This window comes from Coenobita brevimanus, chromosome 53 (assembly GCF_032717465.1).
Source record: "Coenobita brevimanus isolate Jiangsu-jjx chromosome 53, ASM3271746v2, whole genome shotgun sequence".
Taxonomy (NCBI): Eukaryota; Metazoa; Arthropoda; class Malacostraca; order Decapoda; family Coenobitidae; genus Coenobita; species Coenobita brevimanus.
Window position 1 is genome coordinate 22,297,082 of NC_137006.1, and position 144,179 is coordinate 22,441,260.

The window sequence follows — 144,179 nt, forward strand, 5'->3', positions numbered from 1 at the left end:
AAAGTAAATGTCATGGTACTGAGAAAGAAAGACGAAAACTTTCTGTTTTTTTTAAATCAAGCATCTTCGTTAATTACCTCATTAGGATGGTCATAAGCCTATATATAGTCCTATTCCTACACTTTCCTATTTTGTTTACCTCAGGAATGACTTACTGTATTGCACGGGATAAAGGACGATGTCTCTAATCTCTCCACTTCGAAAAATCCCTCTCAAACCCGAAAAAAATAATAATAAATGGAAGAAAGGAAGATTAAAATAATTAAAGACTTTCATGCCATTAATTTCTAATCACTTTACAAGCAAATGTATCTCCCAGGCTGAATGAAACCTTTCGATGATGGCAAGAACCAGTTAGGAAAGATGCCATCGTACCGAGTGCAGAGGAAAAATTTATTATTAGGTTAATATTATCATCTTTTTGCATTATTGTTATCTAAAAAAAAACATTCGAATTACAAGGGTAAGGTACAGCTTGATTAATACTTTTGTTATTAATGGTCTCTTATATCGTGAATAAAATCGTCCGGAGACAGAAAGAATAATACACCAATAGACGTCCTCAGATCGAAGGGGTTAATATGTATTACTGAAGAAGCTCCAGGGAGCCTCCTAATCCAACGAAGGTCCGACGCAAATGTCTCCCACATGTAAATCTCACGGCACAAGGAAAAAAAAAATAATTCAACACCATCATCGCCATCATCATTTGCAGCATTGGCTATATCATCATTGTCATCATCATCATCATCATCATCATCATCATCATCATCATCATCCTTTTGCTCTTTATATTAGTACACAATTTAATCCAGTCACTCCGATGACGTATAACTTCAATTTAATCTTGCTGTCTCCAGACGATCTTAGGGAATATGTTTGGCAGTGGTCGGGTTGATGAAAGATGTATCTGTCAGTGCCAGTAAGGGGGGGGGGAATCTCCTCCATCTGTATCAGTTTGTTTAGTGACAAAAAAATAAAAATAAAGATGGCATCATGGGACTGAAAAAATTAGCAGCAGGATCAGGAAAAAGGATGTGAATACATAGTCAGTTGTCTGTTGCTGACAAGAATGAGAGAGAGAGATGTCTGTTGCTAACATGAATAAGAGAGAGAGAGAGAGAGAGAGAGAGAGAGAGAGAGAGAGAGAGAGAGAGAGAGAGAGAGAGAGAGAGACAGACAGACAGACAGAGAATCCTTTCAGTATAATGAAGTCTTTTGTATTTTATTTTGAGTAGGCCTATCCCGGACCAAGAGAAATGAGCAGGAACATTCTACTGCAGCCAGAATCTAGTAGGTAAAGTTCTTACCTCTTATGCCTTGAAAAATTTTCATGCTGTAACGGTACTGAAACTTTTTTTTCCCTCTCAGATGATGTGCCACTCGTGGTATGTCATACCATTTTGAAATTATTAAGAAAAATTGCGTCCAGTGGCAGCAAACTTTCCCCTGAAGAACAGGAGGCGACAGGAGACAAAATTATTTCTGCCTGCAAGAACTGACCACCAAACCTGTTTTACCCTCGTCAGTTATTGGGACAGTCATGGCATGTTTTACTTTTCTTAAAATGTTATAAAAACAACCTTCCAGTGGTTCCAGGCATTTTGCAAGAAAGAACCAAATGTAACCGAAAAAAAAAAAAATCTTTCTCGCTTGGAGTAGAGGTGCGGAAGCCTACGAGTATAACTTGATAGAGTATGATCGGCAGTGGTAAACCAGTGTGTATGCTACTTCATAGTTGAAAGTACATTGCGTCCTATATACTGAAAGTGCCAAAAACTGTAAATAACGTCTACAGGTAAAGTGTTCTTTTATAAAATTAAATGGTGCATCACAAGAGCACGGGCACACTTACGAAATATTTGTTTCGGTCGCCACTGTTTTGCGTCTATTGTATATGCTGTTTAAGAATGATGTGTGTGAAGATGTAGTTCCAGAAGTACAAAGCTTACGCTAGCCGGTGTATGAATTAGTTCCCACTGAACACATGCGTTTCAAGCGTCAGCCGTTCACAAGAGTGCTTGTTATTATTCAGCTCCAAAATCTACAAACGTCAAGCAGCTTCTACTACCTTACCAGCTGATTTGTACTCCCACTCCATGTAAATTTGTTTGTATGTTTGTGTCTAGAGCCCATATGTGTGTATATTATGTGCCTGTAAATGTGCAGGTGAGTGTGTGTGTGTGTGTGTGTGTGTGTGTGTGTGTGTGTGTGTGTGTGTGTAATTCACCGGGTCGGTCAGGATCACTTGATGGTCGTGATCGTCAGCTTTTACCCTCCCGGAAGGGAGCTGAGAGCTCATATAGTCCGATCTAAGGGCAAGGCTGTGACCTTCACACACGCACACACCCGTCCCCTTGCTCAAGGGGGACAGTAACCACCCACTTCGTCAGTGAAACTTCTTCGCAACCTGAGCGAGGCGCGAACTCCCGTCAACCCGTTGGCAAGCGAGAGCGTTACCACTGCACCAGCGAGCGGTGTGTGTGTGTGTGTGTGTGTGTGTGTGTGTGTGTGTGTGTGTGTGTGTGTGTGTGTGTGTGTGTGTGTTCTTACCTAATTCTTCTTTCCTACTTGTATCTTTACAGAAATGAGTCAAGCTCGTACTGGGGCCTAGCTTCAATGTTATTCATTCATCGATTAAAAAAAAAAAAAATCTTCATTAAAGAGCTTACAAATGACAACTCATTTGTGGAATATCACACTTCTGCAGTTTTTTTAATAACAACACTGGGAAAGCATATGAATGGCAGGAATGCACTTGGCAATTTCGAAAACGCAAATAATGTTAATTATAGTTGAATTATAAAGCAGCTGTTATTGATCCATGAAGCCCACCAGCCAAATCCCGTTCCACAATGATGGAGTCTGCAGTTGCGGCCTGACGCTTTTTGTTGAAGCATGTTACCATAAAGTACAAAATTGCCGGGGGCATCCTAATGAGTAATTAATTTGTAGATTAACGAAGTGCATTTGGCATCAAATGTTAGTATTGCAAGTACTGCCTTTCATAAAAATTTATATTTTAACTTACTGAACACAAATCACACCATTTGCTCCCCAATTTTCCAACCGAACTTTTATTTCTCATTCCTTTCTTCTCTGAGGATTTCTGGGAAATCTGTGCATCATCTTCCCTCCTCCAGGTCGGGTAGAGCATCAACAGGCAACGCGGCGAAACATATTTAATGAACAACCCCAATTTATCACACTTAAAAACAAAATGCGTGCTGGACATTAAATTTGCCCGCACCACTGTGAGGCAACATGACGCCTTTGGGTAACGTGACCGGGGCGGGCTGGAAAACAGTTGTCGCGACTCTCTCTGAAGAAAGCTCCGGGGGAAACTTAACTCTGATATTTGAGCTGATGAAGGGAATAAATAAGGGGATATTAGCAAGGTACTGTAAAGTCAGCCAGAACTCTAAGTAAAGGTTCCAAACTAAATATATTCTGTTTTATATATTTAGTTTGGAAAATGATTTAGCAATAGACCTGTGGAAGAATGGAAATAGTTCCTAGGTGCTTTGGGTGCTGCCCCTTCCATTGAGAGTTTCAGGCTTTGACTAGATAAGCATATGACAAGTAAGGATTGACATAAGAATGTCTTGATTACTAATTCATTCATTTTTCTCTTCAGGTTTCACTACGACAGTCCCTTTCTTCTTTTCACACATTCCTATAAAATTCTCACGTCAGTTTTTCTGCAGTGCGTGGTGTTCTTTTTTACTTTTTCCTGCCTGTTTCAGCTGGAGGATTTGGTGGGAGGGGGAGAACCTTCTACCTTGCTATTTTGTCTTATTCTAGTAGTGTGATCACTATTGTAGAAGCCGCTTAGCATGAGCCAACTGGTGTTATCCTCTCATCTTGTGTACGTACGTTGTTCTTCTGTTCTGCTTCCGTATCCAGCACAGCCTTATTCTCTTTCAGTCCTGTACTCGACCCTTCCCTTCCTCCTCTTCCTTTTCCCTATCTTCTAGTCTCCTTCTCCCTCTTTCTCTCCCTCTCATCCTTCCTTGACTACTCCCACTTTGCGCTCTCTCTCTCTCTCCCCACTTATAGCTGCCCTCCTCGCTACGATCATTCTCCCTTTCTCTTTCTCGTCTTCCATTTTTCTGCTGCCCTCCCATTCTTCCCCACACACTCCTTCCTCTCCCTAGCTTTCTCTCCTTGTCCCTCTCAGTCAAATTTTCTCATACACTCTCCCTCAGGTTCCCTTTCCCTCTAAACACTATTTCTCTCGTACTCTCCTTCCTCCCCTGTGTTATCCTCCCTTCATTTCATCACCTTCAGCAATTCACTGGCCTATTCCGCACCATCTCCTAATTCTCCTTTTCTCCCTCTCCTTTTGTCTTCCTCTCTGTATCTCCTTCTGTTTCTGTCCTTGTATTTCCTTAATAAACTTTTAAGCCTCTTGCAGCTGGCCCTCCCATTTTCTCCGTCTCTCCCGTTCTACCCCTTTATCTTTCCCTTCCCATTTCCTCTCTCTCTCTCTCTCTCTCTCTCTCTCTCTCTCTCTCTCTCTCTCTCTCAGTATAAGTTCCGTCCAGTGCCACCCCATCATAATTCCCCTCAATTTTGTCGCTACCGTCCCCTGTATCACTAGCAAACTAATTACTATCCCCTTCCCTCCTTCCCCTCCTCTCTCTCTCTCTCTCTCTCTCTCTCTCTCCACACACACACACACACACACACACACACACACACACACACACACACACCTCAGATTTACTTTTTAGATAAGGAAATTAACAAACGCTACGAAATATGTATAATGAGTACTCGAAATCTACGGAAATAACGAATTAAGGAAAATTTATCATTCATATCCACTTTCATGTGTTATATATTGATCAGTACTTATGGCCTTGGCTGCACTAACAAAGAGAATTATTTATGTGAAGGTAGCTGCCTGGCATAAAAATTGACTGGTCCGCTTTAATAAGACCTTGGAGTCGGATGAAGTGCTCTTATTTCAGATCGCTAAGTAAGTTTAAAAACATTTTACTTTTTCATTGCATTCAGACATATTTACTACCACGCTTTGCGAAGCGTTTTGGGTGGTAATGTTTTCAGCTGTGAGGTTGGCTGGCTGGATTTGTTTGTGTGAGGGAAAACAACACATCTCATGAGCGGCTTGAGCTATCAACATGAAATTTTCAGGGTATCAAGATATGGTCAAAATCTTGGACGAGTTAAAAGGGGGCACAAGGGTTCACAGTCAAGTTCACCAAAATGGCTGTCAAACGTCGACTAGTTGACCTTTAGTTACCTTGACCTTGAAACCATTACCATTCCGCTCGCGTACCTCCCACGTTGCGTAGCGAGAGGAGTGGTAATGTTTTCAGTTGTGAGGTTGGCTGGCTGGCTTTGTGTGTGTTTTACATCCTGAATTTGCGTCAGATCAGAAACGGAGGTGCAAAATTATGTGTTGAGGAAAAACTTTCCGGCGACGCGGGTGGTGAGATTCCCATCGTGAGACAGCTTCTGGTTGTGATTAAAATTCCCAAACTCATATATGTTTTTTCTCTCTCTTGTTTCCTTTTCGATGTTGGTATTTTCGTTCTTATTATTAACATCGTTGTCACGGCCTCGCCTTATTATTTTTCGGCAGACAGGCCTGAAACGTATTATTATGTTAAGTACCTGAGTTAGTATCTTCGAGTGACGTCTTAGATTTACGAAGTCTTTAGGATAATTTCATAAGCCAGAATATGTTATAAAAGGCAAGCGCAAAACCACCAAAGATGGGAGGGCAACCACCACACATCCACATAACCATATCAAAGGAACACTGTGTGTGTCTGTTTCGCCCAATTAAACATATACCACAGAAAACTGATCTGTGTGCCGTATACGAGAAAGTAAACCAGGAATAAATTTGTGAAACTTTCATGCATTTGCTTGTAAATGTTGCCTTTCTAATGATTATTTTGGTTGCCTGTGTTTGTGTATTGTGTATAAATTCCGTATCATGCTCTTGTACTGTATATCTAATTATCTATCTATCTACATATATCTGTCTATATTTATATCTATATCTATCAGTCAGTCAATCAATCAATCAATCAATCAATCAACCTATCAATCAATCAGTCTAACTATCTACCCATCTAACTATCTGTCTATCCATCTGTCTATCTCTCTATCTTCTATCTATATCTTTATCTATCTATCTATATAGATAGATAGATACACATATATTATTTCGCCTGGTGGTTTAGGGGATAATTAAGGCGCTCCAATTGGATTGAGCCTGCGCAGGTTTCTATGTCCAAGAGGTGGTTGAGTTTTCTTGCTCACCTAAAGCCACTCAAGGATGAGTGATGCTGGTCACTGTCATCTTAAAATATGTCAGAACCAACTTTCTGGCCCCGGGCTCCTATGTTCTTCATGGGGCAACACATGGTTAGATGATAATATCTATATCTATATCTATATCTATCTATCTATCTGTCTGTCTATCTGTCTATCTATCTATCTAACTCTATCAATCTATCTATCTATTTATCTATCTATCTATCTATCTATATACAGCATATATAAAATATCATCATTCTATCTACCTATTCTAGCTACCATCATTGATTGTATGGGGGTTACAAAGACTGAGTTTGCCGGTTGGCCTCTCCTCTGCTTGCTTCAGAAAGGACAACTGTCTTAGACTCTTACACAACTGTACATTATTCTTCTTGAAAGTCCTATGTAGGAATCTTCCACAGTAATCTGACCCAGTAATTAATTTTCTGGGACCCACAGTATCTGATTACACTTTCTGTTCGGCCAACCTTATCCCTAAGCTCTGTAGATAGTCAAAGATTTCCTTCAGTCCTTTGATAAATATACTTGTTTCCATCGTATCCAGTACCGCTGCTGTTATATGGCATTTATATCTGCCAAGTTGTATTAAAGGTCAAACTAAATCAAAGGCTTGTACTTCCTTAGTAGTTAAAAACCCTGTAATGGCTAGGTTTACTTTGCCTATAATGGGTAACTTTAATTTCTCCACAATATCAACAGAAATCAAGGCTTTCTGTGCACCCTTATCAAAAAGAGTATATGATACACTTCTATCATTACTTCACATTTGTATTGGGAATTGCAGCTAGTATTGTTACTGGAGTATTTGCTTTCACAACAGTCATACTGACACTTCTGGGTTTACGAACCTCATCCCCACTGTAGGGGGTCACCTTGACGTGGTGGTGAGGCTTGAAGCGTGGTTGGCAGTGCCACCTACTTGGGAGGCATGCCTACCTTTGTAGGGTTCGGCATTTGTCGGCCTCGTGGACCAAGCACTCCCTACATCACTTGTAGAGGAGGCCTACTGGTGATGTCAGTCCCTGCCCATTTGCCATCTAGGGCGGGACTGTTGCTTCCCCACGTGTTTGCCGTGCGTGGCGTCCCGTAATGCTGGGAGACGGGAGTCCTGGAGGTTGAGCGATGCTGCATGGTGCGCCCTGCAGCTAGCAATACACCTCTTTGGTCCCTTATTCTGGCTAGACGGGTGGCCTGGTTGGGCCCGACCAGGTCAATCGGCTGGTCACTGGCTAGCCGTCCAGGCTAGTCACCTAGTGGCTTTAGGGTCAAGCGGGCACTGGGGGACTAGGTGGCTCCTATCGTCCTGGAGTCACCCTTGTCAGGGTCCCTTGGTGGTTACCTGCGTATACTTTCCCACTACCTCTGGGGTCGCCAGCGGTGTTTTCCCTGGCATATGGCCTCCCCTTGTTGGGCTCCATGGTGGGTGGAGGGGTGGGGGAATGAAGGTGGTTTTTATTATATATGGCTTCCCACACCATTCTTGCGGCTGACGACCCTGGTTCCGTCCCTGACCATCCTTCACAGTCTCCCTCCTGTGTGCCTCGTGCGCCTCTGGCTGGTGAGGCCCACATTGCCACCTTGGAACCATACCTGCCTGGTTCCAGTGGTTTGCGGTCAGTGGCCACTACAAAGAAGAAGAGCCGGCAACAGACAATAACATCTTGTGGACATGCCTGTGAGGTCCTGCCAGGTGTCTATGAGAGGGTTGATTTCCCAAGGTACTACACCATTCGTACTTTGGATGGTCAGCCTATTGGGAATTTAGATATTTTTACTGTTCATCGGCGCATTGTGTCAATCTGTGGGAGAGAGCCGAAGATTTCACCTCAGGGGAATGGTGGCCTCCTAGTGGAGGTTACATCCCCTGAAGAGGGTTCCCGGCTGGCTGCCCAGTGTAAGGACCCGGATGCACTGTTCACTTGTGTTCCTCATGCCTTTTTTAATCAAAGTCAAGGTGTTGTTTTCTCCAAAGACTTATTGCGTTACAGTGAAGAGAAGCTGCTTGAAGAACTCCAGGTCCACAGGGTCGTTAAAGTGGAGAGGTTTCAGAAGAAGGTTGAGGGTGTTCTTACCCCAACTCCATCCTTGTTGCTGACGTTCGACTGTACTGTTCTCCCTTCATCCATCAAGGTGGCTTGGTTGTCCCTTAGGGTCAAACCCTTTGTACCAAATCCACGACGCTGCTACCACTGTCAGATGTACGGGCATGTTGGGCGAGTCTGTCGTCGTTTGCAGCAGGGCCTCCCAGTGGTGTGTGTCAGTTGTGGAGCATCCACTCATGCAGGACAGGACTGTCCTGGACCTGTTTGTTGTTTGCACTGTGGCAAGGCACATCCTGCTTCATCTAAAGACTGTGCCTGGTTTTGCTTGGAGAAGGAGATCCTCCTCATCCGTAATCGGGATAAAATAAGTTTTCCTGAGGCCAGGAGTAGAGCCATGTCATCTGTTTTCCATAACGGAGTGTCTTATGCGTCAGTTTTGTCCGGTCATAGCCGTCCTCGTCGTCCTGCCCAGCAGCAGACCCGAGTTCCTCCTGTTGTGTCAGCTCCTATGCCTTCATCTGCTGATTCCATGTCAGTGCAACAATCTCCCGCACTTGAGATGGTTGCTGCTACAGTTCAAGACTCGATCTCTGCATCTATGGTATCCCCTGGTAGTCATGGTGCACATTCTTCATTTGCTAAACGTCATCGTGGTTCCTCAGAGTCTTTGAGTCTTGAAGATCCTCCAAGCAAGGTGTCGGTCGTGGAGTCCACATCCTCTGTAGTTAGTCCATCTGTCCAACAGCCCTCGGACCCTGCTTCTGGGTCTTCGGGGGCTTCTGGGGTGTCAGGTCAGTCTGGCACCTCTTCCTCCGGGGTATCGGATGTTCCTCCTCCGGTTACCTCGGAGGATCCTGTCCTGCCCCCTCCACGTTTGGAGGCCAGGACCTCAATCCCTCCTGCTCGACCTCTTGGTTCACTGGGGGCCCCGGGCATGGTTCGGAGTAGCTCTTCCTCTCCTGCTGGGCAGCGACAGGTGTCTGTGAAGTCTCCCAACACTTCGCAGACCCCAGGCCCTCGTTCTAGCCATGCTGCTGCCCGTGACAAGGCCCTTCGTGGGCGTATCCGCATTCCCAAGAAGATTGTCTCCCAGGGTCGCTCAGTGGTTTCCACTAAGTGACCCTTTCTTTTGAGTATATAGTTCCTCCATTTTAATATTTTTAGTAATTTTTTATGGTTTTCTGTTTGTCCCTCTCCCCTGCCCCTTTTTATTTCAATAGTTTTAATGGCTAATATTATTCAATGGAACTGCCGTGGTTTACGAGCCAACTGGGAGGAACTCCGTTGGCTTCTGGCTGAGTATTCACCTATGTGTGTTTGCCTACAAGAGACAATGGTTGGTGATGCTGCGCCTCCCAGTCCACCTGGTTACCAGGTTTATTATTCAGATCCTCTTCCTGGACAGGGTCATGGTGGGGGTGTGGCTATTTTAGTACGCAGTGACATACCTTTCACTGCTGTGAGTCTTAACACTCCACTGCAGGCTGTTGCTCTCCAGATTTTCCTTCCCCGTTGTTATACTGTGTGCTCTTTGTACCTCCCTCCTAGTGCCACTATTGAGAGGGTTGATCTTGAAAATCTTATTCGTGCACTTCCCTCACCCTATTTCTTGCTGGCCGACATGAACAGTCATCATCCCCTGTGGGGTGGCTCCACAGCTGATGCTAGAGGTACTATGTTAGCCTCCATTGTGGAGGATGTGGACCTGTACATTTTAAATTCTGGTGAAGTTACTTACTTCCATAGTCAAACGGGTATTTTTACTTCTATTGATTTGTCTCTGTGCTCTGCAGGGGTAGCCCTGAATTTTACATGGGCTGTGTTACCGGACTTACATGGCAGTGACCACTTCCTTATTTTATTAAGATCGACACAGAGTGCGCCTCGGCGTCGTCTTCCCCGCTGGCGCTTGGATAGGGCGGTCTGGCCGGTTTTTGAGGAGCTGTGTTCCCCGAACCGATGTGTGGAGGATTTTGTCAGCACTGATGCTGCTGTTGAGTATTTCACAGACTTACTACACTCGGCGGCACTGCAGAGTATTCCGAGAACAGCTGGTCACTTTCCTTGCCGTCAAGTTCCCTCGTGGACTGATGAGTGTGCTTCTGCTGTTCGGGCTAAATGTGCTGCTTTCTCCCGACTTCGTCGTCACCGAGGTGACCCTGGTTACTTAGTGGCATATAGGAGGGCCCGAGCTCATGCTCAGCGGGTTATGAAGGAGGCTAGGAGGAAGTCTTGGGCATCATTTGTTTCTTCAATTTCTTCACAGACTCCTCTCACAAAAGTGTGGAAACGGGTGAGGAAGATTTCAGGGAAATTTCCCATTCCCTCTCCTCCTGTTTTATCTCATGCAGGTGTGGTGGTGGCTCATTCTTCGTCTGTTGCCGAGATATTTGCAGCTCATTTTGCTAATGTCTCTAGGAAGGACACCTCATCCCCGTCGGCACGCCGCCGACAGCACCTGGAATCTTTGGGCATTAGTTTTCCATCTACCGAGGAGGAGTCGTATAATGTTGCTTTTTCTGCTTCTGAACTTCAGACGGCATTGTCGCAGTGTCATTTTCTGTTGTCACTGTATAACAGAATTTGGTGCAATGGTGGGTTTCCGACCTCATGGGGTGTTGCTGTGGTTCTCCCCATCCCTAAGCCGGGTAAGGATCACTTGCAGGCCACTAATTATCGCCCTATCTCGCTGACATCTTGCCTTTGTAAGGTCCTCGAAAAGATGGTGAATAGTCGGCTCGTGTGGTACTTAGAGAAGGGTGGTTACTTGTCTCCAGTCCAGTGTGGGTTTCGGAAGATGCGGTCGACCACAAATGCTCTCCTTTCTTTAGAATCTTCCATCTGCCAGGCTTTTCCAACTAACCAGCATCATATCACAGTGTTCTTTGATTTGGAGAAGGCGTACGACACTTCCTGGCGTCATGGTATACTGCAATCTCTTTATGAGTTTGGTCTCCGTGGGCAACTCCCCACTTTTATCCGGGAGTTTTTATCTAATCGTTTTATTCGGGTCCGAGTCGGGAGTGAGCTGTCTACTGCACGTCCCCTTGAGGATGGTGGGTCACAAGGGAGCATACTAAGTGTTACCCTTTTCGCAGTGGCAATTAACAGCATTATTTCTGTGCTCCCTGATGGTGTTCGTGGCTCTCTCTATGTTGACGATTTATCAATCTCTGTCACTGCATCACGGATGTCAATGGCAGAAAGGAGGATGCAGATGGCTCTCAACCGTGTCTCTAGATGGGCTGATGAACGAGGTTTTCAATTTTCCTTCAAGAAGACCATTGCCATGCATTTTTGCCGCGTTCGTGGAGTCCACCCTGACCCAAACCTTTTTTTAGATGGGCGTCGTATTTCGTGGTTAAAGGAAACCCGGTTTTTAGGGCTGATTTTTGACAGCCGGTTGACTTGGGTCCCTCACTTGAGGTACGTAAAAGCTGAGTGTCTCAGAGCACTGGGTCTCTTGAAAGTTTTAGCGCACACATACTGGGGAGCTGATCGCAAGACCCTCCTCCTCTTGCATCAGCCTCTGATTTTATCCAAACTTCATTATGGATGTGAAGTTTATTCCTCTGCCTCAGAAGCCCGGCTTCATATTTTAGATTCCATACATCATGCTGGTGTTCGTCTCGCCACTGGGGCATTCCGATCTTCCCCGATTTCGAGTTTGTTGGCTGATGCTGGTGTCCTTCCTCTAGACTTGCTCCACTCTTCCCTTTTGATGAGATGTTGGTATCGCTTATCTCATCTCCCAGACTCTGTGCCCTTTGTCAAGGTCTCTCAAGATTCTCGGTCACCTATTTTTGTCACTCGGCCATCCTTTCCAAAGCCCTTTGGTTTCAGGGTGCAGTCAATTATGTCTAGCTTCTCTGTTCCTTCTGTGCCGATCACTCCCCACCGTGTCCCGAGGGTGGGCTACTGGCTTCTCCCCAGGGTGACATTTTGTCGTTTCTTCTCATCCAGTAAGGCCTCCCTTCCTTCTCAGGTTTTATTTTCTCTGTTTTTAGAGCATGCCTCTTCTCATGGGGACTCCATGCCAGTTTATACTGATGGATCTAAGTCTGATGCGGGTGTGGGCTTTGGTGTGGTGTTTCCCACCTTCTGTCGAGGTGGGAGCCTCCTTGTGACTGCTTCTGTTTTTACGGCTGAGCTGACTGCTATTTTATTTGCCCTTCAGATTCTCTTCACTCTCCCCCACACTGCTTTTACTGTTTTTAGTGACTCACGAAGTGCTCTTTCTGCAATGGAGTCTTTTAATCCCTCTCATCCTTTGGTTTTATCCATTTTAGAGTGGCTTTTCCTTTTAGGGCGTCGTGGACGTCGTGTAGATTTCTGTTGGGTTCCAGCTCATGTAGGAGTGGCAGGGAATGAACGAGCTGATCAGCTGGCCAAGGCGGCAGCGGCTCGTCCCCCTCTTGCACAGTCCCCTCTGTATCGTCTGCCTGCTGCAGATATGCGCTCCTTTATTGCCTTCAGGGTTTGGTGCTGTTGGCAGGAGCATTGGGATGCTGTGGGTGCCAATAAGTTGCGCTCGATTTGCCAGAAGGTGGGCTCATTCAGTTACCAGGGCTTCCCTCGTCAATGGGAGACTGCTTTGTGCCGCCTCCGCATTGGCCACACCCGTTTCTCTCACGGTTTTTTAATGGAGAGGGCTCCTCCTCCATTCTGTGATGACTGTCTGGTTCCCTTGACTGTTCGGCACCTGTTGGTGGAGTGTCCTAGTCTTGAGGATTTGCGGCGTCGGTTCCTCTCTGACCACCAAACGGATGGTGGTGTGTATCATCTTTCCTCCGTGCTTGGGGAGGATGCCTGTGTCTTGGGAGGGGCAACCCTCTCCTTTGTGAAGGAGGCAGGACTTCTTAAGGATATTTAGAATTTCTCCCTTTTGATTGTGTGGCTTATCCTCTGTTTTTTGTTTTTTGCTTTTTACTTCCTTGTTATTCGGCGGCATATGACCCTGGCAGTTGCGCCGCCATGATTATTATTTAAAAAAAAAAAAATTACGAACCTCATACTTAACCATCCTTGGACACAAAACACTATGATGATTACCTTTGTTGCATTTGAAACAGATTTAATTTACTTTTACAGTCTGTGGATATGTGTCCTGAATTCATACAAATCATACAACACACAAATTCATTCAGCCTCACAATTCTAGAGGTAAAATTAGGATGACTGCCAAAATACAGTGCAATGCCACTCACTACAAAACACGCCTTTCCTGTCTTTTACCGAGGAAGTTTTTGCCTCCTTATTATCATCTGCTTGTCCATTTTCTTTGTCCTTGGTAATTTCTTCTCAGACTTTTAGGAGTAAATAAAGTGCCAACTTCCTCTATATTGACGGGCTTAATTGACCCTGACTTAGGTTTCACAACCAGTTGGTTAGCGGTTCTTTTCCTCAATTCCACCTTCTTTTTCCTTTAAGCAGGCTTCACTGTTCCTTGCAAATATATGCAGAGTTTCATTAAGCCCTCCTGAATCTCCTCACAAGAAAAATGATCCTTTTGCCACCTACCAGATAATGCATCCTTTGTTCCAGGTAACAACTTTAAGGATATAATTGTAGAAAGCACCCAGTTTGCTGCTTTTACATCCTCGTAAGTACCTAAAGCTTTTAAATTTCAACTCACTGCAATACGAAAGTTTTGCAAGGAATCAAAATTAAGTTTAAGTATGGGTAATTCAATTAGTCTTCAGTAACTAGGTAATGACCTGCTCCTAATCTTCATAATTCTGTTTAAGGTTAGTCAAAGCTCCCTTATAATTATTTTCTTCAACAGACGATTCACTTATCTACTTCGAAGGGATGCCCTTGACCTGTCCTAACAGATCGGAGAGTTTACTTACATTGGAGAGGTCTGTTCTGTCATGGAGTAAGTATATAAATTTATCCCAAATGGATCTCCAATTTTGCTCCCCATCAAATTCTGGGAGAGTGATTTCTGGTTATGAGGCTTTACTCCAGAGTTCCACACCTCTAGTTTCTGCGGGGGTATTAGCTAATTTTCTTTCAAGTAACTTTACATTTGTTATATATTCCTCTAAGTTACTTTCGTATTTTGTAGTCTCTGATTCCAACAGCCCTTTATTATCTTCCTTCACAATAGCTGCTTCTCCATTGGTATAACTTTCTTCATTTTTAGTCCCTCTCTCTTTTAATATATTGAAAAGACTACCGATACTTAATTTCTCCTTTGACAGTGGTATTTCATCTAATACGTCCTTACAATGGTATTTTTTGTAATACTTTTATGGTAGGTGAGGGCGCCCACCATCCACTCACTCGATGTAGTGCTGCTCTCGGGTGTCTGCCCATTCCTCTCCTCCATCCATCTTTCCTTCCATCCTCTTCTGTCTTTTTCCTTCATTCTTTAATCGTCCTTCTTCCTGCGGGTGGCTTTACACTCCCTCTTTTGTCTTTCTTTCCTTCATTCTTTCCTCTTCCTTCTGCCTGTGGGTGATTGCACTGGGTGACAAGCCAAATGGTGGTCCTGTACACCAGGCAACCATTTACTACGCTGGGTGGTAACCATATAAGCAAATTTTAGCGGCTGGTGGTTTAGTGGGTAAGTATGGAGCTCCAGTTGGATTGAACCGGTGAAGGTTTATATCCAAGGGATGGTTGGGGTTTATTGCTCACGTAATGCCACTCAGGGATGAGTGAGGCTGCACACTCTCATCTTAAATGTCAAGACCAGCTTACCTAGCCCCGAGCTCCTACGCTCCTCATGGGGCAACGTAGGATTGGGTGTTGAGTGAATGAATGATGAACTTCCTTACAATCGTTTATAGCTCTTGTTACCCATCCTGCCTTACCACTTGTTAACTTCTTCAACAAGGGACTAGACATTTAGGCTGATTACACATTAAATTCCTATATATGCACTTAAAATTTTGATGATTGTGAGGAAGGTTTTATTTTAAACCTCTAACCTCGGGCTGTTAAACCGCTTGGGTTATACATTTGACCCCACAATCAGAACCCAAAAATAAACAAATTTATCTGAGCCCAGAAGTAGTTGATCACATTAAATTTTGTTTGCACTGGCAGTGACATATCCCCTTCACCCATGCATATGTTGTAGAGATGCGGACAAGCTAGTATTTAATCTGGCACTGACACATCCCCTCACTCAGAGATATGTGGTGGGGTACAGAGGAGAAATTATTGAATGGGACACCAATTTGGGCAGACAAACTCAGCTCCTGAGCTTCAAGCTTTGGGATCACAGTCCACGACGGATATTTCAATCTCTGATTTCAGTGATATTATCATCATAGCTATCGGGCATTAAAATTACAGTATATTGTGAAGGACAAGCATAATCTATGAAATTCGGGGACTGAGATGATAAAGGGAGTATTTGCATTGGAATGCAACTTGGACAGTGATACGTAACCTCGCTACTGTAAAAATTCTTGCACTGCATGATCATTACGGCCCGAAGTGGAAATGGTAGAATTTCGTGTAAGATATTCAGAGCATGCATGAACTAAGACTTATTGTATAAAAACGTAACACTGATGTAGTAAAATTTTTCAATGTAATAATTATTGTTTTTCTGGAGAAACATGAAATACCTAATCATAAACGTAGAAAAATATCAGTAAACGAACCATAATGAAAAAATTCATATTCTGTAAAAATATCACCAGACTATGCAGAAGTGATTTGGAAGTCCTAGCCTAATCTATCTATCTATATACCTAGGCTGCTTCCCCCAAGGGAAGGGAGGTAGCCAAGACAGGACGACACACTCCCCATTTACTCATCCATTCAAACACATTCATTCGCATCTTAGCCCCAAAGGGGAGAACGGACAGATCCTCACCGCACCACACCGCACAAGGGTCAACTGCGCAATGCAATCAGTGACATCCGCAGCAGGGCCCGACAGCAGTGCTGGTTTACCCCTGCCACATCATAATAGACTCATCCCCTTACCCACACCTGACCTGAAATAGCTGATCAGACCAAATGCAGGAGAATATCCCCTCAGGGCTGCGTCATCACTTATTCATTCACAATTTCTCTCCATTTATTTCTGTCACGCACAGCCACTCTTCCTTGCTCAACAGACATCCCTCTTGCATCCAGCGCTCTCTTCACACTGTCCATCCATCCTATTCGTGCTCTTCCTCTCAGCCTTACACCTCTCACATCAGATCTAGTTATCTTTTTCACCAATTGCTCATTATCCATTCCCTCCATATGCCCAAACCATCGCAACACCCTCTGCTCAAGTCTACCAGCCATCTCCCGAACAACTCCAGTTCTCCGTCGCACTTCATCATTCCGCACTCGATCCATACGCGTCACTCCACACATACTCCTCAGACACCTCATCTCCATTACATTCAAACTTTTCCTCTCTGCTACACCCATATTCCATGTTTCAGCCCCATATAATGCAATCGGTACCACAACACCCTCATACAGCCTTCTCTTTACATTCATTCTAAGCAAACGACATCTAAACATTTTTTTCATTCCTCAGGGCACCTTTCCTACTTCATTTATTCTAAACTTCACTTCAGCATCTATTCTTCCATTCACAGCAACATGTGACCCTAGATTTTTAAAACACTCTACCTCCTCAAGCAACTCGCCATTCAAAACTATATTCATCCCCCTACCATCTACCAACCTCGTACACTTCATCACTTTACTCTTATTCCCATTTACTTTCAATTTCCTCCTTTCACACACCCTTCCAAACTCCTCTACTAACTGTCTCAATCTCTCCTCTGAATCAGCCACCAGCGCAGTATCATCTGCAAACAGCAGCTGCTTCAGATTCCACTCTCCACCATCAACATTCACCAGACTCAGACCTCCACCTAAAACTCTTGCATTCACCTCCCTTACAACACCATCCATGTAAATATCAAACAACCAAGGCGACATCACACATCCCTTCCGCAGCCCCACTCTCACAGGAAACCAAACACTCACAGCATTTCCCACTCTTACACACACTCTACTATTTACATAAAAACTTTTCACCCTTTTTAGTAACCTACCATCAAGTCCATACAATCTTAAAACAGTTCACAAAGCCTCCCTATCAATTCTATCATACGCTTTCTCTAAATCCATAAATGCCCAAAACACATCCTTGCCTTTCGCTAAATACTTTTCACACACTTGTCTCACTGCAAACACCTGATCCACGCATCTCCTCCCTCTCCTAAAGCCACACTGCTCATCACCAATCACTCCATCTGTACCCTCTCTAACTCTCATAATTAACACTCTACCATACACCTTACCTACAACACTCAACAGACTTATACCCCTAAAGCTAGTACATTCATACTTATCACCCTTGCCTTTATACAACGGGACCACACAAGCACTTGCCCAGTCAACTGGCACCATACCTTTCACAAAGCACACATTCAACAATCTTACTAACCAGTCAACAATAGTCACTCCACCACCCTTCAGGCATTCCACAGCACACCCATCCATACATGCAGCTTTCCCTGTTTTCATCTCCTTTACTGCCTTCTCCACTTCCTCCTTCGTGATCAAAGAATCATTCAACTCTTCCAACACAATTCTTCCTTGCATCCTTCCATCCACCACAATCTCAGCCACCCTTCCCTCCTCTACATTTAACAATCTTTCAAAATACTCTGCCCAACTCTTCCTAACTGCATCCATCTCAGTTAACATCCTTCCATCCTCTGCTTTTACTCGTTCTTCCTTCCCAGACTCTCCCTTTCGCACCCTTTTCACCTCCTTCCAAAACATTTTCTTATTCTGTTGAAAATTCTCCGTCAGCCTCCTACCCCACCTCTCATCTGCTGCCACTTTAGCCTCACGCACAGCCCTTCTCACCCTATTCCTCTTTTCCTTATACCTCTCATATGACATCTCATCCTTCCTCTGCAGCCACACTTCATATGGACGTCTCTTCTCAGCCACAGCCATACTTACTTCCTCGCACCACCATTCACTTCCTTTTCTTACACCACCACCCACACGTCTCACACCACACACCTCTTCTGCATGCCCCACCACAGCACTCTTAAATAACTGCCATTCCTCCTCCACAGTGCCATTTTCCCGATCTTTCACTGCGTTCCACTCATCTTTCAATTTCTCCTGATACTCTATCTTTTTCTCTCTTTTATCCAACTCACTCACTTTAAAAACCTCCCTGCCACATCTAACCCTCCTAGCTCTCACCCATCTCTTACCTCCTCTTAACTTTCCCTCCACCAGGTAGTGGTCAGACATACCTCCACCCTCCCCTCTCAGAACTCTCACATCCAACAATCTTCCTATTACATTCCTAGACACAACCACATAGTTCATCAAACCTCTATCAACAACCCTTCCACCCTCCTGTCTCACCCATGTATACTTATAGATATCTTTCTTCTCAAACAGCGTATTCCAATCACCATCCCTCGCTCAACACACATCGCTATCATTCGCTCCCCATTTTCATTTCTTCCAGGCACACCATGGTATACGTTTATTGATATCTGGCCGACAGGACGGAATGCATTATCAGGGAGTAGGATTGTTGCTGGGTTGTAAGGCAAATAAGGCTTTATGTGAGTGGGATCCTATAGATGAGCGATTATTATACGCACGGTTTAAATCAAATCATGGCAACATCAGCCTGTTTGTGTGTTATGCACCTATTAATGATGCACTCGATGAAAGGAAAGACACATTTTATGAAAAGTTGCAAGAAGGAGTAGGAAGGGTACCTAGACATGATGTTTTGATCTGCGTTGGAGACTTTAATGCAGTAATGGGCTGTTCAAATGAGGGATTTGAGGCATGTATGGGTAAGATGGGAGTTGGTAGTAGGATGAGTGAAAACGGAGTGAGGTTTGGAAGCTTCTGTCTAGCAAATGACTTAGTCATCGGGGGCACACACTTTCAGCATTGCAATATACACAAGATAACTTGGGTGTCGCCGTGTGGAAAATATAAAAATCAGATTGATCACATCGCTATCAGTAGGAGGCATAGAAGTTCTCTGCTAGATGTTCATGTTAAACGGGGAGCGGATATTGGTAGTGACCATCAACTCAGCATTGCAAAACTAAGGTTTAAACTTAAAAATCAGAAGAAGGAAAAATCTGGTGTTGGTAGATACGATATTGTTAAGCTTAGAAGGGAAGGAGAAGAAAAGGAGGAATTCAGATTAGAATGCAGAAATAGGTTTTTGGTGTTGGAAACGTTGGAAGAGGGGGAGAGAAGTGTAGATGAGATGTGGGAGGATGTGAACAAAGTTCTGCATGAGACTGCTGAATGTACGATTGGAAGGAGACATAGATTCAGGAGAAAGAAATGGATGTCAGAGGAAACGTGGGATATGATAAAAAAGAGAGGTGAGGCTAAATTGAGGAGTGAGATGCAATGCGTTGATGAACAAGAGATTGAATTAGCAAGAGCTGCGTACTGGAGTTTGAATTCAGAAGTAAGAAGGTTAGCTAGGAGAGATAAAAGAAGATGTGTGGATGAAAAGGTTGCAGAGACTGAAATCTTAATAAACAAAAATGATGGACAGAGTCAAAGAATAGCATATGAATCGATTAGAGAACTGAGTGGTAATGCAGGTAAACGCAAGGAAATACCAGTTAGAGACAGGGAAGGAAATTTATTGACCAAAGATGGATATATTAAAAATAGATGGAAAGAGCATTTTGAGACAGTTCTTAATAGACCAATACCACCAGAAGAGGATCTACCGTCTGCTCAGGAAGATTTAAATATAGAAACAGGAGAGTTGAGGCTTGCAGAAGTGGAGAAAGCAGTAAAACAGTTAAAGAATAATAAGGCACCAGGGGAGGATGGTTTATTTCCGGAAATGTTTAAAGTGGAGGGGGGATAGATTAATAATGATCTTGACCAAGCTATTCAATAAGATATGGGTGACGGGGTTGCTACCATCAGTTTGGAAGAATGGTAATTGTTAAAGTTCCGAAGAAGGGAGACCTGAGTGAATGTGGTAATTGGAGGGGAATCTCTTTGTCACCGATAGCTTTGAAAGTTTTCAGTAGAGTGTTGTTAAATAGGTTGGAGCCGGTGGTTGAGGGTATTCTGAGGGATGAACAGGCTGGTTTTAGAAAGGGACGTGGTTGCAATGATCATATCTTTATAGTTAGGCATTTGATGCAGCAAGTTAATGAAATGAGAGTACCGTTAAGTCTTTGTTTTGTTGATTTTGAAAAGGCTTTTGATAGTGTTTCGAGAGAGACTATGGGGAAGATCATGAGACATTATGGAATACCAGAGGAGTTTGTGAGGGTCATTATGAACATGCATGAGGACACATTTTGTAAAGTGTTGGTTGATGGTTGTCTGAGTGATTCGTTTGAAGTCAAGTCCGGAGTAATTCAAGGTGGTGTTCTATCGCCTTTACTATTTATATTGGTCATTGATTACATTATGAAACGCGTTGGAACAGAAACCGGTGCAGGTATACTTTGGGGAGAGAACAGGAAACTTTTGGATTTAGATTATGCAAATGATATAGTTTTGATTTGTGATGGGCCAGAAGAGATGCAGAGAGTGTTGGACTGTTTGGTGAGTGAAGGTCGTAAGGTGGGTTTGGTTATTAATTGTGGAAAAACTGAAATAATCAATATGAATATGGAAAATGCGCAGGAATGTGTAATTGGAGGTATGGTTGTAAAGCAAGTTGATAGGTTTAAATATTTAGGTACTTATTTAGCCAAGGATGGTTCTTTGAACTTTGAATTCGAGGAAAGGTTAAAGAAGGCTAATCAGGCAATGGGAATGCTTAAAAATATTTGGAATAATAACAATTTTTCTGTGCATACAAAAATCAAACTTTATAAGGTAATGGTTAGGAGTATCTTAATTTATGGACACGAGTCTTGGTACAGCACAGTGACTATGGAAAATAAATTCTTGGTGTTTGAAAATAAAGCACTTAGAAGAATATTAGGAGTTAAGTGGTGGGAAAGGATACCAAATAGTAGAATTAGAGAAATAACGGGAGTGCAGCCGATCGATGAATATGTTAGATTCTCACGATGGAAGTGGGTGTATAGGAGACAGGGAATAGTACGAGGTACACCAGGGTGGGTGGCACTTGGTAGGAGAGGTAGAGGAAGGCCAAAAGAGACGTGGGTGAGGACAATGAGACGGGAAGCTGGAGATGAGTGTTGGGGAGATCTTGAGGAGTTAGCACAAGATAGGATGTGGTGGTGTGAGTTCATCGAGGCCCTATGCATCCCCGAGGGTGCCACAGGAAATGATTGATTGATTGATTGACACCATGCATACCAACTACACCTTCAACTGCTACATTTCCCACTGTAGCATTCAGATCTCCCATCATTACCACATTCACATTCGCTCCAAAACTCTGCAGACACTCATCAACATCATTCCAGAAAGACTCCCTCTCTTCTTCATCCCTTTCACTACCAGGCCCATATGCACTCACAAACACCCACAACCCACGTTCAAATTTCGCTTTCACCCACATCAGTCTCGATGACACCTCCTTCCATTCAATCACATACTGCTGTACTTCCGGACTCACTAACAAGGCCACACCTTCTCTTGCCCTTCCTCTATCAACACCTGACAATCTTCCATTCACACTTCCAAACATAGACTCACCCTTCCCTTTCATCTTCGTTTCACTCAAAGCTAACACATCCAACTTTCTTCTCACAAACATTCTCCCAATCTCCTCCCTTTTAGCCTCAATCATACTACATCCACGCACATTCATAGACCCAATCTTCAGTGTACGGGGATAACTCCATCCCCCATCCCTTTCTCTGGCCTGTCTCTTTTTAGGAACTAAAAAACAGAGGAGGGGGTCCCTAGTCCCCTCACCCAGCCCCTTTTAGTCGCCTTTTACGACACGCAGGGAATACGGTGGCAGTATTCTTCCTAACACAACCTGGCCACAGAGTTCTAGTACCACCCCATAGTGCGGCCAGATTGTGTCCCCCCCGCCACAGGGTATAAATTTTATCTGTAAAAAATACTGTTGTTTTAGTTATAACGGAATCATTCCCACGGAAATATATTTTATCCAGTAATATGTCATAAAATCCGATATAGATTATGCATCAAAGAAAATTTTTCTTCTGACGAGGTCATCGAGATCACAGTTGTTTTACAAACCTCGGTAAAACAATGATACAATAAAAATGTCAGAGGTGTCCCTGTTTCACCATGATGTTGTAGCCAACCTCGAAATTACACATTATGAAGACATGCCGCCTTTAAAATTAAGCATCCTCATATGCGTGAAACTTTCTTTTTTTAGTCGGAAGATGTTTATGATATGCGGGTCAGTAAAAGATTAATTATTGGTCTTTCTGGGACTTTTACCGATATGGCAGCTTCCAGTCGGTAACGTGACATTCAAATTCTATACGTAACGTCGCAGGTTGGGCTACGGGGTGAATGTTATAATAATCATTTCAACACAATGTTTTCACTTGTGTGGGGAATAGTTGAAAATCATTGGCAGAATCGACATCGTAATTGTTTTTGTGAATCCACTCATCATGTTTTAATGGGAATGATAGATGCTACATTATGAAAGTGTTCAACATTAGATTATCTACTGAGGTCAAAGGATTTGCCGCTTGGAGTATCAGGCGATTATTTAATATACAAAGCAATATTACGAAGAGCATTTTCGCACACGGCATAGCTACATTAGTTCATCAGGAAGTGAAACTAAATTCGAATTGGGGTTCACTCAGGCATAGTATCCCAAAGGCCAAGTCGAATCACCTGAAGTTGTAAAGGTTACAGTGTTACCACACGAAACACGAAGGGGGTTCGCAACCGAGGTATCACTTCTTTAATGAGTGACTGTACATTCTCGATCCAAAGAAAGTACGCTATACAGGCCACGTCGATGCCGTGGCCAGGAAACCTATAATGGTCCGGTTCTTCTTTCTTCTTTCTTTAATTTATGGCTATAGGCCATAAGTGGCCATTAAGCCAAAGAGTCTGTGTTATGACCGAGACTATTATACAACTCAAAATACACAAACAAAATATAAAACTATACAAATAAGCAATGAACATAACATTTAAACAGGCACAGTACAAATCAGGAGCAGGAGGTTAGGGAGGCAGTGGCAAACAATAGCTGAAGGGGAGATCAGGGAGGCAGTGGCAGACGATAGCTGAAGGTTGGCTACATGGTTGATGTTTGCGAGTCGGAGTTTGAGTTTGAGTCAGAGTCTGTGTCGGAGTCCGAGCCAGGACAGGCGGAGAGATGTGACTGTGCGACCCCGAGGGTGTAGGAGAGGATTCGACACTCCTCGGGGCCGGTAACAGCCTGGAGGGACCCCCGGCGCAGCTCGGTGAATGAGATCAAGGCCTACCGGAAGTCCCCCTTGGCAAACTCCCGCTCACCAGACTCCACTGACGCCGAGTCCTCATAGTGGCGCAGCTGGTTTTCTAAAAGCTCCAAGCCATATGGTCCGGTGTTCGGACACAGCTTTAAACCCCCTTTCCTCCTCCCTTCATCCATTCATTACTACAACCACCTTCTTTGACCTCTTGATCGAGAGGTGGTTCACTTTTTGTTTCCTGATATGAAGCGCACACACACACACACACACACACACACACACACACACACACACACACACACACACACACACACACACACACACACACACAGAAATGTGTGATAAAATAAGGAAAGAAGACAGGTCATTACGAGCTTGACTCAATCCTGCTGAAAATAACACCCGCTCTATCTTCGAGAGTGTGGATGTAATTAATGGAATTCAGTAAGTAAAAATAGGTGTGTAACGAGTGAGGCGTGTTCTGCCCTAAGCATAATAAAACGATCAGCCAGTAGCAAGAATAAATAGTTTACTTCATGAGTGAATTGTTTGGAGGGTTTTTGTTAGTATGTCTTCATATGTTTTACGTCTTCCTGTCAGGGAGAGTCGTATTTTCATTTCAACTGAATAAAATCATCTGACAGCAACAATATTACAATACCAATTAACGAGAAACAATACTCCCAGTTAATGTGAACTGATAATTTGGAAACCGTCTGCCCCACTTTCGTTCTGTTTATTTTACCAGCTTCTCTGTCTTTCACGTCATCATCTACAGAAAGAGTTTATTCTCACTTATGCTGAATAAAATCGCATGTTTCTGGCACAGGTGAAGAAGCAATCAGTGTGAAATAATGACTGAGAGATTGCCTGTTTGTCTTTCTCCTTGTCCGTCTACCCAGTTGCCTATCACGGTGTCCTCTACAAGAAAGTCTGTTATTTAATCTGAATAGTGTCATCAGGCGAAATCAAGATTATGATATAACTCAACATGAATCGAATAATCCAGAATCTGTGTCTGTCTGTTTGTCAGTCTGTCTGTCTGTCTGCCTTATTTAGGAGACGATTTCTTACCGCAAATGCATGTAATCGTTTATCTTTAACAAGAACAAATAACAATTTATCGTAACTTCAAATCGTGTGGTAATGTCTTTCCTTTACCTGGCGAGATTAGTTTATATCCAACCTACTTTACTAAATATGTTTGTTGATATAAAGCATAATTTTCATAGGTATTTATGTTATACAGATGCTACATCGTAAGCTGCTTCAAACCACGAAATATATGAGCCAGCTTCCCTTCGATCAAAATGGATGATGGTAGTTTGGGAGGGAGGCAGGTAGCGTCTATATAACGTATATACGTAAAAAATACGTAGTCATAGGTAGTGCAATATAAACATTTTCTCAGTGTCAATGAATGTTTTACTGAATCCATATCTTAGTTACTGACACTTGTCACGGACTGCTTTGGTTACTGCGACCCCTGATAACTTTATTCTTAGAGGACATTTGTGGAAGTGGAATGAATTATTGCACATACTTTATAACTTAATTTCGTCATATGTTTGGAGTGTCAGTAAACAAAAATTGCGGTAATTATCTGCAAATCACTCATTATTGGTAACATAGCTGCTTTCCCCACCAACGATAATATATCCGAAAACCCCGTTGTTCATCACAGCCCCCACTCATCACTGCTTCCAACTATGAGTTATCACTGGTAAGCATTATTAAGCATATCAACCATAAACGCCAGTCACTGTCACTACAAATGGGCATTACGACTGGCAAACCACTTTAACCCTTCGTACAGCAGGTGGGGTCAGATGGACCCCAACAATTTTTTAAAATGAAGCCATGTAGCCCCTTATTGGTTTAGGGATCTGGCGAACCATGACTTTGTTTGTCATGGTCCTTTGCATAAATACAGAAATTCTCAATAAGAAAGGTTCTTATAGTTCAGGGGTTAGGAGGGCGCAAAGTTCAAGGGGGTCGTCCGGTACCCCACCTAGCATTCCGTGTAACTTTGAGGGGCGGGGTCAAATACTTGATATTATTGACCATGTCACTGAATATTGAGTTGTCCTAGAGTCTGCGGGGGAGAATCGTAAAAGATCCTACCATTTCTGGTGCTGATAATGATATATTAAGTGGTTTTGCTGAATATTTACCTGATTTGTAAATAATTCATTTTTTTTTTTCTGAATATACTATAAATGTCAATCTTTTTCTGAATAAACAGTAAATGTCAATCTAGTTTATCTGAAAATCATTCAGGGGCTTTCTGAATATAAATGTCAGTCTTGTCTGTTCTGAACATCGATTCAACCGAATTTTTCGAATCATTTTATTGTCATGATTTTTTTCTATGGTATTATAACTGATAATACATTTATTATATTAGAGCATGCTGAATGAAGAAGAATTATCTAACCTAAAAATATATCCCACATTATTCCCTACATGTGCAAATATCAAAAATTTTGAAGAAAACCATAAAAATTCTACAAAAAAAAGTAAAAAGACATGGTCGATTGGCTGCACGTGCCGTGTCCTGGGCAAAATATGTACAAAATTCAACACTTGTAACTCTGTGCATATGGCTGAGATCCACCAATTAAGCTGGGATCTCTCAAGTCCCATATGGGGTTCTGGGTTAAGAATTCTCACCTGGAGTACGAAGGGTTAACCATCAGTTACAGGCTATACGTAACCCATGATCTAAAGAATGATCTTTACGTAAGCCATTACCCCATACAAACATTCATCCTCCACAGAATTTCATTTAACAGCCTTCTACTGTATATAATTCCACCAAAGGAGTGTGTATATATATATATATATATATATATATATATATATATATATATATATATATATATATATATATATATATATATATATATATATATATATATATATATATATATATATATTTCTTTATATCGATAATTCTATTTTCATGTTCATTACTTCAAATAAAGCTGTAATCCCAAATTCAAACATTCTCACCCAACAATTGTCTCGAATCTCATGACTGAGCACCGAGCTACGTTCCAACCCGAAGGACAAAAGATACAGAGTATTAACTCTTGTGGGCTAACACGAGACTAGTGTAACGAACTTGCTTGGTCAAAAGATAGCATTGTGGTCACCGGTGTGTCGTCTGTTTGTTTACATAAGTTGACAGGTGGGATGCGAGGGGGCATGGCGGTACAAATGAACATGGCTCCAAACCCTGGGCACCGTTGCTTTGTTTGTGGGAAAAATTGGCGAACTAGAACCAACCTACGGTTTCATTTCTTCCCAAGGGACAAAAAGAGGTGAGTAAAACAGATGTGACAAACTATTATCCATAAACAAGTATACTATGGTCATTACTGTAGATCATAGTAAGAAGTCACAACAGCTGAAACTGTGCCTTGGCAGATACGACTAAGAAATCTGTAGGGATTACTATGCTTCATTATACATATGATAAAGGGTACGCTGGGCATTGATAAGGGCACATGAACTTGCTGAGGTAATACCGCCTCAGTATATGTTTATAGTACTTGTATCCTCTGCCCAATTATTAATCATCTGAAAATGACATTGATTTTATTAATTCATTACGCCCAAAGGCGACAAACCTATTACAGTGCCATGCGGCCATATGGGAGGTGAGTACAGGGGAACTCGTGCCACTCAGGACATGCTGTCTAGCTATAACAAATTAACACCCACCAAAGTGTGGATGACGCATGAGAATAACATCTAGGTTATTATCCAACAAATGTTTACAAGTGTCCACTAATGTGATTCAGTGTGGTAATAAATCAGAGACAAGTGGACATTGCAGGCAATAATGGTCAAAGGTGTTGGCACTGGGTGCATCAAACAACTCCTAGGAGGAGAAATGAGGTGCGTTGCCCGCCCCAGCCACCTGCCACACTGCCCAGTCTGAGGCGGGCACACACCAAATTATGTCGACAAACCATGAGACCACTACGACGATATCTATGGGGACGAGAGAGAGAAAGTGGTCATAATGTTGGATAGATGCACTGTGAGCCCTCTCAGTATTTCTATGGTGGAGAATAGGAGAGCGGGCTGCTCTGCGTATTATCTGCTTGTAGCTCTGATTCAGAGGAGAAATTGAGAAAGTTGGTAGAGGAGTTTGGAAGGGTGTGTGAAAGGAGGAAATTGAAAGTAAATGAGAATAAGAGTAAAGTGATGAAGTGTACGAGGTTGATAGATGGTAGGGGGATGAATATAGTTTTGAATGGTGAGTTGCTTGAGGAGGTAGATTGTTTTAAATATCTAGGGTCACATGTTGCTGTGGATGGAAGAATAGATGCAGAAGTGAAGTTTAGAATAAATGAAGTAGGAAAGGTGCTGGGAGGAATGAAAAAAGTGTTTAAATATCGTTCGCTTAGAATGGATGTAAAGAGAAGGCTGTATTAGGGTGTTGTGGTACCGACTGCGTTATATGGGGCTGAAACATGGAATATGGGTGTAGCAGAGAGGAAAAGTTTGAATGTAATGGAGATGAGATGTCTGAGGAGTATGTGTGGAGTGACGCGTATGGATCGAGTGCGAAATGATGAAGTGCGAAGGAGAACTGGAGTTGTTCGGGAGATGGCTGGTAGAGTTGAGCAGAGGGTGTTGCAATGGTTTGGGCATATGGAGAGAATGGATAATGAGCGATTGGTGAAAAAGATAACTAGATCTGATGTGAGAGGTGTAAGACTGAGATGAAGACCACGAATAGGATGGATGGACGTGTGAAGAGAGCGCTTGGATGCGAGATGGATGTCTGTTGAGCAAGGAAGAGTGGCTGTGCGTGACAGAAATAAATGGAGAGAAATTGTGAATGAATAAGTGATGACGCAGCCCTGAGGGGATATTCTCCCGCATTTGGTCTGATCAGCTAGTCAGGTCAGGTGCGGGTAAGGGGATGGGTCTGTTATGATGTGGCAGGGGTAAACCAGTTCTGCTGTCGGGCCCTGCTGTGGATGTCACTGCTTGCATTGCGCAGTTGACCCTTGTGCGGTGTGATGCGGTGAGGATCTGTCCGTTCTCCCCTTTGGGGCTAAGATGCGAATGAATGTGTTTGAATGGATGAGTAAATGGAGAGTGAGTCGTCCTGTCTCGGCTACCTCCCTTTCCTTGGGGGAAGCAGCCTTGGTATATAGATAGATAGAGATAGATAAGTACTGTGACAAAAACTATTTTATAGTTTAGTGACATTCTTGAACCGAAGTCAAAACTTTGCCAAGTAAGTCCATTTTAAGTGTGAGGTTGGAATATATGGAAAACAACGGGTATATAAAAAAAAGGTAGAGTGAATATGAGTGACCATGCACTATACGTAAAAACAAGTGTTGAGAAAAAAAAAAAAAACAGTGTCATTCCTGTAGTGAAGGAAGAACAAAGCTTAGTAATTGTCTTTTATGTATATAGATAGATAGATAGCAAATGGGGGAGGCATTAGTAGCATCCACAGCGGGCTGATCCACTCCACACGCAATCCTTGCAAGGAGGTCAGCGGTGTTGTTGGCTGTGAGACCAATATGAGAAGGAACCCACAAAAAGTGCATCACCAGCGAATGATCGCGGACAGTGCCCAATTGACGGAGTATCTGCATAACGAGGTGTTGATATGCAGGCCTGGGAGAGGAAAGAGCATGGGGGGCCGGCTGTGATTCACAGAGGATGAAGCCAATGTTGTTCGTCCATATTAATAAAGTAACTGCATCAAGGAGTCCATGTAGTTCACAGTATGTAGAGCTCGACGAGATTGGCAGTTGACGGCCCAACCAGCCCCCTTGAGGTGGGTCCAGACTTGAGAAAAATACAGCACAGCCAGCACTGCCATCCTCCTGCAGGGAGCCATCAGTGTAGATATGGTGGGCCGAAGGGAGGGAAGATGACAGCCTGGCGATGGTCTCCAAAGTTAGCTGTTACTGAAGCTGAGGCAGGTCTGTCTTGGAGGCCGGAGTGTATGAGATAGTAGGCACAGGGGTCTGCCAACGTGGAACACCATAGTCCACCTCCTCAGCAAGCACCGGTATGATGATGTTTAGCCATCGGACGTTTGAACAAACAGCATTAACTAGTGTGCAGCCACCACTGTGAAGCAAAACCCTTGGTGCAATGGGATGAAGGGAAGTCCGAATGATGTGAGAGTAGTGGGGAGAAAGGTGAGGATAATGCAGGCATTTAATGCTGAAGTATGCAACCATGGAGTATATTCTCTCAGAAGATGGTGGAAGGTTCAGTTCAAATTGCATGTTGACGGTTCTGGTTGAGCCAGGGCAGCCCAGGATGAGTCTCATTACAACGTTTTAGAGCTTCTCAAGAGGTTGTAAGGCTGTTCTGGAAAGTTGACAAAGAGCAGGGGAGAGATAATCAACAAGTGATCGAATGAACGCTATGTATATGGTTCGCGTTACAGGAATAGACACCTCGGCTTCATAATTAGTGAGCCATTTGAGACGTTTTAGGCGCCGTTGTAACCGGGTCAGCAGATCCTGAACAATCGGATGCCCACGTTGTCCTGCAGGAATGGAGGGAGAAATCCGTACAGGCGCCCCCAGATAAAAGTACTGTGTGCACAGGGGAATAACACAATCCCCGACAGCGAATACAGGCAGTGTTCTTGCTGGACGGGAAGTGAAGGTTCTACTCTTTTCTGGGGAGATAATGAGTCAGCAATTGGAAGCCAACATGTGAAACAAGTGAAGGAAACGTTGCAGATCTGCTGGGGAATTTGAGTGAATGCAGATGTCATCAGCATAGCAAGTAATCGTGCTGAAAATGACAGTGAAGCTATGCACCATGTATTATTAAAGGATATTACTAGCATACCGATAACGGGAAATTACTACCGGCATTACATGCAGGTAAGAACCATGTGAAATATATATATATATATATATATATATATATATATATATATATATATATATATATATGTATATATATATATATATATATATATATATATATATATATATATATATATATATATATATATATATATATATATATATATATATATATATATATATATATATATATATATATCCATCCATCATCCAATCTTACATTGCCCCATGAGGAGCGTAGAAGCCAGGGGCTAGGCAGTTAGCCCCGACATTTAAGATGAGAGTGACCAGCATTACTCATCCTGAGTGGCATTACATGAGCAATCAACCCCAACCACCCTTTGGATATAAACCTTCACCGGCTCAATCCGATTGGAGTGCAATAATTATCCACTAAACCACCAGCCGCCAAAATTTGGTTATATGGTTACCACTTAGCGTAGTAAATGGTTTCCTGGTGTTCAGGAAACCATTTGGCTTGTCACTCAGTGTAGAGTCACCCACAGGCAGAAGGAAGAGGAATGAATGAAGGAAAGAAAGACAGAAGAGGGAGTGTAAAGTCACCTGTAGGCAGAAAGACATGAAAAGAATGAAAGAAAAAAAAAAAAACAGAAGAGGATGGAAGGAAAGAAGGATGGAGGAGAGGAAGGGGCAGACACTCAACAGCAACACTACATCCAGTGAGTGGATGGATATATATATATATAAATGGAGAGATATATATACATATATAGTATATATATATATATATATATATATATATATATATATATATATATATATATATATTGTTACATAGCCTATGATTTCATCATCCTTTGTATAATTCTAACGTACAGTGTGCTGCGTGTATGATCACGATTCGCCTCGTGGCTTCCATAGTGACCGGACTTGAGTGTTCTGCCTCACTCCCCCCTTCTCTCCCTTGTAGTAGAGTAAGTCGTTCTTTCTGTTGTTCAGAGCAGGATTGTCAACCCTTTGTCCCCTATGGCTTCATTTGCGCGTCCTTCTTACAAGTTGTATCAAGCTCTGCCGGCCTCTATATAATGAGCTTAGTCTCTGCATTAATTGCCACTTAGATCTACTCCTCATTTTATTCACATGTCTGTCCTCCCCTGTACAGTTATTATTATTTTTGTGAGTGCTCAGGAAGTCTCCAACCATCTAGCAGCTGTGTAATTTGAGTATAAGTGTTATTACATTTTTTTCTTGTGCTGTATAGCATAAGGTGTTAATTCGTAGGCTTGGTGAGGTTTTTGTGATTCATGTGGAGTTTTAGGTGTCAGCCATTATTAATAATATTTTGTATCTGTAATAATATATCTTGCATTAACTGAGCATTATCCAGTTTTTCTCATTTTATCGGGGCTGACTTAGATAAATTTACTCTTGCTAATTTCGTGTTAATAGAGGCTATTGCAGTTAACCATATATTTAACCTGCTTTTTGCCATTACGTTATCCTTATGAGTCCTGAATGTTTAGTTGTTAGTTTGAGCATTAAACTTTAACTTGTAATTTTACCTAACTCTTTTCTTTTGAACCTGGAACTTTGCGGGACAGTAGTGATTTTGGTGTTCTCACTTGAAGTGTTCATTATCTCTCTCTGTTCCGTAACATAAATTTGGCGACCTCGCCAGGATATTCAGGATATTATCATAAGGATATTGTTTGATATTTTGTGACTGTGATTCATTCATGATGTCTACTATTAAGCCAAAGATTTTTTGTCAAATGTGCAAACAGTGTGTGATGTAGAAAACAGAACAAAGAATGAACTTAAGCTTGTTGCTCAACAATTGGGAATTGCTGTTCGCTCTCATCATTCTAAAGATCAAATTGTTGACATGATTAATAAAAGCTTGTTTAATGTAACTCCTCCAGATGAGCAAACACAAATTGAAATAGGTAAGTTACAGCTAGCCCTGCAGGAGGCTCGTGCTAAGGAGGCCGAGTTTCAGGCTCGTGCTAAGGAGGCTGAGGCTAAGGAGGCTGAGTCTCAGGCTCGTATTCAGGAGGCACAGGCACGGGCTCAGGCACAAATTGAACTTGCTAGGATTCAGGCAGACCATGAGTATCGTATGAAACAAGGTGGAACTGGATCATCTAGCTCTGATGATTTTGATGTGGCTAAAAATGTTAAACTTGTCCCTCCTTTTAATGAATCTGATTTAACAAAGTATTTTCAGTTGTTTGAGAGGGTAGCTACAGGTTTTAATTGGCCCAAAAAGTATTGGCCAGTACTCCTTCAAACTGTTCTCACCGGTAAAGCTCAAGTAACTTATGCATCTTTGCCTCAGGATCAATCTGATAATTATGATGTAGTTAAGAGCTTGATTCTTAAGGCCTATGAGCTTGTTCCTGAAGCCTATAGAGTAAAATTTAGGACAACTTATAAGCAAGATAAGCAATCCCATGTTGAGTATGCAAAAATCAAAGAAGATCTGTTAGAGCAGTGGTTAAATTCTAAGAATGTGGATTCTGATTTTGGTAAATTTAAGCAGATGATTTTGCTGGATGACTTCAAAAGGTGTATTAATAAAGATGTTAGCCTATATCTTGATGAGAATAGAATAGATAATTTGTCTCATGCTGCAGTTTTAGCTGATGAATATGTTCTCACTCACAAGAGATATTCTAAAGAAAAAAGGAAAGCTGAGAGTAAGTACGTTGCCTCTACTCAGAGTACAGGTAACAGGAAAGAGAATAAAGATGATGTTTCTCAGGAAGTAAATACCAGCTCCACCTCTAGATTTCAGAAAAGTAAATGTACTTATTGTAGTAAGCTTGGTCATACTACGGAGAAATGTTTCAGGAGACAGCGTGATGTGAACAAAAAGGAGTCTTTAAATATTCAGTCAATTGGTCTAGTGTCCACCCTTGAGAGTTCCCAGAATTCTTTAACCGAGTTATCTGAACCTGCTTTGAGGGGTAAATTAAATTCTCATGATGAAGCTCCTCTTTTGAGCAGTAACGTGGGTGACACTCTCAAGAGTTCATGTGCTAATTTCCTGTCTGATGATTTTGTCAGTCCTCTGGACAGTAATGACAGGAAATCAGTTAAAATATATCGTGATACAGGTGCTTGCCAATCCCTTATGCTGACCAATGTTCTAGGCTCTGATGTTAATTCCTCTGATGAAACTGTAATCTTACAAGGTGTAGGGAATAATTACTTCTCTGTCCCTCTGTGCAGAGTGAATTTAGAGTCTGGTTTTGTTAATGCTTCCGTTATGGTTGGGTTGGTTGAGACACTCCCAATGTCAGGTGTAACTTTCTTACTTGGAAATGATATTGGTGGAAGTCAAGTGTGTCCAGCTCCTCAGTTGTCTAGTGAACCAGTGACTGCAACCCAGGACTGTGATATCCCTGATGTGTTCTCTGCATGTGCTGTCACTAGGGCTAAGTCTAAAGTTACTGGTGATTTAGAGGATAATGATGATGATGATGTTATCCTAGCTGACACTTTTCTTGCTAATTTGGACCACTCACCAGATGAGCCAGTACCCCGTAGTGTTGATAATTTGTCTCGTCAAGAGTTGTTTGACCCTGAGTTGAAAGGTCTAGCTAACTCTGCTTGCAGTGAGGAAGAGTCAGCTGGTGCTTCTACTTGTTATTATATAAAGTCAGGAGTACTTATGAGGAAGTGGAGACCCCCAACAGCATCAGCCGACTGTGAATGGGAGGTTGTACATCAAGTTGTCATCCCTCGTGTTTGTAGGCAGGATATCATTAGAGTGGCTCATGATTCCAGTTTGGCAGGACACCTTGGAGTGAGGAAGACTGTGGCACTCATTTTGAAACACTTCTACTGGCCAGGTATCTTAAGAGATGTTTCCTGGTATTGTAAGTCTTGTCACACCTGTCAAGTTGTGGGGAAGTGTAATCAGACCGAAAAGGTTGCACCTCTAGTTCCCATTCCTCCTTTTGAGACGCCATTCACCCGTGTGTTGGTGATATTGTGGCCCTTCTTCCTAAGACTTCTTCAGGATTTTCTTATGTGTTGACCCTGATTGATATGGCTACTCGTTATCCTGAAGCCATTCCACTTAGAAATATCTCAGCAAAGAACGTGGTTAAGGAAATGCTAGGGTTCTTCACAAAGTTTGGTCTACCCAAGGAGGTACAGTCAGACCGGGGAAGTAATTTCATGTCAAATGTTTTCAAGCAGTCTCTGAAAGAGTTGGGCATCACCCAGATTACGCCTTCAGCTTACCATCCCCAGACCCAAGGAGCGTTGGAGAGATATCATCAAACACTCAAATTGATGCTCAGGAAATACTGTTTGGAACATCAGAAAGACTGGGATAAAGGTCTTCCATTCGTTGTATTTGCCACAAGAGAATCTCCAAATGAATCACTGGGCTTCTCACCCTTTGAACTACTGTTTGGCCATGAAGTAAGAGAACCCCTTAAGCTACTCAAGGAATGCTGGCTGTCGAAGGAAGATGACGTCAACCTGCTGGAGTATGTGATGAAGTTCAAAGAACGGCTGTCCACTGCTTTACAGCTGGCGAGAGAGAATTTAGGAGCTGCTCAGGAGAAGATGAAGACTTGGTATGATAAGAAGTCCAGGTTACGCCATTTTCAGCCAGATCAGGTTTTGATTCTGCTACCAGTGCATGGGCAACCTCTTCAAGCCAAGTTTAGTGGTCCTTATTTCGTGGAGAAGAAACTCAGTGATGTCAACTATGTCATCGCCACACCAGATCGTAGAAAGAACAAGCAACTTTGTCACATTAACATGCTAAAGTTATATCACAGGCGGGACGAAAATAACCCAGTCTGCACTGTAGCCTTTCCACCCGAGTCTGCAAGTGAAGTTCTCCCATGCAGTATGAACCTGAGTGATAGTTTGGGGATGAATCCTGATATCATGAATGATCTCCAGAGTAAGCTTTCTCATCTAGCTCCCGAGGAAAGGCAGGAGTTTTCGGCATTACTGCAGGAGTACCCGCAAGTGTTCCGTGCCACTCCAGGAAGAACCACTGTGTTGATGCATGATGTCGATGTTGGAGACACAAAGCCAATTAAATTGCCTCCTTACCGTGTGAACCCAGTGAAAGTTCCTCTCATCCAGAAGGAGCTTGGCTACCTGTTGGACCACAAGATGATTGAGCCCTGTCAGAGCGAGTGGAGTTCTCCTGTCACTCTAGTCCCTAAGCCAGGTGGGTCACAGCGGCTTTGCATCGACTACAGACGTGTTAATCAGATAACCAAAACAGACATTTACCCTCTCCCTCGTGAGGAAGATTGCATAGACAAGATCGGAAAGGCTAGGTACATAAGTAAGTTTGATTTGTTAAAGGGATACTGGCAAGTACCTATGACTGAACGTGCTAGGGAGATCTCATGTTTTGTAACACTAGGAAAGACTTTTGCATGTTCTGTAATGCCATATGGTATGAAGAATGCACCAGCCACTTTTCAGAAGCTCATGAATGTTTGGCAGGGTGTGTTGTTTATATTGATGATGTATTAATCTTCAGTGACAACTGGAAAGATCACCTATGCCATGTCAGTAAATTTCTTGAGCGTTTGGTTCAGCCTAATCTTGTAACTAATTTATCAAAGTGTGAGTTTGGTCAAACTAAAGTTCAGTACCTTGGGTACGTAATTGGTGATGGACACGTTGCACCACCAGCAGCTAAGGTTCAGGTTATAAGTGATCTTCCCAGACCTAAAAGTAGGAAAGAGCTACAAAGGTTTTTGGGAATGGTAGGTTATTACAGGAGATGTGTTCTTAACTTTTCAATTCTTGTATCACCACTTACAGACCTACTGAAAAAAGGAGTTAAATTTGTCTGGACCGATAACTGTGAATCCTCTTTCAGTAAACTTAAAGCTATCCTATTGAGTCAGCCAGTGCTCGCTACTCCAAATTTTGCTAAGCCTTTTAAGATGGATGTTGATGCAAGTGATACAGGAGCTGGGGCTGTTTTGCTGCAAGAGGATGATCAGGGTATTGAACACCCTGTATCTGATTACAGTAAGTAGTTCACTCCACCTCAAAAGAACTACTCAACTATTGAGAAAGAGCTTTTGGCCTTGATTTTGGGTTTACAGCATTTTTCATTTTATTTGTGTTCTGGTTTTGACCCCATAGTCATTTATACTGATCATAACCCACTGAAATTCCTTAGTAAGTTTAAAGATAAAAATCAGAGATTGACAAGATGGAGCCTACTTATTCAGGAGTATTCATTAGACATACAACATGTCAAGGGGAAAGAATATGTTATTGCAGATTGCTTGTCTAGACTTTAGACAGATTGTTTTAGAGTAATAAGAAATTTCCTTTGTAAATTTCTTTTTCTTTGTGGGGAGGTGTTACATAGCCTATGATTTCATCATCCTTTGTCTAATTCTAACGTACAGTGTGCTGCATGTTTGATCACGATTCGCCTCGTGGCTTCCATAGTGACTGGACTTGCATGTTCTGCCTCACTCCCCCCTTCTCCCCTTATAGTAGAGTAAGTCGTTCTTTCTGTTGTTCAGAGCAGGAGTGTCAACTCTTTGTCCCCTATGGCTTCATTTGCGCATCCTTCTTAAAAGTTGTATCAAGCTCTGCCGGCCCCTATATAATGAGCTCAGTCTCTGCATTAATTGCCACTTAGATCTACTCCTCATTTTATTCACATCTCTGTCCTCCCCTGGACAGTTATTATTATTTTTGTGAGTGCTCAGGAAGTCTCCAACCATCTAGCAGCTGTGTAATTTGAGTATAAGTGTTATTACATTTTTTTCTTGTGCTGTATAGCATAAGGTGTTAATTCGTAGGCCTGGTGAGGTTTTTGTGATTCATGTGGAGTTTTAGGTGTCAGCCATTATTAATAATATTTTGTATCTGTAATAATATATCTTGCATTAACTGAGCATTATCCGGTTTTTCTCATTTTATCTGGGCTGACTTAGATAAATTTACTCTTGCTAATTTCGTGTTAATAGAGGCTATTGCAGTTAACCATATATTTAACCTGTTTTTTGCCATTACATTATCCTTATGAGTCCTGAATGTTTAGTTGTTTAATACTCAAGTTTGAGTATTAAACTTTAACTTGTAATTTTACCTAACTCTTTTATTTTGAACCTGGAACTTTGCGGGACAGTAGTGATTTTGGTGTTCTCACTTGAAGTGTTCATTATCTCTCTCTGTTCCGTAAATATATATATATATATATATATATATATATATATATATATATATATATATATATATATATATATATATAATCAGCATCAGCAGCAGCCGTTTTGAGTATCCACTGCAGGTCCGGCCTATCCCGACCGAAGTCTGGACGATATAGCCAATGTATCTCTACCAAGTGGCTTAGGCTGTCTAGTAGAGATTGTATGTAGGGTGAGAAGTGCTTGTAAGTGTAATTGTTGTGTTGGAGTGGCTTTGGATGTATGTGTAGTCTGAGAACCAAGTGTAATCGGCCCACGCAAGCCGACTGGGTGCAAGCATACTTTACAGTAAGCAACACTGGTTCAACCACAGCACCCCTTGTGTCCGCCAATGCAGTACGTGGCCGGGTGAACACTCCCAAAGTTTATTACCCTGGCGGGGCGCGAACCCTGGTCTACCTGTGTACGAAATGCACACTCTACCACTGTAGCACACAGGCTCATATATATATATCATCACGTACGGAAGTGAAGCTTGGACGTTGTTGGAAGGACACAGGTCAAGAGTGAGAGCAGTGGAAATGAGTTATTTAAGAGGAGCCTGTGGAGTCACAAGGAGAGATAGGCTGACGAATGAGGATATAAATGAACGTTGTGGTGTTGATGTGGATGTGATAGGGAGCGTTATGAGGAACACACTGAGGTGGTTTGGACATGTTGAGAGGATGGAGGGTGAAAGACTGACGAAGAGAGTGTATGTGAGTGAGGTGGAGGGGGGAAGAGGGAGGGGGAGGCCGAGGATGAGATGGAGGGATGGGGTGGAGAGGTATATGAGAGAGGGGGGTGTGAGTTGGAAGCAGGGCAGTGAAATGGCGGGGGACAGGGCGACTTGGAGGCGATTTGTTTGTGGCCACCCCAAACGGGATTGAGGCGTCTGGCAATAGATAGATAGATAGATCAGCCGTTGAGGTCCGCTTCAGTACCGCCCTATGCCAACCGAAGCAGGGACGATACAGCCTTTGTGTCTCTACCCAGTGGCTTAGGCTGTCTTGTAGGGACTGTATGTGGGGTGAGACGTGCTTGTGAGTGTGGCTGTACTGTAGTGTTGTAGTGCCTTTGGATATGCGTGTGTAGTCTGTGAACCAAGTGTAATATGCCCGTCTTAAGCCGAGTGCGTCCAAGCATACTAGTATGCGACACTCGTTTAACCACAGCACCCATGTCCGCTAAAGTAGGTAGTGGCTCGGTAAACGCTTCCAAAAGTTTTTACAACTCTGGTGGGAGGTGAACCCACGTCCACCAGCGTGCGTGATGCACACTCTACTACTGTACCACAGTCTGTGTGTGTGTGTGTGTGTGGTGACCACAGAATGAAAGGTCAAGCAGTATAGGATATATATATATATATATATATATATATATATATATATATATATATATATATATATATATATATATATATATATATATATATCCCTTTAAACTTGGTATGATGAAATTTATCAATAAGAAAATACTATAATGATTAGTTATATCAAGTAATTGGGGACAAGGCAAGTGGTGAAGGACGCGTGTGTATAGGCAAATATTGTATACAGTATATTCAGATGTATAGGTTACTGGCCTTCATTATGATGATCCTACCTATATTTTTGCTACCTCCTGGTGAATTTTATATAGGTTTACGCCAATTCAACTCACCGATCCTTTGAACTGCCGATTTTCCATGAGCAGGCATGTGATCTGCCTAAGATATGGGATATTCTGAAATGGTTAAAACTGACTTGTGTTTTGTTCATGATTTAGGAATAGTCGTGCAGAAAACCGCACTGTGGAGAATAGAGAGAGAGAGAGAGATAAACAGATAAATAGATAGATTGTGGTAGGTGGTGGCGACTATCATCCACTCACTTAATGTAGTGCTGCCTACTTCTTCCTTAGCCTTTATCATTGTTTTTCTGTGCCTGCCCACCTCACTTCCTATTTCTCCCATCTTTCCTGTCACTTCTTATTGCTTCTCTTTACAGGTTGCTTTACATTGAGTGGCAACCCAAATGGTTTCCTGTAAGCCAAGAAACCGTTTACAACGCTGGATGGTAACCATATAACCAAACCATACGTGCACCCTACGTGTCAGGTTGGTGGAGGGTTAGTGCCCCCTCCCCGTAAAATAATTCAAGAGTCAAATGTCCACCTCTAACGGGATTATGGCGTCTGGCAATATATACAGCATATATATATATATATATATATATATATATATATATGAGAGAGAGAGAGAGAGAATCCACAGGGAAAAAGAAACAGGAAATAGCCCAAGCACACGGGATATTTCGTGTTTGCCTTTTCCCTGTGAGTATTAGCATATTTATGAATTGCGTGTTGTTATGTGATATATTCGCAGACAGATACATAGATGGAGAGATAGTGAGATAGATGCAAATATAGATGGAAATGGATGATAGATAGAGATAGGCATATGGATAGGTAGATAACACTGTACAGTAGATGTATGTATGTATTTTGTAATATACATAATTATGTATTTTATACATTACATGCATTAGTGCACAAATTGATCTTACTCAAGCTCTTTGGTTTCCTGTACGGTACATTAACGTTGGCAAACCAACATATTTTAACATGTTTTATATGATGTTTGGTTTATACACTGTTTATATTTGTCTTCCAATGTAAATGTCCTTACCCTTTGCATGTATAATGGTATGATAGAAACTGTCATTTGTCACACACTTGGCTCTAGATGGTGTGAGGGTAAGGGCCTCACAATTTTAACGTTGAGTCGTTACTCCGTATCTTTTCTCCTCCGTGTTCCAACACTCACGGCACGGATGACTGGGAGATGGAGGAAGGGTGGGGTGAGATGGGGTGGGGATAATGTTCGGACGCACAGCCCTACTCCGGCCCCGGCACTGACAAGGCCTGGATATATATTTTGGATTGCGAGTGTACTTACTTTTGTCCTTAAGTTCTCCCTCCATATCCAACATAGCGCCAGTATCTTTCAGTCCTATTCTCGACCCATCCCTTCCTCCTCTTCCTTTTCCCCATCTCCTAGTCTCCTTCTCCCCCTTTCTCCCCCTCTGACCCTTCCTTGACTACTCCCCCTTTGCTTTCTCTCTCTCTCTCTCTCTCTCTCTCTCTCTCTCTCTCTCTCTCTCTCTCTCTCTCCTCTTTCCACTTATAGCAGCCTTCCACGTTAAGATCCTTCTTACTATCTCTTTCTCCTTCTCGTCATGCATTTTTCTGCTGCTCTCCCTTTCTCCCCCACACATTCCTTCCACTCCCTATCTTTTTCTCCTTCTCCCTCTCAGTCAGATTTTCTCGTACACTCCCTCCGGTTCCCTTTTCCCTATATTTATCACTATTTCCCTCTTACTCTCCTTCCACCTTTCTCTCATCTCTTTTATTTCATCACTTTCAGCAAATTCACTGGCCTATTCCCCACCACCTCCTAAATCTACTTTTCTCCCTCTCCTTTTCTTTTCCTCTCTATATCTCCTTTTATATCTGTCCTTATATTTCCTTAATAAACCCTTAATCCTTTTCGCAGCTGGCCCAGCCATTTTCTCCTTCCTCTCTCCCATTCTACCTATTTATCTTTCCCTTCCCCTCCCCTGTCTCTCTCTCTCTCTCTCTCTCTCTCTCTCTCTCTCTTCTCAGTCAATCAATAAAGTTTCCGACCAGTACCTCCCCTTCATAATTCCTCTCAGTTTTACCGCTACCGTCGCCTGTATCACTTAGTAAGCTAATAACTATCCCCTCCCCTCTTTCCCCTCCTCTCTCTCTCTCTCTCTCTCTCTCTCCGGGCGCGCACACACACACACACACACACACGCACACACACACACACACACACACACACACACACACACACACACACACACACACACACACACACACACACACACACACACACACACACACACACACACAAAAACACACACACACACACATTACCTAAATTAGTATCTTTATATGAGTCAAGCTCTGTACCAGGTTAGACTAAATGTTTTTTTATTATTTAAAAAATAAAAATAAACAACTCTTGTTCAAACGGAAAAGAGAACCGAGTATCGAAAGAATGCGCTCAGTCAGCTGATGTTTGTTTAGACTACAACTGCCCCAGGGAATGTAAGTACTCTGTGCTTTTAGTATTGCAAAATGGCCACATACTTTAGTAAAGCAAATTTGGAAAAGAAAAGGGATAAAGGTAGAAAGCAAGATGATGATTTCTACCAAGAACTGATTGGAGACTCACAATAGACTGGTTGAACGTGTACACAAACTGGAAATGGCTTTCAAGAATGAAATTGATGAAATAAAGAAGCAGATGCACTTGCAAAAGGAAGAAATAGAAAAACTAGAAAGGGAGGTCAACAAGAAAGACACAACCATCAGTGAACTAACAGTGGAACTGAGTACACTTAGGAGGAAAATGAGTGAAATAGCAAGTACAGTAGTCAACCACGAGAGTATTATAGAAGAGTTCAAAAATGACACAGAGACAATTAAGCAAGTAAGCAGTCTGTTAGATCAGAGCAGTGATATTGAGGAGAATGTAACACAGGTGAATGAAGCTGTGCAAAGCTACAAAAATGATGTGGAAACCACGTATGCTGAAATGGTGAAGGTAAAGAAAGAATTAGAAACAAGGGTAGAGGAAAAAAGCATTAAAAAGGAAGTGAAAAGAATAATCCAAAAACAATCCAAAGTTAGTCAGAGATTCAGTAGATATAAACAAATCTATAGTAATCACTGGTATAGAAGAGGAAGAAGTAAAAAACAAGATCACAAGAGACAAAAAGGAGATGGCAAATGTAATGAGCTTATTGAAAGAAGTATCAGAGGAAATCTGTAGTAAAGACATAGAGGAACACAAAAGGTTAGGGAAATACGAGAAAAGCAAGACAAGACCAATAAAGGTGAATTTCCAGAGTGTAAACACCGTGGAGGAGATACTAAAAAATGCAAAGAATCTTATGGAAAAAGAGGATTTCAAAAATGTATGGATAAAAAGATGCCTAACACAAGAGGAACTGGAATTACTGAAAGAGAAGAGGGAGGAAGCAAAAACAAAAAATGAGGGAAGATCAGAGGAGAAGAAGAACACATTTTTTTACAAAGTAATAGGATTGCAGGTACGAAAGTGGTACATAAACAGGAGGGAATGAAAAGGAGGAAGGTAGTAGAACCATGTCATGACAAGTATATAAACAAGATGATAAAGTTGATGTACTCAAATGTGGATGGAATGGTATTTAAATTATTAGAGATGAATTATTATGTCATAGAAAATGAACCACATATAATATGCTCAACTGAAACAAAATTAATACCAAGGATATTAAATGACATACTAAACTTAGAGGAATATAATGTATGGAGAAGAGATAGAAATTTAGAAAAAGGAGGAGGAATTATAATATTAACTAAGAGTAGAAGCGTGTATGGACAAGTTTGAGAGGAGCGAGAGAGTGCTGTTGATTGGAGACATGAATGGCAAAGTTGGGAAAGTACGAGTGGATGGAGTGGTTGGTCAGTGGGGTATGCCAGCTGACGTAGATGGGAATGGAAGTGCTTTGGTGGACATCTGTGCTTAGGGGGTTCGCAATGGCCAACACCTACTTTCGACATAAGATGATCCACCGGTATACATGGAGAGTAATGAGGAGGATGGATGGTGAACTTGTTGAACTAAAGGCAATGATAGACTACGTGTGTGTGGATGAGCGAATGAGGAGACAAGTGCTGGATGCAAGAGTGTGGAGAGGGTGGGGGAATGGAGACTCGGACAATCACTTAGTGATGGCCAACGTAGAGCTGCAAAGAAAGTGGTTGAGGAGACGAAGAGGAAGATAGGAGGAAGCAGCTCCTGTGAGAAGAGTGGAGAAATTCCAAGATAGTGAGAAAATGATAGAGTATAAGAGCATACTGGAAGAAAGATTGGAAGGTATGAGCTAGAGCACATGGAAGGGGTGGAAGACGTATGTAAGATATTCACGGAAAAGATAGGCGCAGCATGTGAGGCGGTTTGTGGAGTGAGGAGGAGATTCAAGGGTGTGCAAGGGACAGCATGGTGGAATCATGGGGTGAACGAGCTGTGGAACAAAAGAAGAAGGCATATAGTGAATTGTTTGCAAGTAGAGGTAGGGGAGAAAATGAGAGAAAGAAGAGAGAGGTATATGTGGGCAGGAGAAGGGAGGTTAAGAGACTGATGAAGGAGACTAAGAAGAAAGTGGATGAAGAGTTTGGGAGGAATCTGAGTGTGAAATGGAGGGAGAGTAAGAAATTGTTTTGGAAGGAGGTAAAGAAAATAAGGCAGTGTGAAAGGGGAAATAGTAGGGGAATGAAAGATAGGAATAATAGATTGTTGGTGGAGAAGACAGAGAAATTGAGGAGATGGAAGGAGCACTTTGAGGATTTGTTGAATGTAGAGAGTGAGAGCAGTGCGAGTATAAGTGGTTGGGGAATGGGTGGGAGAAGAAGAGATGAGAGGAGGGAGGAAGAGATCAGTTGGGTGGAAGTAGTGGACGCGATGAAGAAGATTAAGTTGGGAAAGGTCCTAGGAATTGATGGAGTGTGTGGTGAAATGCTGAGGTATGGGGGTGAGATTGTTGTGGAGTGGACATGGAAGTTGTGTAGATTGGCTTGGGAAGAGGGAAGGGTTCCAGAGGACTGGAAATCAGATATAATTGTTCCTTTATACAAAGGAAAAGGGGAGAGAGAAGTATGTGGTAACCATAGGGGTATTTGCCTTCTTAGTGTGACTGGTAAAGTATATGGTAGAATACTCATTCATAGGGTTAGGCATATGGCAGAGGAGTTAGTTGGAGAAGAACAAGGGGGATTTAGGCAGGGAAAAGGGTGTGTAGATCAGATATTTGTTCTAAGATGTTTAGTGGAGAAATATCTAGAGAAGGGAAGGAAAGTGTATGCTGCCTTCATGGACTTGGAGAAAGCTTATGACAGAATAGATGGGCAAGGTATGTAAAAGGTTTTAAGAATATATGGAGTGGAGGGGAAATTGTTGAGTGCTGTGAAGAGTATGTACGAGGGACCTAGGGCTACTGTGCGAGTGGATGGTGAGCTGAGTGAGTTCTTTGATCTATATGTGGGACTGAAACAGGGTTGTGTGATGTTTCCATGGCTGTTTAATCTATACATGGATGGGGTTGTAAAGGAGGTGCAGGGTAGGGCAGGGGATGTGGGGGTGGCTCTAATGAATGAGGGTGACATTTGGAAGCTTCCAGTTTTGTTGTTTGCTGATGATACAGTATTGTTGAGTGAAGATGAATGGGAGTTGCAAGGTTTGGTGAATGAATTTGGGACAGTGTGTAGGAGGAGGAATCTGAAAGTTAATGTAAACAAAAGTAAAGTTATGGTGTTTGAGAGGAATGAAGTCACAGAGTGTGCAGTGAGGTTGGATGGTGAGGATATGGAGAATGTGAGTGCATTCAAGCACTTGGGTAGTGTGATGAGTAAGGATGGAAGTTTGGGGGATGAAGTGCGTGAAAGGGTACAGCAGGGAAGGAAAGTTGTTGGTACACTGAAAGCAGTGATGAGAAATAGGGAGGTGAGTATGGAAGTTAAGAAGTCACTGCATGATAGTATTGTGATCCCTACCCTGACGTATGGAAGCGAGGTGTGGACCTTGCAAGAGGGGAACAAGTCAAGAGTGACAGCAGTGGAAATGAGTTACTTGAGAGGAGAATGTGGAGTGACGTGGAGGGACAGGTTGACGAATGAAGAAGTGAAGGAACGCTGTGGGGTGGATGTGGATGTGGTTGAGAAGATTAGGAGAAATACACTGAGGTGGTTTGGACATGTGAAGAGAATGGAGAATGAAAGACTGACTAAGAGGGTGCATGTAGGTGAGGTGGAGGGAGGGAGAGGGAGAGGTAGACCGAGGATGAGGTGGAGGGATGGAGTTGAGAGGTATATGAGGGAGGGGGGGGCGAGTTGAGGGGAGGGTAGTCAAATGGTGGGTGACAGAGCGACTTGGAAGCATTTCGTCTGCAGCCACCCTTTGCGGGATTAGGGCGTCGGGCTATAGATAGATAGATAGAACTAAGAAAAATCTAAAAGTCAATGAAATAAAACTAGATATACCATCACAATTAGAGCTGATTGCAGTAGAGATCAATACATCTGAAAGGAAAGTAATTGTAGCCAATATGTACTGTACATGCCACCCAGATCAAACACATGGGAAAGAGACGAATATGAGGACCTGGCACAGAGTACAATTCAGAGTTTAAGAGCATTACTACATAAAATGGAAGAGAAATCGGAAAGAATTATACTAACTGGAGATTTTAATACAAATATAAATTGGAATACTCTAGATATAATAAGCCAAGAAAGCTGTTGGGACCAAAAGCTCCTGGATCTCGTACAGGAGTTTTTCCTAACGCAACATGTAAGGGAAAGCACCAGAAAAAGAGGACTCGATGTACCCTCAATGCTAGATCTCATACTACTAGGCAAGAAAATGATATTGACAGTTTAATATACCACCCTCCATTCGGCAAAAGCGACCATGCAGTACTAAATTACAACTTCAGGATAGCATATGACATAGTTAACAGCAATGAAAGTTACAAAAAGAGCCTAAACTATAAAAAGGGAAATTATCATGACCTAAAAAATTATTTCTTAGAAGTTGATTGGGAAAATGAGCTTAGAGGACAAGATTTAAATGCTGTATATAAAAAAAATCTGTGAATTTTATGAAATAGGAGTCCAGAAGTACATCCCACAGCATAAAGAAGCAGATAAGAAAATACAGAAATGGTTCAATACAGAATGTAAAAAATCAAAAGAAAGAAGAGATTTGCTGTGGAATAGATACAGAAGACACAATAGTGAAAGGGCATATAATAATTACAAACAGGCAAGAAACGATTATACAAGAATAGGGAGGGAAGCCCAAAAACAGTTTGAGGAGGATATCATAAATAAAAGTAGTGATCAACCAAAGCTATTTTACAGATACATCAGAAGCAAAACCAAAGTAAGAGATATAATACAATCCATTACGGACGAGGGAATCACCTATACACAAGAGAAAGATATTTGTGAATCACTAAATAAGAATTTCCAATCAGTTTTTACAGAAGAAAAAATTTTTGAGAGGGACTATGTGGAACATGCATGTCCACACATACTACCAGATATACAAATATCAGAAAAAGTAATACAGGAGGAGTTAAGTAAATTAGACAGAGGAAAAGCAAGTGGTCCTGATGAAATTTCATGTTGTGTGCTACGAGAATGTGCAAAGGAGTTAAGTAAACCATTATTTTTAATTTTCAAGAAATCCTTGAGTCAAGGTAAATTACCTGATATTTGGAAGAAAGCAAATATTGTCCCCTTATTCAAGAAAGGATATAGACAAAATCCACTCAACTACCGACCAGTATCACTGACCAGTGTTGTAAGCAATGTATTAGAAAAGCTTATAAGAAAAGCTTGGGTAAATCATCTAAAAGAACACAATATGATAACAGAAAGACAGTTTGGTTTCAGAAAAGGAAAATCATGTGTTATTAATCTGTTGAGCTACTATGACAGAGTAACAAACACAATACAGGAAAGAGAAGGATGGGTGGACAGTATGTATTTAGATTTCAAGAATGCATCTGACACAGTACCACACCAAAGACTTTTATGGAAACTGTACCATCAAGGAGGAATTCGAGGCAAACTGTTTTGTTGGATGCAAGATTTTCTCATAAAAAGAGAAATGAGAACAGCACTAAGGGGAAACTACTCATCATGGAAAGAAGTGACTAGTGGAGTACCACAGGGCTCAGTGCTGGCACCAATCATGTTTTTAGTTTACATAAATGATATAGACAGTAACACTGGAAATGAAAGCTATCTAAATATGTTTGCAGATGATGCAAAAATACAAAGGAGAATTACTAACACAGACTCTTGTAAAGAGCTACAAGAATTAAATAAACTTCATGAATGGAGTAATACATGACAAATGGAATTCAATGTGGACAAGTGTCATGTAATCAAGTTTGGTAAAAGTGGAAAAAGACCTGATTGGGATTATACGTTGGGAAATAAAACCCTACAGACATCAGAAAGAGAGAAGAACCTAGGTGTGATTATCAATAACAGACTATTTCCGGCTGACCACATCAGTGAGAAGGTACGGAACATGTATACACTGCTTGCAAATATGAGAATAGCATTGTAAATTTATATTGCAAATACGAAAACAATCTGTTTAGAAAAATAGGTAAAATGTCAATGTAGAGAATAAGTTTTTAAGAAAGTTAGGTTCGACATTCATTTAGTCACGTAACATTGTACAAAAAAGTACCATAAATGTAAGGTATACAAAATAAGGAAAACCAACGTACCACGGTATTATAAATAAATGTTTTGAACAAAAGAACTACCAAAAAATGAATGTCATTCCTGTGGTGAAGTAAGAATTAAGACAAATGTGTGTATTATGCAGTATGCATGTTATTAGAGGATAATTAAAAGCTATGGTATAGAACATAAGTGTTTTAACCAAGAGTACCTTTGGTGTATATTATTAGTAAGTAAGAAAAAGTACGGTATCGAAAAAAAAAAAATGTTGAGATGAAAGGGAAAGTGATCTTTAGAGGCAAGTCCTGTACAGTGGTTTTGTATCTTAGTGTACAATGAACGAACTCAGGTGAACATGAAAGTGACCTTGCAATATACATAATGATAAGTACTGTAGAGTGTTAATTATGAGAGTTAGAGAGGGTACAGAGGGAGTGATTGGTGATGAGCAGTGTGGCTTTAGGAGAGGGAGGGGATGCGTTGATCAGGTGTTTGCTGTGAGACAAGTGTGTGAAAAGTATTTAGCTAAAGGCAAGGATGTATTTTGGGCATTTATGGATTTAGAGAAAGCGTATGATAGAATTGATAGGGAGGCTTTGTGGACTGTTTTAAGATTGTATGGACTTGATGGTAGGTTACTAAAAGGAGTGAAAAGTTTTTATGTAAATAGTAGAGCGTGTGTAAGAGTGGGAAATGCTGTGAGTGATTGGTTTCCCGTGAGAGTGGGGCTGCGACAGGGATGTGTGATGTCCCCTTGGTTGTTTAATATTTACATGGATGGTGTTGTAAGGGAGGTGAATGCAAGAGTTTTAGGTGGAGGTCTGAGTCTGGTGAATGTTGATGGTGGAGAGTGGAATCTGAAGCAGATGCTGTTTGCAGATGATACTGCACTGGTGACTGATTCAGAGGAGAGATTGAGACAGTTGGTAGAGGAGTTTGGAAGGGTGTGTGAAAGAAGGAAATTGAAAGTAAATGGGAATAAGAGTAAAGTGATGAAGTGTACGAGGTTGATAGATGGTAGGGGGATAAATATAGTTTTGAATGGTGATTTGCTTGAGGAGGTAGAGTGTTTTAAATATCTAGGGTCACATGTTGCTGTGGATGGAAGAATAGATGCAGAAGTGAAGTTTAGAATAAATGAAGTAGGAAAGGTGCTGGGAGGAATGAAAAAAGTGTTTAAATGTCGTTCGCTTAGAATGGATGTAAAGAGAAGGCTGTATGAGGGTGTTGTGGTACCGACTGCATTATACTGTATGGGGCTGAAACATGGAATATGGGTGTAGCAGAGAGGAAAAGTTTGAATGTAATGGAGATGAGGTGTCTGAGGAGTATGTGTGGGGTGACGCGTATGGATCGGGTGCGAAATGATGAAGTGCGAAGGAGAACTGGAGTTGTTCGGGAGATGGCTGGTAGAGTTGAGCAGAGGGTGTTGCGATGGTTTGGGCATATGGAGAGAATGGATAATGAGCGATTGGTGAAAAAGATAACTAGATCTGATGTGAGAGGTGTAAGGCTGAGAGGAAGACCACGAATAGGATGGATGGACAGTGTGAAGAGAGCGCTGGATGCGAGAGGGATGTCTGTTGAGCAAGGAAGAGTGGCTGTGCGTGACAGAAATAAATGGAGAGAAATTGTGAATGAATAAGTGATGACGCAGCCCTGAGGGGATATTCTTCCGCATTTGGTCTGATCAGCTAGTCAGGTCAGGTGCGGGTAAGGGGATGGGTCTGTTATGATGTGGCAGGGGTAAACCAGTTCTGCTGTCGGGCCCTGCTGCGGATGTCACTGATTGCATTGCGCAGTTGACCCTTGTGCGGTGTGGTGCGGTGAGGATCTGTCCGTTCTCCTCTTTGGGGCTAAGATGCGAATGAATGTGTTTGAATGGATGAGTAAATGGGGAGTGTGTCGTCCTGTCTCGGCTACCTCCCTTTCCTTGGGGGAAGCAGCCTAGGTATATAGATAGATAGAGATAGATAAGTACTGTGACAAAAACTATTTTATAGTTTAGTGACATTCTTGAACCGAAGTCAAAACTTTGCCAAGTAAGTCCATTTTAAGTGTGAGGTTGGAATATATGGAAAACAACGGGTATATAAAAAAAAGGTAGAGTGAATATGAGTGACCATGCACTATACGTAAAAACAAGTGTTGACAAAAAAAAAAAAAAACAGTGTCATTCCTGTAGTGAAGGAAGAACAAAGCTTAGTAATTGTCTTTTATGTAAGATGTCAAAGGATAAAGAAAACTACAGGCAAAAAGATACGAGCTTCAGTGAAATGAATGTGACCTTTTGTGGTATGAGTACAGAAAGCGTGCTCGAGTGAAAGTGATTTTTTTTTTCTTTTTTCTGGCAAGTGCTGTATATCATAGGGTATAAACACTAGTATTTTCCCTTCCCACACACCGTAAGGCACAGTGTTACTCTAGAACAGCAAGAAGAAATGAGTGAATAAATGAACGAGCAACATGTTCAGCGTGTGTTGATTTGCTCATGAGGCAGGTGAAGACGAGTGGGATGGTCTAGTGGGGCAAGTGGGAACAGTACCAAAGCCACCCTTCTGGCCTTTGTGGGGGGGTTGTGGGGGGCATGAGATCTATGTGTTGGGACTTTATGGCGAGTATGGTGCATGAGTATATATATATATATATATATTGTTACGGAACAGAGAAAGATAATGTACACTTTAAGTGAGAATACGAAGAGTCACTACTGTCCCGTAAAGTTCCAGGTTCAAAACAAAAGAGTTAGGTAAAATTACAAGTTAAAGTTTAATGCTTAAACTAACAACAAAACATTCAGAACTCATAAGGATAATGTAATGGCAAATAAACAGGTTAAATATATGGTTAACTGCAATAGCCTCTATTAACACGAAATTAGCAAAAGTAAATTTTATCTAAGTCAGCCCTGATAAAATGAGATACCAGATAATACTCAGTGAATGCCAGATAAATAATTACAGATACAAACTATTATCAAAAATGACTGACATAAAGAACCCTACATGAATTACAAAAACTTCACTAGGCCTACAAATTAAATTTATGCTATACAGTACAAGAAAAAATGCAACAACAGTTATACTCAAATTACACACAGCTGCTAGATGTTTGGAGATTTCTGGAGCACTCACAATAATAATAACTGTACAGGGGAGGACAGAGATGTGAACAAAATGAGGAGCAGATCTAAGTGGCAATGATGCAGAGACTGAGCTCATTATATAGGGGCCAGAAGAGCTTGATACAACTTGTAATAAGGACGCGCAAATGAAGCGATGGGGACAAACGGTCGACAATCCCGCACTGAATAACAGAAAGGACGACTTACTCTAATATAACGGTAGAAGGGGGGACTGAGGCAGAACACGCTCGTGATCAAACATGCAGCATACTGTGCGTTAAAATTACACAAAGGATGATGAAATCATAGGCTATGTAACACCTCCCCTCAAAGAAAAAAGAAATTTACAAAGGAAATTTCTTATTACTCTAAAACAATCTGTCTAAAGTCTAGATAAGCAATCTGCAATAACATTTTCTTTCCCCTTGACATGTTGTATGTCTAATGAATACTCCTGAAGAAGTAGACTCCATCTTGTCAATCTCTGATTTTTATCTTTAAACTTACTAAGGAATTTCAGTGGGTTATGATCGGTATAAATGACTATGGGGTCAAAACCAGAACACAAATAAAATGAAAAATGCTGTAAACCCAAAATCAAGGCCAAAAGCTCTTAACTACATCATAATTATCAGATTGATCCTGAGGCAAAGATGCATAAGTTACTTGAGCTTTACCGGTGAGAACAGTTTGAAGGAGTACTGGCCAATACTCCTTAGGCCAATTAAAACCTGTAGCTACCCTCTCAAACAACTGAAAATACTTTGTTAAATCAGATTCATTAAAAGGAGGGACAAGTTTAACATTTTTAGCCACATCAAAATCATCAGAGCAAGATGATCCAGTTCCACCTTGTTTCATGCGATACTCATGGTCTGCCTGAATCCTGGCAAGTTCAACTTGTGCCTGTATCTGTGCCTCCTGAATCCGTGCCTGAGATTCCGCCTCCTTAGCCTGAGACTCAGCCTGCTTAGCATTTGACTGAAATTCAGCTTCCTTCACACGAGACTCCTGCAGAGCTAGCTGTAACTTAGCTAATTCAATCTGCGTTTGCTCATTTGGAGGAGTTACATTGAACAAGCTTTCATTAATCATGGCAACAATCTGATCTTTAGACTGATGAGAGCGAACAACAAATCCCAATTGTTGAGCAACAATCTTAAGTTCATTCTTTGTTCTGTTTTCTATATCACACACTGTTTGCACATTTGACAAAAAATCCCTGGCTTCATCAAGTGTAATATATCACAGTCACAAAATATCAAACAATATCCTTATGATAATATCCTGAAGATCCTGGCAGGGTCGCCAAATTTATGTTACGGAACAGAGAAAGATAATGTACACTTTAAGTGAGAATACGAAGAGTCACTACTGTCCCGTAAAGTTCCAGGTTCAAAACAAAAGAGTTAGGTAAAATTACAAGTTAAAGTTTAATGCTTAAACTAACAACAAAACATTCAGAACTCATAAGGATAATGTAATGGCAAATAAACAGGTTAAATATATGGTTAACTGCAATAGCCTCTATTAACATGAAATTAGCAAAAGTAAATTTTATCTAAGTCAGCCCTGATAAAATGAGATACCAGATAATACTCAGTGAATGCCAGATAAATAATTACAGATACAAACTATTATCAAAAATGACTGACATAAAGAACCCTACATGAATTACAAAAACTTCACTAGGCCTACAAATTAAATTTATGCTATACAGTACAAGAAAAAATGCAACAACAGTTATACTCAAATTACACACAGCTGCTAGATGTTTGGAGATTTCTGGAGCACTCACAATAATAATAACTGTACAGGGGAGGACAGAGATGTGAACAAAATGAGGAGCAGATCTAAGTGGCAATGATGCAGAGACTGAGCTCATTATATAGGGGCCAGGAGAGCCTGATACAACTTGTAATAAGGACGCGCAAATGAAGCGATGGGGACAAACGGTCGACAATCCCGCACTGAATAACAGAAAGGACGACTTACTCTAATATAACGGTAGAAGGGGGGACTGAGGCAGAACACGCTCGTGATCAAACATGCAGCATACTGTGCGTTAAAATTACACAAAGGATGATGAAATCATAGGCTATGTAACAATATATATATATATATATATATATATAGAGAGAGAGAGAGAGAGAGAGAGAGAGAGAGAGAGAGGGAGAGATAATATACTAGGGGAGGCGTGGCTGAAACGGTAGAGAGGCGGCTTGCAGTCCTTTTGGACCCAGGATCGAATCCCGGCTGGGGTAGGGAGCAGTTTAAGGATTTGAATTTCCTAAAAGCAGACTTTCCTGATCAACCAGATTACCCGCCGACATGTCATAAAAGTACCCCCGCTAATATATATATATATATATATATATATATATATATATATATATATATTTATATATATACTCGTTCATGAGTTTATGAAATTGCATTTGTGAATTGCCTCACAGGCCTGATCAAATGTTTCTGCGGGCCTTATACGGCCCAGAGGCCAGACGTTCACCACCCCTGCCTGAGTGTGTAAAAATTTCATGCATTGATGAAAACTGTGACATCAATCAATCATGTTTATATTCAGGCTGTTCAAGGAGAAATGCTTTGAAAATACAAAGGAATTTCTAAATAAATATTGCAAAATAAGGCAGAAGAAAATAAAGGAGTTCAGCAACCAGAACAGTAGCTAAATCGACATAAAGAGGAGCCACGGAAAAGGCTATCCCGACCATATCATCGATCGATGAATCTTGTTTTTACATTCAGGCTGTTCAAGGGAAAATGCTTTGAAAATACAAAAGAATTTCTAGATAAATGTTGGAAAACAAGACAAGAAGATAAAGTAGCTCAGCAACCAGGGGGCGGATTCACTGATGTGTTCGTAAACTATGGCGCTTAACCCACTTACGGTCTGTCAGTTACGCGCGGCTATGGTGCCACATCTCGCACCTCAGTTTGCTATTCACTGCCGATTTTTACGGCGCCGTATGGTGTTCGTAGTTTGTGGCTGCCTTAAATTTGTGGTAGCAGCTGATTTCCACATAGCCAATGACGGAGGCTCTTACAAACAAGGCTTTGGTAAAACCAACCAATCACGGAGCTTTCTCCTCGTATCAGCTGACAGAGTAAACATAGCATTGCTCTTCGCCACAAGATTACAGAGGATGGATAGAAGAATATGGAAAAAGAAAGATATACTCCCAGCCCCACAGGACCTGCAACCAAGAAGAGGCGTCCAAACTTTTCCCCTGATGAATTAATTTCATTAGTAAATGAAGTGGCCAGAAGGAAAAGTGTCATACTTGACTCACTGGATAATGCCCTCACAAAAACAGCAAAGAAACATGCCTGGGATAATGTTACAGTTGCAGTTAACTGTGTCAGCAAAGTTCAACAAGACAGAAATGAAGTCAGGAAAAAAATTAGGGACTTCAGATTACAAGTTAAGGGAAGGGCAGCCAAGGCAGTAAGGGAGATGAAGAAAACCGGTAAGAGTTTCCATGTATTTAATGTTAGAAAATTGTTCATGTCGATAATTTGGTATAGATTTGAATTACCTTGACCTACATTTGTGCTCGAAAAAAAAAAAAAAAGTGTAACATCATAACAAACGTAAGCTACCTTAGAAAAGGACATACTGAACCAAACTTTGCATAAGTTTACATACTCGACCTAACCTGAGTTAGGTATATTAAGGTACATTTATACTTTGAGGCCATACACGTTTTACTCAGTTAAATGTAGGCTTTCCTTGGCTTTTTTTTTTTTTTTCTTATTTTAAAGAATTTTATGATTTCTGTGAAATTTTGCTGTATATCAGTTTTGTTTGTTTTTTGCTTCATAACATCTTTATAACTTCTCTCTGAAAGAATACCATCAAAAATAAAGTATGACGTTAAGGGGACGCAGTTCATTTTTTGGTTGAAAATGAAATTATGCATCAATTTGCATGAAATTTTACTGGATAATAGCTATATTTGGCAAAACTAATCCCTGAGCTTTATTTGTAAATGATTAATTTAATCATTGATATTTTAAAAATGATTATATGTTTACTCACTTAGGAGCAGTAGTCAGTGAAAGTTAGGTTAAATATATTAAGATTTTACTGAATATATATATATATATATATATATATATATATATATATATATATATATATATATATATATATATATATATATATATATTTCATGTATCGTCCTGAAACTTTCTACACGCTTAAGTAGGTATCACAGCTATTATCTAGTAAAGTTTCATGTAGGTTGATGCATAATTTCATTCTCAACCAAAAAAATGAACTGTGACCCCTAACCTGAGTAAAATGAAAAATTTTCCATGGAAATGCTTCGAAATATTGGTTCTACAGATGAACTGATCCAAACAGACAAGACTAACAGAACAGAAAGGACTGATAAACTGCAGTAATACCGACTTCCGTTGCAAATTAGAAAAAAAAAAAAAAGGTCTCATATAAACCAAACCTAACAGGACCTAACCAAATCCTAAGTCATTTGCATCAGGAAAAAATATGCAGATTTGTTCAAAAGATAATAAAAAACCATAAGAATAACCAACAATTTTAAAAAATAATTACTGGCAAATATGAAAAAATTACTGATATGGTTATGTATGAATATCCATATTTTTATAGAGGTGGTGGGCCAGGGAAGATTGTCACATACACAGCAGCAGAAGAAACAATGCTATTTTTGCTGGGTAGTGAGGCTGTCGAGGGGTTTGAGGAAATACGGGACAATGATGATGAGCCTGCCCTTGTAGAAAAAGCAGCAGGTAACTGAAGTTTTTCAAAATATTTGTTGGCAGACTGTGGTCATTGGTGCAATTATTACTTCTTAATCCTTTTGCCCGCGATGAGGCGCTTGTCATCATTTGGAAGTTTCTGCGACTATATGCGAAGTCATGTATGTCATCATAAAAGCATAAAAACTTACGTCAAAGACAAAGTTTTCGGCCGATCGGCATCATTTTTGGACGCATCATAGTTTCCATGCATATTGTCAAAAGTAATGACTTGGCAACCTCGGGGCCCAAGATGCGCGGCAGCCCAGACAGGTTGATTAGTTCCGCATCAGCGGTCGAGGGAGAAGGTAGTGCGTGGCTGGACATTTAAATCTTGCTCTACCCCATGCCGGGACGCACGTCATATTCCACTATACCAATACTGTTTGTGTTTACGTTTTAGGCACTATTATGATTAGATTTGGTGTTTGCAATAGGGAATTAGGCTTTTGTGAGTCATTCGTGGCTGTTATTCTGCCAATGGCCAAACGAAGATTGAGGTAGGCCTACCCTGTTTATCGGCGGTTCCCAACAACTGCACTTCCTCTACCCTGCACCCAAAGTGAGTATTCAACCATTCAATAATAGTGACAGTGAATCAGGTGAATATAGTGTGCAACAGCCAGTGAGGAAGGACATGGTGAAAGGTTTAGCTGAGGGAGGTGGGAGGCCGCCTGACGACACGGCGTTGTCTTGAAGGGAGTATTTGCCAAGGTGTTGATGAAGTCCTTGTTTTATGCTGATATATGGTGGGTAGTGTTATTGTGCAATAGATAGGAGTATGGTGCAGCGAGTGTGCGTGATGAAATATTGGCTAGGGCAGGAGTCACGTACACCTGGCCACGGCACGCTGTTGTCAGGAGGGGATAAAATACAGGTGGTTTATAGGGATATTTGATTTTATCATTTATTGCATATGCTTTCTGTGTGAAATAAAACATGAGTGTTATTGGTATGTTTATCGTATGCTTGTTTGGATGAACGTAAACACTGCACCATGTGCTCGTCGGAAAATATTGTCTGCGATACCTTAGGTATCGCAGATGTGACATACAGAGCACGATCAGGTACTGTTGTGGTGAAATATCATGTATGTCTCATAAAATGATGGATTTGATTATGTGTATTGTGAAATAAAATCGTAAACACTGCAGCGTCTTCTGGCAAGGGAAACATCATCTGCTACACCTTAGCAGACAGGTAAGGGCCACATACTTAAGGTGACTAGATTTACTGGAGCTAAAAGCGGGATGCTATATATATATATATATATATATATATATATATATATATATATATATATATGTGTGTGTGTGTGTGTGTGTGTGTGTGTGTGTGTGTGTGTAGATAGATATTGACAAAATAATAGCGACCGCTGCTGCGCTACACCTCAAACTGAGGCTGCTAATCAAACACTAACTAACGTCTCCTACGAACTCAAAACATACCGTACGGTACAGTGAATGGGTCGACCAAAGTTACCAGCTAGTGAGCATTACAGATTTAATATTAATAATTCGGTATTTCATTTGGTTTGGATTATGCATAATTTTTCTAATTCATCCTAATTTCATAAAAGAAGGTCATGTTATATCTAGTGCATTAGTAAGTATCTAAAAGCGTGACAATTAAGATAATTTGCTCAAAAAGCGGGACATTCAAGTCACAATTAAAAAGCGGGACGGACGTCCAAAAAGCGGGACTGTCCCGCCTAAAACCGGGACTCTGGTCACCTTACACATATTTGTACTTGTTGTGGTGTAATATACTATTTATCTCATATATTGATAGATTTGGTTGTTTTATGTGAAAAGACAGTGAAAAATATATTGATAGATTTGGTTGTTTTATGTGAAAAGACAGTGAAAAAGTGAGCTATGTGCTCGTAAGGAAGAGTGTGTGTCATACACCTGAGCTAGAACAAAGGTAGCGAAATGCAACACGAGGTTTGGAACACGTACATTTACATACCTTTTTTTTTTGGGGGGGGGTGACATCTACTGAGTTTCCCGTGTACTGACATTATTTGCCTATGTTTTATGTGAAAAGACAGTGAAAAAGTGAGCCACGTCCTCGTAAGAAAGACTGTGTTTCGTACACCTGAGCTAGCACAAAGGTAGCGAAATGCAACGCGAGGTTTGGAACACGTGCACTTACATATATGTTTTTTGTGCGTGTGTTTGTGAAATCTACTGTGTTTCCCGTGTACTGATATATTTGGCTATGTTTTATGTGAAAAGACAGTGAAAAAGTGAGCCACGTCCTCGTAAGGAAGACTGTGTTTCATATACCTGCGCTAGCACAAAAATAGCGAAATGCAACGCGAGGATTGGAACACACACACACACACACACACACACATATATATATATATATATATATATATATATATATATATATATATATATATATTGCCAGATGCTTCAATCCCGTTCGGGGTGGCCACAAACAAATCGCTTCCACGTCGCCCTGTCCCCAGCCATTTCATTGCCCCGCTCCCAACTCACACCCCCCTCTCTCATATACCTCTCCACCTCATTCCTTCATCTCATCCTCGGCCTCCCCCTCCCTCTTCCCCCCTCCACCTAACTCACATACACTCTCTTCGTCAGTCTTTCACCCTCCATACTCTCCACATGGCCAAACCACCTCAGTGTATTCCTCATAACGCTTCCTATCACATCCACATCCACACCATAACGCTTCTTTATGTCCTCATATGTCAGCCTGTCTCTCCATGTGACTCCACAGGCTCCTCTTAAATAACTCATTTCCACTGCTCTCACTCTTGGCTTGTGTCCTTCCAGCAACGTCCAAGCTTCACTTCCATACGTTAGAGTTGGTATCACAATACTGTATGTAGTAACTTTTTCACTTCCATGCTCACTTCCCTGCTTCTTATCACTGCTTTCAAGGAACCAGCAACCTTTCTTCCCTGCTGTACCCATTCAAGCACTTTACCCTCCAAACCTCCATCCTTACTCATCACACTACCCAAGTAATTAAACGTACTCACATTTTCCAATTCCTCACCACCCAACCTCCCTGTACATTCACTGACTTCACCTCTCTCAAAGACCATCACTTTACTCTTCCCTACATTCACCTTTAGATTCCGTGTCTTTCACACTCTCCCAAACTCATCCACCAAGCCTTGCAGCTCTCCTTCGTCTTCACTCAACAACACAGTATCATCTGCAAACAACAGTACAGGGAGTTTCCAAACACTACCCTCTCTCACCAGGGCCACTCCAAATCCACTACCCTACCTTGTACCTCTTTTATTACCCCATCCATGTACAGATTGAACAGCCATGGAGACATGACACATCCCTGTTTCAACCCAACCTTCAAAGAGAAAAATTCACTCAGTTCACCATCCACACGCACTGCAGCCTTAGCACCTTCATACATACTCATCACAGCATTCAACAACTTCCCATCTTCTCCATATATTCTTAATACTTTCCACAATCCTTGTCTATCCACCCTGTCATATGCTTTCTCCAAATCCCTGAAAGCCGCATACAACTTCACTTCTCTAGAAACTTTTCCACTAAAGATCTAAGAATGAATATCTGATCTACACAACCTCTTCCCTTCCTACAGCCTCCCTGTTCTTCTCCAACTAATTCCTCTGTTCTTTCTCTAACTCTGTCAGTAAGTATCCTACCATACACTTTTCCTATTATTCAGAGAAGACAGATGCCCCTATGATTATCACACACTTCTTTTTCCCCTTTTCCTTTGTACAAGGGAAAAATTATACCTGACTTCCAATCCTCCGGGACTCTACCTTCCTCCCAGGCCAATCTGCACATTTTCCACATCCGTTCTACTATTATCTCTCCCCCATACTTCAGCATTTCACCACACACTCCATCAATTCCTGGGGCTTTCCCCAATTTAACTTTCTTCATTGCTTTCACAACTTCTGTCCTACTGATTTCTTCCTGTCTTTTCACCTCCCTCCTTCTCCCAGCCATTCCCCAGCCACTTATACTCGCATTACTTCCATCCTCTATGTTGACCAATTCCTTAAAGTGTTCTCTACATCTGCTCACTTATTCTCCCTTCTCCACTGGTAATCTACCATTTTTATCATTCACTCCCCTGCTAACTTCACTTCCACCCTGTCTTACTTTTTTCAGCTCTTTCCAGAACATTTTCTTACAGTCCCTCCACTTTACACTCAAGTTTCTTCCAAATTCCTCATCTGCCCTCTTACTCTCTCTTACTAATCTTTTAACATCTCTCTTTCTTTCTACATATAACTCTTCCGCCTCTCAACTTCTTCCACGCCCCTATTTCTCATCCATTCATTGTATGCTTTCTGCTTTTGTGCCACAGCCTGTCTCACCTCTTCATTCCACCACGCTGTTCCTTGCACACCCCTTCATCTTCTCTTCATCCCACACACCACATCACATGCTGCACATATTTCTTCTGTAAATATCCTGCACACACCTTCCACGTCCCCCATCTGCTCCAATTCATATTTACCCAATCGTTCCTCCACTTCTCTCTTATACTCTGCCTTTTTCTCATCCTCTTGTAACCTTTCCACACTCCATCCTAATTGGACCTTGATTCTGGCCACCACCAAGTAGTGGTCAGAAAGTCCACTCCCCCAACCTCTGTAAGCTCTTGCATCCATTACACATTTTCGCATCCTTTCATCCACACACACATAATCAATCATTGCCCTCCTTTCATTCAGTTCACCACCTGCCCTTCTCATCATTTGCCATGCATACCTGTGGATCATTTTGTGCCTGAAGAGGGTATTGGCTATCACCAACCCCCTCCCAGCACAAATGTCCACTAACGCACTGCCATTCTCATCTATCTCAGCAGGCACACCACATTCACCAACTATTCCATCCACCGTCACATTCCCTACTTTACCATTCATATCACCGATCAAAAACACTCATTCCTTCCACACTTTTCCATGCACACTTTCACATTTGTCCAGAACTCTTCTCTCACTCTGCTTGCACGATCTTGCGTTGGCGCATACACACACACACAATTGTCCACATTTGTATTCCAGCTTTCAATCTCACCCACACAATCCTTGACCCAACTGATCCATACTCTCTTATGCTCTTCCATCTTTTACTCACAACTATACATACTCCTTCTTATGCCCTCTCATTCTCACCTACTCCTGCACATATACCCCATCCATACTCCCATATTCTCACACTCTCACCTCTCCATTTCGTTTCGGTTATTCTGCATACATCAACTTTCGCACCCTCAAGCACCTGGACAATCTCTCTTTCGCCTCATCATTCACTCCCCATACAGTCCAAGTTCCAATAACCATATCCTTTTTCCAGTCCTTGGTCATCATCTTTTGGTCAGTCCTTGTCCAAGGCTTATTGTTTGTCTATTTAGTTAATTGTTTTCCAGGGAGGGGCACTAACCCTCCGCCAACCCTTTTAGTCACCTTTTATGACAAGCAGGGATACTGGGGGGGTATGCTTGAAAAAAAAAACTACCTCCAGGGGGTATATATATATATATATATACATATATATATACAGTATACAGTATATATATATATATATATATATATATATATATATACAGTATATATATACAGTATATATATTTGGTGAAATCTATCGTGTTTCCCATGTACTGATATATTTGGCTATGTTTTATGTGAAAAGACAGTGAAAAAGTGAACCACATCCTCGTAAGGAAGAGTGTGTGTCGTACACCTGAGCTAGCATACAGGTAGCAAAATGCAATGCGAGGTTTGGAACACATGGATTTACATATATATATGTTTTTTTTTTTCTTGGTGAAAACTACTGTGTTTCCCATGTACTGATGTATTTGGCTATGTTTTATGTGTAAAGACAGTGAAAGAGTGGCTGCAGCGTGTTCTCGTAAGGGAAACACCATCTGCTACACCTTAGCTCTTAGGTAACGGCCTACAGAACATTTCCATTTACATGTTACTGGTGAAATGTACTGTGTATCTCATAAAAATGATAGATTTGGTTATGTGTGGAGAAAGCATATGACAGGGTGGATAGACAAGGACTGTGGAAAGTGTTAAGAATATATGGAGTAGATGGGAAGTTGTTGAATGCTGTGAAGAGTATGTACGATGGTGCGAAGGCTGCAGTGTGTGTGGATGGTGAACTAAGTGAATTTTTCTCTTTGAAAGTTGGGTTGAAGCAGGGATGTGTCGTGTCTCCATGGTTGTTCAATCTGTACATGGATGGGGTAATAAAAGAGGTACAAGGTAGGGTAGTGGATGTTGGAGAGGCCCTGGTGAGAGAGGATAGTGTTTTGAAACTCCCTGTACTGTTGTTTGCAGATAATACTGTGTTGTTGAGTGAAGACGAAGGGGAGCTGCAAGGCTTGGTGGATGAGTTTGGGAGAGTGTGTAAGAAACGGAATCTAAAGGTGAATGTAGGGAAGAGTAAAGTGATGGTCTTTGAGAGAGGTGAAGTCAGTGAATGTACAGCAAGGTTGGATGGTGAGGAATTGGAAAATGTGAGTACGTTTAAGTACTTGGGTAGTGTGATGAGTAAGGATGGAGGTTTGGAGGGTGAAGTGCTTGAAAGGGTACAGCAGGGAAGAAAGGTTGCTGGTTCTTTGAAAGCAGTGATAAGAAACAGGGAAGTGAGCATGGAAGTGAAAAAGTTACTACATGACAGTATTGTGATACCAACTCTAACGTACGGAAGTGAAGCTTGGACGTTGTTGGAAGGACACAAGTCAAGAGTGAGAGCAGTGGAAATGAGTTACTTAAGAAGAGCCTGTGCAGTCACATGGAGAGACAGGGTGACGAATGAGGATATAAAGGAGTGTTGTGGTGTGGATGTGGATGTGATAGGAAGCGTTATGAGGAACACACTGAGGTGGTTTGGCCATGTGGAGAGGATGGAGGGTGAAAGACTGACGAAGAGAGTGTATGTGAGTTAGGTGGAGGGGGGAAGAGGGAGGGGGAGGCCGAGGATGAGATGGAGGGATGAGGTGGAGAGGTATATGAGAGAGCGGGGTGTGAGTTGGGAGCAGGGCAGTGAGATGGTGGAGGACAGGGCGACTTGGAGGCGATTTGTTTGTGGCCACCCCAAACGGGATTGAGGCATCTGGCAATAGATAGATAGTTATGTCCAAAGAAAATGAAAGGGGTAACCACGTGTTACTTGCCCCTACCTCTGTGCTAAGTCCGGTGTAGAAGACAATGTTTCCAAGGACAAACACGTATATCATGAACCCTTGCGTTGTGCCAGTGTTGAGCCAAATTCTTGGCTGGCTGTGAATAACATATCTTGACTCCTTTATTTCAGCTCACACTCCTACCATAGCACTGGACTGCCACAGGGTCCACAATCCCTCACACAGCAACTTTTTCTCCAGTTGGCTTCAGTCTTGCAAAAATGAGACGTGGGTTGGCACCACACGAGTGGCATCAGAGCCTCGAGGAGGTAGAGTCGGAGAGCGATTTTGAGAGCTACCGTTCTTGGGTGGAGGAGGTTGAACTGGCACCATCCGGTCAGCAAGTGAAGCTGCCCTGCCGCCTTGCTCCGAGGGAGATCACACCACCATCATCGGCCAGCTTCACCAGACAACCCTCCCCACCTCAAGGACCTGCCGATCCCACCGCTCTCCTCGTCAGCTCCCAATCTTCAGGCCCCTCTGCCCCTCTTGGCGAGCCAGTGTCACCAGAAGCCAGGCCATCGTTTGTTGTAATGACCCCTCCACTTGCTTGTGCCTTGCGGGATGCTACGGTGACATCCTCGCTGGCCAGGCTGAGGAGACTGGTGTCCCCAGAGCCCTCTGTCTCGTCCTTGTCCTTGTCCGAGGTGTCCCCTCCTAGATGAGGGCGTCGTGGTCCGCTGCCTGGACACGGGGGGTCCAAGGGGTCAGAGGGCAGGCCGAAGGGTGTTGACTGGCTGACCCGCTGCCACCACCACCACCGCTGCTGAAGAGGATCCTGGGTGGAACAGTGGCCCACTCACACCGAACCATGGGCCGTTCACTGGCTCCCCAGGGATAAAGGTGGATATTCCAACAACTCCCCTGCAGTTTTTCCAGCTCTTCTTCATGCGGGAGTTGTCATACCTCACCGTGGAGACCAACCAGTATACCACATTCCTGGGGACTCAGCTGGTTGCCTGGTTCTCCTGCAATGAAGAGGAGATGGCCAAGTTCCTGCGGCTATAACTTTTCATGGGGGTCATGCACATGCTGACCATCAGGCACTATTGGAGGAGCTCTGAGCTGCACGACTACCCTAGGATCCGGCGGGCAATGAGTGGAAGGCGCTTCAACGCCATCCTGAAGCACTTCCACTCTTTCAACACGCTCGCCATTCCCCAGGACAACCAAGATCAGCTCATCCGTGTTTGCACGGTCATGGAGTACCTCCTTCAGCGGTTCCAGTCGGCATACTTACCTGAGGAGCAGTTCAGCCTGGATGAGGGCTCTTTGGGGTGGAAGGGTCGGCTCTCCTTCTGCATCTACAACCCCCAGAAGCCCAACAAGTACGCCATCAAGATGTACATGCTGGCTGAGTCATCCTCGGGCTACATCTGGAACCTGAAGGTCTACATGGGGGTGCAGCGTACGGTACCCTCCAGAACACCGTGTTGGGCCTCGTGGAACCATTGAAGGACCAGGGCTATAAGTTGTTCATGGATAACTATTACAATTCTGTAGCCCTGTGCGAACGACTCTTCCGTGCAGGATTTTACATGTGTGGGACCTTATGGCTGCCTAGAGGAGCGCCATGCCAGCTGCAGGCCATCGCCAAGGCTAAGAGCCTGCCTGAGGGGGGCATGGCATACAGGCACAAGGACAATGTGCTAGTCCTACTGTGGAGGGACAAGCACATTGTGAACATTGTGTCCACCTTCCTCACTGTGGACACCATTCTGAAGAGGGTTCAAGGAAAGGTGTGGGGTAATGACGGGTGGACAATCTATGTGGAGAAGATTGTTCACAAGCCCGTCATTGTGGAGAAGTACAATAGGTATATGGGTGGGGTGGATCATTTCGATCAAATGATCCAGTACTACCCCATCCAATGCCGAACTGTCAAGTGGACGAAGATCACATTCTACTTCATCCAAATGGCATTGTTCAATGCGTTTGCCTTGTATAAGAAGTACAGACTTGCGCAAGTAACTCTCTCGGAATTTGTGGAACAGATCATCTACGATCTTCTGCATTTCCATGAAGAGGACTGGCCCGCATCTGGACACACACTCCACCACGCCCCAGACCTACCTACCCGGTGGCCAGCACCAGCATCAGCTGGCACCCAGCAGGGACAACCACCAGCGCCAGGATTGGCCCAGCCACCACTAGCATTAGCACAGACTGTGGGAGACCCCACACCAGCACCATCAGAAGCAGGGCCATCACAGGTGCCACCATCATCACCAACACCATCTGCAAGCCCATCAGGGGTGCCAGAACCACCACCACCTCCAGTTGCTGGTCCGTCGGGAGAACCTGTGCCAGGGCCTGCAGCTCCTGCACGATAGGACCACAGACCATGAGGGTATCCAAGCAAGCATTGCCGGGTCATCGACGACGACTTGAGGTTGGATCGTGCTCTGGGCCACCACCAGGCGAGGATCCCTGACAAGAAGGGGCTCAGCTGTGCCTTGTGCTTCAAGTTGGGGAGGAGGAAAGACACAAGGAACATGTGTCCTGCATGTGATGTGCCGCTTTGCATGGGTACCATACCGAGCGATCTCTTCACTAGTGGAGCACACACACACACACACACACACACACACACACACACACTACAAATCTCCTCACTCAACCGATGTGGTACTGCAGGAATATCATCGCCACTGGAGAAGTATGTGGTCTTTTTTTATATATCCATTTACCTTTATTTATGTCAGTATATTTACATATACATATATACTGTTCTCACCTCAACACAAATGAGAGGGAAGTAAGTACAGCTTCAGTTTCAGTTGGTAGCAACAGGTTTAGTGTTCATCTGTGGTTTCTGAGAGGACTAAAAACAAAACAGAAGTCTATCTCTATCTATATACCTAGGCTGCTTCCCCCAAGGAAAGGGAGGTAGCCAAGACAGGACGACACACTCCCCATTTACTCATCCATTCAAACACATTCATTCGCATCTTAGCCCCAAAGGGGAGAACGGACAGATCCTCACCGCAACACACTGCACAAGGGTCAACTGTGGAGTGCAATCAGTGACATCCGCAGCAGGGCCCGAAAGCACAGCTGGTTTACCCCTGCCACATCATAATAGACCCATCCCCTTACCAGAACCTGACCTGACTAGCTGATCAGACCCCAAATGCAGGAGAATTTCCCCTCAGGGCTGCGTCATCATTTATTCATTCACAATTTCTCTCCATTTACTTCTGTCACGCACAGCCAATCATCCTTGCTCAACAGACATCCCTCTCGCATCCAGTGCTCTCTTCACACTGTCCATCCATCCTATTCATGGTCTTCCTCTCAGCCTTACACCTCCCACATCAGATCTAGTTATCTTTTTCACCAGTCACTCATTATCCATTCTTTACATATGCCCAAACCATCGCAACACCCTCTGCTCAACTCTACCAGCCATCTCCCAAACAACTCTAATTCTCCTTCGCACTTCATCATTTTGCACTCGATCCATATGTGTCACTTCACACATACTCCTCAGACACCTATTCTCCATTACATTCAAACTTTTCCTCTCTGCTACACCCATATTCCATGTTTCAGCCCCATATAACGCAGTCGATACCACAACACCCTCATACAGCCTTCTGTTTACATCCATTCTAAGCAAACGACATCTAAACATTTTTCTCATTCCTCAGGGCACCTTTCCTACTTCATTCACTCTAAACTTCACTTCTGCATCTATTCTTCCATCCACAGCAACATGTGATCCAAAATATTTAAAACACTCTACCTCCTCAAGCAACTCACCATTCAAAACTATATTCATCCCCCTACCATCTACCAACCTCGTACACTTCACCACTTTACTCTTATTCTCATTTACTTTCAATTTCCTCCTTACACACACTCTTCCAAACTCCTCTACCAACTGTCTCAATCTCTCCTCTGAATCAGCCACCAGTGCAGTATCATTTGCAAACAGCATCTGCTTCAGATTCACTCTCCATCATTAACATTCACCAGACTCAGACCTCCACCTAAAACTCTTCATTCACCTCCCTTACAACACCATCCACGTAAATATTAAACAACCAAGGCGACATCACACATCCCTGTTGCAGCCCCACTCTCACAGGAAACCAATCACTCACAGCATTTCCCACTCTTACACACTCTCTACTATTTACATAAAAACATTTCACCCCTTTTAGTAACCTACCATCAAGTCCTTACAATCTTAAAACAGTCAACAAAGCCTCCCTATCAGTTCTATCATACGCTTTCTCTAAATCCATGAATGCCCAAAACATATCCTTGCCTTTCGCTAAATTCTTTTCACACGCTTGTTCCACAACAATCACCTGATCCACGCATCCCCTCCCTCTCTTAAAGCCACACTGCTCATCACCAATCACTCCCTCTGTACCCTCTCTAACTCTCATAATTAACACTCTACCATAAACCTTACCTACAACACACAACAGACTTATACCCCTAAAGCTAGTACATTCATACTTATCACCCTTGCCCCTATACAACAAGACCACACACACATTTGCTCAGTCAAATGGCACCATACCTTTCACAAAGCACACATTCAACAATCTTACTAACCAGTCAACAATAGTCACTCCATCACCCTTCAGGCATTCCACAGCACACCCATCCATACCTGCAGCTTTCCCTGTTTTCATCTCCTTTACTGCCTTCTCCACTTCCACCTTCGTGATCAAAGAATCATTCAACTCTCCAACACATTTATTCCTTGCACCCTTCCATCCGCCACAATCTCAACCACCCTTTCCTCCTCTACATTTAACAATCTTTCAAAATACTCTGCCCATCTCTTCCTTACTGCATCCATCTCAGTTAACATCCTTCCATCCTCTGCTTTCACTCGCTCTTCCTTCCCAGACTCTCCCTTTCACACCCTTTTCACCTCCTTCCAGAACATTTTCTTATTCTGTTGAAAATTCTATGTCAGTCGCCTACCCCACCTCTCATCTGCTGCCACTTTAGCATCACGCACAGCCCTTCTCGCCCTACTCCTCTTTTCCTTATACCTCTCATATGACTCCTCATCCTACCTCTGCAGGCACACTTCATATGCACGTTTCTTTTCAGCCACAGCCATACTTCCTTGCACCACCATTCACATCCTTTTCTTACACCACCACCCACACGTCTCACACCACACACCTCTTCTGTATGCCCCACCACAGCACTCTTAAACAACTGCCATTCCTCTTCCACACTGCCATTTTCCTGATCTTTCACTGCGTTCCACTCGTCTTTCAATTTCTCCTGATACTCTATCTTTTTCTCTCTTTTATCCAACTCAGTCACTTTCAAAACCTCCCTGCCACACTTAACCCTCCTAGCTCTCACCCATCTCTTACCTACTCTTAACTTTCCCTCCACCAGGTAGTGGTCAGACATACCTCCACCCTCCCCTCTCAGAACTCTCACATCCAACAATCTTCCTATTACATTCCTAGACACAACCACGTAGTCCATCAAAGCTCTATCAACAACCCTTCCACCCTCCTGTCTTACTCATGAATACGTATAAATATCTTCTCAAACAGCGTATTTCCAATCACCATCTCTCGCTCAACACAGATCCCTATCATTCGTTCCCCATTTTAATTTCTTCCAGACACACCATGCATGCCAACAACACCTTCAACTGCTGCATTTCCCACTCTAGCAATCAGATCTCCCATCATTACCACATTCACATTCGCTCCAAAACTCTGCAGACACCCATCAACATCATTCCAGAAAGACTCCCTCTCGTCTTCATCCCTTTCACTACGAGGCCTATATGCACTCACAAACACCCACAACTCACGTTTCAAATTTCGCTCTCACCCACATCAGTCTCGATGACACCTCCTTCCATTCAATCACACACTGCTGTACTTCTGGACTCACCAACAAGGCCACACTTTCCCTTGCCCTTCCTCTATCAACACCTGACAATCTTCCATTCACACTTCCAAACATAGACTCACCCTTCCCTTTCATCTTCGTTTCACTCAAAGCTAACACATCCAACTTTCTTCTCACAAACATTCTTCCAATCTCCCTTTTAGCCTCAATCATACTACATCCATGCACATTTATAAACCCAATCTTCAGGGTACGGGGATAACTCCATCCCCCATCCCTTTCTCTGGCCTGTCTTTTTAGGAACTAAAAAACAGAGGAGGGGGTCCCTAGTCCTCTCACCACGCCCATTTTAGTCGCCTTTTACGACATGCAGGGAATACGGTGGCAGTATTCTTCCTAACACAACCTGGCCGCAGAGCAGTAGTACCAACCCATAGTGCGGCCAGATTGTTTCCCCCCCGCCACAGGGGTTGTTGGTATAAAACCAAGGAAAGCGAAGCTAGCAAGCATAAAATTGGTAGCGTCTACGGGAAACTGGCGTAAGTGAGCGCGGCTGATGGCGGGTCAGCGCGCGGCAAAATATGCTGTAGTTTTTTGCATTTTTCTTGAAAACTATTAGGCCTAGGATCACCGTTCTTTACTGAGAAGAAAGAGGATGAAATTGTGCATAGGATGATGAAATAAAAACATAAGGGTGCCGCTGAAAGTTCTTTGCAAACCCTCCCCGAATAACAAAGTTGTTTTCTGTCGAAAATGGGTTTTACTTTCTCGCTTATTACTCGAAGACTGTACATCGTATCAAACTGGGACCAGACCCATTTGAAAGCTAATAAAATTCTCTTTCGATTGCTTATATAACATGTAGAGGTTGATTAGTAAACATTCGAATTGTGATGTTGGGAAGTGAAATCTATGATCCCGAATGTTTATTCCAAGCGCCCTAACGTACATATAGTGTGTTTTTTTGGTGTTATTTTTTTTGTTGCTTATTGTGTAAAATAAACATCGGCGAATAGAAATATATGGGTTTTGTGACAAAATAAATATGTTTGGGTGGTGAAAATAAGCCAAGAATACACATTTTTGGAGCGCGCAGCAGCCGGGGAAGGGGGAGGGGAGAAAAACCTGTGTGTCAGACCTGGGAAAACTTAAAAACCGCCCATGAAAGGGTTAAATTTTGGTTGTTTTATGGGTTAAAAGTACTAAACAGCTTCTTTATCATCAATACCATTACTGCGTATGTAAAGTATGTTAAACTCTCCTTGGTTTTATTGATGAAACCTCATGTTGTATTTAACCCCTTAACCACGGGGCGTCACTTTTGTGATGCTTGGGAGCAAGGGATCATACCGCGGGGCGTCGCTTTTGTGATTCTGTGTTATTTTGAATTCACCCGGGCTTCCGAGTGGAGGCTTGTATCATCTAGCAGTACTGCCAATATCCAACACTAGTCAGCACTCCTAATCTCATCTGTACTCCCATCCATTGTTGACAATTTAGCCATTTCTCCCCGTTCTTGACTCCCCTCCCTACCCCCCCTCCATTACACTATCCTCTCGCTTGCCCGGCCGTGCTACGCTAAGTAAATCTTCCCTGGAATTTTTCACTGATTTCATCCATTGAAATAAGCCCTATGCCCTATTCTTATACCAAATAATATATACAAGAAAGAAACAAGGTAAGTGAGAGTGCCATACACCTGGAATTGGCTAATTATCACCTGACAACACCTCACGTGCACTCGTTCGCTAATTTTCGCTGTTTTTTTCCCCTTGAAATATGCCATATAATCTATTTTCGTAATAAATATACATATAAGGAGGGAAGGGAGAAGCCTAAGTGATATTTACATTCACCTGGAACTACCTAATTTATAATGTATTGTCTAGATTTCCTGCCAATCATTTCAGTGAAATACATAGCTGTTTCAAGAGCTACGTTGGTAGCACTGAATAACCCCCAAGTAGGCCTCAACCCGGGCCGGCCTTCCTTTATCAGTTCTCTCTCATCTTCCGAAGAGGAGGTACGGCTCATCCTCTTGCTGACTTCAGGGCCTTTTTTCACCCCCATGCAAAGGGCCCTGTGACCTTTACCCCCTACTAAACCTCGTGTGGAAAGAGGTAAAGGGCTGACAATTGATAAAAGAGTGACTACGATCTTTCTATTGAGTAAAACAGTGCAAATGGAATTCTAAATAATGTGTAAATAATGTGTAAACAGCAAGTGAAAGTAATGAATGTAAATATACGTGAACAATGGAAAATAGTTTTATAAGTTACTTCAAGTGACAGTGCATAACACAGTGTAAGTGTAAATAAAATAGATATGTAAAGAACGTAAATAAAATAGAGAACGTAAATAGAAATGTAAATGAGTAGTACTATAAGAATACGAGTATATACCCTAGGAGTAATGAAAGTGAAAGTTTCACTATAGCATGTCTGAATACTATGAGTTATGAGAGTGAAGATGAAAGTGACATTCATTCTCAATGCCGGTATACAGGACGAGAAAGTGAATGCTACGTATTTTACTGAAAGAAATTGAATCCCTACAGTGACAATAAACTAATACTACTGAAGGAAACTTATGGATAAAGACTGTAGATATATATAAGTGTTATATAGTAATAGAAATATAAAGTGTGAGGGGTTTTATAAATAATAAATGACAGAGTACCAAGAGCGAACTAGCGCAAGTGCGGCTGTCAGATGCGCTCATAATTTTCATTGCTTTCACAGTGTTTTTTTTTTTTGGAGTATAGATCCCAACCTACTTGAAAATCATAGAGTAGTGTTTATAGTGTTAATATCTGGCGGTGGTAATCATATTACGGGTTGTCGGGAAGTGTAAAGTGGAGACTTCGTTACCCAACTTCAGAGGTCTCCAGAAGTCCTACGGTAACAGACGAAGGCTCAACAAACATTCCAGGAGAAAGCTGAAGGTATGTGCCATAAGCATATATAATTTTAATATTCTAGAAGTAATAACTGATTTTTGGCAAATATTTTTTGAGAGTCTGTCGGAGCCCGAATAACCCCGCGGCACACGCAAAACATCGGTAAACATGCCCGCGGTGTAGGGGTTAATGCATAGTACGGATACTGCGGTAGACCTCAGTTTAAAGTAGCACCATATTATGGACATTATTATTTTTCCAGTTGTGTCACAGCCATCTACCTCAGCTGCCAGTGTTTATGAAGCATTTGAGACAGGACAGACAACACCGTGTGAGATATATTTTTCTGGTGACTCACCAGTTGGATCACCTGCAGCCAAGGTTCAAATTCCAGTTCATCAGGAGCATGACTATACAAGAGCAGAGTCGGCAGCTCCGGAACGTTCAAGCCGTCAAACTAGCAACCTTCCCAGTGGTCGAAGATCAAATATTAAGAAGGATGATCAGCTAGTATCAGACATGTTGGAAAATCAATCAGAAATAAAATTGTTGCAGACTGATATTCGAGACTTTTCAGAGCATGCCAGAAATCGCATCATCCTTGCAAAATATTGCTACATCATTATGTGGAGCAAGGAAATAGCTGTCTTCTCTCTTTTTTTTTTTTCTTTTTTTTACCTTGACCAGCGCAAAGTCTGTGTACTATTGGTAGCAAAGTTGTCGATGCAAGAGTTGATCGATGATCTTCAAAATGTTAGTCAGACATTCATTGGGTAGCATGCATATCTTGGTGCTTGATTTCATGGTTTCATATGTGTTCACACCATGAATGCACTGATTTTTTTTTTTTTTTTTTTACCCATAGTACCTATTACATATTGAATTTTAGGGAGAATGATCCACATTTTCTGATTGTTTTTACCTCAGAGGTTGGGTACTGTATAGCTGTTACCAGCAGGTATACACATTTTAAAGCCTTTATATCAATATATATATATATAACAGATCAAACTACCACTTCCATTCAAAATTACAGGTACTTAGTGAGCACATAGTCTTAGGTTGCATTTAACTGTAATCAGTATTTTACTGTTGGTGCTGTTTAAGTTCTGTGATTCAGTGTGTATAACATACAATACCAGTAGGCTAGTACTCATTTGCCTACTGAAGTTATAGCTATTTAAGTTTTGTTACTCAGTATAGGTATCTTTATCAGCATTTGTCCATTGATGCTCATTAAATTCTGTGATCCAATATGTATAACATACAGTACCAGTAGTACTCATTTACCTACAGAAGTTATAGCTAGTTTTGTTACTCAGTGTAGGAATCTTTATCAGCATTTGTCAATTGATGCCCTTTAAGTTCTGTGATTCATTATGTATAACATACAGTATCAGCAGTACTCATGTACAGCCGTCCACACTGCCGCGAGGTACACCACAGAGCGGTGGCAACGCTGGGGAGACATAGTAAAGAGGCAAGTGAAACGCTTCGAAACCCTCCCCCCGATTAAAGCACAGGTGCGCGCTGAATATTTGTGTTGAATATTTGTACTGAATATTTGTATTGAATGACCTCTTACATCACTCGTAACTCGTACGATATGTGGATTATGCCTCCCATTCCCTTCTCTCCCTCCCACCAGTGACTGCATCGAATGAAGTTCGAAAACTTGAGGTTCCGGGTTACCATCTTGGCCAGCGTTGCCAACGTTCTGTGATGTACCTCGCGGCAGTGTGGACGGCTGTACCTACAGAAGTTATATCTAAAGTTTTGTTACTCAGTATAGATATCTTTATCAGCATTTGTCAATTGATGCCTTTTAAGTTCTGTGATTCATTATGTATAACATACAGTATCAGCAGTACTCATGTACCTACAGAAGTTATATCTAAAGTTTTGTTACTCAGTATAGATATCTTTATCAGCATTTGTCAGTTGATGCCCTTTAAGTTCTGTGATTCATTATGTATAACATACAGTATCAGTAGTACTCATTTACCTACAGAAGTTAGAGCAATATAAGTTTTGTGACTCTGTATAGGTATCTTTATCAGTATGATACTACTGGTGCTTAATAAGTTCTGTGATTCAGTATGTGTACCATAAAATAGTTTTTTACGTACAGAAGTAATCCGTTAATTTTAAAACTTAGATCTGAATCAGCTGTGATGGTGAAATATATACCTCATATAGTTGAACAACTTTATTTTATTGTTCTGTATTTGTACGGAGAATTTTTAGAAAACAAATGAAATGTATGTGTGTTTTCCCATACCTAAAAGAAGGATATAATAGCCCGTACAGGGCTAAGAACTGGATTGTTTTGCCACTCAAATTACAGTCACTGGGTACTAATTCTGAGACATACACTTTCAGGAGAAAGAGGTACTGATTATAATAATTTCCCTTTAATAGTGAGCCTTATCATTTCTTTATCCCAAAGCTATAATATAATGAACCATGGTAAGAGGGTTTATGAGTGTAGATTAAAAATGAGATTAACAACTCTTAGCCCTAAGAAATACTATAAAACTTTATACACTCTCCTCATGAAAGAAATACTGGTAATGAAAACAAAAAGAAAGTGATTACTCAGGATTTGTTTGACAAAAACAAAAAAAAAAGAACATTGTTCAGTGCATGAGTGACTGGCCTATGTGAAAAAGTTTTCACCAATCTTCCTTCTTAACGTGGCACCGGTAGCATTTCTTCCATTACCTGCTGGAACACGTAAGTAATCATCATCATCATCATCAATTAATCCAGGAACTGGTATCCTACGGTTGATATACCTGTTGTGAAGCAGCATGCATGCTACAACAACCCTAGCACACTTCATGTGTTTATACTGCAGTGAGCCTCCTGATTTGTGGTGGAGACACCGGAAGCGCAATTTCAGTATGCCAATGCTTTGCGCAACAACCACTCTCGTTCTTTTATGGCTCCTGTTATAGCGTTCTTCCGGTCTGGTGACTGGGTTAGGAAATGGTGTCATAAGGAAGGGTTCCAGGGGGTAGCCACTGCCTCCTGAAAAACGTAAAGCATGCCTTACTGTACGTGTATGAAGGAGTTTCTTTTTGAGGGAGCTGTTGCTCAGGCATTCCTTCCCACCATAGCTTGTTATACAGTCTCATCACCTCGAATTCTGGGAAATATATTAGAAAGAAAATAATATTCAACTTTTTTTTTTTTTAATCAGCTGTTGAGTCCACTGCAGGACTTGCCTATCCCTATCCCATCTATTCTTCCTGCTTTCTCCCATCGTCCCCATCACTTCTTTTCTTTCCACTTAGGTGACTACTCTGAATGATAAGCCTAATGGTTTCCTGCAACCCAGGAAACCATTTACAACACTGGGTGGTAACAATATAAACATTTACATTTGGGAGGTAACCATATAATCAGGGGTAAAGTGGAGCTCACCAAGATGCCCCAGTTAACAGGGTGGAAGATATAAATGTGGCATCCACCTTGGAGCCAAACCTCCACAGTTTTCCCTGCGCCAGGCTGGTGTGGGGTACTGTCTGCCATTAGGGAACATCAATTCACTGAATCGGACAACCCTGCAGGGACGATTACTTGCCTGTGGTTGATGGGTCAGCTGTCCACACTCACTGGCCTTATTCAACAACAATAACTGCATTTCTTATTTAAAATGTTCCATACTGTACTCACCTAGTAAAAAGTATCCCTGAATGTTCCTACCTCAGACAGAGCTTTAAGATGACAGTTTGCCCATATGAAGGAGTCATGGGTGCTTCCAGCATATCTGGCATTTAACCTGTGATCATATTCTCACTGTTACACACTACGATTACATTGAGTGAATGAAAACTTTTCCTGTTGACAAATATGTGTTCATTTTCTTTTGGTGCCTTGATAGCAATGTGAGTTCCATCAATGGCATCAATGACTCTTGGAAAACCACTTATTCTACTAAATCCTTGCACTGTATTGTTGATCTGTGGCACAGTTCTTGGATTCTTGAATTCTCTCCCAGCCTTTTCATAGAGCACAGTAGTCACTTGGTTGATTATTCTGCTGACACTAGACTGGCTTAATCCTGTTGAATCAGCAACAACACTTTGAAATGAAGCACTTGCATAAAACCGTAGTGCCTCTAAAACCTGAGTGTGTGTGTAGGGACTGCATGAGACTTTCTTGTTGGCCAACTAATGTGTGGGTGGAGCTCTTCACACAAACTGATGATTTCTTGGCAAGGAAACCTGTAGTACCCTAATAAATGTTCATCAGACACATGGAGTGGGTCTAAAGGGTCTTTGAATCTTCTCTCACGACTTAATTGCCAACGAGCCAAGTAAGCAACCACCAGCTCCATTGCAGCAAGTAAACACAGCAGTGCCAAAGCACCTACTGAGTTCCTTCCCTATGCCACCTCCATTTATGATGCGTCCTCTTTAAATTACCCTTTACTGAGTGCTGTTGGCACTTCTTGCTACATAAAAAAACTATTATGGGACTTCTTATACCTTTCTAGCTGATCAATTTAGGCTTCATTACCTTTGATTAGAGTGGAAGAGGACGAGAGACTATCATCTGCCCACGGGGTTACATTGACGATAAACACTTTCCGTATCGAAGTATGCGTTACGGCATCTCCTGACATACCTTAATTTGCGGCACCATAAATCGCTACAAGTTGGCTGCCCCCATGCTCTGTGAATGACTGCCGGTGCCTCAGTGTTGTGGTACTGTAAGAGATAACGTGCCATAAATGGTTTAGTGAATCCGCCCCCAGAATAGTAACTAAAATGACATGAAGATGGGCCTTTGAACAGGCTATCCTGATCCCATCATCGATCAATAAATCACGTGTTTACATTTGGGCTGTTCAAGGGAAAATGCTTTCAAAATACAAAGGAATTTCTAAGTAAATGTTAGAAACTAAAGGAGGTCAGCAACCAGAACAGTAACAAAAAAGACAAAAAGTGTCATTGAAAAGGCTATCCCGATTGCATCATCGATCGCATTTCCCATCAAGAGAATTGCCGATCAAAACATCAACGTTTGTCTGTCAGAACAATTCACACCTTTGATGATTCTGCATCAATCATAGATTATTATTATGCATAACAGATGTTTATTGAATTGTCCTGGGCCCGTCTGATGGCGGGATTGCATACAGTGCTGCTGCTTTTCCTCTACCTAATTTGAATACGAGTCGAAGATTGCATTCTCCAGCGACCTTGACCAGGTACAAGCGAGGCGGGCAATAGTTTTAGGCTTAGTTTAGCCTATTTTTCAATTGTTAGGCCATTTAGATTGGCTTTATTTTTTATTTTTTTACTCATTTGGTTGGAGGGGAAACTGAAGACTCAAAAATGCATCCCTATACTTTATGTGATAAATCTACCCTGCCTAGCGATGGGTTTTACTCAACCAATTGCATCGTTAAACTGGGGTATGCCTGTATATACTGTAATCCCCCAATTATCCAGATGCTCCGTATCCAGTCGTGCTTGGTAGACTGGTGTTAGGCCTTGGCTGTATTAGGTCCATATCTTGATTTATTTGTGACCGAACGTAAAAGTTCTAAAGTAAAAAAAAGTCCATTTGGCTCAGCTGCCTTCCTGTCCATGCTCGGGTAATATAGAGTAACCCACTAGCATAGCAAACAAGGCTTTCCAGCTCCCTACCAAATGGTCGAAATCCCCTGGCCACCCTGATCACCAGAAACATACCTACAGTGCACAAGGAAATCAGACATAACCCACAAGCTGAGTGAGAATGGCTGTCTGACTCTCTACCAAATGATCCAAATCCCTCGGCCACCCTGATCACTGGTAACATTCTGGTGGCATGCAAGGAAGACAGAGTATAATCCACAAGCTGAGCAAGAATGACTGGCTCCCCGCCAAATGACAGAAATCCTCTGGCTGCCCAGATTAATTGGAAACTCCTGGTCACACACTGCCATCCACCCCAACCAAATGGTCAAAGTTGCATCTCCCTTCGCATTACCCAGATGCTCCTTAGGCCCATGATATAGGGGGACCCATTGTTTCTGCCACATTGTGACACTTGCCTTGGCGTGTGAAAAGGACCTTTGCACTCATAAGTCAGTGTGCGGTGCTCATAGCCAAGCATGAGTAGAGAAACGGCAAGGCCATACTTTCCCCAGCAGTACTGGCACCTCATTTCCTGCCTTTTTCTTTTCATGTGTGGACGTGCTTGGCTGAGGTTAAACAATGGCATCTTCTATTTGCATTTGTGGTGGTACCCTACCTTCTGCAGGCTTTAATTCTCCCCTGTGGTGCTCTTGTATGTGCGATGGCCCCACCACCACTAGAGAAATGCAAGAGGAGGGTTTTGACTCTGGAGAAGCATGAGATTGGGCAAGATCGTTGCAGCCTGGCCAACTTCATGCATTTTGCATAAATATGACATGGCCCATGCAACTTTGATATCGAGAAATCATGGGACAAGCTAACTCTGTACAGATAGGATTATGGCGATACAACTCGCAAAGGCAACTGGAAGTTGATGTTCCAGCCCCACCACACCAGCATCGACCAGTTGACTTTGGTTTGGTTCCACCAGCAACATGGTGCTGGCATGTTTGTATGTGATATCGAGTTGAAGGTTGCAGCCAAGAAGTTTGCACACCTGCATGATGTGCATGACTTCGAGGCATCCGAGGGTTGGCCCTTCTGATTCAAATTTCGACATGGACTTATTGGCCGTAAGGTACATGGCGAGGCTTTGGATGCAGCAGTGGAGGATGTTGAGCCATTTCACCAGAAAGTGCAGTGCCTGATCAAGAAGGAGGGACTTGCTCTCAGTCAGGTGTACAATGTTGACGAAACTGGCCTGTTATTCCGTCCCTTGCCCACCAACACCCTGGCAGAAGAGATGGAGAAGACATTACTTGGTCAAAAGTTGTCCGAACAATGTGTCCCAGTGTTATGCTGTGCCAGTGCTAATGGGATGCACCACCTCAAACCTGTTATTCTTGGACATGCAAAACAGCCACATTGTCTCCGTGGGTTGATGGATAGCCTGCCTGTTGTGTGGTACCATTCTGTGAGGGCCTGGTTTACCGCAAAGATCTTCAGAGATTGGTTCCACAGATGCTTTGTCAAGGAGGGTATCCATTATCAAACAGAGGAACTTCATATCCCTCGTGGCCAGGTGAAGGTTCTCCTGAACCTCAACAATGCCCCTGCCCATATGTCGGGGAAGGATATTGATCGTGATGGTTGTATTAGGTGCATGTTTCTGACACCTAATATAACTGCTCTCACTCAACCAATGGACAAAGATGTTATCGTGGCAGCCAAGAGACTGTACTGTTGGAGGTTCCTCAAAGAGGAGATGATGGTGCTTGAGGATGAGGAAGGCATCAACACACATGGGGAGCGGACCTTGGAGAGTCTGCAGCATTACAACATCGAGTCTGCAGTGTCCAACTGGGCCAATGCTTGGAAAGGAAGTCAAAACCTTGAAAAGTGGTTGGTCTTGTCTCCTTCAGGGATGCGAGTTGTGTATGACTTTGAAGGATTTGACGTGGTCAATTACTAACTTTGGCTACAAAAAGAGGGCAAGGATGTGGACGTCAACAACATGAGGGATTGACTGGATGATGATGGCGGCGATCAACGATATCGACGTTGTCTGATGAGGGGATTGCTGCTGCTGTCTCTGCGGGGCAGACAGAGGAAAGCGATGAGGATGAGGACCCTGATTCTGGCCACCCTGCCACTCCATCACTCCCTCATATTTGTGCGCTGTGGGCTGGCAATGAGCAGGTGCTCGAATATTGCGAGCACCATCATTGCAAAAGGGAGTTGTGGCCACTCAAGCTGGGGATGGATCTGCATGCAGTCAGGGACACTGTCATCCTCTGACACAATTACCGCACCTATCATCAGATGAAGATTGACTCCATCTTCAAGCCCGCCACCCTCACGAGTGCCAGCCCCTTCTCCACACCACGACCACCACCACCCACTCAACCCCAATCTTCACTCTCAGACCCATAACCAAGAACATCGACAGCCATTGAGTTGCCAGTAGACGTGAGCTTGTGGCTTTCTTCAGAATCCTGAGGTGAGTAGGCTCCATCATCTCACCTCACATCCCAGTTCGTCAACCGGCTTTGGGAGATGGAGGAGGAGGAGGAGGAGTTCTTTGACCTTTGCATGGTGGTTTTTTTTAGCTACTAGACCACATGAGATAACTGTAGACCCTCGACCCTCTGTAGCCTGATGGGTTACGATACCTGTCCGCCATTCTCTTGGTGGTAAGTGTACTGTGTTTTTTTCTTATAATTTTTATTGTTTAACCCTTTAACCGCGGGTATTGTTTTGGTCTGACTGTCCTCTCCTGCGGGGGTTTCAGCCAAATGTAAACAAACCTTTAAACCTTAATAACTCTGCACAGAATAAAGCTAGAGAAAAAAATAGGTACCATTAGAAAGTACTAACCTTCAGCTTTCCATTGATGTAGGTTTCATGACTTTGTTGACTTTCACAGGACGGGGAGAGCCGTTAGAAGTGAGGGGTGTGAAACAGCTATTTTACGCCCCACACACCAGTACCAAATGCCAACCACTCTCTCATAATAGTAATATAAACATATATGAACACTGTACATACGATAAACACCCACTCTGTGTTCACTGAGGTAGGTAAAAGGCACTTCCCTGCGGCTGCTCCCGCTCTTCACTGCGGCTGCGCCTCACTTCACTGCGGCGGCACCCGCTCACTGACGTTTCATGCGATCTCATTCTTTCTAACTTCTAATAATATTTTACATATAATCTGGGCAATATACATTATATTTACAATGCACTTATTACTATATTGCATCACTGGCGCATCACAGAATTATATAAGTGCCGCAGAATTCCACAAGTGCTGCAGATTCTCTTATTACAATATCACTTATTATACTGGCCAATATTTCCTTTTTTTTCTAGGCAAAATATCCCTTATTACTACATTATCCATTATACAATTATTGGCAAAGCACGTCACTGTCGCATCACTATATATCACTGTCACTTTCAGTATTTACTCAGAGAGTGGTACTCGGCAAAGCACGGAGTTACACATAGAGTGACTTGGCATTCCAGGCACTGGTGTGTGCTCATTTTTCTCGTCCTAGGCCTCCGTGTGGTGGTAGAACATACTCTGCAGCGGCCCTGTGACAACCTGCCGCCTGCTGTAAGAGGCAATTTCACAAACTGGTGTCGGCTCATGTAATTGCGGCACTCAAGACGGTCAGGTTGTGTGTCAGAGTGTCGCCTCGGGATCAATGCCGTCACCTGACCAAATCGTGCAGGTAGCTGCTGCACGACAGTCTTGGAAAACTGTCTCAGTGATGGTTGCCTTATGCCCCCGACTTGTGTCTTGTAGAGAATGAAGGCGTTGAGCATGCACATATCGAGCATGTGCAGGCAAGCCTTCCTGTACCATCGGGTGTTTCTCCTGAGACAGTCGATTTCGCCAATCATCATATCAGACTTATCAACAAGTCTCATATTTACATTATAATCAATGACGGCATCAGGCTTCATGATTGGCTCTCCCGTCCTGTAGCTGACCTTCCCAGTTCTCTGCAATTCCCCCTTGTGGATGGTGCTGATCATATTCACGACCTTCTTGTCATGCCACCTGATCGCCAGAAGCTTGTCTGACTTCTTCAGGTGAACATCTCCCCTGGATGATGATGATGCTTCGGGGAAACTAGGCCACTCTTTCCTATAGCTCCGTACAGTGCCAACAGTGCCAAAGCCGTGTTCAGCAAGGTATTTGGAGAGTTTCGGTGCTGTGTAGTAATTGTCTGTGTACAGCACATGATTACCACCAAAATACCTCTCCATCAGCACTTTTACAACGGAGCCAGAGAAGCCAAGGGGGTCTTTCCTGTTCACATCCATTGTGCTAGCAGAGTAGATGACAAAATCCAGGATATACCCCATCTCACAGTCACACAGCACAAAGAACTTTATCCCAAAGCGGTGGCGTTTGCTGGGGATGTACTGCATGAATTTGAGACGTCCTCTGAACAATACCAGGGATTCGTCTATGACGACTTTCTGCATAGGCCGGAAAAATCGCATAAATCGATCCCTAATCCTGTTGAGAAAATCCCTCACTTTCCACAAAGGGTCAGTTTGGGACAGGTTTGCATTGTCAGCGAAGTGCAGGTATCCAAGCAGCTGTCGGAACCGATCCCGTGACATATACTTCCCGAATATTGGGATAGTAGTTATGTCATCCACGAGCCAGTACTCCTCCAACTCATGTCTCTTTATATGGGGCATCAAAAACATTAGTGCAAAGAACACATACAGCTCTCTGATCCCGACAGGCAACCACGACACTTGCTTTGGTGAGCCAATAGGTCCCAGCCCTTCTGCTGCACACTGAGCTGCATACCTATTGGTCTCATCGCTGACATGCTGCACGATTTCATCATCCATGAAGGCCAGGAAGTAATCAACAAAGTCATCTCCTGCGTTGCATGGGAAGGCAGGCTGTATTCCAGCATTTGTCATATCAAACGGTGGATTGTGTGGCTGAAAATCTGCACCGTCAGACCAAACAAATGCATCCACTTGCCTTGTGCGTGGTTCAGTGGCAGGGGCAGGTTGCATTGCACTCGTTTCCCCGTGAGAAGGAGTTGAGGTGGAGGCAATGGGTGAGGCAGGAGGTGAGGCAGGAGGCAAGTGGGAGGGGGGTGAGGCAGGAGGCAACGGGGAGGGGGGTGAGTGCGGGGGCGGTGAGTGGGGGGGTGGCGAGGGTGAGGGAGCTGAGCGGGGGGCAGGCGGGGGGGTTTCTGACCTGGTGCGTGGTGAAACTTGACCCTTTCTACCCCGCTTATCACCTCGCTTATCTCCTCGCTTATCGCCCAGCTTTGCCCTCCAACTGCCACGCATCCCCTTTGTTCTAGGCCTGCCTGCACGGCCTGCACGGCCTGCCTTCCCTCGCTTTGCAGGCTTTGCTCGCTTTGCAGGCTTTGGTAATTCGTACTCCTCTGATGATGTAGACTGAGGAGAGGGCACGACAGATGATGATGATGATGATGATGTGAGGGCAATAGGGCTAGGGGAATGGGAAATTGATGGGAAATGCTTACTAGGGCCTGGTGTGGGAGACATGAGCCTGCGCTTCACTCCCTTCCCACGTGCAATACCAGATTTGCCCATAGGAGCCATTCCTTTCCCAGAGTAAGTTGGGGTGGTGGGGGGGAAACAACACGATCACTTTCATCACTGTCACTATCAATGGAAAATGGTTCACCACCAATCACTGCCAAATCATCACTGCTTGCTGTGAGTGTGTCACTTTCACTGCCACAATCAAGAGTAGTACTTACAGTTTTGTCCAGCTCAGTTCTAATTTCAGGAGTGCTCAACGCCTTCTGCCTTGCCGTCGGCAGTTCCTTTACCGGTGTAGAGGTAGAGGGAACACTTGCACTAATCATTGTAGAGGAGGAAGCGAGCGACGATGAGTCGGGACGGAGCGCCATTATCACGCACAGAGCTGGACAGATACTGACTGATGCGGGTCAGGGCAGGGGTGGGGGGGGCCCCCTCGGAGTTGGAGGAGGGAGGTGTGGGATGGCTGGCGTGAAAGAACTCGACAGCTAATCTTGCGTGAGACAATTTGCGCGCCGGGAAAACGCACGGTGTTCAAAATATTCACGATCATTCCAGAATGACACCCGCGGTTTGGTCCAGTTTTGTCACTGTCATTCTGGAATGACACCCGCGGTTAAAGGGTTAACCATTGATTTCTTTGTCTTTAGGAGTAGCTTTCGTATTACAATGTGTTTTTGATGTCTAAAAACAGCCGACAGACCGCAGAACGCTGCCAAAATTAGGAGAGGTACTGTGCACATTTTTTGTGTGTTTTTGTAGTTTTTTATTGTTTAGGATTATATTGCATAGTGCCATGAGTGTTTTGATGTCTAAAAACAGCCGAGAGACCGCAGAACACTGCCAAAAATTAGGAGGGGTACTGTGCATATTGGTATTTTTGTTTGATTGTTTGTTGTTTGTACATTGTTTTCTTAATGTTTAGAATTTTATTGCACATTCCAATGTGTGTTTTGGTGCCTAAAAAGGGCCGAAAGACAGCAGAACACTGCCAAAGTTAGGAGGGGTACGGTACATATTGGTAGGTTTGTGCATATTGTTTTATTGTTGTTTATGCATTGTTTTATTAGTGTTTAGGATTATATTGGACATTGTAATGTGTGCTTTGATGTCTAAGAGCAGCCAAAAGACCGCAGAACATGGCCAAAAATAGGAGTAGTACTGTACAAATAGGTTGGGTAAAGATAGTAGGTTGAGTATAGGTATGGTATGGGCACAGTAGAGGATATTACTCAACATCTGGACATTGCTTATATCAAGTTATGCCTTTGGCTCTGTTGTGTCGGAGAATTGAGAGATTAATATATATATATATATATATATATATAAATATATATACATTATTTGTATATTTACGTGTCCGACCCTGGGCAAAGGATTCAGTGCCTATTCCCAAGTCCCAGTAGTCCTCCTTGGGGCCAAGTAGTCATTCTACATCTCCATATGTCACCAATACAATGCAAACACCCATCATCCACACTGAATACATGCTAGGACTGTCTCATACAGGACTGGTGTACTGGTATTAGCGGGGGGAGTGAGTTGGGGGGAGGGTAGTCAAATGGTGGGTGACAGCGACTTGGAGGCGTTTTGTCCGTGGCCACCCTTTGCGGGATTAGGGCGTCGGGCTATAGATAGATAGATAGACAGACTTTTATTACATGTCGGCGGGTCATCTGGTATATCAGAAAAGTCTGCATTTTATGAAATTCAAATCCTTAAACTGTTCCCTGGCCCAGCCGGGATTCAAACCCGGGTCCATTAGCCCTGCAGGCCGTCTCTCTTTATTTATGTAAAGAGAGAGAGAGAGAGACAGCCTGCAGTCCTCCCTCTCTCTCTCTTTATATTGGATGCAGGAGTAGAAGTAAAAAATAGGCTTGCTCACTTATTTACCCAATGCATAAAACATAAAATTTCCAAAACATGGTGTAATGCAATAGTTTTTTTACTCTACAAAAAAGGTAACTCAAAAGATCTTAGTAACTATCGAACCATTAGCTTACTATCAGTCATTTACAAACTCTTCACTATAGTCCTTACGAACAGAATAACAACAATTTTGGAGGAGAACCAACCTAGTGAACAGGCAGGATTCCGAAGCGGGTATTCAACCACCGATCATCTACATACAATGAATCAGCTAATTGAGAAAACTACAGAATATAATAAACCACTGTGCTTAGGTTTTGTTGATTACGAAAAGACTTTTGATTCAGTGGAGCACATAGCGATTATAAATTCACAGCGAGAACAAGGAGTGAATGAGAACATTGTAAAACTGCTCGAAAACATATATAAAGAGGTAACTATCTATCTATCTATCTATTGCCAGACGCCTCAATCCCGTTTGGGGTGGCCACAAACAAATCGCCTCCAAGTCGCCCTGTCCCCCGCCATTTCACTGCCCTGCTTCCAACTTACACCCCCCTCTCTCATATACCTCTCCACCCCATCCCTCCATCTCATCCTCGGCCTCCCCCTCCCTCTTCCCCCTTCCACCTCACTCACATACACTCTCTTCGTCAGTTTTTCACCCTCCATCCTCTCCACATGGCCAAACCACCTCATTGTGTTCCTCATAACGCTTCCTATCACATCCACATCCACACCACAACGCTCCTTTACATCCTCATTCGTCAGCCCATCTCTCCATGCGACTCCATAGGCTCCTCTCAAATAACTCATTTTCACTGCTCTCACTCTTGACTTGTGTCCTTCCAGCAACGTCCAAGCTTCACTTCCATACGTTAGAGTTGGTATCACAATACTGTCATGTAGTAACTTTTTCACTTCCATGCTCACTTCCCTGTTTCTTATCACTGCTTTCAAAGAACCAGCAACCTTTCTTCCCTGCTGTACCCTTTCAAGCACTTCACCCTCCAAACCTCCATCCTTACTCATCACACTACCCAAGTACTTAAACGTACTCACATTTTCCAATTCCTCACCATCCAACCTCGCTGTACATTCACTGACTTCACCTCTCTCAAAGACCATCACTTTACTCTTCCCTACATTCACCTTTAGATTCCGTTTCTTACACACTCTCCCAAACTCATCCACCAAGCCTTGCAGCTCCCCTTCGTCTTCACTCAACAACACAGTATCATCTGGAAACAACAGTACAGGGAGTTTCGAAACACTATCCTCTCTCACCAGGGCCACTCCAACATCCACTACCCTACCTTGTACCTCTTTTATTACCCCATCCATGTACAGATTGAACAGCCATGGAGACATGACACATCCCTGTTTCAACCCAACTTTCAAAGAGAAAAATTCACTCAGTTCACCATCCACACACACTGCAGCCTTCGCACCATCGTACATACTCTTCACAGCATTCAACAACTTCCCATCTACTCCATATATTCTTAACACTTTCCACAATCCTTGTCTATCCACCCTGTCATGTGCTTTCTCCAAATCCATGAAAGCCTCATACAACTTCTTTCCCTTCTCTAGAAACTTTTCCACTAAAGATCTAAGAATGAATATCTGATCTACACAACCTCTTCCCTTCCTAAAGCCTCCCTGTTCTTCTCCAACTAATTTCTCTGTTCTTTCTCTAACTCTGTCAATAAGTATTCTACCATACACTTTTCCTATTATACTAAGAAGACAAATGCCCCTATGATTACCACACACTTCTTTTTCCCCTTTTCCTTTGTACAAGGGAAAAATAATACCTAACTTTCAATCCTCCGGGACTCTACCTTCCTCCCAGGCCAATCTGCACATCTTCCACATCCATTCTACTACTATCTCTCCCCCATGCTTCATCATTTCACCACACACACTCCATCAATTCCTGGGGCTTTCCCCGATTTAACTTTCTTCATTGCTTCCACAACTTCTATCCTACTGATTTCTTCCTGTCTTCTCACCTCCCTCTTTCTCCCAGCCATTCCCCAGCCACTTATACTCACATTACTTCCATCTTCTATGTTGAACAATTCCTTAAAGTGTTCTCTCCATCTGCTCACTTTTTCTCCCTTCTCCACTAGTAATCTACCATTTTTATCTTTCACTCCCTTGCTAACTTCACTGCACCCTGTCTTACTCTTTTCACCTCTTTCCAGAAAATTTTCTTACAGTCCCTTCACTTTACACTCAACTGCTAGAGTTAAATTACATAATGACTCGGAAAAAATTTAGATTGAGAAGGGCGTCCATCAGGGAGATACAATTTCACCAAATTATTTGCAGCATGCCTAGAAAGTATTTTCAGAAAGCTAGACTGGGAAAACAAAGGAGTAAACATAGATGGAGAAAAGCTAAACCATTTAAGATTTGCAGATGACATTGTCCTAATCTCAGAAACTGCGGAGGCATTGCAAGAAATGTTAGTGACCTGAACAGAGAAAGTCTGACAGTAGGACTGAAGATGAACCGAAGTAAAACTGATGTTTAATCCGCAAACACAAAAAAGCATCATCAGAATAAGTGATGAAATTCTTGAAGAAGTTGAGGAGTACAACTACTTGGGACAAATACTAAAATTAACAGATCATGATAGCGAAATAAAAAGACGCATTACAATTGGATGGAAAGCTTTCAGCAAACATAGAAACATCATGAAAAGTTGCTTGCCAGTTTGTATGAAACGAAAAGTATATAACGAATGACGTATGATTGTGAGACCTGGAAACTGACAAAATCAATGGAAAATAAATTCTGTTCTCAGAGAGCAATGGAAAGGTCAATGTTGGGAATATCTTTAACCCCTTAACCGGAGGGCGTCACTTTCGTGACGCTCGGGCGCAATGGATCATACCGCGGGGCATCACTTTTGAGATTCTGTGTTATTTTGAATTATCCCGGGCTTTCAAGTGGTGGTTTGTATCATCTATCAGTACTGCCAATGTCCGATACTAGTCAGCACTCCAAATCTCATCTGTATTCCCATCCATTGTTGACATTTTAGCCATTTTCCCCCGTTCCTGACTCCCCTCCCTACCTCCCCTCCATTACCCTGTCCTCTCACCTCCCCGGCTGCGCTGCGCTAAGCAGATCTCCCCCGGATTTTTCCACAGATTTCATCCATTGAAATAAGCCCTATGCCCTATACTTATGCAAAATAATATATACCAAAAAAAAAATAAGGTAAGTGATAGTGGTATACACCAGGAATTGGCTAATTATCATCTGACAACACCTCACATGCATTCATTTGCTACATTCCCACAGTAATTTCCCCTTTGAATTATGCCTTGTAATCTATTTCTGTAATAAAAATATATATCAGAAAGGAAGGGAGAAGCCTAAGTGACATTTACGTTCACCTGGAACTACCTATTTCTTTTTGTATTGCCGAGATTTTCTACCAATAATTTATTAGCATGTAAGTTAGCAGCTGTCAGCCCCATCATCACTGTCAACCCTTGCCTTCTCAGATAAGCCGCGCCATTTAGTTCCTTGTCCTCCTTTGTGGTCAAAGCATGTCGCACTCGCGCCCTGCCATTTCTGCTGCTTTTGCACCCATTGCAAAGGGCCCCATGACCTCTACACCCAGATAAACTCGTAGGGGAAGCAGGAAAGGACTAAATGACTCTGCAGTGGAACGTGAACTAGCCGAATTATCAACGGTGATGATGGATAGTGACTTTGACCCTTCGGGGGATTCGGGGGATGAGCCGGGTGAGGAAATCGTGCCAGAAACTACTAGTACGAGTGCTTCAGTGTCCCAAGTTATCCCTAGCTCCAAGGGAAAGGAGCCGTTAGTACAGCAAGGGAAGGAATTTGGGAAGGGAATGAAAAGGCGGCGGGTTAGCCCCGGTACAATGGCCCCGCGTGACCCAGCCCACCATGAGTCCCGAGTTGATTCACCTCCCCGTTCCCCAAGCCCCACTTCACTCATTTCTTCCTCTTCTGCTGAATTTTCTCTGGAGTCTTCGTCGTCGGAGTCACCACCAGCATCAACAGTGAAGGCAGGCCGTAGAGGAAGAGGTAAATCCCTGATCCGTAAAAGTAGAGTTGCTAGTAGAGTAAGGGCTGCTAGTGCTGTACGGCAACCCAGGGTCAGTGCGAGTGACCTTGAACCTGATAAATCTGCCTCACAGCCACCCTCCACCCTCACCCACCCTACACCGGCACGACAGGGAATCCTGGACGCCTTCGCGTGGATGGAAGGGTCCGATTTTGTCCCTGAACATCTCCATTTTGACGAGAGTTCCTCAGGAGTACGGCCTGCTTTCACTCTTGACGAGGATGCTGAGTGTGTGGACTTCCTTTTGGCCTTCCTCGATGATGAAGTCATGCAGCACATATATGATGAGACCAACAGGTATGAATCACAATGTGCTGCAAGTGGTACAGGTGCAGCCAAGATGCAACAGTGGTCCATGCTGGGAGTGCAGGAGCTGTATGTGTTCTTTGCCCTCATGCTTCTCATGCCACACTCAAAGAAGCATGAGTTGGAAGAAAACTGGTCCATGGACCCCTTACTACCCTCACCCACCTTCAATAAGTACATGGCCAGAGATCGCTTCCGGAACATCATGGGAAACCTGCACTTTGCCGACAACGATGTACCTTCCCAAACCGACCCACTCTGGAAGATCCGGGAGATTCTGAGCAGAATGAAGGATAAGCTTATGACATTCTTCCACTCCTTTCAGAAGGTTGTCATTGACGAATCCTTGGTTTTGTTCAGAGGACGTCTTAGGTTTGTGCAGTACATTCCAAGCAAATGCCATCGCTTTGGAACCAAGTTCTTTGTACTGTGCAACTGTAAGACGGGGTACATCCTTGACTTCGTCATTTATTCAACCAGCACTGTCGATCTTGATAAAACACACCCCCTTGGCTTCTCAGGCTGTGTAGTGAAAGTGCTCCTTGAAAGGTATTTTGGTAGGAATAATGTGCTGTATACAGACAACTATTATACAACACCGAAACTTGCCAAATACCTTTCAGAGCACGGCATTGGCTCCTGCAGCACTGTGAAGAGTAATCGTGCCCACTTCCCTAAATTCCCAGAGGCAGGAACCTCGCAGCGAGGAGACGTGCACCTACGCAAGTCTGAGAAGATGCTGGCAATACGGTGGCATGGCAAGAGGGTCGTGCACATGCTCACCACCGTACATAAGGGGGAAATGACAGACAGTGGGAAGGTCGACCGTAGGACAGGCGAACCTGTGAGGAAACCTGATGCTGTCTTAGACTATAATATCAACATGCGGCTAGTGGACAAGTCCGACATGATGATTGGAGAGATCAACTGCCTCAGGAAGAATACTAGGTGGTACAGGAAAGTTTTTCTGCATCTCATAGACATGACGATGCTGAACGCCTTCATCCTGGACAAGATGAAGGTCAAGCCACCCAAGTCCTTCTCCCTGAGGTTGTTCGCCAGGACTTGTGTTCAGCAGCTGCTTGAAAGATATGGTAGGGTGACAGCAGCAACTCCAAGGCACCATCCAGTAACACTTCCCGACAGACTTGAGCAGAGGGCATACATGGATCGGCACAGACTGGTGCAAATGCCGGTCACAAGCAAGAGGAAGGCTGCAATCCGCAGGTGCCAGGTGTGTGCACATACCACCCGATGCACACCTGAGCACAAACGCACCTCTTGGCAGTGCGCTGAGTGCCAGGTTCCCCTCTGTGTTACCTGCTTCTTTGATTACCACAGCCAGAATCAGTTCTAAAAGTGCAAGTGGGAAAGGAAAATAATGTGAAAATAATGTGTAAATAATGTGTAAATAGCAATTGAAAGCAATGGATGTACAGTACATATGATTGAACAGTGTAATATAGTTTTATGTTACTGAAAGTGACAGTGAATAACATAGTGTCAGTAAAATAGAAGTGTAAATATTGGAAATACAGTAGAAAATGTAAATAGAAATGTAAGTAATTAGTAATATAAGAATATGAGTACAAATACTTGAGGTTATAACAGTGAAAGTGAATCCGTGGCTCTCTACGTATTTTACTGAATGAAAAATTGAATGACTTCAGTGACAATAAACTAATACTACTGAAGGAAACTTATGGATAAAGACTCCAGATATATATGTGTTATATAGTAATACAAATATAAAGTGTGAGGGGTTTTATGAATAATAAATAACAGAATACCAACAGCGAACTAGCGCAAGTGGGAAGGTCATACGGGCTCGTAATTTTCATTGCTTTCACCGTGTTTTTTTTTTTGGAGTATGGATCCCAAACCACTTGATAATCATAGAATAGTGTTTATAGTGATAATATCTGGCTGTGGTAATCATATTACGGGTTGTCGGGAAGTGTAAAGTGGAGACTTCGTTACCCAACTTCAGAGGTCTCCACAAGTCCTACGGTAATAGACGAAGGCTCAACAAACATTCCAGGAGGAAGCTGAAGGTATGTGCCATATGCATATATAATTTTAATATTCTAGGGCTAATAACTAATTTTTGGCAAATATTTTTTGACAGTCTGTATGAGCCCAAACAACCCCGTGGGACACGCAAAACATTGCGAAAAAAGCCCGCGGTGTAAGGGTTAAAGATCTGCTTCGCTTCTTTGCCAAAAATATGCTCTCCACAGGTTTGTCACCTGGAGCAAATGACATTCCTTGTCAATGCTACCAACCATCCATATGACACAAAGCAGAGCATAACAAAACTTGGGCCTTTAAGCAGTTTTCTTCAGATTCCATGACACAACTTTTGTCTCTGTATATACTGTATGTAGCTCGAATGGACATGGAAACGAATGTACGTCCCCTCCATATTCGCCAAGGCCACCTAATAATATTGTATGTAATAACAACCGTGAGAAAATCTGATTTCGTCACTGTGGCCTGTGCCCCACTGCCCCACTGTGTGAACACCACCATCTTGTGTCGGGGTTTCATCAGCCAATTGCCATTCGCCTCCTTCTATTGAGTCAAGAGCTTAGTGTGGACCACAATGAATTTGACAAGATGGTGTTCAAAATTATAGCACCTGGACAGCCACCCAATTTTGATATTGTTGTCTCATGTCTCCTAGTACCGAAGACCAAGGCGCCGGAAGTGGAGGTCCCCCACTTGTTTCATGACATCATTGCATGTCGTTTGGGGTCCCACCAATTGTTCACTGATGACACCAAGTCATCAGTGTGTGGTCGACTAAATGTGACTTCAGGATTCATATACTGTACCTCCAAACCATTTACTATTGACAAAGCCATAGACTATGACCTAGAGCAGCTTGTACAGCACCCTACCCGTATCCCAGACTGCCTTGGAGAGAGCTCCAACATACTTGACCTCTTCCTTACAACTAATCCTTCTGCTTACACTGTTAATTTTTTCTCTCCGTTGGGCTCCTCCAACCACAACCTTATCACCTTAACCTGTCCTATCACTCTGGTATGGCCTGTGGACCCTCCAGGGAAACGTCGTCTGTGGCATTTTGGAGCCGCGGATTGGGAGGCCCTCAGGCAGTACTTTTTTGATTTTCCCTGGAATGATTATTGCTTCCATGGTCGGGAGCCATCTGAGTGTGCCTTGCGCATTACGAAGGTTATTCCCTCGGGCATGGAAGCATACATTCCTTTCTCATATCCTTTGACCAATGCAAGAAAGCCTTGGTTTAATCACGCTTGTTCTAATGCTGTTCACAACAAGGAGAGGGCCTACAAAAGGTACCGGAGCCAATCCACCCTTGAATCACATCATCTTTATGTTTCTGCCCGGAATCGTGCTAAGTCTGTTCTTCGCTCTGCTAAAAATAATTTCATCCATACTAAATGCTCTCAACTCTCAAACTCGAATTCTTCCCGCTCCTTCTGGCACCTTGCCAAAAACCTTTCTAACAACTTTACCTCATCATCCTTCCCTCCTCTTTTCTACTCTGATGGTTCTGTAGCTATTTCTGCTACTGATAAAGCAGATCTCTTCGCACAGACTTTCTCCAATTCCTCCTTAGACGATTCTGGTGCTGTTCCTCCATCACTTCCCATCTCTGACTTCCTCATGGCTGACATTAAAATTTCTTCAGCTGATGTATTTTCTGCCATCACCGGCCTCAATACTAACAAGGCATATGGGCCTGATGGAGTCCCTCCTGTTGTTCTCAAGAACTGTGCTTCTGTGCTTACATCCTGCCTAGGCAAACTCTTTCGCCATTGTTTGTCAACTTGTACCTTTCCTTCCTGCTGGAAGTTTGCTCTCATTCAGCCAGTCCCAAAGAAGGGTGACCACTCCCAACCCTCCAACTATCGTCCAATTGCTTTAACGTCCTGTATTTCAAAAGTTTTCAAGTCAATTCTCAATAGAAAAATTTAAAGGCATCTCTCCTGTCACAACCTTCTTTCTGATCGTCAGTACGGGTTCCGTCAGGGACGCTCCACTGGCGATCTTCTCACCTACCTTTCAGACTCCTGGTCATTCTCCTTTCGGGACTTTGGCGAAAGCTTTGCCATTGCACTTGACATCTCAAAGGCTTTCGATCGAGTTTGGCATATATCTTTAATTTCCAGACTGCCCTCTTACGGTTTCTGTCCTTCTATCTGTGCCTTCATTGCTAGCTTCCTTTCTGGTCGTTCTCTAACCGCTGTTGTAGACGGCCATCGTTCTTCTCCTAGATCTATCAACATTGGTGTTCCTCAGGGCTCTGTCCTATCACCAACTCTCTTCCTTTTATTCATCAATGACCTTCTAAGCTGTACATCTAACCCTATCCACTCATACACTGATGACTCCACCCTTCACCTTTCCATTCGGTTCCCACAACGCCCATCTCACCAGTTACTTCAACAAACAAGGGATGAGACTATGGCATACCTAATGTCTGACTTGGCTCGTATCTCTGAATGGGGTAAAAATAATCTTGTTGTTTTTAATGCATCTAAGACTTAGTTGTTACACTTATCAACCCATCAAAATCTTCCACAGGTATACCCACTAATGTTTAAGATATTCAGCTTAATCCTGCATCATCCTTAAACATGCTTGAGGTTTCATTTACTCGGGACTTATCTTGGAAAGATCATATTACATCTCTTGTAAAATCTGTTTCCAGGGGATTGGGTGTGCTAAGCCGACTTCGTTCTTTCTTTACCCCTGCACAATTGTTGACTCTATACAGGGGTTTTATCCGCCCCCGTGTGGAGTACAACTCTCATGTGGAGGGAGGCTCTCTACATACAGCTCTTCTCAATAGGGTGGAGTCAAAGGCTTTTTGTCTCATTAACTCTCCTCCTCTTACTGACTCCCTTCAACCTCTGTCTCTTCGCCACACTGTTGCATCTTTATCTCTTTTCTGTCACTACTTTAATGGTCACTGCTCCTCTGAACTGTCTGCACGCATTCCTCCACCTCTATGACGGGCGCGTAGCACCCGTCTAGCAGCAAACGCTCATCCCTTTTCTGTCTAACTCTCTAATGCAAGAGTTAACCGTTGCTCCGAGTCCTTCATTTATGCAACGGGTCAACTCTGGAACTGTCTCCCTCTGTCTGTATTTCCTGCTGCCTATGATCTCCAGTCTTTCAAACGCAGTGTGTCCAGGCATCTCGAAATGAATGGATCTTGAATTTGGCTCTGTCTTGTATTTTGTTTTTCTCTTGGAGGGAACTGTTATTGCGGGCCCATGGCCTTTGGTTCCTTCTTCCTCGCATAAAAAAAAAAAATGGTCCAGATTCCTATATTTTCAGATTCAAAGTCAGGCCCTTAAGACAACTGCATCTAGTGATACTGATTCTCATGAGATCCAGGGGCGCATTGTTAGTGAATTGCACTTGAGCAATAAATCTTTCACGCTCATCTGGGTGGCTAGTCTTTGCTGTATCTGTGACAAGGCGCAGGCTGCCCTTCTTGCAAAATCGGTTGTGGAACTCGAGGCCTGGGATGTTACTTGTGATGTACAGTCGAATCTCTCCCGCAGAATGAAATTAATAAATCATCTGTGCCAAGGTCAGTGTACCAGACTGAATATACCAATTTGTAAGCCACTCACTGGCGACTGGGATGGTGCAGATCGTCGCAGTTTCCTGGAAGAAACAAATACTGACATGGATGCATTGAAACTGCATACGTCTGACATATATGTTGTCATTTATTGAAAGACGATTTCCATTGCAGTGACATCTGTGGTTCGTTGTTATCTGTCATATCCTGCTCTGTCGGCGATTTGTGACTGTGCTTCCGTTATAAAATACCATGGAGCAGCAGCCGTCCCCTTCACCTTTTCCATCATCAAGGGTGATAGAGACTGTTATGACTGATCAATTGATGGCTTTCTTGAACGAGGCCGGATTGATAAAATTGATGTAACTTTTTTTTATTGTGTGGTTATGGTTTTTATCAGCTACCAATATGTATATTGTATATTACTGAGTTGGGGTTGACAGTTGACTGATCAGAAGCAGTTCATGCTTCTGATTGTTCTATTTTTTATATTGATTTCCTTAGTATTAAATAACTTGCTTGGCTCGACAGTCACCAACTGGTGTGTGTATACTGGGCACCATCAGTTGATGGCATTCTATCGGACGAGATATTTCCATTTATCTATCTATCTACTGCCAGACGTCACAAGCCCATAAAGTGTGGCCGTTTGTCTTTGGGTTAGTTGTTATTACGGGGAGGGTACTAACCCTCTGCAATTTCATCTGCTGGTATGTACGGAACATGATGGATTGGTTATATTGTTACTACCCAGCGTTGTAAATGGTTTTCTGTCCTACTGGATATCATTAGGCTTGTCACTCAGTGTAAAGCTATCTGAAAAGTAAAGAAGATTAACCCTTTAACCGCGGTGTCATTCCAGAATGACATTGCAAAAACTGGACCAAACTGCGGGTGTCATTCTCGAATGTTTGTGAATATTTTGAATACCCCGCGTTTTTTCCATGCGCCAATTGTTTCAAGGGAGAGTAGCTATTAAGTTCTTTCACTCCAGCCGACCCCCACCTCCCTCCTCCCCCCCCTGGGGCCCCACCTCCCACCCCCTGGGCCCCCCACCCCACCCCGGACCAAACACGCATCAGTATCTGTCCAGCTGTGTGAGTGAGAACACTGCTGATGTGGCAGTGAAGTGCAGGCAATTACAGTGCCTTTTACCTGCCTCAGTGAACACAGAGTGGGTGTTTATCGTATGTGCAGTGTTCATATATGTTTATAGTATTATTATCAGAATGAGGTTGGCATTTGGTAATGGTGTGTGAGCGAAAAATAGTGATTACAACACCGCTGATATGGCAGTGAAGTGCGGGCAATTACAGTGCCTTTTACCTGCCTCAGTGAACACAGAGTGGGTGTTTATCGTATGTGCAGTGTTCATATATGTTTATAGTATTATTATCAGATTGAGGTTGGCATTTGGTAATGGTGTGTGAGCGAAAAATAGTGATTACAACACCGCTGATGTGGCAGTGAAGTGCGGGTAATTACAGTGCCTTTTACCTGCCTCAGTGAACACAGAGTGGGTGTTTATCGTATGTGCAGTGTTCATATATGTTTATAGTATTATTATCAGAATGAGGTTGGCATTTGGTAATGGTGTATGAGCGAAGGTAATGGTGTGTGAGCGAAAAATAGTGATTATAGATATCTCACTTCTAATGGCACTGCCCATCCAGTGATAGTCAACGAAATCATGAAACCTACATCATTGCAAAGCCGAAGGTTAGTACTTTCTAATGGTACCTTATTTTTCGCTCTAGATTTGTTCTGTGCAGAGTTATAAAGGTTTAAAGTTTGTTTACATTTTGGTCGAAACCCCCGCGGGAGAGGCCAGTCGGGGCAAAACAATGCCCGCGGTTAAAGGGTTAATAAAAAGTGGCAGGAAAGATGGGAGAAATAGGAAAAAAATGAGGGCAGACACAGAAAATGAATGATAAAGGTGAAGGAAGATGTAGGCAGCATTACATGAAATGAGTGGATGATGGTCGCCATCACCTACCACCAGCGAGGTATTTCACTGTTGGTAAATCTGTCAATGGTTTGCATCAGTTTGTATAAGTTTTCTTAATTAGGGCCGATAGTGGACATATATGGATTAGTTCCTGACTGAGCTGGTTCTCTTTCATATATTGATGTCTATCTATCTATCTATAGCCCAATGCTCTAATCCCACAAAGGGTGGCCACAGACAAAACGCCTCCAAGTCGCTCTGTCACCCACCATTTGACTACTGTCACGAATCAAATTCGCGACATTTCCCTTTTGTGAAAAACACGAACTATTAGTGGAAAACTCACTGTGTATCGCTCAGTTAACCGTTTCTCTCTCCACTTCGGTGGTATACTTTTCAAAACATTCGTCACTGTTTCAAAAGTGACTGATTTAATGCACGTCACTAAGTGCTCTACTGAGCGATACTATTGTTTCTTTATTGTTCGCCCCTGCTTGCCTTGACCGTTAGAAAATGCGGCCTAGTGCTCCGCTTTTGTTTCCCACGACTTATTCAGTCTAGTGTTTGTTGTGACGGAGAAAGGTCCTGTGCCAGCAGTGTGAGAGGTCCCTAGCACCCAAACTCCACTAGTACAGTAATCCAAACTCCCACCCCCCGGGTGATACATAGCATTCGTCGACCGGTATTTCTTTTTTTGTAATCCTAGTTTAAGAGTTTAATTAAGGTGTTTTTCCTAGGCGTAAGTATTTAGCTTCTGTGTGAGTGAGTGAGTGCGCCTCATTGATTTGATTTGAAATGTAACGTTAAATTTATTTTTTGTAATCAATAAATTTAACAGTTCTCTTTTCTTGAACTTAATGTAAAGTAAAATCTTGTTTCATTTCTCCAAATTAAGCTTATTTCCCACATAGCTCTTAGCTTGCATAGACGTTTGACTATTCATAACTTGTACTTAGACCAGTCTTGCTGTATTAACTTAAAAATCCGTTGTGCCACCTAGGAGTTAAAGCATCAGCAAGAACCTGATATTATTATTAGTATTAGTTATTTATTGTCAGGGGTGAAGTAACTTTCTCCAGAGGCTAACAGTACTAATTCAGCATTTGTGAGTAATTAGTCTCTGCTGTGTACTGTTGAGAAAGTTTATAAATTCTCGTTCTGAGAGAATCGTAGCCAGTCAGCGTAAAGTAATCGTTGCTTGATGTAGCAAGACAATCATTGTCCTTGCTCTTCAATATTATTGAATATTATTATCAATTTAAATAATATTTAAGCATTTATTTTTAAAAACACAGTGATATTATAAAAACCCCGTGACAACTACCCTCCCCCAACTCACCCCCCCTCCCTCATATACCTCCTAACTCCATTCCTCCACCTCATCCTCGGTCTACCCCTCCCTCTCCCTCCCTCCACCTCACCTACATACACCCTCTTAGTCAGTCTTTCATTCTCCATTTTCTCCACATGTCCAAATCATCTCAATGTATTTCTCTTAATCTTCTTAACCACATCCACATCCACCCCACAACATTCCTTCACTTATTCATTCGTCAATCTGTCCCTCCATGTCACTCCACATGCTTCTCTCAAGTAACTCATTTCCATTGCTCTCATTCTTGACTTGTTCCCCTCTTGCAAGGTCCACACCTCGCTTCCAAACGTCAGGGTAGGGATCACAATACTATCATGCAATGACTTCTTAACTTCCATACTTACCTCCCTATTTCTCATCACTCCTTTCAGTGAACCAACAACCTTCCTTCCCTGCCGTACCCTTTCACGCACTTCTTCCCCCAAAGTTCCATCCTTACTCATCACACTACCCAAGTACTTGAATGCACTCACATTCTCCATATCCTCACCATCCAACCTCACTGTACATTGTGACTTCATTCCTCTTAAACACCATAACTTTACTTTTGTTTACATTAACTTTCAGCTTCCTCCTCCTACACACTGTCCCAAATTCATTCACCAAACCTTGCAACTCCCATTCATCTTCACTCAACAATACTGTATCATCAGCAAACAGCAACACCGGAATCTTCCAAATCTCACCCTCATTCATTAGAACCACCCCCACATCCACTGCCCTACCTTGAACCTCCCTTACAACCCCATCCATATATATATTAAACAGCCATGGAGACATCACAACCCTGTTTCAGTCTCACATTAAGATCAAAGAACTCACTCAGCTCACCATCCACTCGCACCGTAGCCCTAGCTCCTTCGTACATACACTTCACAGCATTCAACAATTTCCCCTTCACTCCATATATTCTTAATACCTTTCACATACCTTGCCTATCTATTCTGTCATAAGTCCATGAAGGCAGCATACACTTTTTTTTCCCTTCTCTAGATACTTCTCCACTAAACATCTTAGAACAAATATCTGATCTACACACCCTTTTCCCTTCCTAAATCCCCCTTGTTCTTCTTCAACTAGCTCCTCTGCTATATGCCTAACCCTATCAATGAGTATTCTACCATATATTTTACCAGTCACACTAAGAAGGCAAATACCCCTATGATTACCACATACTTCTCTCTCCCCTTTTCCTTTGCATAAAGGAACAATTATACCTGATTTCCAGTCCTCTGGAACCGTTCCCTCTTCCCAATCCAATCTACACAACTTCCATATCCACTCCACAACAATCTCACCCCCATACCTCAGCATTTCACCACACACTCCATCAATTCCTGGGACCTTTCCCAACTTGATCTTCTTCATTGCTTCCACTACTTCCGCCCTACTGATCTCTTCCTTCCGCCTCTCATCTCTTCTTCTCCCAGCCATTCCCCAGCCACTTATACTCGCACTTCTCTCACTCTGTATATTCAACAACTCCTCAAAGTGCTCCTTCCATCTCCTCAATTTCTCTCTCTTCTCCACCAACAATCTATTATTCCTATCTTTCACTCCCCTACTACTTCCCCTTTCACACTGCCTTACTTTCTTTACCTCCTTCCAAAACAATTTCTTTCTCTCCCTCCATTTCACACTCAGATATCTCCCAAACTCTTCATCCACTTTCTTCTTACTCTCCTTCACAAGTCTGTTCACCTCCCTTCTCCTGCCCACATATACCTCTCTCTTCTTTCTCTCATCTTCTCCCCTACCTCTACTCGCTAACCATTCACTATATGCCTTCTTCTTTTGTTCCACAGCTCGTTTCACCTCATGATTCCATCATGCTGTTCCTTGCACACCCTTGCATCTCCTCACTTCACAAACCACCTCACACTCTGAGCCTATCTCTTCCATAAATATCTTACATACGTCTTCCACCCCTTCCATCTGCTCTAGCTCATACCTTCCCAATCATTCTTCCACTATGCGCTTATACTCTGCCATTTTCTCATTATCTTGCAAATTCTCCACTCTTCTCACAGGTGCAATTTCCTCCTGTCTTCCCCTTCGTCTCCTCAACCATTTTCTTTGCAGCTTTACTTTGGCCATCACTAAGTGATGGTCCAAGACTCCATTCCCCCACCCTCTCCACACTCTTGCATCCAGCACTTGTCTTCTCATTCGCTCATCCACACACATGTAATCCATCATTGCCTTTCGTTCAACAAGTTCATCATCCATCCTCCTCATTACTCTCCATGTATACCGGTGGATCATCTCATGTTGAAAGTAGGTGTTGGCTATTGCCAACCCCTTAGCAACACAGATGTCCACCAAAACACTACCATTCCCATCTACTTCAGCTGGCATACCCCACTGACCAACCACTCCATCCACTTGTACATTCCCAACTTAGCCATTCATGTCTCCAGTCAAAAGCACTCTCTCGCTCCTCTCAGATTTGTCCATACATGCTTCTACTCTTGCCCAAAACTCATCTTTCACTCGGTCCTTTGTCGGAGCATACACACATACAATCGCCCACACTTGTATACCTACTTTCATCCTCACCCATACAATCCTTGCACCCACTGTTCCATACTCTCTTATATTCTCCTTCCACTTCTTGCTTATCATTAGACATACTCCCTCTCTTGCCCTCTCATTCTCATTAACACCCGCACATATACCTAAACCATATTCCCATTCTCTCACCCTTTCACCTCGCCATTTAGTTTCAGTTAATTCACATATATCCACTCCTGCATCCTCAAGTATCTGAACAATCTCTCTCTCACTTCATCATTCACTCCTCTCACATTCCATGTTCCCACCCTCAGAATGTCCTTTGTCCGTTCCTTAGTCGTCAACGAATGGTCCGTCCTGGTCCGAGGCGCTTTATTCGTTTGTTTAGTTAGTTCTTTTTACGGGGTGGTGCACTAACCCACCACCAACCCTTTTAGTCGCTACTTAGGTTTACCTGTTTGTTTCTTTAGGCTTAGCTGTAGGGCAGCAACTTGTTTGTGGGGTTTACCAGTATTAGGCTGTTAGTTTAAACTTTTTTTTTTAAATTATTTTATGTCCTATATAATTTAAAAATATAATGAAATATTTTTTCTGCCTTAATGACCTGGGCCTTTGGGCTAATAAGTGATAGAAAAAAAAAATCCAAATCAGTCAATAAGAGAATCAGAGTCGGTTGCAGACAGTGAGTGAGTGAGAAACAGCAGTGTTTTGTTAGTGTACACCTCAGCTTTGCATGGAAGGAGTAGAATATGTGTTGAGTGGCCTGAAATTAACATTCTGGTTTGCCAACATGTGCTCGACGTATCCACGAAGGACAGGCTGCTAAAATGACGGAAATATCTGACAGATATACTCATAGTGTTGAGAGTACTCCAAGAAGAGTAAAAGAAATACTTGGAGGAACAAAATAAATATGAAGAAACACAGCAAGAAGAATAAAGTACATATCAAGAAGCAGAGCAAGAAGAAGAAAATTAAAATCAAGAACAAAAATGTCAAGAAGCACAGCAAGAACAACAAAACTATCAAGAATAAAAGAAATATCAAGAAGGACAGCAAGAACAAAAGAAGTATCAAGAAGACAAAAATGCCAAGAAGCACAGCAAGATCAAAAATGCCAAGAAGCAGCAAGAACAAAAATGTCAAGAAGCACGGCAAGAATAACAAGAGAAATATCAACAACAAAAAAGGTATCAAGAAGCACAGCAAAAAGAACAAAAGAATATCAAGAACGAAATAATATCAAGAAAAAAAATAAATACAAGAAGCACAGTAGGAACAATAGAAATATCAAGAACCAAAGAAGTATAAAGAAGAACATAAACAAGCCCAAGCACAACACCACACAAGATTAGAGGAACAGGTAAGTGGGCAGAGAAAGGAGCATCATAAGCTGCGAGAGGAATCTGAAGAGAAGTCTAGCCTGGAAACAGATGTTTCAGAGGGTTCGTGAGAAGTGACGTGGGGAGCTGCAAGATGTGTCCAGGAATCTGAAGCAATAAGAATCAACAAGTTAGAGAAAGATTAAGCAATCAGGTAAGAGAAGTGAGGGAAAAGGTTTCCTGTATTGTGGGGGATAAAGTGAGAATTGAAATACAGGATGTAACAAGGTCAAAATCCTTGAGCAATATTTCGTTGAGAGTCAGCACCCAGCACACCCTTCAAGTGCCAGTGACCGGTGTGGGGAGGGGGAAAATGAGATGCTGATTCTCAAGGTCCCTGAATATGTCCCTGAGTCAAAGTAGTGTCACTCAACACGTTATGCATGCGCAAGTGAAGAAAAAGCCTCGGGATTTTGATGACAAGGTGTGTTGGGAGGCTTATTTGATCAGTTTGAGCTCTACGTCGGTCAGAATGGGTGGGACGACCGACAGTGTGCGGTTCAGCTGGTCACCAGCTGTAAGGATTCTGCTGTGGTCTTTTCTCAGCTGGCCGGGAGAAATCGAGGTGACTGCAACAAGCTGACAGAGACCCTGAAGTAATGGAATGGGATGAAACACCAAGGTTTTAGGTTTTCTGGTCCTGGTACTGGACTTGCACCTGGAGGAGAGGGGAGCCTCTACAAGTTCTGGCCAAAGACTTAGGGAATTTAGCTCATAAAGGATACTCAGGAGGAAATTGTGATTTCCTAATGGTGCTGCTTCTGGACCAGTTCACTGATGCCGTGGACAGCCCGCAACTGAAGGTTCAAGTGAAGCAGGCCAAACCATTGAGTCTGCAGAAAACCCTGGCCAGTGACCTTCAGTCCAACCTCAAGTCCAGCTACTGATGCTTCAACACTGACATCAACACTGGCTTAAGGACAAGTAAGGGTTCAGATACGTGGGTACATTTAAAGGAGTGTGCTTCTACTGTGAGAGAACTGGGCACTGGAAGGAAGACTGCTACAAGAGAAAGAGATCAGTATAAAGCTGACAGCAACATTATCAGTGAGATGGAAGAGTGTTGGGCTTGTGGACAACACAAAAATATGAAAAAGGACTGTAATTGGAAGACCTAACAAGAGAAGATAGAGCATGCCCCTCAAGAGGGAAACTAAGGATGGTTGGTGTAAAAGAGTAGCAGCCAGCTGTGCCAAGAGTGCCCCATATGTGACCTTGTGCAAGAGAGCTACGTCAGCCATTTATCAGGAACGGTGAGATTAAAGGAGTAGTGTGCCCAATGGAAGTCGACACCAGATCAGAAAAGACTGGTGCAGCTGGATGTGCTAAATTATTGGCAGCTTCCAGATACTTCACAGAGTTTGCGTGGAGTTACAAGGCACTGCACTGAGCTTAGGGGGCCAATGAACATCAGGATACAGGTGGGAGGGAAAGAAAAATCCTGGGCCATGTATGTTGCCGTCATTGACGACCCCGGCATCCTGGGCTTAGACTACCTGTGTCTCACTGCTCTCTGGACTTCCATTTGATGCAAATGTGGCTAAAGGAAGAGGTGTTCCGCTGAGGGCCATGGAGCATGGAAGTCTACTAGAGAATACCGAACTACAGTTATCCCCCCTGAGTCAGAGATGCTTTTGCCCCGCAAGATCAATAGCATGCTGCACATTGCCCTAGGATTGGTGGAGCACTGAAGTCATGGCATGCTAGAATAGAGAGTGATGGTGGGCAGGAGCTTGGTTGACACCACATTGGAGGAAGTCCATGTCATCATAGTCAACATTTCACTTCGTCCTAAGCAGATTCATCAGGGCACAGTTGTGGGGTTATGCCAAGAATCTGGTCAGGAGCCACCACACAGTGCATGAAAGCGAAGTATGGTTAAGGGCCAGGAAGAATTACCCGACCACTCGTGGGATCTGTTTGCCGTAGTGCCCAGTTTCTGGAGAAGCCACAGATGGAGCAGCTGAAAAGGCTCTTGGTGAAGTACACTGATGCATTTTCCACAGGAGACCTGGACCTGGGAGGCACCTTCTTGGTGGAACACCACATCTACACGAGTGATCATCAGCCAGTAAAGCAATCCCTTGAAGGATAGCTCCAGCTCACTGCCTGGAGGTGAAGAAGGTGATGGAAGATCTATGCCCTGGGCCAAATTGAAAGATCCAACAGTCCATGGACATCTGCAGTCGTGCTGGTGAAGAAGAAGGATAGTTCCTGGAGGTGTTCTGTGGACTACCAGGCCCTCAACGACATCACTGTTAAGGACTCCTACCCACTTTCAGGGATGGACGACACCCTTGATGATCTGGTCAGAGCATATTGGTTCTCACTGATGGTCCTGAAGTTTGGGCACCACGAAGTCAAGATGGTGGATGCAGATATGAAGACAGCTTTCTCGTAGAGTCAGAGACTGACAGTTTAAGGTTATGTTCTTCAGGTTGTACAATGCTCTGGCGACTTTCGACCAAGTGATGGAAAGGGTACTGGCAGGACTACATTGGAAGACAACCTTGATCTACCTGGATGATATGCTCATTCCTGGCAAGAGGTTCGAACAAAAATTGGAAGGGCTGTCCAAAACTGCACAACGTTAGCTAAACCCCCCAAAATGTTTCCTGTTTCAGAAGGAAGGCCAGTAGCTTGGCCACATCTTGAGTGGGTTGGAAGTGTGCACTGACACTGAGAGGGTAGCTGCTATGAAGGGTTGGCCAGTACCAGCCAATTTAAAGGAGCTGTGGAGATTTCTGGATTTGTGCATTTAGTATTGCCAATTTGTGAGGAACTTTGCCACCATTGTGGTACCACTACATTAGTTTGAGAAAATGGAACACAATTTATTGTGGAGTGCATTATTGTGCAGAAAATGTGAGTTCTCTCCAAGGTTTTAGAAAATTCAGTATTGCGCCACAGGTAGAGTTAGGGGGTATTTAAAAGGACCATCACACCTCCAAGTCAGTAAGTGAGCGAGCCAGAGTCAGTGACAGAGAGTGACCTAGTGCATCTCAGCTTTTCGTGGAAGAAGTAAAGCTCTGAAATGTTAAGCAGCCTTTGAATAACATTCTGGCCTTATGTTCGATGTATCGGTATCCACGAACCCTGCGGTGCAACAGTACGATAAAAGGTTTGGCGATAATGGAGTAAATGGTAGAAAATTTGCCACTCAAATCCATTAGTTTCTCTCTCTCTCTCTCTCTCTCTCTCTCTCTCTCTCTCTCTCTCTCTCTCTCTCTCTTTCTCTCTCTCTTCTGGCTGGGTCTGTTCAAAAAGCAATGGACTTAGAGCTGGTGGGAAAAAAAAAAAATTACGGAGTTCAGACTTTAATCCCCTTAAAAGCATATCCCCAGGGACTCAACACACATATCCCAGCAGTCTTTCCATTGCCGGAAACGTTTTGTAAAATGAGTTTTGGGAATTGCCAATAAAATCTTTGTTGCATTTGTCTTTTCCTCAATTGTGTTCACACATCTCTAACTCTTCAGTGGCTTCTTCAGTTTAGGAAACAGTCAAAAGTTGCTTTGTCTTTACCTTACGGAGCCAAACTTCTGATGAGGGAAAGCTCCGTGATTGGCTGATAGTGCTAAAGGTCCATTGTAGTGCCTCTGTCATTGACTGAGCAAAAATCAGCTGATGTGGCAGACGTGAAGCGAGCGCAATTTTCGAACATGGTAAGGCGCCAGTAAAAACGATTGTGAATACCAAACTGTTGTGTGTGTATGTTATGGTGCCTTAATAGTGCATAATCTGAGTTGCTGACATTTGCTTACGAACACGCTAGTGAATAAAGCTTTCACTTTACCCAAGGCCAATAAGACTACCAGGTCATGTCATACTTGCAGCTTGCGCACACCATCGCGGTGTGGACACACCTTAGAAGAGGTTGCAGCAATGCCAGACAGTGATAAACAGTGATAAATTGTTTCATCTTATGTTCTGTGATAATTTTATGATGCATTGCTGTGCATGTATATATTTGTGGAGTATAACATTCAAATATAATGAAAAAATCACACAATCATGCATTTATTTAGCAGTATTTTACAAAAGAGAGTAACTGGTCAAGTGAGTTTCTAATGTTCATATTTTTCCACAATATAAACTGTTTCATCTCCCGCCCGTCAAGACAATTTTAAATGATAAGCTTAGCAATCACCTTTACTGTTCGACCTGATGTGCATTCTAGTAGGTATTTGCATACAGTAGGATTAAATTGATTTGGGGTGTTCAGTTTTCTGGAAATGTTTGGCAACTATCCCCCCACTTTTCCTTCCTCTACCCCCAAACTCTCCCGTCTCTCCCCCTTTCTCTCAGATCTCTTTTCAATGAGGCAAATTATATACCCTAACTTCAGCTTCCATTATCCACTTAATTATATTAAAACGTGGAATACATGCTTGTTCAAGGAACTGAAGACAGATGAAAGTATTGTGAGAGCATTATACAGAGTTACATTAACTCTTCATCACCATTACATCATTCTCATTATACTTTACTACGGTAACTCCAATACCCCTGTCACTCTGCAGTCTCTAATCTGGGTAAATTCATCTGATGATAACTAGAACAAAATAATTAGAACCAACACAGTACTGGACAGATAAAAAAAAAAAAAAATTGAAGTCATGGTATGTCTGCCTCTACCTCTCTCCCATAGCTGTCACAAGAGCAGCTCCCCCAACTAACCCCCCAATGGGAGGAGACAGTCCTCCACACCGTGACGTCACCACATCTGCGTAGTACCACTGGGTGAAGAGACCTGGTAGTCTTATTGGCCTTGATTTTACCAATAAGTAATTAATGATGCAAAAGTATGCTCCGGTGTGCAGCGTTCTCCAAGGAACCAAGAAAATATTTAGAACAAGGGCATAAAATATGAGGACATTCAGTAACATGGTAACAGCCAAATCCATTTTACTATGTCGAGGTGTAGGAACCCAAGCCTAGGCGGCCATAATGTAGTGCAGTTATGGGAAGATCACCATACTAGTTGCCGTAGTGGCATATTGTCGAAAAGGCTCCAGTTACCTCCTGGGGATGTGAAATCCATGCAAGGCCGTCACTCCAACTAGGGCGTTTGTACCACTAGATCATTGGTGCGACCGTTTTAATAGATTATTGTTGGGTCTTGAGGAATATGTGTAGAGTATGTTTATGTGATATTCAAATCATCATTCGATCCCATCCCTAGCGAGGTATCGTTCTCTCGTCCTATCAAGTAACACACCACTTTTTAAATTTCATAACCACCACCTCCCCCTCTGTCTCTGTTGTCAGTGTACTTTATATTTGGTCTGCTTCATTGTTTCCTTAACTGGTCCATTACTTATTTTATTTTTGCGGGGGTCCGTATTTTAATCCTTTTCTTTGAGTTGTTCTTACTCATTTTCCATTTTTATTTCACCTCTCCGTTCCTACATACGTTCTAATTCCACATTTTGTTTGCGAGGCTTTGTTTATTTTTTTCTTACATCCTTTTCGTTCTTTTTTCCTACTTGTCAATTCTTCTTTACCATTTTCAAGTAAGTTTTTTTCAGGGGGATTTTTTTTTTTTTTAACGTATTTTCTTGTGTTTCTTTTTCTTATAATTGTGTACTGTATTTCACTCTCGCACTGGCATAATCTGGTTTGTTTTTTCAGTTCTCCTCTCATGGACATTATATACTACTTTCATTCTACTAGGGATTTTATTTGCTGATAAGCTCAGTAGGGAATAATTATTTCGTAAATATCGAGTAAGAGAATCGTGCAGTGTGTGTGTGTGTGTGTGTGTGTGTGTGTGTGTGTGTGTGTGTGTGTGTGTGTTTCGGGGCTGGGTAGCAGAACCTTTATTCGGTCATGTAATGGCACATAGATTCATCACACAGAATTAAATGTTCATGAATAATTAGCCTGGCCTTGGATCCGTACATTTCAGGCACAAGTACATGTTAAGAGAATTTTTATCCTCGGCTGTATATCTCTGGTGACAGTACTCGAACTCTGCATTATAATGAGACTTGCAGTTACAATTGATTGTGTGCATTTTTTTTTTTTTTTTCATTCGCAACGTCAAGTTCTAGTTTTCCAGTTTTTCTTAATCCATATTTAGTTGACTCCTCCCGTCTCCGCTGGACCATCGACAACAGTAACAAGTGACCAGCAAATTCCTATACTCTTGTTTCAAAGTGTCCCACCTGTAACATAAGTTTATTAACGATGAATGCCTCCACGTGTTTAGTCAGCCTTGAGATCTCTTAAACAGAAGAATATAAGAGACCACTCTCTGATTACGAGCACTGCCACGACCTTACAGCGGGCAGTATTCTTGCTGGCTTAGGAGGTATTATGCTTTGTACGCTTAACTTCGCCTGAAATTGTCATCTCTCCATTTAGAATCCCAAGATTTGAGCAATAATTAACACTAAAAGACGGTGCAAGTGACTCCCACACTCTTAAGGCGTCCACACAAGAGAGAGAGAGAGAGAGAGAGAGAGAGAGAGAGAGTTTAGGTAGCAAAGAGGGAAAGACACCTGTTCATCACACGGATATCAAGAAAAATGTTCTTCGAATGTTAGAGTAATCGTATAGACAAAATATAAAGAGTAAATAGTAATTAAATGTTTGTCGTGACACACACACACACACACACACACACACACACACACACACACACAGAGTTATGTAAACGACACACTATGGGAAATAAGCTTCAAAACAAAGAGTATCTGGAACATGGCAAAAAGTCTATATTAGTGATTCTCAGCCGTTATAGGGTCGTGCCCCCTTTTCCAGTTGGCACGTATCCCCACACCCTGTCCCCAATTAATCCACTACTTGACCATTTCCCTTTGAATTATATAGAATAACTAAAATTCATGTTTTTTACTAATAATTTCATAGCCAAGCAACGAAGTTTATAAGACACACGACAATACACATCATACAGACGTGATTCTCTCCACTGGTTCTTTGCTGCGGATCTTGACTGCGAGGCTGTGTGCTTCATACGGAGACGTGCAGTTTTCCTTACCTCTGAATTTGTTTCTTCATTTTTTCCTGACAGTGAAACAGGCCGAAAATTCTGCCTCAAACTGTAAGTGGATGTAGACGAGGGGTGTAATTATACAGAGAAGGTTATCTGGCCACCAATCTCGATAGCGTAGATTTAGGTACTTGTAGTGAGATAGGACACTTCATTATGGATCGTTAAGCTCAGCCAGAATTAAGTAGTGAGACATAATGTCAACGAGGTGAGTTACAGCACTCTCGGGTTACAAGGTTTATTGCACAAAGTTATAAAAGAGATGAGCTACAGTTTAGTAGAGCGTGATACTAACGTTGGACCTTCTCACCAGCCTTCTCTCCCCTTTCTCTCCCTAACCCCCTTCTGATCTGAAGGGAATCTCTCCGACATTATATAGAGCTTGGGGAGGATGTGTATGGTAAATTTCGTATTACGTGGACTAACTGGCTAGGGCTGGTTACTCCACGTGTTAGAATACGTCATGAAATTCTTGTTCGTCTGGCCTACGAGGAAGTTTGAGATACATCTTATGGCTTAATAATTTTTGGTGGTCTGGGACAATAAGGATTGTGGATATACATTGTGTGAATTGACATTCCTGGTTCGTCTAGGGAAGGGGATGTGTTCTCTAACTTTTCCTGGAGGACTCAGATATAACTATCTGTTCTACATATTGTTACCTATAGCTATATACAGTAGTTACATATAGTTTTGCGTTTTATTATGCCTACATATCGCTCGGTCACGCGAAACTGGCGTACCATCCCCAGTAAATAGTCATACCATATTAATGGATACTAGATACACATTACAGTCAATTTGTAAGTGAAATACATAATATTGTGAAGGTTACATAATTGGGATAATGTAGTTATTGTAGTTAAGAAATTGTAAATGTATAATATACAGTAATAGTAATATTTAAAAAAATACACTGGCAAGTCTGCTGTAGTCAACTATAAAATATATATATATATATATATATATATATATATATATATATATATATAAGGACTTGCTGTATATATATACAGTATGTATATATATATATATTATATATATATATATATATATATATATATATATATATATATATATATATTGTTACTGAAAAGAGAAAGATAATGTACACATTAAGTGAGAATACTAAGAGTCACTACTGTCCCGTAAAGTTCCAGGTTCAAAACAAAAGAGTTAGGTAAAATTACAAGTTAAAGTTTAATGCACAAACTAACAACAAAACATTCAGGACTCATAAGGATAATGTAATGGCAAATAAACAGGTTAAATATATGGTTAACTGCAATAGCCTCTTTTAACACGAAATTAGCAAGAGTAAATTTATCTAAGTCAGCCCTGATAAAATGAGATACCAGATAATACTCAGTGAATGCCAGATAAATTATTACAGATACAAACTATTATCAAAAATGACTGACAAAGAACCCTACATAAATTACAAACTTCACTAGGCCTACAAATTAAACTTATGCTATACAGTACAAGAAAAAATGCAACAACAGTTATACTCAAATTACACACAGCTGCTAGATGGTTGGAGAGTTCTTGAGCACTCACAATAATAATATCTGTACAGGGGAGGACAGAGATGTGAACAAAATGAGGAGCAGATCTAAGTGGCAATGATGAAGAGACTGAGCTCATTATATAGGGGCCAGCAGAGCCTGATACAACTTGTAAGAAGGACGCGCAAATGAAGCCATGGGGACAGAGAGCTGAAAATCCCGCAAAGTATAACAGAGAGAACGACTTACTCTACTATAACGGTAGAAGGGGGGGACTGAGGCAGAACACGCTCGTGATCAAACATGCAGCAACTGTGTATTAAGATTACACAAAGGATGATGAAATCATAGGCTATGTAACACCTCCCCACAAAGAAAAAAGAAATTTACAAAGGAAATTTCTTATTACTCTAAAACAATCTGTACATGGCATTACAGAACATGCAAATGTCTTTCCTAATGTTACAATACGAGATCTCCCTAGCACGTTCAGTCATAGGTACTTGCCAGTATCCCTTTAACAAATCAAACTTACTTATGTACCTAGCCTTTCCGATCTTGTCTATGCAATCTTCCACACGAGGGAGAGGGTAAGTGTCTGTTTTAGTTATCTGATTAACACGTCTGTAGTCGATGCAAAGCCTTTGTGACCCACCTGGCTTAGGGACTAGAGTGACAGGAGAACTCCACTCGCTCTGACAGGGCTCAATCATCTTGTGGTCCAACAGGTAGCCAAGCTCCTTCTGGATGAGAGGAACTTTCACTGGGTTCACACGGTAAGGAGGCAATTTGATTGGCTTTGCGTCTCCAACATCGACATCATGCATCAACACAGTGGTTCTTCCTGGAGTGGCACGGAACACTTGCGGGTACTCCTGCAGTAATGCCGAAAACTCCTGCCTTTCCTTGGGAGGTAGATGAGAAAGCTTAGTCTGGAGATCATTCATGATATCAGGATTCTTCCCCAAACTATCACTCAGGCTCATACTGCATGGGAGAGCTTCACTTGCAGACTCGGGTGGAACAGCTACAGTGCAGACTGGATTATTTTCGTCCCGCCTGTGATATAACTTTAGCATGTTGATGTGACATAGTTGCTTGCTCTTTCTACGATCTGGTGTGGCGATGACATAGTTGACATCACTGAGTTTCTTCTCCACGAAATAAGGGCCACTAAACTTGGCTTGAAGAGGTTGCCCATGAACTGGTAGCAGAATCAAAACCTGATCTCCTGGCTGAAAGTGGCGTAACCTGGACTTCTTGTCATACCAAGTCTTCATCTTCTCCAGAGCAGCTCCTAAATTCTCTCTCGCCAGCTGTAAAGCAGTGGACAGCCGTTCTTTGAACTTCATCACATACTCCAGCAGGTTGACGTCATCTTCCTCCGACAGCCAGCATTCCTTGAGTAACTTAAGGGGTCCTCTTACTTCATGGCCAAACAGTAGTTCAAAAGGTGAGAAGCCCAGTGATTCATTTGGAGATTCTCTTGCAGCAAACACAACGAATGGAAGACCTTTATCCCAGTCTTTCTGATGTTCCAAACAGTATTTCTTGAGCATCGATTTGAGTGTTTGATGATATCTCTCCAACGCTCCTTGGGTCTGGGGATGGTAAGCTGAAGACGTGATCTGGGTGATGCCCAACTCTTTCAGAGACTGCTTGAGAACATTTGACATGAAATTACTTCCTCGGTCTGACTGTACCTCCTTGGGCAGACCAAACTTTGTGAAGAACCCTAGCATTTCCTTAACCACGTTCTTTGCTGAGATGTTTCTAAGTGGAATGGCTTCAGGATAACGAGTAGCCATATCAATCAGGGTCAACACATAAGAAAATCCTGAAGAAGTCTTAGGAAGAGGGCCCACAATATCCACCAACACACGGGTGAAAGGCGCCTCAAAAGGAGGAATGGGAACTAGAGGTGCAACCTTTTCGGTCTGATTACACTTCCCCACAACTTGACAGGTGTGACAAGACTTACAATACCAGGAAACATCCCTGAAGATACCTGGCCAGTAGAAGTGTTTCAAAATGCGTGCCACAGTCTTCCTCACTCCAAGGTGTCCTGCCAAACTGGAATCATGAGCCACTCTAATGATATCCTGCCTACAAACACGAGGGATGACAACTTGATGTACAACCTCCCATTCACAGTCGGCTGATGCTGTTGGGGGTCTCCACTTCCTCATAAGTACTCCTGACTTTACATAATAACAAGTAGAAGCACCGGCAGACTCTTCTTCACTGTAAGCAGAGTTAGCTAGACCTTTCAACTCAGGGTCAGCAACCTGCAACTCAACCAACTCTTGACGAGACAAATTATCAACACTACGGGGTACTGCCTCATCTGGTGAGTGGTCCAAATTAGCAAGAAAAGTGTCAGCTAGGATAACATCATCATCATCATTATCCTCTAAATCACCAGTAACTTTAGACTTAGCCCTAGTGACAGCACATGCAGGGAACACATCAGGGACATCACAATCCTGGGCCGCAGCCACTGGCTCACTAGACAACTGAGGAGCTGGACACACTTGACTTCCACCAATATCATTTCCAAGTAAGAAAGTTACACCTGACATTGGGAGTGTCTCAACCAACCCAACCATAACGGAACCATTAACAAAACCAGACTCTAAATTCACTCTGCACAGAGGGACAGAGAAGTAATTATTCCCTACACCTTGTAAGATCACAGTTTCATCAGAGGAATTAACATTAGAGCCTAGAACACTGGTCAGCATAAGGGATTGGCAAGCACCTGTATCACGATATATTTTAACTGATTTCCTGTCATTACTGTCCAGAGGACTGACAAAACCATCAGACAGGAAATTAGCACATGAAATCTTGAGAGTGTCACCCACGTTACTGCTCAAAAGAGGAGCTCCATCATGAGAATTTAAGTTACCCCTCAAAGCAGGTTCTGTTAACTCAGTTAAAGAATTCTGGGAACTCTCAAGAGTGGACACTAGACCAATTGACTGAATATTTAAAGACTCCTTTTTGTTCACATCACGCTGTCTCCTGAAACATCTCTCCGTAGTATGACCAAGCTTACTACAATAAGTACATTTACTTTTCTGAAATCTAGAGGTGAAGCTGGTATTTACTTCCTGAGAAACATCATCTTTATTTTCTTTCCTGTTACCTGTACTCTGAGTAGAGGCAACGTACTGACTCTCAGCTTTCCTTTTTCCTCTAAAATATCTCTTGTGAGTGAGAACATACTCATCAGCTAAAACTGCAGCATCAGACAAATTATCTATTCTTTTCTCATCAAGATATAGGCTTACATCTTTATAAATACACCTTTTGAAATCCTCCAGCAAAATCATCTGCTTAAATTTACCAAAATTAGAATCCACATTCTTAGAATTTAACCACTGCTCTAACAGATCTTCTTTGATTTTTGCATACTCAACATGGGATTGCTTATCTTGCTTGTAAGTTGTCCTAAATTTTACTCTATAAGCTTCAGGAACAAGCTCATAGGCCTTAAGAATCAAGCTCTTAACTACATCATAATTATCAGACTGATCCTGAGGCAAAGATGCATAAGTTACTTGAGCTTTACCGGTGAGAACAGTTTGAAGGAGTACTGGCCAATACTCCTTAGGCCAATTAAAACCTGTAGCTACCCTCTCAAACAACTGAAAATACTTTGTTAAATCAGATTCATTAAAAGGAGGGACAAGTTTAACATTTTTAGCCACATCAAAATCATCAGAGCTAGATGATCCAGTTCCACCTTGTTTCATGCGATACTCATGGTCTGCCTGAATCCTAGCAAGTTCAACTTGTGCCTGTATCTGTGCCTCCTGAATCCGAACCTGAGATTCCGCCTCCTTAGCCTGAGACTCAGCCTCCTTGGCACGTGCTTGAAATTCAGCCTCCTTTACACGAGACTCCGCCTCCTTAGCACAAGCCTCCTGCAGGGCTAGCTGTAACTTAGCTAATTCAATCTGCGTTTGCTCATTTGGAGGAGTTACATTAAACAAGCTTTTATTAATCATACCAACAATTTGATCTTTAGAATGATGAGAGCGAACAGCAATTCCCAATTGTTGAGCAACAAGCTTAAGTTCATTCTTTGTTCTGTTTTCTATATCACACACTGTTTGCACATTTGACAAAAAATCTTTGGCTTCATCAAGTGTAGAAATAGTAGCCATTATGAAAATATCACAGTCACAAAATATCAAACAATATCCTTATGATAATATCCTGAATATCCTGATATGAGGTCGCCAAATTTATGTTACGGAACAGAGAAAGATAATGTACACATTAAGTGAGAATACTAAGAGTCACTACTGTCCCGTAAAGTTCCAGGTTCAAAACAAAAGAGTTAGGTAAAATTACAAGTTAAAGTTTAATGCACAAACTAACAACAAAACATTCAGGACTCATAAGGATAATGTAATGGCAAATAAACAGGTTAAATATATGATTAACTGCAATAGCCTCTATTAACACGAAATTAGCAAGAGTAAATTTATCTAAGTCAGCCCTGATAAAATGAGATACCAGATAATACTCAGTGAATGCCAGATAAATTATTACAGATACAAACTATTATCAAAAATGACTGACAAAGAACCCTACATAAATTACAAACTTCACTAGGCCTACAAATTAAACTTATGCTATACAGTACAAGAAAAAATGCAACAACAGTTATACTCAAATTACACACAGCTGCTAGATGGTTGGAGATTTCTTGAGCATTCACAATAATAATATCTGTACAGGGGAGGACAGAGATGTGAACAAAATGAGGAGCAGATCTAAGTGGCAATGATGAAGAGACTGAGCTCATTATATAGGGGCCAGCAGAGCCTGATACAACTTGTAAGAAGGACGCGCAAATGAAGCCATGGGGACAGAGAGCTGAAAATCCCGCAAAGTATAACAGAGAGAACGACTTACTCTACTATAACGGTAGAAGGGGGGGACTGAGGCAGAACACGCTCGTGATCAAACATGCAGCAACTGTGCATTAAAATTACACAAAGGATGATGAAATCATAGGCTATGTAACAATATATATATATATATATATATATATATATATATATATATATATATATATATATATATATATATATATATATATATATATAATTAAAGTAAGCCTATATTATGTGTAACCCATATTTTGTTATTTTATACAAAATATATACAGTATACAATATTTACAATATTTACTCAGTTTTGTCTCACTTGTACAGAACAGTTCTTAAACACAGATTCATGGTTAGCAATCCTTGCTTGGATTCTGTGCATGGCCAAAATTAATACAATAAATATGATGGAGAAAATTATAAAGATGACTGGAGCTGGGCTGTATACATAATATGGGTTAAGTATAATCCTACGGTATTCTTCCCAAGATTGTATTGTCTGATTTATTAATTGCATGGTTTCATACCTGGGTGAAGTCAACTTAATGTGTGCACTTACATTTAAGTTCATCCTAGGCAGTGGCTGTAAGTATTTGTGTGTGTTGTTGAGAATGACATAATGTTTTTTAGTGGGCAAGGTGGATAGTGTAGGTGTCAGGACTGCACAGTAATCTGGTGAGATGTATAAACCAGATGCTGATGTATGGGCTGGAGGTGTGTCTGGGCAAGTCACAAAAAATTGATGTATTTTGAGTGAAATAGAAGAACTGTGAATGTCCAATGCGTTGATGGTGGATGAGTTTTTCTGGAACAAATGTGAAGCTGCAATGATGAGGGATGTCATGATCTTTTATGATGGCCACTTCACAAGGGACTGTCTCAGCTGGCTGAAACGTGAAGATGTACGCAGGACAAAGGTGAAATGTATGTAGTGATGTGCGACATTTGTGTTCACTTGTTTCACTAGTGAAACTGACGGCGTCCTGTTTCTTGGAGACCATGATGACTTCTGCTTTGATGTTGATGGTGACTAATGAGTAATCTTTCTTAGAAGGAAAAGGGTATATTTGATAGACTGTGAAAAAATTATCCGTTACGAATGGTACATGAACTACTACTGATGTTGTTGTGTGTGTTGCTTCTAAATATGAATAATATAACATCAAATTTCTTTCCTCAGTCAAAGGTTTCGAACCATGCTTAATGTATGCCTTGATTAATTATTTGCCGGAGGATGTGATTGGGTAGTAAATTAATTGTGATCTTTCCGTTACCGGCATTAGCAATTCCTTTCATGAAGGCATGATACTGAGCTCTAGTATTGTCTAACTGTAGTATTATTACGTCAATATGTTCTGTGATCACAGAGAGGTGTTGGAATAGTGTATTGTTACCTTCTAGTGCATTTACTTTCTCCACAATTCCTAGAGTTGATGCCTCTGCCTTCCTTAGGTTCTTTACAATCGTCAGCATTAAGGTGTTCTAATCAGCTAACTTATGTTGGTATGAGAGAATTTGTACTATTTTGTTAAATTTGTTATTTATTTCCTCTAGATCATTTTCTGTAGCTAGTCCAAAAATGTTACCAAAAATTGCTCCACCTAGGTCGAACAAACCGCGTCTGTTACGTGTACAGGTATGTGTGATGTCGTTTCTTGTCTCAGGTGTGTTACTTCCAGCTGATGGGATATCCTGGATCATGGTGATCATTACGTGCTTAGCCTGTTCTAGCTTCCAGTCAGTTAATTTAATTAATTCAGCTACTTCCTGTGAGGGGTGAACATGTGAAGAAGGGTGTTTTAATACCGCTTCCAGAGTTCTAAGTGTTCCTGATATCTTCCATAACATTATTGGTATGTCTTTCAGTACGTCCAAACTAACTAAGAGAGAGAGAGAGAGAGAGAGAGCAGCCGTGGCTCACTGGGTTAGAGCGCTCCGCTGTGACCGAAGGGTCGGAGGATCGAATCCACCCAAGGGTCATTGGTAGATATCAGGAAGGGCATCCGGTCATAAAATGCTACACGCTCCAGTCCAGAAGTCCTCAACCCAGGGGCAACGCCTTAGCCCTTCAGGGATACAAGGCGTAAAACAAAACTATATATATATATATATATATATATATATATATATATAGATAGATAGATAGATAGATATCCATCATCCAATCCTACGTTGCCCCATGAGGAGCGTAGGAGCCTGGGGCTAGGCAAGTTGGTCTTGGCATTTAACGTGACAGTGACCAGCCTCACTCATCCCTGAATGGCACTACGTGAGCAATAAATAAAGCCAAACCATCCCTAGGATATAAACCTTCACCGGCTCAGTCCGATTGGGACACCGTTATTACCCACTAAAGCACCAGGCGCCAAAATTTGGTTATATGGTTACCACCAAGAGTAGTAAATGGATTCCTGGTGTACAGGAAACCATTTGGCTTGTCACTCAGTGTAGCGTCACCCACAGGCAGAAGGAAGAGGAAAGAATGAAGGAAAGAAAGACACAAGAGGGAGTGTAAAGTTACCCATAGGCAGAAGAAAGAGGAAAGAATGAAGGAAAAAAAGACAGAAGAGGATGAATTAAAAGAAGGATGGAGGAAAAGGAAAGGGCAGACACCCGAGAGCAGCACATCAAGTGAGCGGATGGTAAGTGCCCCCACCCACCACATATATATATATATATATATATATATATATATATATATATATATATATATATACTGTATATGTATATATATATATATATATATATATATATATATATATATATATATATATATATATATATATATATATATATATATATATATGTATATATATGTATATATATATATATATATATATATATATATATATATATATATATATATATATATCCATTGCCAGATGCCATGTATCCCACACGGGGTGGCCAAGGGCTTAGAGTTAATTGTTTTACAGGGAGGGGCACTAATCCTCCACCAACCCCACTTGACACGTAGGGATGCCAACAGCATCTGGTGTTCCCAGGCGGTCACCCATCCAAGTACTAACCGGACCCAACGTTGCTTATATATATATATATATATATATAACTTTATCTCACAGTGTTACCAGGTCAGTAGGCTCGTAGCTCACACGCTGATAGGGCCGAACTTCTGCTGTCGACTGTACCATTACCCAAGTTACAGGTACCACTTGAACAATTCACAGTGGTAATCAATGCCTTATATAGGGTAAATCCAGGACAAACACATCATAGAAAAATAATAGGCAGTTCGTTATTCCTAGTACAATGATATCTCACATTTTAAGGGTAATACACGATAGTCCACATGCAGGGCATCCTGGCAAGGACAGGGCAGTCAGACAGGCCCGGATGTCATATTATTGGCCAACGTTAAGCAAAGACGTATATAATAATAAAGACAGATGCGAGTCATGTGCGAAACATTAAGATTACACGTTATCACCTGCACCTATAGGACAATATCCTGTACTTAGACAACAGTGGGACACTGTCGCGGTTGATTTACTTAAATTACCCTTTACCACAGTCAATATCTTTTTGTTGCAACTCATCACTTCTCACGATTTGTGATCTTGGTTCCAATTAAGGATAAAACAGCAGAAACAGTCGCACGGGTATTCATTGATAGTGTGATCTGTAGGTTCACCACACCAAAGGTGTTAATAAGCGACAATGGTGGTGAATTTAACTCTGAAATTTGACAAGAAATATGTAAACAATACAATATGAAGAAAGTTAATATCTTGGCCTTCCATTCAGCTTCCAATGGATTGGTGGAAAGACAGAATAAAAAAAATAATAGATGTTCTACGGCACATTCTCGATGAAAATTATGCAAACTGGGATGCCTGGATCTCCAGAGTTGAAGCATCACTTAACTGTGCAATTAACAAATCAATAGGAGATACACCTCATTTCATCATTTACGGATCAAACAAACGACTCCCTCACGAGACGTTAGACGGCGAGCAAATTCCCATATATAATTATGACGATTATCTTAAACTTCGCTTACGTGAATTTCAAGAAATACACACATAAGGTAAAGAAACAGTTAGCAATGTCCAAGGAAGAAATGACAGAATCATTTAATAAGAAGGCAAAAGAATCAAATATCAGCATGTGATATTGTCTATAGCCCCATTCAAACTATCACCTAAATTTGAAGGCCCATACAGGGTAATCAAGAGAAGATACATTAAGGTAGTGATTAAGTCACTATCGAGTGACTAAGCAAAAGAAACACATATTGGTCACTTAAAAAATGTCTCAAGAAATTTAGCTTGGAACTATAAAACACCAGAAACGACCGAAAACCCTAGTACACGGTGAAAATAAGCCTGAAGCAATCAGCATATACTGGCATAAACTGCAGTCGGATACCAGACAAGCATAGGTGCGACCAATACAGTTTTCACCATAACAAGGCATTTACATGACTTAGGAATCGATTTCGACTCCTTTTACAGGTAATAGGATTAAACACGCCAAGATTATTATTCATTATTATTATCATCCATGTATTATTCATCACTATGCCCTTGGCCACCCCGTTTGGGATACGTGGCGTCTGGCAATGAATGAATGAATGAACTATCACCACCCTTAGCATAACTTGGTAATAACAGTGGATTAGATCTCTAATACAGTTGTTCTTTCGGTAGGTAAAGATGAGGCAAATAATTCCATGGATCATGTTCCTCTTGATATCAAGAGGATCACCTCACTTACATCCTCAACATGTAGTCCGACAGGGGTGCCTGATAGCCTCAACAGCAATAGTACAGGACATAAGTAAAAAAACAGTTAGCAGTTTATATATATATATATATATATATATATATATATATATATATATATATATATATATATATATATATATATATATATATATATATGTGTGTGTGTGTGTGTGTGTGCTTGGTTACCACTAGTGCACAGAAACAACCATTACAATTATTGCAGAACAATAGAGCCTCAAATATAATAAGGGTTTTATGCTTTCCTCCTCGACTTTCCCCAACCCTGACTCCATCCATCATCTCCTCACTCCTTACTTCTGTATCCTTCCTCCTCTCCACACCTATATTCCTTAAGAGGAATTTCTATATTTTGCCTCTTTCCTTTATGCACACTCTTCTTAGTTAATACTCTTCCTCATTGGACAGTTTGTCTCCATTGTCTCCCTACTCATCGAATATGAAGCAGATATTCGAAGCAAAATTAGACTTAGTTCTGAATTACTGTTGCGTAAGACGCAAGTGCTATGATAATCCTACGGTCAGTAACAGCGGTGTCGATATCTGTTGTTTCGAAAATACATTAAACCATAAACCATAAAAAAAAAAAAAAAAAATACTGCCTTGTAATCTCATTCTTAGTACTCAAAACGATTTAAAATTATTCTTATACTATTCGTTGACAACATTAATAGAAATAATCCTTTGCGTCCAAGTCCCTAAAATTTAGTTATCATACACTAACTTCACATTTGTCAGTAAGAATATCATCCCACCTGTCCTACATTGGTATTACTCGTAGTTTTAACTGAGTCATAACTTATCGCTGACTCACAAACATTAAATAGTATCCATTTAAACCATACCAGGCAACTTTATCTCGCACAGTGTTACCAGGTCAATGGGCTCGTAGCTTACACACTGATAGGGACGAACTTCTGTTGTCGACTGTACATTATCGCCTGACTCGAGATGATATATTACTTTAGACCATACTGGGTCCTGTCTTTGTGCGTGTGAAATTTCTTGATTTGTGGGGATCGTTTTATCATTGTTGGAGAGTGATTCCTGTGGACTTGTTGTAGCAACATTGGCTAACGGGTTTCGTGATAAGGCATCGGCAGCTAAATTTACTTTACCTTTTATGTAGTGAATATTTACATTGAAATTCTGGATTTTACATTTCCATCGTGCTCTCCTCCCAGAGAGGAGTTTTTCTTGGAACATGCCCACGAGAGGCTTGTGGTCTGTGTATAGGTGAATTTCGTATCCGTACACGAGGTCACGAAATTTCTGTAGAGCAAATACTACTGCTAGGGATTCTAAGTCTGTTGTACAGTAATTTTTCTCTGCTCCATTAATTTGTCTACTGGCAAAGGCAATGGGTTGGTATTTCCTCGTTTATCCTCTTGCATCAATACAGCACTAAACCTTTGAGGGAAGCATCTGTGCGAATTATGAATGGTTTTGTGAAATTAGGATAGGCAAGGCATGGTGCACATGTAAGTTTATCTTTTAATTCATGAAATGCTAATTTTTGTTCCTCTTCCCACTGGAATACAGTATCCTTTTTTAGTAGAATGAATAGCGGTTGTGCTATATGAGAGAATTGGTTAATAAAGGAGCGGTAATAACCTGCTAGCCCTAAAAACTGTCTTACTTCATCTGTATTTGTGGGTTCTGGGAAATTCCTTACCGCCTGTATTTTGTCCTCAGATGTGTGAATATCTTGGGTATCTAATCTATGTCCTAAGAATTTTATTTCCTTAAAGCAAAATTTGCATTTAGACAGCTTAATTTTTAAGCCAGCATCAGCAAGCTTTTGTAGGAGCTGGTCAAGCTGCTGTAGATGTGCGTCTGTACTTGGAATAGCTATAATAATGTCATCTAGATAGACAAATATTCCTTTTCCCAGCTTTCCAGACAATACGTAATTCATTACCGGTACTCTTTGGAACGTGCTTGGAGCTGTCTTCAACCCCATAGGCATTCGTTTATATTGGCAGTGCCCTGTATTCGTGGAGAAAGCAGTGTATTTGCATGATTCTTGCTCGAGGCTAATTTGGTAATAGGCGTTGAGCAAATCGATTGTGGAAAATATATTATTTTCTGGTCCAATATTTTGTAAGACGTCACTTAACATTGGCATAGGAAACTGGTCAGGGTTTGTGTGCTGATTTAATTTACGGTAATCTACTACCGCATGCATTTCTCCGATTCGTTTGGGCACGAAAAATAATGGGGCATTCCACGGGGAGACAGATGGTTCAATAATACCTAGTTTTAACCTCAACATAATGATTTGCCAGGGTTCGTTGAGAATGCGCTACCCTATAACTCTATAAGCTGGTATATCCCATTGGATCCCCGGAGTGCTGGGCGAGGCATGGCACTGGGGTGGGTACTAAGCGTACCGCCCTCCGCCTATCGACTCATAGTCGCGAAGCTCATAGGTCCCTACCCGGGGGTTCCCTACTTTATACAGACTTGAAGAATCCCAGTTCTGTCCAATATTCCGGACACTGGGCTCCAATGGGTTAAATATTGGTTGTGTGTCTGGGTGTATGTTAATCTTGTGTATAATCAGGTTAGTACACCCTAATTGTTCTGCAGGTAATGCTACTGTTTGTCTGTGTTTCTGTAAGAGATCTAAGTGATCTTTTTCTGCGTTGAACTGACCTGAGTGAATCAAATTCTCCTTTATGCACTCTCTGTCTGACGAGTTTACTCTGCTCGACAGCTCCCGCTACTGTCACTTCGCGTATAGGAGCCGGGCAAATTTCTAACCTACAAATACAGGTTCCTTTCTTAATCTTCACATCTACATTCATGGTGTTAGCTAAAATGACATTCGTCTCACCCTTGTCATTCATCCAGCACAGGGCACTCTCTATCAAAAGGCCATGTATTCTAACTGTCTCTTCTAATGCAATGACATTACAATTTCTCAATTAACTCTTAATCGTAACTTGCTTGAATGATTTTGGTGGTAAATTTATATCATAATTAATACGGGATGGGTAAGTGGGTGAGTCACGTTTGCAGTGTGAGTGGGTGAGTGAGGAGTGAGGGTTGGGTTGTGGCAGCTGGTCTATGCGCCCATTTTCTTTGAGAAGCTGTACGTCGGACTCCCCCATTTTGGATTTGTGTGGAATCGTTCTTGTGACGCTAGTTTTCCTATAATTGCTGGTTGTATTATCAGGAGATGAAATTTCCTCTATGAATTCGCTGTCATAATGACTTCCATTGACTTGTGGCATCAATATTATATTTTGTGTTCTCCTTGCGTTAAGTCCAAGCAGCATTTCTCCTCTGGTAATTTTTCTACTACGTAAAAGGTGGTAGTGAATGATTTTATGGTCTCTGTGAAATTCATGTTTAACTCATTCATACAGATAACTGGTATTTCTTTATCATCCACTGTGTATAAATTTAAGTCCGAGTTTTCCAAAAACGTCACTTTTCCTCTATTTCTAAAAATTCTTTCTAACTCATCTTACGTTATTAAATTCACTGGTGAGCCAGAATCCAAAAATAATGAAATCTCTTCCTCCTCACATAAAGCAGAGACCAAAATGCTTTCATTTCCAAGGAGACTTCCTATGTTGACTGTTTTTTTTTTTTTTTGGGGGGGGGTGTTTTATGTGTCGTCGTCTTTTGTTCTGGTACGATCTTTCCCGACCTATAGATGGATAACATGTTTTCTATCGTTCTACAATCTGAGGTCCAATGTCCGGTGGACCTATGATATCTGCAAAATGCCTCGAAACCTCATGTCTTTTGCCTATCTTCTTTCGCTTTAATGTAAAACTCCGATTTTGTGTGGCCAGGCTTTGCACAGTAGTAACAGAGAGTGTTACTTTAGTTCGACCTATGAGGTGATCTTCCATTTGCTTGTCTTTGTGTCGATCGATGTCTACTGGGACTTCGGCCAAACTTTTGTACCGTCCTGTTACCTTGTGTGGTGGAACGAGTCCTTGAGCTAACCTGACTGTGTGCTTATTTCTGAAGTGGTCGAGATTCTCTGGTCCTTGCCAGGACTTGACTTATTTATCCCTTCCATGATTTCTGGTACTTTGATCCCTGTCCTGTTTGCCTGTGATGTGTCAGTCACGCCAGCTTTACTGCAGTTTAATTCCACCTCATAAATGAAATCAAGTAAACTCATTCCTGGATTATATGGGATGGTTTTTGAAATTTTTAATATCCTTTCAGGAAATTGGCATAGAGCTGCTATGTAGCCATTGATGTCAACGACATGCATTGGTGATATATTGCCATCCTCTGTGACCCAGTCTGAGTTTTCTAGGATAGATGAAAGAGTCTTCTTAATGGTGGAAATATCTGCTGTAATCTCCACTAGATCTGAGCCTCAGTGTGTTTGCCTAAGTAAGTCTACAATTTTGAGTAATTCTGGAATTATTCCGCCAAGAAAATTCTTGCCTCCAGAGAATTTCCTAAGGAATTCTGTCTTAAAGGTTTATTCTAGCTGAAAAAAAAAAAAAAAACAGTTATTTTTCCTTTCTCATCTGTAATGTGTCTCCTAATGAAATACTGCTGACATTGTTCAATAAGTGTGTTTATGTCAGTCTCATCTTTTTTCGTACCAGAGAATTTTGGTAGTTCATTGTCTTCATGACAAATATACACTGGAAATGGAGTATTATTGGGATTTTGTAAAGAAGGTACTGCACTAGTACTTGCTTCATCTACATTAGCCATCTTTACCGTGTTTTTCTTGCAATCGTCATTTACGAGCAGTTTTTATTTTTTCCCGGATCTTAATACTCTATGGTCTAAGTTATTGTAAAATGGAAGCGAATTTGTATAAATTTCACTACCTACATCTAAAATTCCTGACCATGTGTCTTCGTCATTTACTTCAGCGTAAATTGCATCTGTTTGCTGTTCTTTAGCTAGTGTGTGTTTTGTTTCCTGAGGCTGGTTTTCCGCTTGTTCTTGTGTTTCTGATGGTGTTTCGGAATTTATATTTTGTTGATCGTTTTCTGGTGTCTGTGTCAGGGTTTTTGTCACTGTTAACGTTAATCCTTTGGGCACTAACTGTGGAACTTTACATAGCATAATGGGATTATTACACAATGAATCATATTTTTACTTTTCTCTTGATTGCTTATAAAATTAAAATTATAAAACACATATGTAAGAGTAAATTGTGTAATTGTCTCTCACTGTGTAGTTTGTAATATTTATGATGATATATATATGATATATATATATATATATATATATATATATATATATATATATATATATATATATATATATATATATATATATATATATATATATATATATATATATATATATATAATTGCTTCGTTCGTTAACTACGTGATAGTATTTTATGGATAGTTATGTAATTTGTGGTGTTAACTAATACAACCTTGGTTAGAATAAATCAACTAACTAGAATAGCAGTAGAGAAACAGTTGCGGTGTTTGTTGATTGTTAATTACATCTGGGGTCAAGACACTCGCTCTCCTTTTCCTGGTTGTGGAGGTCAGATGTCACACACGTCACTTAGGGTTTGGTTGAGGTAGGTCAGGTCCTGGTATGACAGCATCAGCACTCGGTGTCGTTGCCAGTGTAGGCAGACAGGCTGGCAGGCAGGCAGGTGTAGGATGACAGGCTGGTGTTGTCAGGCACTCGGACTGATTGACAGGTTATGACGACTTAAGCAAATGATGACAATGCTGAGCTGCTTGCCTCACTGTGGTAGTGGTGGTGGGGAAGAAGATGGTGGGGCTTGTTCGGGATGGAGAAGGTGGAGGTCGTGGTGGAGATTGGTGTTGGTTCAAGGAAGGAGAAAATGTGCTGAAGTTGGGTCAACACACAGATGCACTTTCTTCTTTCCTTGTTTACTTCTTCGTCTTGTAGTGTTTGATTTTCCTTACTTGTTGAGATTAACTTGCACGCTTGTAGAGTTGTTGGTGGACGTAGTTTATCGATGATGCTGTTTCTCATAATCGTGGAGTTGTAATTTAGGAGTGATTAGGGACGAAGTTAAGTTGCGTTGATGCGATGCCTGCTCTCGCTCTCTGCTTTGCTTGTGTGTTTTTTGTTTGATTGCATGAAGTTGCCAAATTGAGCATAGTTGTAGACCGCTGTGATTGAGACGTTATTCAGCTTCGTTTACCGCTCGCCACCACTTTTAGTGAACGTAGTGAGGCAGATATCGTAGTTTACCATTGTAGCGGTTGTGTAAACTCATAAGGCGTTGTTTGTCGCAGTTTACTTGAAAGGCGTAGCTTGATTGTGGTTCATTTGTAACGCTGCTCACCAATGTAAGTGGACGTAGCCGAGGGGTGTAATTATACAGAGAAGGTTATCTGGCCACCAATCATGACAGTGTAGTTTTAGGTACTTGTAGTTAGATAGGGCACTTGATTATGGATCGTTATGCTCAGCCAGAATTAAGTAGTAGATGTAGTGTCAACAAGGTGAGGTACAGCACTCTCGGGTTACAAGTTTTATTGCACAGAGTTATAAAAGAGATGAGCTACAGTTTAGTAGAGTTTGATAATAGCATTGGCCCTTCTCACCAGCCTTCTCTCCCCTTTCTCTCTCTAACCCCCTTCTGATCAGAAGGGAATCTCTCCGACATATTATAGAGCGTGGGAAGGATGTGTATGGTAAATTTCCTATCATGTGGACTAACTGGCTAGGGCTGGTTACTCCACATGTTTGAGTACGTCATGAAATTCTTGTTCGTCTGGCCTACAAGGAAGTTTGAGATACTTCGTATGGCTTAATAATTTTTGGTGGTCTGGGACAACAAGGATTGTGGATATACGTTGTGTGAATTAACATTCCTGGTTCGTCTAGGGAAGGGGATGTGTTCTTTAACTTTTCCTGGAGGACTCAGACATAACTACATGTTCTACATATTGTTACCTATAGCTATATACAGTACTTACATATAGTGTTGTGTTATAATATGCCAACAAAACAGACTCCTGGTATATGGATCCCAAATTGTTGGTTAATAAAACAACCATATGATCATAAACACCACCACATGAAATATCATAAACTACTTCAAGCTTATAAACACCATCTCATGGTAATGATCATAATCATCACCACATAACATGGTCAAAAAAAACATCGCATGGCCATGGTTACATAAACAACCATATGGTCACAAATACCACCGTATTGTGATATGCACCACAACATGATCATAAACACCAACACATGGTCAGTAACTTCACCACATCGTTACACACACCAACACATGATTAATGATAGTTGTAAAAATCATCACATGGTCGTAAACACAGTTCCGCGCTCATAACGCAACCATTCGGTCATACACTCCACCACAATGCCATAATCACCGTTACATGATTATATACACAATATACAAATTAACTCCACTACATGATCATACACGCCGCCATATACTCATGGTCATAAACACCACCACATGATCATGGTCATAAATATCTCCATATGACCAAACGCACCAGCGCTGGGCCATAACTACCTCCACATGGTCACAGACGCCACCACATTGTCATGGACATGAAAACCATCGCGTACTGAAGGTCATGCACACGATCAAATGGTCGTAAACACCGTCACATGGTTATTAGCACTGTCAGGCCTTAAAGACCATTGCACTGTTATAGTAATAAGCACAATTGCTTGCTGGTAGCCATGAACATGATTACAGTGCCACGTGGTCATAAATCATATTCCACAGCCATAAACATCAGTCAAGGATGTCACATGCATGTTCGCAGTCTTCTGATAATTATGTCAGATACCATTCTTGATATACCAAATAGACTAATCAGTTTTTCTAGCAGTTACTGAAGTAGTTATGGTTGTTGTTTGGTTCACATAAGTAAACATGCCTCACAATCTGAAAAAATATTTACGTGAGAGAGGCCGGAACATCTTACATGCAGATGTAGGGGAAAACCATTATATCAAGTTTAAGAAATTACAGTAAACAACGACAGCCAGAGAAAGAGGAAAAACTTGTGTATCGATTAGAGACAGAGAGCAACCTTATGATGCTCAGAGTTGAGATAATGGGCTGTGGTCCATCCCCAGATATACTACAAGGCTTCTTCGGATCTTTCTTTTAAGACAGCCGCACTAGAGAGAGAGAGAGAAATGGCAGGTAGAAGAGAGGGAAAGAAATCTGTTCATCACAAGAATGTCAAGAAAAAGTCCTTCGAAGGTTAGAGTACTCATATAGACAAAACACAAAGAGTAAATAGTAATCAAACTTTTGTTGTGACACACACACACACACACACACACACACACACACACACACACACACACACACACACACACACACACACACACACACACACACACAGACGCACATCTACCTTTCAGACTCCTGGTCATCCTCCTTTCGGGACTTTGGCGAAAGCTTTGCCATTGCACTTGACATCTCAAAGGCTTTCGATCGAGTCTGGCATAAATCTTTAATTTCCAAACTGCCCTCCTACGCTTTCTATCCTTCTATCTGTGCCTTCATCGCTAGCTTCCTGTCTGGTCGTTCTATAGCCGCTGTTGTAGACGGCCATTGTTCTTCTAGATCTATCAACAGTGGTGTTCCTTAGGGCTCTGTCCTATCATCAACTCTCTTCCTTTTATTCATCAATGATCTTCTAAGCTGTACATCTAACCCTATCCACTCATACGCTGATGACTCCACCCTTCACCTTTCCATTCGGTTCCCGCAACGCCATCTCAACAGTTACTTCACCAAACAAGGGATGAGGCTATGGCATACCTAATGTCTGACTTGGCTCGTATCTCTGACTGGGGTAAAAATAATATGGTTGTTTTTAATGCATCTAAGACTTAGTACTTACACCTATCAACCCGACAAAATCTTCCACAGGTATACCCACTAATGTTTAATAATATTCAGCTTAATCCTGCATTGTCCTTGAACATGCTTGGTGTTTCATTTACTCGGGACTTATCTTGGAAAGATCATATTGCATCTCTTGTAAAATCTGCTTCCAAGAGATTGGGTATGCTAAGCCGGCTCCGCTCTTTCTTTACTCCTGCACAATTGTTGACTCTATACAGGGGTTTTATCTGCCCCTGTGTGGAGTACAACTCTCATGTGTGGGGAGGCTCCCCACATACAGCTCTTCTCAATAGGGTGGAGTCAAAGGCTTTTCGTCTCACTAACTCTCCTCCTCTTACTGACTCCCTTCAACCTGTCTCTTCGCAGCACTGTTACATCTTTATCTCTTTTCTATCGCTACTTTAATGGTCACTGGTCCTCCGAACTGTCTGCTTGCATTCCTCCACCTCTACGACGGGCGCGTAGCACCCATCTGGCAGCAAACTCTCATCCCTTTTCTGTCCAACTCTCTAATGCAAGACTTAACCGTTACTCCCAGTCTTTCATTTATGCAACAGGTCAACGCTGGAATTGTCTCCCTCTGTCTGTATTTCCTGCTGCCTATGATCTCCAGTCTTTCAAACGCAGTGTGTCCATGCATCTCAAAATGATCGGATCTTGAGTTTGGCTTTCTATTGTATTTTGTTTTTCTCTTGGAGGGAACTGTTACTGCGGGGTCATGGCCTTTGGTTCCTTCTTCCTTGCATAAACACACACACACACACACACACACACACACACACACACACACACACACACACACACTTGATCATGCCATTCTTAATTTTTCTTTGGACTCTTGCATCCTCACCTGGATAATGCTCACGCCCTCGTTGGCAGCGTGCCCCAGGTAGAAAGCCACTGGTGTGGTACATTGCTAAACGATCTGTTTTGAGTGTTTCATCCTGATATTGTCCATTGTACCGCTGATATCGCTCATATCGACATTGTTGTCATTGTTGTTTTTGTTGTTGCTTAACCCCGGTCATGCCTGGCCCAGCAGACCCGTCAAACGCATGTAAGAAACTGCACCTATGGGGTCATCCCATAAGTTCTGTACACCGATGATGTGTCTGTTTCTTAGTGTGGCATGTTATGCAGTGCTTATTAATGTGGGTTATATTGTGTTGGTCTCTTTTACAAGAGGGGCCAACACAGTTGTCATAAATAAATTAATTACTGTGTGATATGTTGATATTAATTTGATAAGATGGAACTGTTATGGGGCCTGCTTAGCTGACAAGAAAACATGACCAGGAGTTCTTCACTTCGCCCATGCCATCGATTAGTGGTGCTGTCTCGGGCTTTTACGGACATGAGTATTATCTTGATTAACCCCTACCATCCCAGGCATTTTTTGCTATTTTATACCCACCCAATCCCGGACCAAAAACAGAAAAAAAAATTTAATGCATAAAACAATCTAAAAGGACATGTAAATCAAGGAAAAACGAAAAAAGGTATTCCTTATAGGAGAAATAAGAACAGGATGGCCATCCATCATGTTTCTAGCCCAATTTCCCAAGCCGTGAGCTATGTTTTCCCACCCAGCTGGGCGGGATGAGAGAGAACGGGGGAGGTGGGAGGAGAATGGGGCATTCCCCTTTCTCAATATCTTTCTCCACTGGCTCATATTCCTCACCAGAAGAGTCATCCAGGTCTTCCTCTTCTGAAGAATCACTAAATGAAGGGACAGAGGGTCCATGTGACAATTTCAAGAGCGTACTCCAGCCCTATGAGGCAGAAAAATGGCGCGATTTTCGCGACATTTTGATGTTGTGATGGACAGTGGAACACTGACGTTACTCACCCACACAGAACCAAACTCAGTACTACAGGTGCTTGGACACAGTGTTGCAAATACATTAAGCTACTCCTTAGCAAAAAATTAGCTAGATTAAAGCAGTTTGAGACACGCTACAGCGCTCGAATTTTGCTGTCGGCACCATCATGTCACTGGGATTAACCGAGACTTGTTGTACTGTCGACACCATGCTGACGGCGGAATTGTATGGGTTAATCAGGTACTGATAATAAGCCTTCTCCACGTACTGGTGGGAATTAGGGATTGATGGTGATGATGAAGATGGATGTGTTGGCACACTGCATGCTACCAGCAAGCTCATGCACAGAGTGCGTGACGAGCGAGCTAGCATTTATACATCCCCCAATCATCATAATTTTGATCATGGTGTTAACTTTCAGCATTTCTGGTGAGGTAGCTGCAAAATAACAAAAGAATAATTGTGCTAAAATATTTACTTTCTCAGGTTTTCACACACACACACACACACACACACACACAGAACCAACAGGCGAAAGAACGCGCTCAGTCAGCTGAAGTTTGTTTAGACTACAGCTGCACGGGGAATGTAAGTACATGTACTTTGTGCTTTCAACATTGTAAAATGGACACATACTTTACTAAAGCAAATTTGGAAAAGAAAAGGGATAAAGGTAGAAAGCAAGATGATGATTTCTACCAAGAACTGGTTGAAGTGGAGACTCACTAGACTGGTTGAACGTGTACACAAACTGGAGATGGCTTTCAAAAATGAAATTGATGAAATAAAGAAGCAGATGCACTTGCAAAAGGAAGAAATAGAAAAACTAGGAAGGGAGCCCAAGAAGAAAGACACAACCATCAGTGAACTAACAGTGGAATTGAGTACACTTAGGAAGAAAATGAGTGAAATGGCAAGTACAGTAGTCAACCACAAGAGTATTATGGAAGAGTTCAAAAATGATACAGAGACAATTAGGCAAGTAAGCAGTCTGATAGACCAGAGCAGTGATATTGAGGAGAAGATAACACAAGTGAATGAAGCTGTGCAAAGCTACAAAAATGATGTGGAAACCACGTATGCTGAAATGGTGAACGTAAAGACTTAGAAACAAGGGTGGAGGAAAAAAGCATTAAAAAGAAAGTGAAAAGAATAATCCAAAACAATCCAAAGTTAGTCAGAGATTCAGTAGATATCAACAAATCTATTGTAATCACTGGTATAGAAGAGGAAGAAGTAAAAAACAAGATCACAAGAGACAAAAAGGAGATGACAAATGTAATGAGCTTACTGAAAGAAGTATCAGAGGAAATCTGTAGTAAAGACACAGAGGAACACAAAAGGTTAGGAAAATACGAGAAAAGCAAGACAAGACCTCTAAAGGTGACTTTCCAGAGTGTCAACACTGTGGAGGAGATACTAAAAAATGCAAAGAATCTTATGGAAAAAGAGGAGTTCAAAAATGTATGGATAAAAAGATGCCTAACACAAGAGGAACTGGAATTACTGAATGAGAAGAGGGAGGAAGCAAAAACAAAAAATGAGGGAAGATCAGAAGAGAAGAACACATTTTTTTTTACAAAGCAATAGGATTGCAGGTACGAAAGTGGTACACAAACAGGAGGGAATAAAAAGGAGGAAGGTAGTAGAACCATGTCATGACAAATATATAAACAAGATGATAAAGTTGATGTACTCAAATGTGGATGGAATGGTATCTAAATTACTAGAGATGAATGATTATGTCAAAGAAAATGAACCACAAATAATATGCCTAACTGAAGCAAAATTAACACCAAGGATATCAAATGACATACTAAACTTAGAGGAATACAATATATGGAGAAGAGACAAAAATATAAAAAAAGGAGGAGAAATTACAATATTAACTAAAAAAAAATCTAAAAGTCAATGAAATAAAACTAGATATACCATCACAAGTAGAACTGATTGCAGTAGAGATCAACACATCTGAAGGGAAAGTCATTGTGCCAATTTGTACATGCCACCCAGATCAAACACATGGGAAAGAGACGAATATGAGGACCTGGCAGAGACTACAATTCAGAGTTTAAGATCATTACTACATACAATGGAAGAGAAATCGGAAAGAATTATACTAACTGGAGATTTTAATACAAATATAAATTGGAATACTCTAGATATAATTAGCCAAGAAAGCTGTTGGGACCAAAAGCTCCTGGATCTCGAGCAAGAGTTTTTCCTAACGCAACATGTGAGGGAAACCACCAGAAAAAGACGACTCGATGTACCTTCAATGCTAGATCTAATATTTACTAGGCAAGAAAATGATGATGACAGTTTAATATATCACCCTCCACTCGGCAAAAGCGATCATGCAGTACTAAATTACAACTTCAGGATAGCATATGACATAGTTAACTGCAGTGAAAGTTACAAAAAGAGCCTAAACTATAAAAAGAGAAATTATCAAAACCTAAAGAAGTATTTCTTCGAAGTTGATTGAGAAAATGAGCTTAGAGGACAAGATTTAAATGCTGTATATATAAAATTCTGTGAATTTTATGAAATAGGAGTTCAGAAGTACATCCTACAGCAAAAGAAGCAGATAAGAAAATACAGAAATGGTTCAATACAGAATGTAAAAAATCAAAAGAAAGAAGAGATTTGTTGTGGAATAGATACAGGAGACATAATAGTGCAAGGGCATATAATAATTACAAACAGGCAAGAAACGATTATACAAGAATAAGGAGGGAAGCCCAAAAGCAGTTTGAGGAGGATATAATAAATAAAAGTAGTGATCAACCAAAGCTGTTTTACAGCTACATCAGAAGCAAAGTAAAAGATATAATACAATCCATTACGGACGAGGGAATCACTTATACACAAGAGAAAGATATTTGTGAAGCACTAAATAAGAATTTCCAATTAGTTTTTACAGAAGAAAAAAATTTTGAGAGGGACTGTGTGGAACATGCATGTCCACACATACTACCAGTAATACAAATAGCAGAAAAAGTAATACAGGAGGAATTAAGTAAATTAGACAGAGGAAAAGCAAGTGGTCCTGATGAAATTTCATGTTGGGTACTACGAGAATGAGCAAAGGAGTTAAGTAAACCATTATTTTTAATTTTCAAGAAATCCTTGAGTCAAGTAAACTACCTGATATTTGGAAGAAAGCAAATATTGTCCCCTTATTCAAGAAAGGATATAGACAAAATCCACTCAACTACCGACCAGTATCACTGACCAGTGTTGTAAGCAAGGTATTAGAAAAGCTTATAAGAAAAGCTTGGGTAAATCATCTAGAAGAACACATTATGATAACAGAAAGACAGTTTGGTTTCAGAAAAGGAAAATCATGTGTTACTAATCTGTTGAGCTACTATGACAGAGTAACAAACACAATACAAAAAAGAGAAGGAGGGGTGGACAGTATCTATTTAGATTTCAAGAAAGCATTTGACACAGTACCACACCAAAGACTTTTATGGAAACTGTACCATCAAGGAGGAATTCGAGGCAAACTGTTTTGTTGGATGCAAGATTTTCTCATAAAAAGAGAAATGAGAACAGTACTAAGAGAAAACCACTCATCATGGAAAGAAGTGGCTAGTAGAGTACCACAGAGTTCAGTGCTGGCACCAATCATGTTTTTAGTGTATATAAATGATATAAACAGTAACACTGGAAATGAGAGCTATCTGAATATGTTTGCAGATGATGCAAAAATACAAAGGAGAATTACTAACACAGACTCTTGTAAAGAGCTACAAGAAGAATTAAATAAACTTCATGATTGGAGTAATACATGGCAAATGGAATTCAGTGTGGTCAAGTGTCATGTAATCAAGTTTGGTAAAAGTGGAAAAAGACCTGATTGGGATTATAAGTTAGGAAATAAAACCCTATACCATCAGAAAGAGAGAAGGACCTAGGTGTGATTATCAATAACAGACTATCTCCGGCTGACCACATCAGCGAGAAGGTACGGAACATGTATACACTGCTTGCAAATATGAGAATAGCATTCACATACATAAATGAAGACATGCTAAGAAGGATAATAACATCATTCATTAGACCAACCCTGGAATATGCATCAGTAGTCTGGAGTCCTCATCTCAAAAAACACATAGACAAGATTGAAAAAGTTCAAAGGGCCGCTACAAGATTGGTACCAAGCTTAAGGGACCTAAGCTACGAAGAAAGACTAAAAAAAACTGAATCTACCAACACTACAGGAGAGAAGGAAAAGAGGTGACATGATAATGCTATATAAGTGCATATCAGGGAAGGAGAAAATAAACATAAATGATTACTTAACATATGGAGAAGCATCAGCAAGAGGACACTGCAAAAAACTGCATAAGAAGAGAGGTGATAAAGACGTAAGGAAATTCAGTTTCCCAAACAGAGCAATTGATCAATGGAATGCACTACCGAATGAAATAGTGTGTGCCAAAAGAATTCACAAATTTAAGGATATGTACGATAAATATGGTTTAAGACACGGGACAGTACGAGCTTGACTCCTGTAAAGATACAATTAAGTAAGAATTAGGTAAGAACACACACACACACACACACACAGGAGACACCAAGGAGTGCAGACGCGGGCCGACAGCGCTCCATACCGAGGCAGCACGGCTAGGGGCATTACCTAAATTAGTATCTTTATATGAGTCAGGCTCTGTACTAGGTTAGACTAAATGTTTTTTTATTATTAAAAAAATAGAATGGGCACAATCAGCTGATTGTTTGTTTAGACTACAACTGCCCCAGAGAATGTAAGTACTCTGTGCTTTTAGTGTTGCAAAATGACCACATACTTTAGTAAAGCAAATTTGAAAAAGAAAAGAGATAAAGGTAGAAAGCAGGATGATGATTTCCACAAAGAACTTGTTGAAATGGAGACTCACAATAAACTGGTGGAGCGTGTACACAGACTGGAAGAGACAACCATATGTGAATTAACAGTGGAAGTGAGCACACTTAGGAGGAAAATGAGTGAAATGGCAAGTACAGTAGTCAACCACGAGAGTATTATGGAAGAGTTCAAAAATGATACAGAGACAATTAGGCAAGTAAGCAGTCTGATAGACCAGAGCAGTGATATTGAGGAAAAGATAACACAGGTGAATGAAGCTGTGCAAAGCTACAAAAATGATGTGGAAACCACGTATGCTGAAATGGTGAAAGTAAAGAAAGACTTAGAAACAAGGGTGGAAGAAAAAAGCATTAAAAAGGAAGTGAAAAGAATACTCCAAAACAATCCAAAGTTAGTCAGAGATTCAATAGATATAAAAAAATCTATAGTAATCACTGGTATAGAAGAGGAAGAAGTAAAAAACAAGATCTCAAGAGACAAAAAGGAGATGGCAAATGTAATGAGTCTATTGAAAGAAGTATCAGAGGAAATCTGTAGTAAAGACATAGAGGAACACAAAAGGACGAATATGAGGACCTGGCAGAGTCTGGAGTCCTCATCTCAAAAAACACATAGACAAGATTGAAAAAGTTCAAAGGGCCGCTACAAGATGGATACCAAGCTGAAGGGATCTAAGCTACGAAGAAAGACTAAATAAACTGAATCTACCAACACTACAGGAGAGAAGGAAAAGAGGTGATAAAGACGTAAGGAAATTCAGTTTCCCAAACAGAGCAATTGATCAATGGAATGCATTACCGAATGAAATGGTGTTTGCCAAAACAATTCACAAATTTAAGGATATGTACAATAAATATGGTTTAAGTCACGGGACAGTACGAGCTTGACTCATTCCTGTAAAGATACAATTAAGTTAGAATTAGGTAAGAACACACACACACAGGAGACACCAAGGAGTGAAGACGCGGGCCGATAGCGCTCCATACCGAGCCAGCACGGCCAGGGGCATTACCTAAATTAGTATCTTTATATGAATCAAGCTCTGTACCAGGTTAGACTAAATGGTTTTTTATTATTAAATAAAAAAGAATGCGCACAATCAGCTGATTGTTTGTTTAGACTACAACTGCCCCAGAGAATGTAAGTACTCTGTGCTTTTAGTGTTGCAAAATGACCACATACTCTAGTAAAGCAAATTTGGAAAAGAAAAGGGATAAAGGTAGAAAGCAGGATGATGATTTCCGCCAAGAACTGGTTGAAATGGAGACTCACAATAAACTGGTGGAGCGTGTACACAGACTGGAAGAGACAACCATATGTGAATTAACAGTGGAAGTGAGTACACTTAGGAGGAAAATGAGTGAAATGGCAAGTACAGTAGTCAACCACGAGAGTATTATGGAAGAGTTCAAAAATGATACAGAGACAATTAGGCATGTAAGCAGTCTGTTAGACCAGAGCAGTGATATTGAGGAAAAGATAACACAGGTGAATGAAGCTGTGCAAAGCTACAAAAACGATGTGGAAACCATGTATGCTGAAATGGTGAAAGTAAAGAAAGACTTAGAAACATGGGTGGAAGAAAAAAGCATTAAAAAGGAAGTGCAAAGAATACTCCAAAATAATCCAAAGTTAGTCAGAGATTCAATAGATATCAACAAATCTATAGTAATCACTGGTACAGAAGAGGAAGAAGTAAAAAACAAGATCTCAAGAGACAAAAAGGAGATGGCAAATGTAATGAGTCTATTGAAAGAAGTATCAGAGGAAATCTGTAGTAAAGACATAGAGGAACACAAAAGGACGAATATGAGGACCTGGCAGAGTCTGGAGTCCTCATCTCAAAACACACATAGACAAGATTGAAAAAGTTCAAAGGGCCACTACAAGATTGATACCAAGCTGAAGGGATCTAAGCTACGAAGAAAGACTAAACAAACTGAATCTATCAACACTACAGGAGAGAAGGAAAAGAGGTGACATGATAATGCATTATAAATGCATATCAGGGAAGGAGAAAACAGACATAAATGATTACTTAACATATGGGGAAGCATCAGCAAGAGGACACTGCAAAAAACTGCATAAGAAGAGAGGTGATAAAGACGTGAGGAAATTCAGTTTCCCAAACAGAGCAATTGATCAGTGGAATGCATTACCGAATGAAATAGTGTGTGCCAAAACAATTCACAAATTTAAGGATATGTACGATAAATATGGTTTAAGACACGGGACAGTACGAGCTTGACTCATTCCTGTAAAGATACAATTAAGTTAGAATTAGGTAAGAACACACACACACAGGAGACACCAAGGAGTGAAGACGCGGGCCGATAGCGCTCCATACCGAGCCAGCACGGCCAGGGGCATTACCTAAATTAGTATCTTTATATGAATCAAGCTCTGTACCAGGTTAGACTAAATGGTTTTTTATTATTAAATAAAAAAGAATGCGCACAATCAGCTGATTGTTTGTTTAGACTACAACTGCCCCAGAGAATGTAAGTACTCTGTGCTTTTAGTGTTGCAAAATGACCACATACTCTAGTAAAGCAAATTTGGAAAAGAAAAGGGATAAAGGTAGAAAGCAGGATGATGATTTCCGCCAAGAACTGGTTGAAATGGAGACTCACAATAAACTGGTGGAGCGTGTACACAGACTGGAAGAGACAACCATATGTGAATTAACAGTGGAAGTGAGTACACTTAGGAGGAAAATGAGTGAAATGGCAAGTACAGTAGTCAACCACGAGAGTATTATGGAAGAGTTCAAAAATGATACAGAGACAATTAGGCATGTAAGCAGTCTGTTAGACCAGAGCAGTGATATTGAGGAAAAGATAACACAGGTGAATGAAGCTGTGCAAAGCTACAAAAACGATGTGGAAACCACGTATGCTGAAATGGTGAAAGTAAAGAAAGACTTAGAAACATGGGTGGAAGAAAAAAGCATTAAAAAGGAAGTGCAAAGAATACTCCAAAATAATCCAAAGTTAGTCAGAGATTCAATAGATATCAACAAATCTATAGTAATCACTGGTACAGAAGAGGAAGAAGTAAAAAACAAGATCTCAAGAGACAAAAAGGAGATGGCAAATGTAATGAGTCTATTGAAAGAAGTATCAGAGGAAATCTGTAGTAAAGACATAGAGGAACACAAAAGGACGAATATGAGGACCTGGCAGAGTCTGGAGTCCTCATCTCAAAACACACATAGACAAGATTGAAAAAGTTCAAAGGGCCACTACAAGATTGATACCAAGCTGAAGGGATCTAAGCTACGAAGAAAGACTAAACAAACTGAATCTATCAACACTACAGGAGAGAAGGAAAAGAGGTGACATGATAATGCATTATAAATGCATATCAGGGAAGGAGAAAACAGACATAAATGATTACTTAACATATGGGGAAGCATCAGCAAGAGGACACTGCAAAAAACTGCATAAGAAGAGAGGTGATAAAGACGTGAGGAAATTCAGTTTCCCAAACAGAGCAATTGATCAGTGGAATGCATTACCGAATGAAATAGTGTGTGCCAAAACAATTCACAAATTTAAGGATATGTACGATAAATATGGTTTAAGACACGGGACAGTACGAGCTTGACTCAATCCTGTAAAGATACAATTAGGTAAGAACAATTAGGTAATTAGGTAAGAACACACACAAGCTGGCGTGCACAATCAGCATATGAAAGCGAAAAACAACTCACCTCGTATGTGTCACTTTCATAGCGCTTTAAATCAATTTCTTTATGGATTATGCAATTTGAAGCCCTCAGTACATTCGGTTGAAAAACTGGGATTTCAAGGGGTTTCTTTGGTCTCATGAGTAATCATATAGCTAAAAACAATATTTATCGAATGTCTCTACTACCTACTGAAAGAATCTTTCCTCTATTTCGTGTAGTGGAAAAGTTATTAGCCTCTGAAAACCATTGCGGCCAGGCTGTGTCATGTTGGGCTGGGCCGGGTCGCGCAGGGCGACTCATTTCTCAGCTGAAGGTAAACATCACTTCGCTACGTTTGCTTGCTCGCTCGTAACGAGCGCCTGCTGTTGCTGTATAAATAGAGAAGTTTATAGGTTGATACAAATGTCTTTCAGAACTGTCATTATCATCATTAAAATCCATACTACAACCACCACTGTCATCACTGTCACTTTCATCATTTAATAATCACCGTGACGATTACTATTATCATAGTCACCAGTACTAACACTATATATAATATTCAGGTCAAAGAATAAATGATATTTATGCACTTGCACAGATTCGCACTAAATAGATATAATGGGGTTGGACAACACAGTAAAAGGAATTCAGAGACCTAAAGACTGCTATGAGGTTTGAGATGGTACAGTGAATCACAAAAGTCGTGTCCCGGTTTTGTCCAAAGATTAACACTTTCGTGGTCCGACCTCTTCCCCCCTTGCAGCCAGCAGAACCTTTCTGCTTTCCCGTCCTCCCGCTCCCTCCCTCCTTACCTGCTGCACACTTGAGTTTGTTCTTTTCCAATCATTTTTTCACCCTGAAATATTTGGATGAGTAGATTTGTTTTTATACTGTTAGAAAGCTGAAACTTTGCTGAATAGAATAAAAGAAAAAAAGTGATATTGCATAAAGTAAAATAGTTATGACGAGTTTAAGTTGAAAGAGTACATAATGTTTATACCAAATCCATGCACTCAAGCATTTTCTCTTCAAACATTTTTTCACCCCAAAATATTTGGATTAGCAAATTTGTTTTTATATAGTTAGAAAGCTGATAGTTGTAGAATAAGTTAGAAAAAAGTGATATTGCATAAAGAAAAATAGTCATGATGAATATAAGTTGAAATATCACAAAAATATTGATACTACTTTTTTTCCTAGGCTTTTTTTGGGTCACGTTTTCGATTTTTTTCCCATGAAAGTAGTATCACAAAGCTGAAAATTCAACCAAGCTAATATCAGATCAAATTTCAGGACGCTAGACACAATTCCTGATTTACTGAGAATTTTTCTTTGTATGGACGTGGATCCACGTCCAAAAAGCGGGTAGGACACTTTCAGGTGTGATGCAAATATGCATCCATAGACGGCAAAAGCGTTAAGTGAGAGCTCTACAGCAGCTACATATTCTTGATTGGATATTATGATTTTCCTCAAGCTTAATATCTGCTAATGATGAGATAACAGAATAAAATAATGAACCCAGGAAATTCAGAAGCCTTAACATCCATTTATGAGTATTGCCGCATCCGTGAGACAAAATGCGAACCATATTTCTTCAGGCAGTGACTACTTGGCCTTTTCATATTACATCAGGATGGCCGAACATATACCTTGGTACAGACAGGGCAAAACAGCATGCATCCAACAACTGAGGGCATGATATACCTTAATTTAGGAGGAATGAATCCCGAGCAGACAGTTCAAACATGTACTGTAAGCAGAACTGTAGAAAGGTGGATTAAGCACTTTTTGGAGGAAGGCACAGCAGACAACAGTCATCATTCAGGTCGCCCTAGTGTTACCACACCAATACGGGACCAGGAAATAATCAGAACGATGGCAGGCAGCACCTGCATGCAGTGCTTATTCTGTAAGAGACAAACTGAACCAAGACTGAAGCACATGAACAGCTGTGCATAGATATAAGTCTTCTGGGTTTTGTGTTATAACTCCAGCCAGTGGGACTCATTTCGCCACTCATTCAAACATTCGATTATCATTATATTCTGACTCTGTCTTCATATGTAACAACGTTGTTTGATGGGAGATAATGAAATATGTTACTTATAATAACAAGCTAAGCAGGAGTTAAAGTAATGGAGAAGTAGAATCAAAACCCGAACATGTCTCTAGCCAGTTGAACTGTTGTGTTCCTAAAATGGTATTTAAAATGATAACAGATAAGAAACTTTTCATAATACGAAGTTTCATTTCATCGTATAGGAAATATATCAAGCAAAAGTAGCAAACAGAAAAACAGAGCTATATGTATTTATTTTGCTTGGTTGCGAAAAATATGCTCGCATCCACAGGCTCTTTGCCTGGAGCAAATGGCAACTCTTGACAGTGCTACCAACCACCCATATGCCGTAAAGCAGAACGCACAAAAATTTCAGCCTTTCAGCAAATGTTTTCATAAAATTTCTAGATAGACTGTCGTCTTTGACTGAACAATATTAACCCCTCTGTGCCAGGCTGTTTATACTGCCATTGTCTTGTCAGTACAGGCAATTTTCCCAAAGGTGCATGTTTTCAAACCTTAATATCTCTGAAAGTATAGCAGTTAGAGAAACAAATTAAAAACCCTATTATTCATCAACTCCTCTTCTTGCAAATAAAACCATCCCCTGGTCTGTAGCTGGTCGCGTTGATGATTAAAGACGTGAAGAAAATACGTATTTTTTGGTCACAAGGCAGGTTGTATTAGTGCGTGTGTGCGTGGCACCAACTTTCGCTTTGCTTTCAGCATGATAACTTCTCCATTACTAGATAAACTAGACACAGTTGCATCCAAGACAAGCCATATGGCACTTACACTAAGCTCTTCCCTACTGTCCTTGGAAAGAGGCTTCGCAGTGGTGAATGAGACAAGGCTACACGTAAGGCGGGAAAGAAATTAGACGAGAGACGTAAGAAAACTTCGTCCTACACCTGACAGTCACAGATATGACTGAGGTATGCCTGCCCCGGGTGTCAGGAGGCCATCCCCACCCTATGATGACGAAATCAAGTGGCGGCCACTTCACTGTGACACGAAAATACTTAAGGTTTTAGTAGTCACCTGGTGGCCCTAATCCACCAATTTCATATCAGATATAACCATCACCAGTGGCGTACCGACGGGGGGGGGGGAGGATGTGGCCATGGCCCCCCTTTTCCAAACATATATATATATATATATATATATATATATATATATATATATATATCCAGATGCCTTAATCTCTTATACGGGGTGGCCACAAACAAATCACCTCCACGTCACCCTCCCCACGCCATATCACCGCCCTGCTCCCAATTCACACCCCTCTCTCTCATATACCTCTCCACTCCATCCCTCTCAAAATCTCATCCTTGGCCTTCCCCTCCCTCTCTCCTCCTCCACCTCACTCACATACACTCTCCTCGTCAATCACTCACTCTCCATTCTCTCCACATGGCCAAACCACCTCAATGTGTTTCTATTAACTCTTCCTATCACATCCACATCTGCACCACAATGCTCCTCCAAACCACCTCAATGTGTTTCTACTAACTTTTCCTATCACATCCACATCCACACCACAATGCTCCTTCACATCCTCATTTGTCAGTCTGTCGTTCCATGTGACTGCACATGCTCCTTTCAGATAACTCATTTCCACTGCTCTCACTCTTGACTTGTGTCCCTCCAACAACGTCCAAGCTTCACTTCCATACGTTAGAGTTGGTATCACAATACTGTCATGTAATAACTTTTTCACTTCCAGGCTCACTTCCCTGTTTCTTATCACTGCCTTCAAGGAATCAGCAACCTTTCTTTCTTGTTGTACCTTCTTAAGCACTTCACCCTCCAAACTTCCATCCTTACTCATCACAGTGCCCAAGTACTTAAACGTACTCACATTTTCCATTTCCTCATCATCCAGCCTCACTGTACATTCACTGACTTCACCTCTCTCAAAGACCATAACTTTACTCTTCCCTACATTCACATTTAGATTCCGTTTCTTACACACCCCCACACTCATCCACCAAGCCTTGCAGCTCCCCTTCGTCTACACTTAACATTACAGTATCATCTGCAAAACACAGTACAGGGAGTTTCCAAACACAGCAATCTCTCACCAGAGCCACTCCAGCATCCACTGCCCTACCTTCTATCTCTTTTATAACCCCATCCATATACAGATTGAACAACCATGGAGACATGACACATCACTGTTTCAACCCAATCTCCAAATAGAAAAGCTCACTCAGTTCACTATCCACATGCACTGCAGCCTTAGCATCCTCATATATACTCTTCACAGCATTCAACAACTTCCCATCTACTCCATATATTCTTAATACTTTCCACAATCCATGTCTATCCACCCTGTCATATGCTTCCTCCAAATCCATGAAGGCCACATACAACTTCTTTCCTTTCTCTAGAAACTTTTCCACTAAAGATCTAAGAATCAATATCTGATCTACACAACCTCTTCCCTTCCTAAAGCCTCCCTGTTCTTCTCCAGCTAATTCCTCTGTCATTTCCTTTACTCTGTCAATATGTATCCTACC